At 33.8% G+C, this 144,179-nt stretch overlaps 9 protein-coding genes across 13 annotated transcripts in view; 5 read left to right on the top strand and 4 right to left on the bottom strand.

The window, feature by feature from the left end:
* The window catches only part of LOC120336191 (lactoylglutathione lyase-like), a 4,978-nt gene extending 4,092 nt beyond the window's left edge, over positions 1-886 (top strand). Inside the window, exon 5 of the mRNA XM_039403807.2 lies at positions 1-886. This exon is cut by the window's left edge and continues 101 nt beyond it. The gene's annotated coding sequence lies outside the window, so the exon portion shown is untranslated.
* An 814-nt stretch (positions 887-1,700) lies between these two features.
* LOC120336227 (uncharacterized) lies at positions 1,701-4,185 on the bottom strand. The gene is made up of 5 exons (XM_039403854.2): positions 4,065-4,185; positions 3,700-3,764; positions 3,481-3,626; positions 2,896-3,040; positions 1,701-1,966 (listed from the first exon to the last, which is right to left on the bottom strand). Exons 1-5 carry the CDS (start codon positions 4,123-4,125, stop codon positions 1,889-1,891), a joined length of 495 nt encoding a protein of 164 aa, XP_039259788.1. The 5' UTR covers positions 4,126-4,185; the 3' UTR covers positions 1,701-1,888.
* Positions 4,186-6,655: 2,470 nt separating this feature from the next.
* On the top strand, positions 6,656-10,881 carry LOC144431277 (neuron navigator 3-like). The gene is made up of 5 exons (XM_078119187.1): positions 6,656-6,832; positions 7,433-7,553; positions 9,079-9,204; positions 10,284-10,348; positions 10,795-10,881. Exons 1-5 carry the CDS (start codon positions 6,656-6,658, stop codon positions 10,879-10,881), a joined length of 576 nt encoding a protein of 191 aa, XP_077975313.1.
* A 1,921-nt stretch (positions 10,882-12,802) lies between these two features.
* Positions 12,803-43,455, top strand: LOC120335613 (uncharacterized). 3 transcript variants are annotated; one of them, XM_039403142.2, is made up of 11 exons: positions 12,803-12,964; positions 21,432-21,617; positions 29,487-29,579; positions 32,165-32,374; positions 32,853-33,017; positions 33,926-35,042; positions 35,659-36,058; positions 36,516-36,689; positions 38,251-38,389; positions 39,894-40,085; positions 42,560-43,455. In XM_039403142.2, the coding sequence occupies exons 1-11, from the start codon at positions 12,851-12,853 to the stop codon at positions 42,701-42,703; spliced, it is 2,934 nt and encodes a 977-aa protein (XP_039259076.2). In that variant the 5' UTR covers positions 12,803-12,850; the 3' UTR covers positions 42,704-43,455. The 3 variants fall into 3 exon arrangements, with proteins under 3 accessions (XP_039259076.2, XP_039259077.2, XP_039259078.2); XM_039403143.2 differs by lacking the exon at positions 12,803-12,964 and adding an exon at positions 17,804-18,040; XM_039403144.2 differs by lacking the exons at positions 12,803-12,964; positions 21,432-21,617 and adding an exon at positions 28,759-28,918.
* Positions 43,456-55,457: 12,002 nt separating this feature from the next.
* On the bottom strand, positions 55,458-60,169 carry LOC120335538 (type-1 angiotensin II receptor A-like). The gene has a single exon (XM_039403064.2). The coding sequence runs from the start codon at positions 59,012-59,014 to the stop codon at positions 57,509-57,511; it is 1,506 nt and encodes a 501-aa protein (XP_039258998.2). The 5' UTR covers positions 59,015-60,169; the 3' UTR covers positions 55,458-57,508.
* A 15,939-nt stretch (positions 60,170-76,108) lies between these two features.
* Positions 76,109-77,855, top strand: LOC120336352 (thioredoxin-related transmembrane protein 2-like). The gene has a single exon (XM_039404022.2). It carries the CDS (start codon positions 76,145-76,147, stop codon positions 76,967-76,969), a length of 825 nt encoding a protein of 274 aa, XP_039259956.1. The 5' UTR covers positions 76,109-76,144; the 3' UTR covers positions 76,970-77,855.
* Positions 77,856-83,181: 5,326 nt separating this feature from the next.
* On the top strand, positions 83,182-87,906 carry LOC120335591 (WD repeat domain phosphoinositide-interacting protein 2-like). Its single transcript, XM_039403127.2, has 4 exons — positions 83,182-83,397; positions 83,498-83,695; positions 83,791-83,936; positions 84,138-87,906. Exons 2-4 carry the CDS (start codon positions 83,558-83,560, stop codon positions 85,294-85,296), a joined length of 1,443 nt encoding a protein of 480 aa, XP_039259061.2. The 5' UTR covers positions 83,182-83,397; positions 83,498-83,557; the 3' UTR covers positions 85,297-87,906.
* Positions 87,907-89,420: 1,514 nt separating this feature from the next.
* LOC120335987 (uncharacterized) lies at positions 89,421-112,898 on the bottom strand. 3 transcript variants are annotated; one of them, XM_078110185.1, is made up of 56 exons: positions 112,795-112,898; positions 112,577-112,720; positions 112,382-112,498; positions 112,060-112,203; positions 111,728-111,988; positions 111,522-111,635; positions 111,320-111,445; positions 110,931-111,050; positions 110,450-110,629; positions 110,102-110,173; positions 109,931-110,032; positions 109,735-109,842; positions 109,517-109,660; positions 109,322-109,438; positions 108,999-109,142; positions 108,667-108,927; positions 108,461-108,574; positions 108,259-108,384; positions 107,870-107,989; positions 107,387-107,566; positions 107,039-107,110; positions 106,867-106,968; positions 106,670-106,777; positions 106,452-106,595; positions 106,257-106,373; positions 105,880-106,023; positions 105,546-105,806; positions 105,215-105,454; positions 104,952-105,128; positions 104,775-104,873; positions 104,518-104,646; positions 104,333-104,419; positions 103,867-104,010; positions 103,400-103,525; positions 101,859-101,996; positions 101,090-101,380; positions 100,641-100,739; positions 99,907-100,032; positions 99,469-99,591; positions 99,220-99,366; positions 98,866-98,952; positions 98,074-98,184; positions 97,656-97,775; positions 97,332-97,475; positions 96,271-96,375; positions 95,850-95,993; positions 95,334-95,441; positions 94,863-94,988; positions 94,657-94,746; positions 93,649-93,777; positions 92,669-92,785; positions 92,223-92,354; positions 91,461-91,574; positions 90,691-90,801; positions 89,952-90,065; positions 89,421-89,523 (listed from the first exon to the last, which is right to left on the bottom strand). In XM_078110185.1, exons 1-56 carry the CDS (start codon positions 112,889-112,891, stop codon positions 89,423-89,425), a joined length of 7,518 nt encoding a protein of 2,505 aa, XP_077966311.1. In that variant the 5' UTR covers positions 112,892-112,898; the 3' UTR covers positions 89,421-89,422. The 3 variants fall into 3 exon arrangements, with proteins under 3 accessions (XP_077966311.1, XP_077966312.1, XP_077966313.1); XM_078110186.1 differs by having other exon boundaries at positions 107,870-107,986; XM_078110187.1 differs by lacking the exons at positions 106,257-106,373; positions 106,452-106,595; positions 106,670-106,777; ... (6 more) ...; positions 108,667-108,927; positions 108,999-109,142.
* Positions 112,899-112,955: 57 nt separating this feature from the next.
* LOC120335993 (uncharacterized) lies at positions 112,956-130,155 on the bottom strand. Its single transcript, XM_078119180.1, has 60 exons — positions 129,972-130,155; positions 129,598-129,672; positions 129,142-129,324; positions 128,733-128,831; positions 128,549-128,659; positions 128,221-128,307; positions 127,891-128,034; positions 127,705-127,824; positions 127,425-127,568; positions 126,735-126,962; positions 126,383-126,481; positions 126,192-126,311; positions 126,010-126,117; positions 125,710-125,889; positions 125,424-125,495; positions 125,253-125,354; positions 125,057-125,164; positions 124,839-124,982; positions 124,644-124,760; positions 124,320-124,463; positions 123,988-124,248; positions 123,782-123,895; positions 123,576-123,704; positions 123,194-123,313; positions 122,712-122,891; positions 122,361-122,432; positions 122,189-122,290; positions 121,993-122,100; positions 121,775-121,918; positions 121,580-121,696; positions 121,258-121,401; positions 120,926-121,186; positions 120,720-120,833; positions 120,518-120,643; positions 120,130-120,249; positions 119,641-119,820; positions 119,290-119,361; positions 119,118-119,219; positions 118,922-119,029; positions 118,704-118,847; positions 118,509-118,625; positions 118,186-118,329; positions 117,854-118,114; positions 117,649-117,762; positions 117,447-117,572; positions 117,059-117,178; positions 116,576-116,755; positions 116,225-116,296; positions 116,053-116,154; positions 115,857-115,964; positions 115,639-115,782; positions 115,444-115,560; positions 115,123-115,266; positions 114,791-115,051; positions 114,585-114,698; positions 114,382-114,507; positions 113,995-114,114; positions 113,514-113,693; positions 113,163-113,234; positions 112,956-113,092 (listed from the first exon to the last, which is right to left on the bottom strand). The coding sequence occupies exons 1-60, from the start codon at positions 130,153-130,155 to the stop codon at positions 112,956-112,958; spliced, it is 8,046 nt and encodes a 2,681-aa protein (XP_077975306.1).
* Between the last annotated feature and the right edge of the window lie 14,024 nt (positions 130,156-144,179).

The following is a 144,179-nucleotide window of genomic DNA, read 5'->3' as shown; positions in this document are numbered from 1 at the left end:
AATTTTAATAAAATGAATATGCTCCTAATAGTCTAATATTAATTCAATTGCAAATCAAATATGTGTTCAAAAATATCAATTATTTACTTAAACCAAAACTATTCATTCTCGAACAATAGATTAAGTGAAATACAATGAAACAAGAGCTCGCATTCATGTTTGCTATCTGAATAACATAAAGCAACTGACAATATGGACAGCTAATGGAGTGTTATATTAATAATCATTTAGTTGACATTCTCTGCTTACAAGAATGAGAAGGACTAGGTTTACCCATTGCCTACTTCGGTCATAACTTCTAATACGTCGGTTCTCAACCAGTGGGCCATGTCCCAGATGGCCCACAGACATAATAAATATTGCTAGATTTGTCAATAAATTTGGTGAAATTAGTTGGAAGGAGAAATGGTCGAGGATGCTGTATTTTTCTACAGGGTGGCAATTTTCATTCTTATTATCAAAGTAAAATTGTCTGTGTTTGCAGAAAGAATTTTTTGTTTTTCATGTAGTTATTCCTGTGTACGTAAAACTTGATGGGCCACGAAATTTTTTTTGGGCCAAGAAAGAAAAATGGTTGAGAATCACTGTTCTGATATAACTAACACAGCTCGTGTCTTCGATAATTCTTAGCAGATTTCTGTTCCTGGTACAAGGTGGAAAATAACAATTTTGTTGAGTATCTGGTTGATCAACCCATCCCTCATTATAATTCACACTGTGTTTATTGGATTATACAACTTTTACATCATTTTTGGGGTCCGTTGAATTTTGATTTAATTAAAAACTAGTATTTTGACATCTTTTTTTAATTCAAGTAATTGTTGCAATTTCATAATTTAATTTAAGTAATTAGTTGCAAAATCGCTAATAAACAACTTGCAGAACATCATGCTTTCAAGTTGAAAATATTTGAGATTTTGGTATAATAATCGTGTTCATGGTGGCTAGGGAAAGCGGGTTGGAAATTTTCGTAATTATATGGAAGGAAGACACCATGATGATATAAATATAAGGCAAACCATGGCATTTCGGGCGCTCCGGAAGTGTGTGTACCAATATGAAGGTAACTAATTTTGATCGCCTAATTTGCATCAAGTTGTGACATTGTTTCCTGAAATGATGATGGGTTAATTCAGACTTGACGTCGCTGCAAAATCATCGTATTTGACAGTGTATACTCTGGCTCGGCGATGTGGCTCATCGTGATAAGCGTTTGAAATACACTTGGCATATTGCCACCGTACCTCTGATTGGAATCCCGGGGGTTGAATTAAGTGCAAGAGGATTGCTGTACTGCTCACCGCCGCGGGGTGGTTCACGCTTACTGACTAACTAATCTCATATCCGACATGAACTGGTCCATCGTGATAAGCGTTTGAAATACACTTGGCATATTGCCACCGTACCTCTGATTGGAATCCCGGGGGTTGAATTAAGTGCGAGAGGATTGCTGTACTGCTCACCGCCGCGGGGTGGTTCACGCTAACTGACTAACTAATCTCATATCCGACATGAACTGGTAACCGGACGAGAGGCAGTTACGAGTCCATGTCAGGTATAGGATTAGTTATTTAGCCAATTATTTATTTTCAGAAGCGTAGACTTGATGGTGGAGGAAGCCGTAACCGTCCAACGCTTACGTGTACCACCCTGCGCTATATCTCGCTATCCTCAATTACTATCATGAAGAAACGCAATAATAGAACTAGCTGTCAGTATTATATTTTCACCATGTAAAAGATACAATTTCATATTACATAATCAATAAAGTCAAATATGTTACATTTGTGGACCAAAGGAGACTGAAACTGCAATCGTTATTAACAATCGTTATTTTTATTAATTTCCAAAAGTACGATTGTTCAACAGAAAATTATAATATCTCAATTCAATGTTGGAGGAAGTTTGCTTCGACGTATGTATCTCTTACTATGTTACAGCAAAATTTCTTTCCGTCAACGTGGAGCTAGAAATAGAAAATCATTTCTGGAATATATTTCTATATTACAATCAATTTTGAAGAACATGGATATTCGTACTTATTCCACTTATATTATGGGATGATTTAATAACCAAGACGCGAGATGCTCCCGAAGTATCGTATCAAGATGGCGTACTACCTGAACATAGTATGTGTACCAGGTTAGGGTTGTTCAGGTTGAGCGTCATCTTGGTACGAATACTTCCGGAGCGCCCAAAACGACTTATTGTCATGTTCGGAACCTGTTCTGTGATGCAATAATAAGATGGTGAGGAGTGAGTACAGTTCACTATCAGGATTCTAGTTTACTCATGGGTAAGTGAAGTCATATGTTTGATTTGTCGAATAATACGAGCTAAACGAAGCTGCGTTCCTTGTGTTCATTTCCTTGAATAGTACAAATATGTAAATTGAGCATGCCCGAAAAACATCCTTTTTTAGTTTTATTTCAAACAGCAATTAGATACTCTTTGAGATTCAACATCAATTTTTGAAAATCTTCTGGTTGAAATTAGATGTCAGGGAATGGTTCCATTACATTTGAACCCACGTACATTTGAACCCATGACAATTGCACCTGTATGCTATTGCACCTATAATTTTTTTTTTGTTTCACGGATAGTTAAACCCATACTAACCCTAACCCATGGGTTTTAGCACCCGCATATAGATTTAACCCGTGGATATACGCATGGGTTCAAATGTACGGTCACCTCAGGGAATATATTTTAGTAAATTTTTAGAATACAAAATACACTTCGAAATGTGACTCGTACATTTGAGAATTACTACGCTCACACTCCATTCCAGCACATCTCAATGAGATTTGTGTAATCAAGAACGAAATTTATACCGTACATATAAAAGGAGGTATTGAAAGTCATTTACTTTAGAATAGTAATTAACATTCTCACCACAACGCTACGACCGACAATTCCATTTCCTACAGGCGCGTCGTCAAGAGTGAGAGTATCAATGTAGTAAGAGTTCAAATGAAGGTGTCCGCTTTTTGACGCTGCCAAGGGTTTGTCTCCGTTTGGGTTGAGATCGCCTTTATCACTGCAATAGGGATGAGATGAGGAAAAATAGTAGATGAAATTTTTACATGCTTTACGCATTCACTCATTTTATTTTATCTTACATATTTTTTTATCCTACATATTTATTTCTATTTAATCTCACTTGCATTCACCTATGGTAGGCCTACTATATAATGCCATGACGAGCCTATATACAGCATACACAAGGATCGGGAGCCTAGATGACTATAATCCGTTCTGCACACCGGCCCGCACAAAACAATAATCAATCACTGTTATTAATGATGCGTTTCTTTCTTCAGTGTATTATGTTTATAATAGTGTTGACTTTGTGGCAATAAATCTCTCTCTTTACGCGTATTTAACACATAACCAAGTATTTTAAGTGTTCGTGGATCCGAAATATTTTTGAGTATCTCAAATAGCAAAAACACTCAAGCTCACTCTTATTAATCTTACTTGTTCGGATCTCCTGTTGGATTAAAATGAGTCCCAAGACCGTCACATGTTGTTGCACCAGGTGAAATCTTGTTTTGGTGAACGTGCATGCCGTAAGTGTGTCCGGGTACGTTGTGAATGCTAACATGAACTCGAATCTTGTTATCCTAAAAATTAAAATTAAAAAGTGGCGGAAGAGAAGCAAAAATGAGAGATATAGATTCAAAATTTTAAACTTACTTTTTCCATGAAATGTATTTTTCCACGGTTTTCGCCAAAAGAACAAGTCGCGGCTTTGGGGTCTCCTGTAAAATAATTCGGTGTATTGATACTTATTCTTAGTGTATATATATATACATAATTCATAACAGTACTCGTTATTTTCAACAGCGCGTCTTTATCAACATAGCGCAGTTATCCACTAAAATAAATTTGCACAATTTTTACCGCCCCCGAAATTTGGAAGCACCCAGTCTAACTTGAAAAGCTGGGGAGCATATTGGGCGATACAAACATTATTGTTAGTGACAGTATATAAATGCCAAAATATTATCGTAGCCAAACATCCTTTACGACTTACACTATCTAAATATCTTATAACTTACCCATGACGAAACGATCAGTGACAACCACGAAGACGATGCACGATAGTATGAGCAACTTCATTGCGACAGATTTCACGATTCCGGATCAGTTGATATCACTTAGAGTCTATAATCTGCAATATTTCAATGCAAAAGTGATTTTATAACCATGGCGACTATTTTTTCAAGCGCCGTTCTACTGACGTGTGACTAACGCGGATTATGTTATTCCAGTATTGTTACTTGTTTCCGAATACGTCGGAGTTGTACAATTATAATTTGTTTCTAGCCTTCGCCATAACGATATACTCATACGTATAACTTGGGTTATACCTTTTGGCGCATTAATATTAAATTGGAATTGTTTACATCAGTGATGTTTGTTCCACTTCAAAAACTAGATCGTAATTTGGTATTACGACAAAACAACAAACCGAAAAATTAAATTTCCCTTTTTCATCGCTGATTTAATACTGCTAAATGAGGGAGAGTCGTGTGCTAAATCATCAAAATATGTCTATCATTTTATTTCTTGAAATGAAACTCTCCTCCATTTACATTTAAAAGTTATATCCAGCGCGGAACATATGAAGATATAAATTGAGTATAAACAAATCACATGATCGTTTTCTCAATTTCGATATTGCGATACTCTGAATGCATGCAGATAAATTTCAGCTTATTCACTCAAGACGTTCAATGCTCTGCATACACCCAGCTATGCTATCGGAATATTGCATTCGAACACAAAATGGCGCTACAGAAGTATGTTATTACCAATATTGGAGGTAACTAATTTTGTCCGCTTACTTTATATCGAGTTGTGTAAAGGAACTGAAACATGTTGTCAGGGGGTATATTCACTTGGCTAACACAGACATTCCCCGAACTCGTAATAGAACTAAAATAAGGAAAATCGGAATAAAATTATGGCCTTTCCAAGTCCCCCTAACCTGTTACACACACAACGAGAGTACCTTCGAATAACATTTACCGCGCTACATTTTATATCTTCGGCGGTATACTAATTATTTACATATGATTTACCGGTAGGTGCGAATTAGTTAATCAAAATATTAATCAGATTAAAGCCAACTTTAATTATTTTGGCCTATTTATTCGTTTGTCAATTAATCTTCAGACGTTTTTGCACTAATAATATTAAAGCGCAGAGTACAGAATAAGTAGAATTAGCGATCATACAAAAAGCAGTTTGGCATAAAAATTTCACTTCATCAAAGGTTTATCGAATCATAAGAAATTGAACGGCAGTGACTAATAGTGGCAATATACACAGACTTATCGAACTTTTTATCCTCAATATTTATTCGAAAATTATCGTAGGGTAAATCTTTCAAATCTTTAAAACGTTAAATCCATTTTAAATTATCCATATTACAAGTTAAATTGACGAGTAATTACAGGACAACCTCTATAAAATAACCGAGCACTCTATAGTAAGGCTGTACAACTCAAGCGACTGAGGTAACAATTTTAGATTGGTCGTCTTTAATGCACGACGATAATTTCCTCCGGATATCATTGAGCATTCATATATTGGTTACTTGACGTGTTTCGTAACCAATACCCGTTCTCTATGTAAATAAAACAATCAGGAATACGTTGCTTTGAAAGGTTTTTTCATTCGAATTTATGATGTAACAGCGACCCGTTATCGCAGATCAAAGATCTGAATTTGATTCTTTGCCATCACTACTTGCCGTAGATAAAATACGCTTCATTGATGCTTTTTACCCGCGGCCCTTCTCTGGTGAAGCACGGCATATTGGTAAGACGAATCATCGCGATATCACGATGACTCATTTCCGGCAACAATTGAAAAATGCCAAAAACCTCAATGCAATATATATTCTAAATATGCGTAATGTTTTTTGTTTGATACTTACCATTCCAACATCTCAAAATGAACTTTTTTTGGTACTCCTGTAGTGTGTATACCAGGTTAGGGTTTGGCCACAACCCTATTACACAACTTGATGTAAAATAGGCGAACAAAATTAGTTACCTCCATATTGGTATACACATTTCTGGAGCGCCCTTTTTTTTATTAAAAACCTTCCTCATAAATGCATGTTATCATAAACGTCACATGGGCTTGAACTTAATCGAAAATAAATCGAAAATAGAAACACGAATATGAATAAAACGGCGATAGTGTATCAGGCCTCTCTTGGCCTTCCCGTGATTTACGCTATATTGTAAATGAGGGCCTAAAACACTTGAGATGTATTCTCGCTCACATGAAGTACAATCTTGATTTGTCCTAGAGTGTTCAGTGCCATACCATCAAAATTAAATAAATAAAGAATGGATATGCTTTATGGCACTTGAATTAATTCAAAGAGAATATTATGCTGATTCTGTTTATGGTACTCAAAGAGTATATTTCATTTGGAGCAGTGTGCAATTGTTCAAAAACTATTTTGATGGTCTCTTTTATGTTATAATATGTTCTATCCTATTATTCAGAATGTTATAACTCTGCTTGGTTCGTATGTTTTTGGGGTTTAACATTGTGTACAATACACATGTAGTGTATCCGTTGCAAAATTGTAAATTATATGAATTCCAGACGTTATTTAAAGCAGAATATGATTCGTCCTGGGCTTAGGTGGCGCAGTTGGCAAGCTAACAGGCATTTGAAACCGATCAAAGTCGTCCCGCCAAATACATTTGTTTGTTTGAAATTTACTGAAGAAAGTTCTCTTGGATATAACATCAAAGCAGAAGATGAAGCAAAAAGAGCATTTCCGAAAGAAGATGCAGAGGTTTGGTTCATTGTATGACATTTCTTGCCAAATTGAAATTGTCTGTAACAACGTTGAACAACATTCCAATGCATCAATACTTAAAACACTAAGTTATTAAGTGACGTCAATACGTTAGTTAAACAGTGACTTAAAATACAAAACTTTCGGCGCTCTAGAAGTGTGTGTACCGATACGGAGGTAACTAATTTTGTTCGCCCAATTTACATCAAGTTGTGTAAAGGGATTGAAGCCTATATGGTCAGCGGGTATATTCACTTGGCTAACACAGACAGTCCCCGAACTCGTAATAGAACTAAAATAAGGAAAATCGGAGTAAAATTATTGCCTTACCCTAATCTGATACATATACTACGGGAATACCAAACGTTTCACTAGCAGAGTTACAACACTTTACAAAATAAAACGATCAATTCACGATAACCAGCTGAACTACGCATTCTGATATATTTTGAATAATTTAGGAAATATTTTTCAGCAAACTTGAATGTATGCATGTATCAAATTACTTCATCGCAAGTGCTTATGGGATTGTTCACTGGTTCAATCCAGTCATCACTGGAATTCCCGAGAAATTCAAGCTGTGATATTTTTCTCCAGGTTCTTTTCAGATGGTTCGAGCATTTAATCGATGATCCGAAAAAGAAAGTAAGATGTTTCAAAGATGCTTCTAAACTTCTTACGGATGGAATCACACTCATGAAATGTGTTCAAAAATTAGGTTTGTGGGATTATATTATTGTTCAGTGATATCTGTTGGATGGCGCTATTGTACCATAATTTTTTCGTTAGTGGATAGGAGAAATTTCCAGAAAATTGGAAAAGCTAATTTTGAATATATGTCGTTTTTAATTCATTAATATTTTTATTATCTTAAAATTTTGGTGTTGCTATTGATAGAAAGATTACGATGAATATAGCATGACTATAAATCCTATAAAACTTTACCTAATAAAAGCGTATTTGAATTACTATATCAAAACAGCAACCGAAGTGCTTCATACACTTGCAAAGTTATGATTATTAATACCTGAAATTATAGAAACAAAATATTTAAAACTGATTAGAAAAAACATTTTCTTATCACAGGATGCTTTGAGTTTCATTTACCAAAGGTGGAAAAATATATTTATTTTTTGAATGTGATATACTTGTAAGACGATTTTTTATATGAAGCATTCAACAAAATTCTGAAATTGTCTCACCATCAACAGCGGTGGGCGTTTGAAAGAGCATAACACTTTATTATTTATCTCAATACAACTCATTGTAACGCTCTGCCCTATTGACACAGACATTAGTTTGCAACATATATATTCATTTGTAAGATCTTGTTTTCAAGAAGCCTAGCCTCGTTAACAGGGACATCGGACTCTAACATATACCTTTTTGAAATTTTGTTTTTAGAGAAACGCCAACGCTCGCTAGTTTTGTTCTGATTTTCTCGAAAAATAGACCGTGTTTTGAAATGCGCTTTATTTCTAAATCATTCCCTTTGATACAAATGTTTTCGGAACAAAAAACATTTCTCCGTTTATTCATTCCGTCCTGTACAGTCATCGCCCCGCCCAATATAATATTAATTAACTATATTTCAAAGACCAATCAACGATGTTTTACTTTACATTATCAATCCACCGTGACGTCGTACTTTGAGTTCAAAGTGCTTCAAGCTGTGGATAATTCGCTGTATCATTATTGATCATTAGAATAAAGCTTGAAGATGTAGTAACAGAAATGGACATACCAGGACATGAGCTAGATCTCACCAGAGCTTTTCAAATCGATTTATCAACTAGAATTTTATTGATACTTCACCTTGGCAAGAAATGAATGCCTGGTGTCGTCGACTATCGAAAAATTTCACCCGACAAAATGTTCGTTACATACTTTAGAACTAAGAGAAAGGCTTAAGAAGTTGAGTTTTAATGGGCGCATAAGATGCGCTAAGATGTAGTCGTGTATAACCTGGTTATACAGATTTAATTTTAATATGACATCCTGTAGCTTAAATCAGAATCACGAGTTTGGGTTTCTTCAACAAAATTTTATATCGATGAAAATAGTTTTCAAAAACACTTTTTCAAATTGTGATGAAAAGTAATATTCCATAAGACTCTATTGTTGTGTTTCATTGTTCCTCGATTAATTGAGACCACCGAGCAGATCCCTGGGGTGCCACGAAACCCAGATTGAAAACCACTCGTTTACACCAATTATATGACAATAGTTTAATATTAATTCAGCTAACGTCAAGATTTCAGGAATCTACAACAAACCATTTTTCAAGTGGCAGAAGGTCCATAACACTACAAGGACATTACAATTTTTAGTTGGAAGGGGACTGACGATTTCAGAATGCCAACAACGCGGTAAAAAGTTTAACTAACATTTGTTATTTTTAAATCATTAGTAACTAACTATTTTAAAGGTCGGGTTTTAGGGTTTTTTAACATCTTGAAAACGAAAAAATTTGAATTTTCAATATGCTGTAGATCTCATTTGTATACGTTCCATAACTTATACTAATTAAAGCTTGATATAAACTTCGTCAAAAATCTTGGAGGAAACTTCATTTTTAATGAATATTCTTTTTGCAACAAGAAGGACTTATTATCATGATAAACTAACATCATTATACTAACAGGATGTCTGCCTGCGTTCATGTTATATATAACACATAACGCTGTTTATTACTGGTTAAACCTCCGGTGATCACACAAATTTATTTTGGTAATCCGCAGTGAGTGGGGCTTCAGAACCAATTTTATGCTTTGCCAAACGCAGATGTTTACAGAGGGAACATCTGCGCCTGATGCAAACACTTCGGTCGCAATTGAAAGCCATATTGTAGGTTAAACTTATTCTGGCACGTTTCCAAACTATTCGTCCAAGTTTTATATTTTTATAGTATGGGCAGTACTTATAGGTCATTGCAATTCAACTTGCCCACTTTTCGTTATTTTAATATTTATGAGTTACAACATAACAACGTTTACCACTTTCATAAAAGTTAGTATTATCCCCGGTACTTATCTGTGAGGTATATCCTAGACTTAACCTGGACTTATCGCGGTTACAAATCAATTAGCAATATTCTACGTAACATTCCAACATTCCGTAATTTTCGAACAGTCATTTGTAGAGACGAGTCAGTTTACAGATTTATAACTACGTTTTTTTTTGTACCTTGAACCGGTATGTACAGTATTCTAGTGACATTAAATTTTTCATATGTGTTATTGGAATTTTTACAAAAATTCATAACTCAACGTAAGTGAGCTGGCATGACATCTGGCGACCACAATTTTAGAAAATCTTTGGCATGATACTTTATTTACAAACTAACACTTAGTATATATTAAAAATAAATTATTTCGGGAAGTCTGTGATCTTACATTAATATTCAGATGAAATATAATAATCAATACCTTATTCTCTAACCATAAAGGAATCGAAATAGGAGACTCAAGATCAGTGCTTGAATTTTTGAAAAAGTTGCAAGACTTGTTTTCTGTAAGTAAACCACATATGTGTAAATATATCAATTGTTACTAGTTTTATACATATATGTATTTATTATATATACTTCTTGAATTTTATGGAAACTTCTTTAATGTAATTTTCAGAAACAAAAAAACTTTTTACTAATCATATAATACCTGTGATTAATTCTATTTTTCACACTCACGAGGGTGAATGATTTTATAATTGAGCGCCTGTTCTGAGTCAATGGTACAGCTTAGCTCATTCTGAAATATATAATCACCCCCGTGCGAACTTTTGTGTGAACAATCCTAGGGTACATAGCAAATTACGACAGAACCCTTCTGATCCTATACGCTGAACAAGGTGGTGTTCATAGATTATTGTTTCGGAGGGAAATGGTACATATTATATTAACACTAATTACATATTATCGAAATTCTGTCACACTATGAACCAGACTACTTTTACTTCAGAATTGCGAGAAGCACATTGAGAAGAAGCCAAGATTTCCGTCATTTTTTGGTGAGTGCTTCAAATTATACATGTGTTTTGGATCATAATAAAAATAATAGAAATGTATTTACGAAACGCGATTTTGGTTACCCCGGGTTAAAGTTGAATTGCGGTTATGATTATACAAGGCGTCCATAAAGTCCCGTCACATTGTTTAGAATTTTAATTTTGTTAAGTCAGTTCTCCATATATGTTCACCACGTTTGTTGTTTTTAATCAGTAATTGTTCAAGTATTTTACTTCCTTCAATACATCTGTGAGGGCCAGAACAATATATATCGTATCGATAAATTCCCTTTGCAAATTTAAAAAAAATTAAGATAATGGAAACCCTATATACGGATTATAGCCTAATTAGTGTTAACAAAAACAAACTATAATATGAAGAAGCACTAAAGCACATTAAAATAAATATCTCAACAAAGTGAATTTCGAGGGTTTTGCGTTCCATGCCAATTCATTAAATCGGGATTTAAACACAAGATCACGGTGTCAAAAGTTGTTTTAAGAGACCAGAATAACATCGATCGATAATCCTCGAGTCTTCTTTTCAAAACTTTCCCACTGTGACAAAATTTAAACCAAATTAGGCTCGATCACTTAGCGGACATAGATAAGCCGTGCTCTATGACTTATGATGCTCGATCTGTGGATTGAAAAATCAAAAGTTGAGTATTTCTAGTATTCTTCAGTTGGAAGGTTTTTGACTCACTGGTCAAACAAATGGTTGTACCGATGGGCCAGAGAAGGTTGAATACATAAACATTTGAATTACATTAAACGAAGAGTATTCGCTGTGTACAAATTTACTTCAGTGCGATCTTTAATGGAATCATATTTATCGGGAGATAACGAACCCTCCAAGAAGCGGGTTGTTTTGAGACTAGCGATTTTCCCCTAATATTTATCATATTGCGATTTAGATACCTTTTAGGTAATATCCAATAACGACAGGTATCGGAAAATAAATTTCAATGTATTCAATTTTCGCTATCTACATGTACTTTAGTTCTAACAACTCAAGAGGCTTTGTATCAGATCTAGAGCTTTTGTAGAAATAACATTGTAAAAAGAGTAGTTGGGAGAAATGTTTCTGTTATATTGGTAATATCTAAATAGATTATAACTTTATATCAATTTGTACCCTGATCGTTCTATCATCGTTTTTACATCAAGTTGTGTGAAGGGACTGAAACCTGTGGGCAGGTGGTGGATCCACTTGGCTAAAACAGACAGTCGCCGAACTCGTAATAAAACTAAAATAAGTAAAAACGGAATAAAATTATGGCCTAACCCTAACCTGGTACACACACTACGGGAGTACCCCATTTTGTACCCAGATCTTTTCATTCTGTATATATATATAACTTGAGACGTGTCTTAACATGTGTGGTGACGCATGTCTAGTCTATTTAACAAAACTTAAAGGCTGAATACGACCAGGGTAGGTTTTTATTATAGTAGAGTATTCATTATTTCACAAAGTAGTCCAAAGTCGTGGGTAGTTGGAGCCCATTTTGTTCGTTTCCTCGCAACGATTCATTGTAATATTATTTAATTAAGCCAGCGCGCGCAAAACCTCTCATTAGACGACTTAAAAGGTATTGTGTTGCACGCTAAGGTGGAAGGCATAATCCGGAGAAACGAGGGGTCGCAACAACTCAATGGTTATCTTTAGATTCAAACTAAAATACAAAATAATAAAACTTGTATGCTTATTGAAATTACGTTAGCGTTCTCTCTAAAAATAGTACATTGCTGTGAGGCCAGTGGAACATTTTGTGAAATTTCTTAAATTTTTTTATCTATGCAAATTATCAGTTACTGTCAGTTACTTAGGTACTATTCCTTGTCATCATATTATGTTTATTAGCATTTTTATTGCTGCAGTTTATGTTTATAATCACATCTCATGCTCTTTTGACAGATACTTGAAAAAAAATTTGCGTGTATTTGTTACAGAAATGTATTTTAACAGGGAAGTTTGAAGCCACACATGTGAGAGAGAGATTGCCTATGTCCTTGCACATAAACGGATTATTCCAACAAAGAAGTTTATTTAAATCACCTGATAAAAGTCTATCACACGGTTTTACTGACGAAATGAGTCTGGGGCGATATCGAAAAACGGTTGGTATTTATTATTATCTTTTGATCTAATGGAAATGCTATATATTGTAATGCGTTTGTACTTTTATTGGATCTAAGAATCATTTTCCTATCTGTGGGAATATGGAAATGATGAAATGATTATTGTCTGCAATCTCATATCATACCTAACCTAGAATGTTTGCTATATCAGACAGCTCCGTACCGTTTGTCCTTTCTGCTTTGCAATTGTGTCACCCTGGCCGTGTTTCTTATGTTTCAATAGTCGTTTAATTAGCCCGCTTGAGTTGGAAGCCCTACTTTGTTGGAATATGGTGCATTGTTTGACAATTGTAAGTGTTTAAAGCTTTGGAACACACCGCTTTTTAGTAAATTTGGTTACAGTGCTCAACGGCGCTGGCAGTAAAATGATCGTGAATTGAGGCATGAAAAAAAATTTACCATTTCATACGACATATGCCATATTGTTTATATAGTTTGTAGTAGGATTTTGAAAATATATTAGAATTGAAGATATTATAACAGAAGTCGAACTTTGTTCCTTGATGTAATTTAATCCCATTAAGGCATCAAAATAACAATATTAAAGAATCCTATATAAAAGTTAAATCCTTTTAGTTCCGAATTACCCGCAGCTTCACGAATATAAATTTTGACATAATTCCTGTAAAATTGGATTTGAGCCATCTGTTTTTAAATTAGGCTTTTTCATTACGTTCATAATTTTTTGGTAAAAACAAATGTGCAGTATAAATATAAATGAGAGTCGAAGATTTATGACTTCTGCCTTGCGTGCTTTCACAGTTATTAGATGAAAAATTGTAATGAGCTGAAGATTAGCAATGTATTGTTCAAAGTTAAATCGTTGTTCGCCTACTTTACATCGAGTTGTGTAAAGGGACTGAGTGCTATGGGGGTATATTCACTTGGCTGACACAGACAGCCCACGCACTTGTTATAGAACTGAAATATTCTCAGTTCAGCTGGAAATCTTAAGAAAAATCGGAATAAATCGACGGCCTAACTCTAACCTGGCACTTATAATACGGAAGTAGTTAGCAATTATCAAATAAGGTTTACTTTTTGACTAAAAGAAGCGAAAGAATTCTTCATGTAAAGGAATGGAACTTTAAATTTTTTTTTTCAAATATTATGAATATTGAACTATGTATCGAAACATACAATCTTCTTCGTGTGATTTCTGATTCGTGCTGTGGAAATGATTTGTTCGTTAGAAAAGAATTATGAAGTATAAAAAAAAACATAATTTCAAAAACATGCCATCGATCGGCCGAGTTATTTTATTGTAACAATAGTCTATATTTAGACATTTCCGCGGAAATTTAGCAATTTGCTTTCGAAACATTCTGGTTTTCTCATTTATTCTCGAGAAAGATTATCGATCGTCTAATGAATAATTATTCAATTGAAAATTCGTTACGCATTAATTAGTGATCATTGGTTGGTCGTAAATATACCATTTCGCACAACTTGGTGCATTTTCACATCTGCATTGCATCTGTTTTAACTAATCGACCACATGGCAACGAGTGAAGAACTGACATTCAATTTTATTCTAGAATAATTTTATCTTGTATTATAAGTAGTACTGACGAAATACATGACATTTGTGTGACCGACAACATACAAGAGTAGGCTAAGATTTACATATTTATCCCGGGGAGAAAAAAGACTGCTTAATCATATAGTGAATCACGACCTCTCTCCACGTCGGGTATGGGATTAGTTAGCCAGTTATTTGCTTTCGGAAGCACGCTTAGCACGATGTGCTACAACGCCGAACCAATAAATACTATTTAATACTGTCATGAGAGTGGTGGAAGAAATCTGCACTTCTCTGGTATTCTCTTTCGCTGTCCAGAAGTAAACGCTTCAAGGTCAATCTTCCATCGTTTCAATATGAAAATTCCAATATTACCTCACAGATAGAATTTCGATGAGATGCTACATAAGTTTAATTTCGTTCGTGACTGTTGGTTGAACCCTCACTGATATGTTTGTCCATAAGCGCACAAATATATTGCCATGTTGACCTACTTTGCTGATATTTTTTCAATCTCTTAGTACAAAGGACGGTAATAAAACATCCGCTGGGAGAGAAAATTGTTGTAATGATCTCAACGAACGACACTAAAATTTCCTACGAGGAAATGATGCTGGCGGGAATCGGAATTTCAATTTTAAGCCCGATTCTATACAGAATATGTTACTCAGTGGATTCAAGCTTAAGTTTTTTTTTAACAGATGAATAGTCTATAACGATATTGCGTTATGAATATATTCAGTTATTATCTTAAGGCTGACTATAAGACTAGAGAAAGGCAAGTAGAACAAATAATATGTTTGATGACAAATAGAAAGTTCAGATTCATATTAAAATATAAGAACGGTATTGAAGTAAACAGTTTTATTGAAATATTTGTCATTTAATAATTTTTTAAAAACTCTATTTTAGGTCGTCATTATTAGAATAGTAGTGCAGAATTTGAATTTCAAATATTCTATATAACAAAAAATGTGGGAGCATGCTCTTACCCTATTTGCGTCGCTAAAATGTGTTGTTAACTATTGTATCACTTTGAAACACCTGAAAGAAGACATTTAATACGTCGGTACTGAATAGTCGGTTTTATTACAGTAGTACCGCCGTCTTGTAATTTATCTCTTCTATGTTAAAACCATCCTTTCGTTGCAAATGATGTGCGGAACGAAAAACAAGATAATAGGTGGTGGTAGGACTAAACAACATGCAATTGCATTTGTAAAACGGCGATGCTAGACTATACATTCGCTATGAAGTGTTGCAGCAGGGTCTGAGGTCAGTCTGTAATTTTGTGCTCAATCTGAATTTGACTCTTTTGTGACTAGATATAGTTTGTACTATTTGACCATGTTTAACGAATTTCGTATTTCTGTAAGTTACAATCATTTTATTAGTTCCGAGGTCGATTTGCTGTGATGCCATCAGTGATGGTGTAACGTTTCAAATATTGTGTAATTTACTAAAGCAATGAAATTTTAAAATGAGGGCTAAATGTGAGAGGATCAATTTTAGAACTACTGATATGGGTTAAAAAGCTTTAGCGATTCTGGTAACTTCCGAACACTTGATCTTAGGTTGAAGTAGACTGCCATGTATGCATTAGCACATTGGAAATATTTACGATAATTTATTGCAAGTAATCAAGCGCTAATTTAGTGTCATAAGCCACAATACACCCGCTAGTTAAACCCTAATTACTATTGTAAAGCCAGCTGGTAATATACTAATGCGACCATCAGTATTTTACGAATACTTGCAGTTTATTAGCGAAAGGCTAGATATGAAACAATTCCACTTGACATTTCAGAATATGATTCACTACTTTTGTCTATATATTCGAGTTTTGACATTATAGTTATTTGAATTCCCCTTTCAAATATTGTACGTCACATCCGTATTAAGATAGACGATAATTTTGATGTCTCGATTGTTCAAACAATAACTTTATTAACCAATTTTGGGATAGGTTAAAGATATCATGGAGAGTTCAAGTTTGCCAGAATTTGGCGTCGAAGTGCTATCGACATTTGTCTACATGTGGTCTTCAGTAAATAGTCGTATTTGATGTTATACGAATTTAATAGTAGTTAAATACCAGCAGTTTCAAAACCCGGGAAATAGCTTCAAGTTGTTAGTCTAAGCGTGTATTAATCCTTATGTATTTACTTTGATACTCGTTGGCGCGTTGAGGCACGGTCGATTTCCAACATTCAAATGATATTTATCTCAGTTAAGTGCAAACCAAACATGGCACTCTAAAAATACGATCATTTTGAATATACCATCATGTATGGGGCAGTTGGTATGTAAACACAGACTTTTCTAAAGCAGCCAAATGTTGATCAGAATCTGTTCGATTTGTCACGGTATTTAAAAGACCTTGTGTGGGGTCGAAGGGCGTAATTCAAAAATAAACATAACTTGAAGGGTGTAATCGAAATTGAAAATACGCGCCGTTTAGTGCTTGAATTTAATCGTTCCTTTATACTCGAGACGGATCTTTCTGATTTAGATTAAGATTCGAGGATGGCGTATACGATTTAGTTTGTCGAGGAAACCAGTTAAGTGAATAAAACAGTTCAAATAGGCGTGTTATGTAGGTTATATAATATTTTTATGACAGTTATAGTCGTGCAAGTAAATATCTTGAAATTTTTATGCATAAATTATATCAGCTAAAAATCTAGAACACCACTGGATTATTTTTTCACGTCCGGTATTAAAATACAGACAAAAGTTTTGCGGTAAAAATGAAAGGCGATTAATTTTTTTATTTGATAATATTGCGTCATCGCTTTTAAGTATCAATATTTACAATAAGTTACAGAAGGCAGATTTACTGATGAGAATGGCAAGAGTCCAATATGATTTCATAGATAATAGAACACTATCCAAGCATTGCATTAATGATATTTTATCTGTACTTGCGCGATAAGTACTTATAGGGCGATAGCACATATATTTATGAATTTTGAGGAAACGAATGTTTCCAAAGTTTATTTGTGAATATTCAAAACATGCACGTGGTCTATTTACGTTTTTTTCATTATTCCAGTCAATATCAATAGAAATCCAATTTCGCAGAACGTGTCGTCCCAACAATCACTTGACGGAATTAATTGTATAATTAATTGCATTTAATCATCGGTTTAGTTGTGACAGTCGCAGCTTCAATTTCCTGAGTTTGCTTTGTGAATTTGTTTATTGTTTACGCCTCCGACTGGCGACATTTAACGAGCGGGTGGGGTTATCTCTATAGCAACCGGGTCAAAAATAACTTAATGCTGCTACTTTCGAGTCATTTGTTTATAGGTGTTTGCTCAAGTCACTAACATATCATCATTTTGCAGTCAATAACGAGTATTAGTCGATTTTGAAAGCTGGCAGTTTAGTAAAATTATAGCTTACGGTAAACCGTGGAATTTAGACCTGCGAACAACAGTGGCGAAAATACCATATTTTCGGTAAAAAACTGCACTGGAACTAGCATGGTGGCTACGATACCTACACACGCAGCTGCAGCAAAACAAACGGTATGGAGTTTTCTAACTGTATAATAATTATTTAAGCTACTTTCAACTATTTCTTGGTGTATGTTTCGCTGTTTATCTTTTGAATTGTCAGATTGTTTGAGCTCAGAAACAAAACTTTATGAAGGTTTTAGTTTGTACAGCTTCGCGTCATACTACGAGCATATTTATTTATTGTAAAAATCTACTATTTAGAAAGTTCAAAAATGACTAATATATATTATGTTTTTGGGTGTTTTTATTTGTTTTTGTATAATTTTTGGAGTAGAAAATGGAAGCCTTATGTTTGTCATTTTTCCACTGCTGAATAAAATCTAACTTATATCGCATATATTCAACTTTACGAAAAATGTTTGGTTTCCAGTCATTAAATATAGATCGTCATGTTTTGTTTTGTAACGTTCGTAGGGATAGTTTTATCGGAACGTAAATGACGCATATCACGTAGTAGCAGTAATGAATTGTATTCCGAAGTTCTTAGAAACGTAATTTATGCGAAGAAACATACAAATAAACAAATGTATTCAACTCCCGTTATGAATGATTTATTTAACGCAAAAAACTGTGAAATTTGGTCATAGTTTTAGTACAGTATATTCAATTTCATTCACACGCAAAGTATGTTTGACCCATTTTCAGGAATCCTTCCTGTAACAAATACCCAATTTCATATAACTCAGCCTTATGCGAAGTGTGTATCCTTTAGTAAAATGTTTACCTCTGTCATAGTGAAACAATTAATCCAATTTCAGTAGCGATTATTTACTTTCAAAAGTTCGTTTTTATTTTTGTTCGATTCCGCATGGACCATAACTGCATTATACTTTTGAAATTTAATATATCTAAGGGCCACGCTTATTATAATGATACTCAATTAATTGACACCACGAAATGATTCTACTTGATTTCAAGTTGCCGCGGGAGTCGCGTGGTGGCAACTGTGTAAATAAAGAAATTTAAACGACGCCTCTTTTAAGACGCTTTGGAAGCACCACAGTATGTAAACTAACTTTGAGGCCGTGAACTTTTCCTTTCAATTAAAATGGATTTGGCTGGTCAGATTAATGCGTTTGATAGCAAACACTGAGAATAGAAAAATATAGTTTCAACAAGCGAATGGGTTATCGAATAAAACATCCTCCATACCACTATATAAATATAGTCATAATAAATTTTATGGATCATCTTTTACTGATAATTTAAATTATTTTAGATTTTTCGCTAGCAAATCAGATGTTTTAAATTTTCACTGGTAATACAGAAAATCTAGCGACAAGTTCTAAATTGACGCTAATACCATGATAATAATTTGCCAAATAGCGTACACCTAATATACTATTTAACGAGGTCAAATTTCTTAATAGTATACGTTGTGGCTATTTTAACTAAATTTGTAAAAAAATTGTTCTGAATTATCATAATATTTAAGTGATTTTTGAGAACATCGTCATGGTAGAATAACGAAACTGGATTTATTTGTACAACTTACAAATTTAAATTGGCGTCGCGTGGGTCGATGTGGAAGCAATTTGTAATTTAAAAATAAATACATTGATCTATTTACGAAAATTATCTTCGCGTAGGTTATTTGCGGCTACCAATACAAATCAGATGAATAAATAACTTTACACGAATTAAGTATGCGCGAAATTTTTGAATATATGCTGACGTAAGTTTTACAATAACTGCAAAGCATAGCCTACATTTGATCAAATTTTATGGATAGAATTTTGATTACCTCAAATAGTCCCAAATTAACTTTTTATTCCATAAACTCCATTAGCTCAAAAGCACAAAGCATGGTAGCTTGTCTCTAGTAAACCTAACTGATGGAAATTTGAAATGTTCCATTTGGTTTAATAAAATCAAGATATAATTTTTTTTTAGTTGATTTCACAATAATCTAAATAAAAAAGCTAACAGTGTATTTCGCAAATAAGGTATGTAAAATATACCAAATGTTGCTAGAACTTAAAATAATTTGATCATGTACTCACACAATGTTAAGTACAGTTAATGGATTGAATGTCAGTCAATGTTTTGATGGAACTCATCCGAAATGTTATAAAGTACGAATCAGATTTATGTATGGTATTATACGATGTCAAGAAAGTATTCAGCTATTATTATACCTTTTCGATTTGTGAAATTATTGCGAGTTTGATATGATTTAACAAATTTTTTAAATTTCAATGTTTTGACGTAACTTGCACACTTGATTTCAGTCGATCGTATTTCAAACGTATTAATGTTTTTATTTGATACGCACCTATGGTATGCTGGCATTTAAACTTTTTGGTAAAAAGGAAACGATTTTGTTATCGATTTTGATTTGGTAATTCGTGAATGGTTCATTATCGGTCGTTAAACAAGAGTGATCCCAATATACTCGCGGCTCAGCGATAACCACCTTGTATTGTAAAAACTAAGTTTTAGTTTGTTTGAATTTAGCGCATGGTGGCGCTATAACGTTGCGTTGATTGTTGAATAGTCAGGCGCTTAACAGTTTCCTCTAGATGTCGCAATGTTATACTTATTTACGTGGAGTTATTCTAGGATTACGGGTAATTTCATTTCATGGAGTAAACTTTCGTCAACATAATGGATACTTTCGGCCACTTGCAATTTTTTTTCAGAAAATTAGGCATTGAAGCATAACGCAAATTTGACCAATACAACACTGTTGGCTTGTAAACTCTCACTTTAAACCCTCACATGTTATTATCATGCTCTCCAGCTTTTCATTTTAAGACGGGGTGATTCCAAATTTAGGTGGTGGTGAATATTTTTCTATAAGCGATTAAACTATGTGAAACTTATAAAAATGTGTTATGTAGTAGACTGACCTTTTGCACTGGTATATACGACACTTTATGAATATTGTAATACAATTACATTCGAGTCAGGAATTGAAGTATGGTGTCACAACTCATAATTAAAGGGGCGATCGAAACTTTAAAGAGGTGTTCACCTTGTATATATGGTGTAGGTAAATCACTGCAGGTGATGGTTCACACTTGCATTCGTAAATACAATATATATACTCTGTTATTTCTTCTAAAATATATTCAATTTTCGGTACTCCCGAAGTATGTGAACCAAGATGGCGGACATCGGAACATAGTATATGTACCAGGTTAGGATTAGGCCATAATTTTAGGTACAAATACTACGGGAGCCACTTGGTTAGTACCTGGACTCGTAATCAACTACAATAAGGAAAATTGGAATAAAATTATGACCTAATCCTAACCTGATACACATACTACGTTCCGGTGTCCGCCATCTTGGTTCACATACTTCGGGAATGTCCCATTTTCATTACATGCATATTGTAAAAAATTATTAAATTATATAAATACCCACGAACATGATTTTATAATTTTTATTCTAGATTTATTCACCGGATACGAGTCACAGTATGTCACAGTTTGATGCTGACGGAAGGCGACAGATATTTGGATTATCGAAAGCTATCCGGAAGCATGCCTATCAGTCTACGTCACCGAGTTCAGAGTTCAAATTTGGAAGGAAGTACAATCATAGCCATGAAGCATTGGATAGTGAAAAATATGATGCAGTGAGTTGAATGTTATTAGAATTGTCCATAGTGTCTTCTAACCTATTGGACGCGCAATGTGCTTCATATGTGTTTTTTTTTGGCGAAAATTATTACGACAAGATCGAAGAAATGTGTCATGTAAAGCTATCTAAACCATAGGGTTAGAATTTATTTGTCACACGAGCAAAAGCATTCAATAGAAATTTTATGATAATATAATAATGAGAAGGGTTGTTAGTTAAAAGCATTTTTCTTCGTTGTTTTTTCAACATTTATATACAGCAAAAGCATAACAGATTAAAAAATAAATAAACGTAACAATGTAGTATACATCACAGATGCATTTAACCTATTCTTACAGTTGGTGGGCAAATACACACGGATAAGCTATTGCGCATATGTGACGTTTGGCTAATAATACTCTCTATATATTTTTTTAACTAATTTCCTGTTTCCTGTGATATACTTTCTCAATTTTATATATAATTACTCATTGTTACAATTTCTACGAAGCTGATGACGTCACACAGACATTTATCTGTTTTATATTCGACATGAATTTGAAGTTGTTAACACCTGATAATTAATTGCCTACTTTGTAGTTCATGTGACAGTTTCGAGTTGTCGAGGTTTTAACACGCTTTGTGGGTTTCGTTCTGACTACAATTCTGCAAAGTTGATTGACTATAACAGTTCTGTAATTTCTAGAAAATTTTGGAATTTCCCACAGAACAAAACACAGTCTAGCACGAGACTAAAATTATTGTACAAAGTAGAATCTTTTCGCTCAACAACCAAACCTTTATACATACCTACCTACCTTGAGAATTAGGGATTCAAAACTGTAAAAATTTTCAAACTGTAAAATCAATATAATCGGACAATATGTCAATCACTTTGCCGTGCCTGCTACCACACAACATCCTTTTCGGACAGTTAATAACAAATTAGCTCTAATATCAAAGACTCATTTTTCAAGTACATACCTGACAACAAACCGTGATATATTTGATCATTATCAGTAATAAAATATTTCCGCTGGGTGATTATTATCTTGCATTTTGTTCTTGTGAATCATGAAGTTATTATAAGATTTTTAGCAGAAAAAGTAATTGTCGAAAATCAGAATTTATTGGTCCAATAAATATTTTTTGTTAAAAAAAATTTCACTCGCACTCAATTAAAAATAAAAAAGACTCATCTTTGAGCAAAGTTACGGGCGACTACCTCTAAAATTCCAAAACTAACGGTGCAGTATGTACGCGCCAGTAAATGCAGATTAACTTGAAGCGTTTCAAGTCAAAAATGTGTGGAAAACAATTGTATGTTTGTTCAGATACCGGCATCATCATATTCAACATGATATTTTAGAAGGAATTTTTAAATTACGGTTTTATTCAAGTGGATTCTTATTTTATGATTTTGTTGTCGAATTTTGGCCAATTCGGGAAACGTTCATTAAATTGTTAATATCTATATTCGATCATTTTATGTTTGCCAAGTATATATTTCTTACCCCAGAGTTTATGTGAGACGGATTCAACAACTTTTTTCACGTATTTATGCTCAAACAAAGCACTCAGCTTTTTTACATTTTTGATTGAAATATGACGCAAAAAAACAAGATGAATGTCGATGATAAGCTATCATGCCGCTGATTATGCGTTATCTTTCTCGGATCTACATCATTGGTATTAAGCTGATTTCACGCTGGATTATTGTCTCATTGAGAATTGGATGATTGTAGCCGGCAAAGTATTTAAACTTGGCTGAACAAAAATGTTCATGATGGACAATGTGTGCAGTTATAATAAGTGGTTTTGTACCAGTAAAGGGAGCGGTAATGAAGCTAATAGGGCAATATATTCTCTAGCACAGTGGTTCTCAAACTTTTTAAACCGCGCCCCTTTTAGAATTTGTCAAGTCTCGCGCCCACCTCAAAAATAACTCGTTAACAATAACCTATACAAATAACAGATAGTAAGGCGAAGGTATGTTTTATTCAAATATACGTCTAAAATACGTGGATGGAACGTAAATAATGAAACAAATGAAAAGTTTTGAAATCTAAATATCCAAAATTAGGCGGGTAAGATCAAATCTTAAAACAAATGTTTTAATTTGCTTCACGCCCCTCGAAAAATTGTCTACGCCATCTTTGTGGGGCGAGTCTCAGCGTTTGAGAACCACTGCTCTAACATTAGTGAATATTCTGTATAGAGCATTTCATTCGATCACAAAATATTCGTCAGGCCGGTCAAAAACTGGGAAGACTTGAAGTAAGGACAGAGAATTCAGCATTGCTTCAAGTACCAGCGGAAGCATTTATCTAATTAACTGCAGTGCGAAGTGGCTTCGTCGCACTTAATGTGGACGGGCATGTTGGAATGTTATTGCCGAAATTGCTGATGCCAGAAATCATTTTGCCTATACAGGTTTTGGAAGTTGAAATTTATAGTGATCAGAGCGTTTAAACTTTATATTTAAGTTGGGCGATAATGAATCACTTATTTTTGGTCAGATGATGCTTACATATATTTTTTTGTCTTTATCAAATGTTTGTTCAAATGATAACTTGACGCCAGACTAATCATATTAGCGAGGTATTAATTTATTATCATGATTATAGAACCATGCACTGAGTCCGTGGTCAATCATCAACCTGGCCATTCTTACCAATTAATAGAATCGTTTATGCTAAACATTGAAACTAGCGATAAATTCGAATCCAGTATTTAATGCGTTCAAACGAATTTGATGACGCAGCATCGAGCAAAACTCAATGTTAATAGGTGCCCTTCGGATAATTGATAGATCGCTAGCGTACAACCAAAATTTCCTTACATGCTGTGATTGGACAAAGTAAGTCTTGTGGACTGCGGAGTTTCTATTGGGGTGAAAATTTGACTTTCTAAAGAGTTGCTAAACTCTGGTCTTCGAATTACTAACATCAGGGGATATAATGCTTTGAAGCAGATTAGAAGTTATGAAGAGATTATTTTGTATACTCGATCTAGTACCCCCTGAAAAGTCGAAATTTACCCCTGGGGTGCATATATCTCCGTTTGGGAACCCCTGGTCTGGTAGGTGAAGTGTGGTGTCCCAGACTCGCTGGGTTCATCCTACTGTATATTTTTAATCTAGTACGTCTTTGATAAACCCACAAAGATTGATAAATGCGTCACTCATGGATTTAACGATATAAAAAAAAATTCAAAATGATTTCATTACGTTTATTTCAATGTTTACGTTTTCATTTGAAAAATTAATTAAATATCCAAAAACAGTTCATCAGAAATCGATCACGATCACGTTTCAATATAAATATACTTCCTAATTTACTTGATAATCGACAAATTTTGTGTCACCAATTTTGTTTCTTTGTAGTTATTCCACTCTCACGTTGGTCAACATTGACGCCTTTTAAATAGTTCATGACCTTTATGCAAAGTAAGATATACGTAATACGATTGACGTTACGCGCTATCACGAGCGATTTTTTTTGTTATAATTATCATTTCACTCGGAATTAGGGCCAATTTTGTATAATTACTGAAAATAACCTTAAATAAAATGATTTTTATAACTAGACGAGTAACAATAAAATTTCAGTAAATTAAATTTATTTTTTTCAATTGTTATGACTTATCGTGAATATACGATTATTTTTATTAGTGCAAAGACTTCAGAGTCAAAATGCGGTCAAATCATATTCAATTTGGCTATTAGCCTTGTAATCAGGGATAAAATCGCTCGATTTACGTTGTCGAAATACAATAATCGCCGAAACATTAGGCCGATTAAGTTTTAAACAATCGACTCGTGCGCAATTGCCCATAATGTATTATCGATTTATTTTGTCTTTACTGATATCTTGATGTAATTTTGGGGATAAAATTTTATCGTCTCAAGTCATACTAATGCCGGATTTGGTGTAAGTACTTGAGATATTTTTGCTGAAACGTGAAACGTTCGTCTTGTTTTTCGATCGGTTAGAAGCAGACCAGATCAGAAGTATTTTATTTCAGAGTTAGGGGTTGAGGTTGTATATTCCGCAATAAAGGCTTTTTACCCGTAACATGGAATTATAAAGTTATGTGAGCCATAAAAAACAAACAGTGTATTTTGCAATACAATTTAAACAGATTAGTCAGAATTTAGTTAAATATTGATAATATTACATTTAATATTATATTAGATATTCTGGGATAACAGAAAGCTCAAAACATCTTAGTTTAGTTTCATTTTTGGACATTTATGTATGATCACTCGATGCTTCTGTCATTTGTAAAATTCCTGATTTTAGCTAAATTTACAAACTATTTTATAGGTTTGCATTATTTCCTATAATCACTGCTTAAATTGAAGTAACTTTTCTAGTTAGTTAGTTTGCAACTACACTAATTAAAATTCATGTTAGCGGTTTTAAAATTGTAAAGAAGCGACCGGCGAAGGTGTTTGCCGCGTGTTAGAAATCTAAATTATAAATGTAAGTGCAGAATGTATAAAATGTGTGAAATTTTCTATGCTGTAATTATAAAAATATCTAATAATGCTCTCAGTTTATACAACCTTCAAACGGATCTACCATCATAAATAGCAAATTTTAGTTCAAAGAATAACACGATGAAATTTTGCCAAATTTTGTTGTTCTTTTGGAGATATTGGGCTACATTTCATTACTGAATAAGCCTAGTTTGAAACATGTGAATAGTTTGCCAATTTATCTTTTTTAAATTAAATTTTAAATTATTCATAGATTCTACATTGAAAAATAACAAAATGCTCATAAAACTTTTTTATGATGTTATCTTTAATATTGATAGTTTATTGAGCCAATCATAACATTGGTTAATTTCTATAAAGCTTTTTGATATTTCTTGTGATTGGCTACTAAGAGTACCCGAAATTGCGGAAACGGTATGTCAAGTGGGATCGTTGTACAACGACCAAGAGTGACCGCGGCCTCGTTTTTTCGTCGATCAATTAATTAACCAGATGAGTGTAGTATCGGTCTTTGTTAGTGTTATATTAAGTGTACTTTATTCTAAGGCTAAGTACCTTGAACACCATTTTGCGCTCGTTAAACCGCACCGTATAAGGTGTAATTAAGTCAGATTTATTCGATAACCAACGGAAAAAGCAATTTAGACCTGCTATTGCTATAAGCGGAGTCAAGTATGTGCTGAATGTAAGGTACAAAATGCGGGTTCTAGTTAAAGACAAAGACTTCATAAGTCATTGAGGGTATAGCATTTATGTGGCAGTATATTGGATATTAGTTTTGTTTCAAGTTGTCAAGCAGTACTGTTAAAGCGGGTTTCAAAGTGAAGTCTATCTTAGTTGTTTCATACTACAAAAATAGCGATTACAAGAAAGAGTTATCTTATATAATCGTACTAACTAAAGGTGCAAGCTTTATCCTGATGGACAAGCACTTGTCTATGAGACTAAAGTTTGTCTGGAAGTTGACGGGTTTATGGCAAAATATAATTTGTATGGTGGAAACTAGACATAACAGTTCCTTTGTATTCTTGTCAGTGTTAAATCTTCCACTACAACTCGGATAAATGATAGAAATATACAAATATCAATATAATCTTCAACTAGCCTTTAAATGGTTAGCATCATATATGCACAAAACATAAAACTAGCATAAATATACCATTAATGTCTTATATATATCGGTATGTGAATATCTAAAGAAACGTAGTCAAAATTGAAATCTAGATAAGTTCAAGTACAAAATTATAAAAGGTAAGAAGTAAATTCACCAGCTTTTCGAATGTAAGGTTGCAAACCATTTTATATCCGATGTCTTTTAGTACAGTGTACGCATTGTTTTTCTTTACGTGAACGGAATGCACATTTTCTTTGCACAAAATGGCGATATTCAAAAAATTTGACATTCTCAAATCGCAATCTCAAATATCACACCCGTTGGTTACCGCCAAATATTTTTCCGTTTTGCACAAATTAATTTTCTCTTATTTTTTTGCAATATTTTTGTTTTAATTTCTGAAAATGCGAACATGAGTCAGGACGCAGATAACACATAGCTTCTGTGAACCACGGAGAACGTTGGATAATGTTTCCCCCGGTAAACTTTTGACGTCATGCCACGCTCGACCAATCACGGACCGTTTTTAACATTTGAATTTCACTGATTGTACTAACTTGGTCCTAAGTCGAATATCAACCCAGACTATCTATATATAGAAACTGCCTACCGCGCAGGCGAGCACTGAGTATCTGAGTCCTCATTTCATTTTTATTTATTTTTTCATTTTGCTCATGAAAGAACTCTTGAAGTAATTCAAAACTTCAAGCATAAGTGTCTTAATTCGACACTCGGCGTTTCTACCCGTGCATACAGATGAATTGAACGGGTAAAAATTAGGAGGGACAAATACTCGAGTACCTTGTGATTCCAGAGATAACGGATTAACAGTTTAAGTAAGAAATATCCCTTGACGATACCTTGCCAAAGATAAAACGTGCATACTGTCCCATACTTGGCCGTCTATACACTGACATAATGGATGGAATTTCATCCAAGTTGATGTTACAATTCCAGTCTGGACTTGCTCAGATTAAATTGACTTTCGTTTGGTTTGTGTTATTGTGGTCGATAGGGTGATATCATAGAAAGTTATTGTGGCAATTATCGGTTTATGTATACAAATGACTTCAATTTAGCGAAAGATTATTTTGTTAGCCTCTGTTGACGAAAGCCTGACGTTTTGGGTCGTATACGTAAATGTTTTTTATTTTGTGTTTGAGTATAGTTCGATCTAGTTATGATAAAGAGATGGGAGGATGAGAATCAAGGTTGCCAGATATTAAGTTACTTATATAGGTTTATACGAATACTAAAGTTTAGGAGTTCAAGACTCATGTTGAACGATGACAACATAAACTTAAAATTATATTCACATTTTGAGTATTTTGGAGGCTGATTAAAGACAATCATTTGCCAATAGTAATATTGGATGCTTTTTTAGCTGTGTCTTTTGTTGACTTTTGAATATTTCCGTTTTATTCCCGAAATATATTTATCGTTTGCATCGTATCAGATGTGACATCTTTGCTATATGAACATGACTCGAAACAATAATAGGTTATTTTGGGGTCGATGTTGATTTCAAAAGTTGTTTTTCTATGTGATATTTGACAGTGAAACGATACATAGGGGATTCCTTGTGGTTTTAGATTCTAGTCTGTGTTAGGTATAAGGTTTCAGCGTCACCATGAAGACGAAAGGCGACGGGAAGACGAAGAAATTGAGGCTGTTTACCTTCTTTAACGATAGGAGAAATGTAAGAAATAGTATCTGTTGAAATATAGTCAGAACAATAAAATCGGGAGTTTTATTTTAATCGCTTGAATTTCGCTTCTTTAACGTGAAATAGCTAGGATTTTTCTGTCAATTATGTTTTTTTTTCAATCTATTTCTCATATATTTACTTCTAATTAGTATTTATTTCATCTGTTTTGTTGGTTTTGATTCAAATTTGGAATTTCAACATGTAATTGCTGTAAATTTTACTATCTATGAACTGGCTATCAAGAACTGGCTCCTCGAAAGGGAAGTAGAATAGGACTTAAAAACTCGTAATTTCAGTTATTAAGTTTAGAAAAAGTAATTAAATTAAAATAAAGGTAACACAACATGTGACATGTGAAGTATTGTTCAAATTATAATTGTACAGCAAATTAAAGCAAATTTGAGATTTGAATAAAATTGAAATCTGAGATTAGCGAGAAATTATGTGAAAAAGATTGAACAATATAATTTTTTTTATGATAGATCTTTCAAATTTATGACATCAAGCATTTTATTTTTGTTTTAAATGCGTGACATTCATTTGTATTGATTAATTTCAGGCAAAGAACGCCCCAACAATCGAAGAAAGATTAAAAAATCTATTAAATAGCGACACGGAAGGAACAGAAGGCCAATCCACTTCAAATCCGAAGGTAATTTTCTATTGATTATCAACTTTTATGCCTGATATCACCTTAAATAATACTCGATATCGGAAGTCCTAAATTACTGTCTCAAGATCACACAGCTGTTGTTTCGGTTAAGCGGAAAATATGTTTCGCTTTTTGGTACCTGATGGACAAAACCGTGTGGGAGGTGTCAGGATACATAAATTTGCATTTCATTATTGTAAATTTCGACTTAATCCTCAATTTTTTTTATGTCGTGACATTGCTGAGGTAATGTTCCTCGTCCAGTTTGCACCAATTTTAGTTCATTTCCACAGCACACTCTGAATGATAGAGATATTCAGTTTGAGATGGTAGATGTTGCTTAGTGTTTTACTACATGTACCTGAAGTTTTATATCTATCCTATATATCTTTTTCCAGGGTGGGCAATTATTTTCTGAGTGGGCCAGTTACAAATTATAAACTTGGTTACTGGGCCGGAGGCTCAAAACCTAATATGAAAATATGAATAAAAAAGAGTTTATTTACACCCGCGGGCCGTAATTTGTAATCACACCTGTCTTATTCTCAAGTTCAATTTCATTCGATTCACAAGCAATACGCCAGATTAATAACCAGCGCTAGTCCTAACCTGCCACAACCGTGAATAGACCAACGCGATACTTACTAAGACAATTGTAATTAATTTAGCAATTTTGAGTACTTCAGGATGTGCCTGTTCCAACTCTTCTAGTTAATACATTAGTGCGTTGTGTTTGGTTAGATTGTATTATACGGAACTTAGCGATCATGCCACAAAGACCGAAGTTGGGAAACCCACGCGGACATGATTTATCACCAACTGCCCCATTCAATGACCCACAGAGTCCTAAATGAATCACATTTAATCAGTGAAATTTATTTGTTTCAAGGTCCACTCTGAGTTAACCACTTCAAACTGCGAGTCTTAGGCTTGGAAACATGCTATTGTCTTTTTAGTAGACTCCAATCAAGTCTTTGATTCATTCATTCAGTGTTTTGTTTTTATCTGAAGGATTAATTAATTCAGCCTTCCTATTGTAAATCGTAAATTCATTCACCGCCCATAGCTTTTGTATTTCATTCCCCCTTTTAAATTTATTCACATGTGTTGTTGATCTAACTTGGACCATAGATGTATCAGTGTTTTCGAAATTCGGGCCGTGCCTGATCCAGCTCGGTTAAGGTTTCATTCATGGAAAACACTACCATGGAACAGAATTGTGAACGTGCTTTGTCTTAATCAATTTATTCTTTTTATTGTTTTGCCTATTGTATTATTACGACACAATATATAACAAAACGCACTGCCTACTCAATAGTAGGATCTTCTTTGGCCATGCGTAAAACTGAAATAATAAACTCTATATGTGCGTCTCTAGACTGGATAAAAATGATACTTTCGACATTTCTTTACGCTTTATTATTCTACGATATCATCTTGACTATTCATTATTCAGGGCAATTAAAATACAGAAAGTGTACAATTAATTCTCACAGCCTAAGAATTATGTAGTTTAGTTAGAAATTTCAGACAAATTGCGCCATATTAACGCCAATGTTCGTGATTTTTCTCCACGTTTCGTATAATTGTGTTTGTCGTTCGAGACGCTAGGTCGCCACTTTCCTAAACACGTTTGCTTGTTGTATTGGACAGATCCTTTGAAGTGTAATGTACACTGTTAACATAGCTGTTAAGAGTTGAGAGTAGTGGTTTTGCTCAGCTCAATTTTTTTTTTGGTTAAATTATAGTTTTTTTGATTGAAAGTCGGTTGAAATACAGGTCAGTTTAGGAAATTTCTATATGCACACAGAAATTGTTTTTTTTTCAGATGTTTTTAGAGACGTTTTTTTTAATTTTCTTTTTTACTTGAATGGAATAGGTAGGGTTTTTCAGTACAAGTACCCGCGACTGCCAGACTTGACATGGATAGATAACTTTTCAAGGGTCGAACTTTGAACATTTCGTGACACGTTTAATATAGGTACTGCTGTCCAAGATATAGCGATGACTCTATTAGTCAAAAATGTTAGAAACATCACAAGGTTTGGAGGTTGAATGAATTTTTAGCAAAAATTGGAATTTTTAACGTTAAACACTCCTTAAAAATAAACAGTCAGATCTGTCTGGGGGTCACCAGTTTTGCCAAATAAAAGACGCTATTCCGAGTGTATATATTGATTATTGATTTTCACTCAGCACTGAAGTTTATAATTTTTCCAAATATTCCATTTTTTTGCTGGCAAGAATATTGGTAAAATATATTCTACAAACAGCAGCGCCTAATAAATGAGCCATTTAGAAGAGTCATGTTTATTGCTGCCGCTGCATCCCTACACAATATCTCAATACGAATGCATACTTAGCTTGTTCAGGAAGTTCATTTGGGCAAAACAGGCAATACTAGTTTAATACTGGTTTAAGTAACGCACTATTACAGTAGACAAGTTTAAATGTCGGATTTTACATAGATTTGTTCGAAAATTAATATTTACACTTATTTCCCTGAAAAAGATACCTAAACTTTTATCTATTTTATAGGTAGTTCATTTCTCATATCCTTCATATTTTAAAATCTTGCCTTACAGAAAAATACTTTTCAAAAACCTCCAACGTACGAACTAGGAAGTAAAGGTTGCCAGGGATCCTACTCTCCTCGTATTGCTGAATCAAAAATGAGGGAAAGACTGAACCGAACAACGGGCGATGAAGATTTGAAGAATCAACCGACATCAATTACCAGGCGAACACGTTCATCGTCGAGCGATAGAATGCCAAGTCATGAAAGATCCAATCCGGTATATTATGCTTTTTTATATATCGATTTTGATGTAAATGCCTTTCTGCCCATTGATTGATTTATATCGAATTGTTTTTGTGGTCTATAATATATTTATATCTAAAAAAATGGGTATTGCCGTATTGTGTGTACCAGGATAGGATTTAGACTCATTAGAGCATAAGTTTATCCCGATTTCCCTCATTTTAGTTCTATTACGAGTTTGGGGATTGTCTGTGTTAGCTAAATGAATATACCCCCTACCCATAAGTTTCAGTCTCTTTACACAGCTTGATGTAAAGTAAGCGAACAAAATTACTTACCTCCAAATTGGTACATACACTTCTGGAGCGCCATAAATAAACAGTGGATTTATAAAAATATTATATTTTCTTACTGTACTATTTGTTTTAGATCGTGACATTGAAGGCATTGGAGAATTGTAAATTCTTTTTATTTGAAGTAACAAGACCATACATAATATTAATGTTACTTAGATTGCAACTTCGAGGGCGACGTCAAAATCACCTGCTCCATTTGTGCGTCGTACGCAAACCGAAGCTTTGACAGCACGCCAACGTCGATGTGTCAGTGCGGTTCCTGCATCTTTCTACGACGAAAACTGGAATGTAGTTCCTGATCACACTAACAAGCAACAGCAGGTAATTGTATTTATTATTCTTTTATTGACGCTCCAGAAGTGTATGTACCAATATGGAGGTAACTAATTTTGTTCGCCTATTTTACATCAAGTAATACTCGTAATAGAACTGAAATAAAAAAAAATTGGAATAAAATTATGGCCTAACTTTAACCTGGTACACACACTACGGGAGTACTTTTTTATATTATTGCCTTGAATTCGTATGATAAATTGGGTAAATTTTATCAAAAGTTATTTAATAAAAATTAATCTTGGTCACATTAGCATATATATAGAGCACAATATTACAGCTATCGATGTTTAATGTGATTTGGTTTTCAAGATTGTATAAATTTTTAGGTATGATATGTGAAGTAGAAATCGAATACAGGTTATAATAGTCTATGTTTCGCATTAACACACCGAATATTATTCCTTTCCTCCAGTGAAGAATACGCAATAGTAGGCGACACATAGCCTGCATTGAAAGAAAGCGATCTCTTGAAATCCGCTAATTATACTCGATTATCGAATGTCGGTATGAACATTTTAAAGAAAAGTCGCTGTTTTCAAACATAGAAAGAAAGCTTTTATTGTTATTGTTGAAAATTATTTGTTAGTTTGTAAACAATTTTCTCTATGCTACATGTTGATAAATAATTATTGGATATCGTGCAATGAGTGCCGGTACGGTACATTTGATTAGGCTGAGCCATCACAACCGAAAAAATGGTATGTCTGCCTAAGTGGTAGAGGAAAGGCAGTAATAACAGTATTGAATCAAAATCAATTAAAAGAAAATTATAGTGTTTTCTTTTGCTCAGTGACTTCTATTATATAGATCACATGAAATCAATAACACGACGATACTACAATTTACAAACTGTTTGTTATGTAATAAGAATCTAACTCACTTGTGATTTTCAGGATCAGCCAGTTTCTACTACTCAACTGTATGTAGATCCCGCTAGTTCTAGCACACCGATGGGACGGAGAACCCCAACTGGGGCATATAATCAAGCTATTTGGAACCAACGTCCAGCACCGAGTCCCGGTCGTGCTACGACTTTACCACTACAATCACCGACAAGTGAAATTAAAGACGGCGCACCTGAGTGGATGATGTTCAGAAACAGACCTGAATCAAGAACCCCTGAACCCGGAACCGCACGAAAAACATTGGAATATTCAAAGTCAAGTTTACCAGCGTCTGGTACGGATGTTTTAAATACAATAGGAAATTCTGATCAACATGAAAAACCAGTTTTCCGATTTCGAAAGACAGCCACGGCTCCTACACTGTCTTTGCCGCCTAAAACTAAAGGTATTGATATTTCAAATCATGAAAAGGGAAGTCTGCCTCGAAAGGTATCCCCTACTAAATCATATAATACTGTTGAACGCAAAGCAAAGCCTATACAATATACGGAACCGCCGTCACCGGCTTATACTAGACCTCCTGCGCAGAATACTGTAGAAAGTATAGAGCATTGTGGCCTTAAAGTGTCATCACTGACTTCAATGTCATCTGAAAACTCTGTACCAACACCTGCAAAACGGTCTAGTCGGACTGTAACTTCACCTACAATACCCAGTAGGGACAGCTCTTTGAAAAACCATGCTAGAAATCAAGATCCGCTAGATGATGAGCGGGAATCGCGGAAAAGTGATGATCGTGACAGTGGTGCTATTCTAGACGCTGAGGCTTCTGTTTTTGACTTTGATTCTTCAGTTATAAGCGAATCTGATGATGAAATTTCATTAAAAGCACAAAAACAACGTCAGTCAAAGATAGATTCAAATCTTGACCAATCACATCGCGAGACCGTTTGGTCACGCTCCAGTACCCCAACGTTACCGCCCCTTTCTCCTGACGAATCCGACGAAGAAAGTACACCGAGGAACAGCGAACCTCATATCGCCATGAAATCTTCTCAGCAGGACAAATCGCCTCGTAAATTCCATAATGAAGTTTCATGCTTGCCTAGTTATGAAAATCTCATGAAAAAAAAGTTAACGGAGAACTCTAAAGGAAAGATTTCAGGTATATATATATATATATATATAAATATATTCATACGAATGCCTGTGGGGCATATGAAAAAATGCAATATATTTTCAAGGTACAATGTACAAGCTAGAATAATTCAAAAGTAGAGTAAGTGTAGACTTGAAAATGTTGAAATATATTCAAGTGAAAATTGTTTTATACACATTTGCTGCTTGTGAGTGTCTTAGTCAGGTAAACAGTAACCAAATCTAAAAAATGGGCGCTACCGAATTGTGTGTATCAATATGGAGGTAACTAATTTTGTTCGCTTACTTTACATAAGTTGCGTGAATGGACTGAAACCAATGGGTATATTTACTTGGATAATACTGGCAGATCCAAACTCCTAATAGAGCTAAAATAAGAAAAATCAGACTAAAATTAGGTCCTAACCCCAAACTGGTACACACACTACTGAAGTACCAAAAACTGTGCATCTGAAACAATATTCATGAAAAGAATAGTCCAACATTTAAAATTTAAAACAATCGTAATTTATGGTCAAACTTAATTAACAACATTGCTACGCGCAAGTTATGTGAATGATCAGTTATTTTGAGCATACTTGTCGATATGTTCCTCTTTGTTTCAACTTAACTCCTTTTTGCAGAAGACAGTGGAAAATACAGCGGAGCCAGCGGAGAAAGTCATGATCACCAAGAACTATCGCCTACGGAAAGTGCATTGGCTGAGACACGTGATAAAACAAAGGCTGTGATAGCAACAAAAAATCCCGCTGTAAAAGTCACCACTAAGATAACAAACTGCCAAGTTCAGGGCCGATATGTTACACGCCAAAGCTCCCGAGCGTCATCTTGCGATGAGCGTCGGGTAGCGATTACGCATGGTCGAAGACATCGCGTTGGTAAACGAAGCAGTCGTCACGGCAAAAATAAAAAAGTACATCAACATAAACACTCGCAAGAATTTACTTATTATGACGACATAGAGGGAACAGAAGCAATAACAAAACAGAAGCAGAGATTGGGAAGGTTCCCAGCATTTTATAGGTAAATACTTTGTTGGCTCTGACGCATTTTTACAATAAATTCGTTAAAATTTTGATTTTCCCTACAAATATCTGCAGTTAATAATGAACCTCGAGTAAGATTTTACATTCACCATATTTGAATTCTTCTTTTCCAGCGACTATTTTCGTGCAACAATATTATGGCATTATTGACCGGCATTTTGTTGTTCGGGGCAACCAGCATGTCCTGAACCGCTGAAATAAGATATATTCCTACCCCGTTTATTTGTTCTAAGTGTCTGAGTCCAAACTTTTAATCAACTTGCTAGTAGAAACCGCTTGTAAATTTAAAGGAATCCACCACTTTATGGAAGTTCAATAAAAAAAGTTTTCATAGCACTGAAAAGGTTATGAACCACTTCCCTAATTTTGGTAACAACACAAAAACCATAATCCTATTTGTGGATTTATTGCGAATGAACATATTTACTTCACAGGTCTGGTGACGGTGGCGGCGCTAAAGAGCCAAATGACGTTGAAGAAACATCGAGTGTAAGATCGTTCACAAGCGCTTCTGTTACAAGCAGTATTTTGAGAAAAGGAAAACGTCATCATCGACGACACCATGGCAACGGTGGAATTTTAGATAAATCATACGCAAAAGAAGTTAGGTAAAGCCCTACCTTGTCGTATAGAAATTTGAATAATGTTTCATTAGTTCACTCAAAATCACCGATGAAAGATTTCAGTTTCAGTTTTGATTCTCATAGCACATCACTATTTTCTTATGATTGGTGAATTCATTTATAATATGGAGTACCGGAGACTGACGAAGCTTCAAAACATCACATTCGTTGTATATGTCAAATTAGAAATGGTATTAGAGCCCTTAAAGTATAACAAATATTCATTTCGCCATATTATTTCAACTACAGATTTGTTTGTATAATGTTTCGAGTCTAGAACCGTTTCATACGTTTTTGTGCGTTCTCCATTTTGTACTACTGAACATTCGAAAACCCATTCGAAAATACATGGAGTGACGAAATGTTATTACAAAATTCTTTGCTCTGATTCATTTATGTCCAAAACCGGGGTAATTTTTAATGGCGTGTTCAAGTGACTGTTGCCAGAATCAGTATGAACAATATCCGGCGCTCCCGAAGTATGTGAACCAAGATGGCGAGCACCGGAATGTAGTATGTGTACCAGGTTAGGGTTAGGCTATGATTTCTGGTACAAGTACTACGGGAGTCACTTGGCCAGTCCCTAAACTCGTGATAGAACTGAAATACGGAAAATTGGAATAAAATTATGGCTTAACCTTAACCTGGTACACGTACTACGTTCCGGTGTCCGTCATCTTGGTACCCATACTTCAGGAGTACCCAATATACTATGATATATCAGTTACTTTAGTGCGTTTTCTTATATTATAAAGCGCTCGTAACCTTTCTTGGTCTGACTTGATCTTGTATCGACTATATAGATGTCCCCGGCGTCTTTTTAAATTTATTGTCTTTGCATAATTTATTCCCAAAGGCTTTTCTTGTCGTTCACTGTTAACTTTTGTTAATGGGTTTGTCAGTCTATCTTGAAACCAGCAACATAAAAATTATTAGTTATCTGATCAGCTGGACATAATTAGATATGACATGATTCCATTACAAGGTGACCTTTAGAGCATAATGCCCGACGGATTTTGACTCAAAATATTTAAATATGGACGAAAAATTACGCGTCACCCTCGATTCATCGATTTTATAGCAAAATCCTTAGTCAACGCCAAAATAAATTCTATGTGTTACATTTGACCAGATAAACCAAGATTTCTCGTTGATTAGTCTGTCTAATCGTATTCATATTATGAATAAAATGTGTGACTCAAATCCGTTTACAATCTGAATTCTTCTTTTGAATATTTTTATTAATTAGTGATCTCTTCGGTACCATTTCAACTTTGCTATGCATTTAATGACGCCTATTTTAACCAAACATAACTTAACCAAGCTGCAAATGTAATATGTTAAACTATAGTCTCTCCTGGGACTGAATTATTTTCTTTCAATGACCACATCAACTCTGATGCAAGCAAAATAGATCGTCGTACTAAAATACTGTTTTGTGAGTTCGAATGTTTTTTCCAACAAAATAACTTTCATTTTTTTATTCGAATATCTAACAAATATATATGTATATATTTTATAATCCTAAAATTTGAAATATGTTTAGAGCTGTCAACAAACGATTTTCTCGTCTGGAAGCCCACGTTGTTACACTGGCTCGAAGTGTGGCGCAATTATCATCAGAAATGAGGCAACAGAACAGCGCATCCCGTGATATAGAAGAATTACGCGAACAGCTTGAAGAGGTGAGCTTTTTTTTTACACGTCCTCGGCTCCAAACGAGGTACTGTCCAAACACCAACTGATATCTACAGAGTGGCCGCTAGAAAACAGAAAATTTGTTAAACAGCTATTTATTTCCACAAAGAATAACTTTTACAAAGTATTTCAAAGGCATATACATGGTATATTACACTCATCGTCGTCCGTGCATTTCAGAGCAGTGTCTTAACCTAGTAGAACCTAAAACAACCTAAAATCTAGAAGAAATTAAAACGGTTCGAGAAAAGAAATGAGTAAGCACGCATCTTATTCGTGATCTAGTCTGCCCTCCAAATTTTCTGCTTTTCTGGCGACCACCTGTAGTAATTCGGGTTCGGCACTGCCTATCCAATTTATTACACACTGGGTGAGATAGGGGGCATTGGATTTGAACGCGAGATGTGAATACTGCGATGCCAACACATTTAGTCCAACGCTTTAACCGCTGGGCCATCTTGTAAAAGTAGTTTCGTATTTTTAAGCATGGACTTATTATATACTGCAATTTATTAATGGTTCGTGTTAAGATCCCTGACAAGTCAATTTTATGATGACAATAAAGGGCGCTCCAGAAGTATGTGTACCAATATGGGATAACTAATTTTGTTCGTTCACTTTACATCAAGTTGTGTAAAGGGACTGAAACCTATGGGCAGGGGGTATATTCACTTGGCTAAGACAGACAGTCCCCGAACTCGTAATAGAACTAAAATAGGGGGAAATCGGAATAAAATTTTGGCCTAACCCTAAATTGGTACACATACTACGGGAGTACCCAATAAAGTGCATCTCCTCTAGGCTCTATGGGTGCATGTATGTTTTTGTTTTAATAATTAATATCCCCAGTCACATGTTTTGTCACCTGTTTTTGTCTTATATACATCTTAAGTGCACACCTTTGACACTTTGGTTTTATTGTTATCACCTAACATAAACACTAAAGTAAGTACATAAGTAGGAAGTGTTTATGTCACAAGGCCGGTCGTAACGTTATTGCGAATAGCGTTTTAAAATTTTCCAATCTATTTGTAAATTACTAATTCCCATAAGTGAATAATAATCTTCTGTGAAGTGACATTGTCGCTTATGTCGTTACTTTGGTAACATGTACAGTCCAGCATCATGACTCAAGTGTTCCCGCATTTGATTTTTGGAGAAATAATTCAGCTCGTTCCGGGACAATCATTAGGTCTTTGGTCACTTTTGTTCGTGAGTAAACTATGTTATGAAATTGCCATACTTTCTCCACACATTGAGCGAATATCAAGACTCTGATTCCACACATGCATCACCGCGTTTCTTGTATTTTAATAAGATTGTGAACAAAAGCCAAAAGCCAACAAAAACCATGTGTTGAATACGATAACTACGAAATTTCCATTCACTACAGAAGTTTCGTTAGTTCCGAACAGACCCGGTGTCACTAATCATTACTCCGACCAGCAGTGTTACAAGTTAATTAAACTATCGCACTTAAATACTTTGTAGCTTCGTAAAGAACGTTCCCAGGGAAAGCCATCATCAAGAAAATCGTCGTCGTCCAGTCGTTCCAAATCAGAGGTTGCAGCAATGTCGGCACTCAATGCAAAAGCCCAGCCTCGACGAATGGTTAAACTTGCAAAATTTTTTGGAGAGAAACCTCCTGTTTTGAATTTATTTCTAACTCAAATGGGTTATGAGGTAAGATATCACTAATTGTCATTTTTATATTTTACGTAGTATTTGCTGTTGAAACAGCATAAAAACCTTGTTTTATCACGAAATATACGGAGTCTTTGACGTCACAAATGCAATATACATGTGTGTGCATTAAATGTGAAACTTTTATTATAAAAGTTTAATCTTAACTCCCATACTGGAATTAGAACAACGCGGCAATAAGAAAAAAATGCTTACTAAGAGTTATCGAATTCGAACTTCTACTTTTCTTAAACGTTCGGGAATGGATGGATATTTGGCCCAATTCCAATTTTAATGTCCTATTAGGTTGTATGTTTGATTCTAGGAAGCCCATGCGATCCTTTGGTTAGGGCAATGGTGTACTGCAATGTTTTATGTAAATACCTCATTTTTGCTAACTGCATCTCGGCGAATTTCAAAAGTATCAATAACCTTGGAAATTCCAATTGCAATGTAATTCTAATCCCTAAATACAATTTCATAAATATTAAATTGAATTTGTCTGATTATAAAATTCAATATTTTCTCGCCAAAAACTATTCTGTATAATGCACTTTGTGACTGAACAATTTATCTATGACGCATGCTTGACAAAGCGTTCTGGCCATGTTTTTGAATATGGCCAAGCATGACGTGTTGCATAATTTACCTAAAGTTGTATTTGTGGAAGTTGGGAATAAAATATAAACTCTGTTGTCAAACTGTTTCCAATTTGTTGCCTCTCGTGGTTTTCTTTGGGAACTACACACTATGTATTAATACTAACCTGAATTTACTGGCCCTCCAAGCTTGTGCCACATGTTTTCATGTGTAAAATACTCCAGTTTTTCATGGAAAAAAGTTTCAAAGTTTTGAGGCACGGACGAACTTTTACAACTTTTTCATAGTTAGTTTTCTAAGCTGGTATTTAGTATAGTCTAAATTATTGATGACTAATTGTCAATAATAAAAGGCAGTAATAGAATTTGATAAACGGCAAATGCGTTCCGAGATGAGTTTTATAATTAAAAACCATCTGCAAGAATAATACAATATTATGCTTTTTTAGGTGCAAATCGCATATTAGTGGCCATTGGACAGTTGCAAAATCAAATTGTTACATTTTCAACAAAAATTCTTGAAATTTGGTCACGCCAGTTAACAAAAATAGCAAACTCTTCAAAACGAATGCATAAAATTTGAATACAAGATATAAATCAGGCGTTAAAGGTTTGCCATTAAAAGGCCATGTTACCGTAAACGTGCCCTGGCAATATTTTAGATACAACTTTACATAAGACATTAAATATCATCAAAAGTTATAGAGTACCTGAGTTCAAATCTCCCTCTAGCTGCAATACTGGGAGTTTTATGTGAGTTTTATGTGCGAACACGGAACGTCTTTGCTATACCATTAGTTTTCTACCTATTGGTGAATGTTTTCCGTTAGCCTTGTACGAAACCAAAGCCTAAAAATCAGCTCATGAAGACCGAATGAGTACTATTTTAAAATATTTTAAATTGTTCTCTCGATACGGAGCGATGAAGCAAACTGTTTTACAATTATTAATTATTATAAACTATCAAAAATACCTTATTGGTCATAATTTTATCCAAAATTTTGCTAGAGCTTCCTTGTTTTGCCCCTAACGTTATTTCAAATTTTTGTTCTAGGAATTGTCAAAAAATGATTCCAGCTAAAGTAATTGCCCCAAAATCGATCGACGTTATATTCTGATTTGACTAGCTTTCATGCTTTGATTTATATTTTGAATCGTGTTTATCTTCTTTGTATTCAGATTCTCATATAATTATTAAAATTAAATTACTCTTTCTGTCTGAAACCTAAGTAATGAGATTAATATAGGAACTTTCATAACATCGCAAGATCGGCTGTTGCATATTTTAATTTCAATCATGTTATAGGAGTTGAAGAGTTGAATGTTTGTTTATTATGAAAAACAAATATTTGTGCCCCAATCTATCAAACATATATTTATATTTAATATACTAAAAAAATATAGTGGATTGTCAAAAATAGCATTTTATATAAATGATAATAGATATCTCCATCACATATTGGATTGGTAATCATATTTCAAGTTACAATTACCCTTTTTTGTTTAGCATTATTATGGAGTTAACATTAAACAACATATTTAAAGCAAATGGTGTGATGTGCAACCTTTTATGGCACTTTATTTTAGAGTACTCCCACAGTATGTGTAGCAGGTTAGGGTTAGGCCATAATTCCATTCCGAATTCCCTTATTTTAGTTCTATTACTAGTTCGGGGACTGTCTGTGTTAGTCAAGTGAATATACTCTCTGCCCATAGGTTTCAGTCCCTACACAACTTAATGTAAAGTAGGCGAACAAGATTAGTTACGTTCATATTGTTACATATACTTCTGAAGCGCCGATTTCAGTATTAACTATTTATGCATTTCACTCTACTTTTAATTATATTTCTGAATTTCCTTTGTTTTATTTTTAGAAATATATCGACAATTTTAAATCTGAGAGCATTGGAATGGTTGAATTGCCTTATATGGATGAAGAAAGGTTAAAAAGCATAGGAATACCCCTCGGGCCGAGTCTACGAATTTTGAAAGAAGCTAAAAAGACATCGTTTGTGTGACGGATAATCGTACAGAGGAAAAATGTTTTTGATTGAAACAAAGATTCCAAAGATACGAATGGAAGGCATGATTATGCGGAGAACACACGCAGATAAAATGTTCCTTTTCGGCTGAATTCAGAGATAAGACGAGTTTGGGCGCAATTGAAATAAACAATGGACAAACTTCAAAATATGCAAATCTATTTTTGCTACCATTTCTATTACGGTATTTACTCCCAAAAAATTGCGCAAAATTTTGATTTTCTTCTCTTGATTGTGCAAGATACATATTTATGGATCTTTGTTGCACAGCTCTCATGTAAAATGATAAGACGAATTAAATTTAAATTACGAAATCAAAACAGACGAATCAATCCCAGCTTTCTATCAGGGCGCTCCTCTAAATCTTGAACGCAGCCAATCCATGGCCCATGCTCGACAATGATTAACTTTCTATCTGTCACGCTAACACAAACAAACACTGCCTATATTACAACGACAATGACCGTTGGTGACGTCATCTTCATCCTGACGTCATAACTATGGTCAACGAAATATTTTTTCTTACAAAAGATTTTCAATGTTTATGGTACTTTTATTTTTTCAATTTTTTATCAAATATATTTTATCACAATTGTTAAAAATTTACTGTCGTTCGTAAAATGACTGTTTATTTGTATTTTCGATAAAAACCTTATTGTTTGAAATGATATTTTATTCGCCTCAGTTAATGAACAGAATTGACGCAGAATAAATGTTGTTCACACCGACATTTGTGTTTCTGGTTGGCATCATTTGCGCGAGAATGTTTTGTGAGAATGATCTTAGCGAGAAAACGCGTTTCGCGGAAAAGCAATTTTGCGACAACGAACTTTTACGCAAGTGAATCACACTTTGAATTTTACCAACCACTTACCACGTACATGGCACACGATTGAACAAAACTTCCCAGTACCAAACTTTTATTATGTATCAAAAAGTATGTGACAAATTTACTGTGGAGGTATAGTTCTTTTTCAGTACAATAGATACATTCGCCTGAAATTTGTGGACCTCTTTCAACAAACACAATTAATAGTTTCTTCAATAAACAAAATGATTCTCATATTCTACGAGCTAAACTAAGTTTGAGTTTATTTTACTTAGCATGCATGTAAAGATCACGAATCCACTTGCCGTCCATTGGCCCCGATTGGGAACCGCTTTCGTAGACTATTCAGAACTAGCAAGGTTCATGACCTGTGGATCTTCCCAAGTATAAATGGTAATTTTAGAGCAGGGCTTCCCAAACTAGGGGCCGCGGCCCTGGAAGGGGCCGCGAAACAAATTCTAGGGGCCGCGAAGAGAACACCAATTTTATACAAAGTACTATATCTATTGCACTTTTTCACTCTTGATTTGAAATATAATTATTAAATATAGTGTAAAACGATAATTTCACGATTCCGAGTAAATGAATATACATCATCATACCGTGTTTTCCCGAAAATAAGACATTGTCTTCAATTTTCTTTCGAACACTGGGACTCATTTTTCGGGGATGTAGAGAATAACGAGATTTTTTTAATATACAAAATATGCATACCGAAATATATAAATAATATGATTAAATATGATACCAATTTAATAGCACGTTTTCATTCAAAATAACTGCTACATATATATTATTAACCATTTAAAAAGTAGATTTCTTTCTATCGACTAGGACTCAGTGGTTTTCGAACTTCATTGTATTGTGACGCCCTCCAGAAATATGCTCAAGTTGCGACTTCCCGTGAAACATACCGTACGTATTAGTACATTTCAATATATTACCTTTTTTGCAATGAGTTTTATATAAACGAACAAACAAAACCTAACAACAGTCAGTGAAATCACATTTATTGGGCCATGGTAGAAAAGCCTACTTTATATAAATACAAAATCGCAAAGAAGATTGGGTGCGCAACACTTTTTGAACCAAGGAAAAATAATCGTTATCTACAGAAAACCAAATTTTCAGAATTAAACTTATTTATTTTAACACCATCACGAAATTTTGCGACGCCCTAGCAGAATTGAAACTTCCACGGGATTAGGTGAACAAATTGCGCTATCGACGAAGTCTTTTTTCAAGGCGAGCGGTTGAATTAAAATCATTTTTAAAATTCAGGCTTGGACTTATTTTGGGGGAAACACGGTAGAATCATCGCGCTTGCATAACAATGCATATTCTGATCGTTTGACCAGATTTGAGTGCTTGCATAACAACGCCGGCTTTAAACGCTAAGCTAGCGGTTCCGGAAAGCGATTTGCTCAGTGCGCCTCGAAACATATTACATAATATATTTAATCCAAATGTTTTATTGTTCCTCATTAAAGCAAATGATGTGTATATGAATCAATTCTCACCCATTACATTGAATAATCTGAAACAGATGTTTTTGTTGTTGAGTAGCCCTATTAAAAGTGGAGAATTAGCTGTGTCAATGAAATATCAAAAATGCATATTCTAAACTGTTTAGCATTATTAGCGTGAACAGGAGCCGCGAAAAATTTTAATATATTAAAAGGGGCCGCGAGCTCAAAAGTTTGGGAATCCCTGTTTTAGAGTCTTCTTGGGAGTTTGCAACCCGTTTCGAAAACTATCTTACTGCACATATTCCATTTACTCATCATTTTATATTAAATCTACGGATAAAAAAAAATTGACTAAAACATTCAAACTTCAGACAAAATCAATATTTCTTTGAAAAGTTCAAATAAAAGAGCGAAATCAGAGCAGATCAGGTGGTCGAATCATATTAGTTTATAATGAAATCTTATCGGTAAAGGTTACTTGCCCTGTATTGCTGTTACGTAATATATGAACTTGATACCGAGTACAAAAAAATCAATTATTTTTACAAATAAGATTTTTGGATAAATTATAAGCTGGTACGTTGAAACTAGATGATTCATACATAATGAAGTACTTGATAACATCTTGTAAACAAAACTCGACGTCACCATAACATCGGGACGGTGACAATGTCCATAACATAACAATACATAATTAATGATGGCTATTAATACTAAGTGGTCAGCTTGGTACGATGTATTTGCATTATTTGACTTGATCACGTTTGATCGAACATAGACTAACACATCCTGCCCATAATTCATGATATTTATATTAATATATTATTGTTGACAACAAGCAAATTGGCATCGACACTTTAACAGTCTCTCTCTCTCCATCTGTCGCTTTTCTTGTAATCGCCATGTTTTTGTTTTTTTTATTGATCAAACGTATGTTTATGACATATATGAATATCGATTGCAATTTGGAATTGTTCATACGGAAATAGGAAATGAAATATTTTTTATACGTTCTGAAAATGATTAATTTTCCTAAGGTACAACATACAATGTCCTTCGATACTCGAGCTTTACCTATGTTAAATTGTTTTTTTCGATTCCCATTTTCTGTTGATGAAGATTTCAAAATGGCTGTCTGTTTGTTATATTAAAAAAGATGTTACACGCTCACATATCCGCGCTGTTCAATGCTAAAGCTTTCAGCTATTTCAAGTATTTCTTACGCGATCAAGATGAAAAGTTCAATCACGCTTTACTTGACTTTCACAGCGTTTATATCTAAGAAACTATGAATATGAAACTTTTATATATTTGCTCCGAACCTCGGACAAGAAGTAACTGTTACGCACTAATTAATTTACTGTACCTTGGCTCTATGGTTTGAGGCATCTCGACTAGTAAACGGAACTACGAGCGTTCTGTCACATTGATAATATTGAACTCGATTCGTCAAAAATTATTTTTTATGATTCATGACCAGATAAGCGAATAAACTTTGACCTTCTCGGCATCTGATTTGCCTAATGTATATTGTTGAACGTTCATGCTTTTTGCATATTTACATGGCTACACCCATGACCTATATTTGCTAGATATCGGTTTTTAAGTGCATACAGTGATTTAGTGTAACCTTATACATAAAAATCTGGTCTTTTCTATAATATTATTTCAATGCAACTCTGAAATTTGAATTGAAATATTTTCTTAACAAGTATTGCAGCTTTTCCGCTCAATTGCTGGTTATGATATTAAACTATTTATGGGAACAGTATTATCAGAGTTTAAATTTCACGGGGCCTGACTTTATGGGACTTTTAGGAATGGGGCCAATTTTTAGTCCAGTTCAGAAAAAGCGAGCGCCCAACTGGGTTTTAAATTTCTGTTTAACAAAGGTACTTCCGTAGTGTGTGTACCAGTTTAGAGTTAGGGCATAATTGTATTCCGATTTTCCTTATTTTAGTTCTATCACAAATTCGGGGACTGTCTGTGTTAGCCAAGTGAATATACCCCTGCCCATAGGTTTCAGTCACTTTACACAACTTGATGTAAATTAGGCGAACAAAATTAGCTACCTCCGTATTGGTACACACACTTCTGGAGCGCCGTAAAAAGTACTTTATCAAACAAACGAGTCGAATTTTGAAAGTTGATACCAGCCATTTCGGTAGTCCATTTTACGAAGCCAATTGCTTGTTGCATAGAACTAATTCGTACGTTTCAAACGTTAATCAATGGTCTTCATGCAGGAGGGGTAAGCGGACGCGAATAAATTCTGTGATTACCAGATGGTCTCTATTGATTTAAAAATAAAGTAAGTCACAGTATTTGATGTACTCCGTCTCTCAACAATATAGAGGCATTCAGCTCAATGCAATGAACAACGGGCTTGATATCGCAGCGGCGACCCCAGTACAAATCTAACCAGTACAAATTGTATGAACTACGTTTAAAGATGTCTCGCCTGTTGTGTTCACAAGCGAGGAACTTGTGTTCTTCAAATTTTTTTCATCACGACCCGATAGACACAACCAAATTTTTTCGCGACCTTCGGGAATCAAAATGAAAATAAATAAATAAAAATTTAATATATAATACAGAAAATATCAAAACACCGATGTGCTTGCATATTTTCGCACAAAATATCGAATCTTCGGTGATGGTGAGTCTCAGTACTGGTTCCAATTCTTCCAAATTTGGTCAATATTTTGTTTTTACATAAATTGATATTGGAAAATATTTTACCGCGACCCCAATTGAGCCCTTTTGTGACCCACCGGGGATGGGAACCCCTAATTAGGAGAGCCCTGACGTGAGATTAGAGTGAGAGAGTCGCGCTCATAGGTGCACACGTTGTTAAATTTCGAATTAAATTTTTTTTTTGAGTGGAAATCTTCAATTCTTCAAATTTGCCAATTCAATTGTTACTAATGATTCATTCAATTTTTTCCATAAATGAGATAAAAGTTGAATATTTCTCGTAAATCCATCTTTCCAGGATTTGAACGATTATTGTTGTTCTGTCAGGCCCCTTCATCCAATTTATATAATATTCAACTCGATTCACCGAAAGTTATTTTTATATTTTATTTCGAGATCAATTTTATCTTTTTCTCATTAGAATCTAATTTGCCTAATGCATATTTTTCAATGTTTACTCTAACACGTCTCACGAACAACAAGACAAATGACAAAATCTAGGAAAAGGGAATATAGAATTAGCATCGAGTTTTTGTAGTTTTATGAAATAAATTCATTGTTTTCAGTAACCTTCGAAATTTGTTAGCAATGAACTTCATGAAAGCATTTTGCTTATTTTCATGACTACAGATATGGCTAATGTTTGTTGTTTCTCTAAATAAAGATTGAGATAAATGTAATCTTATATAAAAATCCTGTATTGTTTAATATGCTATTACTAATTTGAAACTAAATATTTCCACAGCAAATATTTCAGTCAAAATCCAATCATGCTTTTCCGCACGAATGCAGGTTGATGATTATAGTGTCTGATACTGCCTCCCAAGCGACCACAATAAAATATATTGTCGTCTCGAGCACTTGGAAATCTTGTTGAATTGGTATGGTCGAATGAGAATCAAGGCCTCGCCATCTGCTAGCGCTAGGCCAAATGTATTTCGAAGTAAAATAGGTAGAATTGAGAGATTCTTGTTTTGTTTTTCAGATTTTTTTGATTTGATGAAACGCCAACAAAATAACTGAGGTGTGATTAAGTAATAATAATACAATTTGTTTTTATTTACCATTCTGTGAGTCATTTCGGAATTTCATTTTTATTGCGATGCACTCCTCCCTCTCGCTTCGTGTGGTCGCAGATATTTTTTGCTTTATGACATGATTACATTCTTTCACGTCCGCACCTTCATTGCAAACATTCTCATGACAAGCTGCTATATTGGTGCTCGAAATCATTGTGCTTAGATGGGACACTGTCATTCCACTTCGGAGATCTATCCAATGTATTGTAATCTTCTCAGACTCAATAAATTTGAAATGAAAATTTAACCGCGATGGAATGATACATAATTCCATATAAAACGTGATCATCATCACGCGACAATTAAGTATATCTTTCATTACTCTTTATACAAGTGGTTCTCAAACTTTTAAAGCCTCGCTCCTTTTTAGAATTTGTCAAGTCTCGCGTCCCACGTCAAAAATAACTATGTAAAAATAAGCTACAAATAACAGATAGTAAGGCGGAAGAATGTTTTATTCAGAAAACACGTTGAAAATACGCGGATGGAACGTAAAAGTCTAAAATAAGGTGAACAAGATCAAATCCAACAAATATAATTAACTTTTCTTCTTCATTTAAAAAAATTGCCTACGCCCCACCGTTTGAGAACCACTGCTTTATACAGGTTTTTTCAAAGCAAGGTCCTGAGCTTGTGTACCAGGTTAGGGTTAGCAGGTTGTGCGTTAAACAAATGTTCTGATCACATGGTTGCAAGCATCATTGACACAATTGTGAAGTGACGCGACTTTTAACGTGCTGTTATCATAATTTAATTATCCCAACTTCTACTACAAAAATTAATTATGCAAGTTCAGCAACGATGTTAACTACTTATGAGAAAACATAAATATCAAATGTTTTAAGTCCTGGATATTTGGGCCTTTCAGTGCTGGATCCCACTTCAGGAAAAGCGGCGGCCCAATTGGGGTTTTAATTATATTTAAAAAGAACTCTCTGCCGTACACATTGCGAGTTAAATTATAAAAGTCGATGCTAGCGATTTTGGAAGTTTTACGAAGCGTTTTCAGATCGATGCTTTCTGTACGAAGGATTGGCGGACATGATTGTAGCTCTGTTTACTCCCAGATGGTCTGTCTGTGTCGTTTGTTTGCATTTTCGTCTACAATCAATTTGTAGTAACAGCGGATGCTAATATTAATTTTTGCCTGTATCGTCTGAGGTTCGGGAATATTTTATGAATTCAGGTTCGGGATATGTTGTACAAACTACCGCTACTAATGCAAAAAAAGTGAGATCCGCGAACCCCCAAAACAAATTAGTAATTATCCATTCAGGATTATGGTTAGAATTGATTTAAAAAATTGAATTTCCAATTTGCATTTCTAACCCTGAACCTACAACCGTAACTGGATAATTAATACTTTTTTGAGCGGTGGCGGTGGTGTTTTTTTGTGTGGCTTTCTGCAAAAGATCCCAGGTTCGGTTTGGACCTCAGTTTTTAACTTGCAAATCCGACAAAAACAAAGTGTGAAGTCTATATTCAAATACAGATTATAAAACAAGTGACAGAATTTAACATACAATGTCGACAGAAATACCATAAGATTATCAAATCATCAAAATATTTACTCACAAACGCCAACAGATAAATCTTTTAGGTCAACTTTAATTTGTTTCGAAAGCACGTTTGACATATTATCGAGCATTGATCAAATTTGCGTTTTAGCGGTAAAAGCGACTGATAAAGTATTTATAATTCTGACAAGGACTTAGTGTCAGTCCACAAAGAGCGAAATTTGCCATAATCCTGGCGGACGTTAATTCCATTTAGCTTGTCTGCTTCTCCCATCAAAAGCAAAATGGACGTGATTATCTCACAAGATATCACACTTGGACAGGCATGATTCTGATTTTCGGTACTCCCGTAGTGTGTGTACCAGGATAGGGTTAGGGCATAATTTTATTCCGATTTTCCTTATTTTAGATCTATTACTAGTTCGGGGACTGTCTGTGTTAGCGAATTGAATATATATATAGCCTGCCCATAGGTTTCAGTCCCTTTACACAACTTGAAATAAAGTAAGCGAACAAAATTAGTTACCTCCATGTTGGTACACATACTTCTAGAGCGCGGATTTTTTTTCGAAACGCATTAATAATTGTGGTGTAGTACCAAAGGCAAGGTTATCTTCTTTCAGAAATTGGCCTTGTTTCGATAAAAACAAAATATTTTCAAGCTTATTGATAGGAGAGAATAATGGGTGCAACTAACCCTAACCCTGCCATCGTTTGGTTAGGGTTAGGTTAAAACTGAAATTACGAGATCACACCACGTGGAACCGAATAAGGAAACAGAAAAGAATCATCTCTTACTAGTTTTATAGCATGGAATGCACATACTCGTTGATAGTACCGGCCTACCCAACTCTATTTTCAAAATTTCAAGGTCTTGTCTCATGAGATTTAGATTACTGCGAATATTGAACATTGATTTCTAAATGAATGAGTGAACTTTGTGATCATCAGAGTATCATTGGCCATTTATAACTATTTTTCACTTGATAAAATTGCAAGAAGGATAATGAAAATACGAACCCATTATATAGGGATGACGGTAAAAATAAAAGTAAATAAATAAATATCTACCTGTGGATTGATTTCTTTAAAATCAGTTCAGTTGTCACAAGTTCATTTGAATTATTAATTTATTGATCCGGTTTTGATTTTTTTAAAAACCGAGCAAAACGTAATTATGATTAAATGGGAAAGATTCAACTATTCTCATATGATTTTATTGAGAACTTTCAGCTTCTGTTAACGAATAGGGTTCTTAAAAGCAAGAGCCATAATCAACAAATGCGAAGCAATGTTTACCCACCGCCTTAGATAAATAGCACAACTTATCACTTCTTTTCTAAAGCCCTCTGTTATCTAGCTGGGATAAAAATCCAATTCATTTAAGTACAGCAGAATAACTTCGTTTTGTTGTATTTGGGGCATTTCAAAATATAATCAACACACTTAATAAACCAGGTGAAGAAGACCGCAGTACTCGTCATCCAAACTATGGTAAGAAAAAACAGCAACTATCAGGTTACTGTTACATATAAGCAAATCACAAATTATGTTGATCGCCAGCGTCCATTCCAGTAGCTTAATTTTGTAACTTGAAACTATATATAAGAACAATACAAATCAAGTTAAACTAGGATAACACTTCAAGTTCTGTTTAACTTGTAATTTTAGTTCATTTTTTGTTATACGAAAGGATAAATCAGAAATAGACAACGTTCGACGATGTGTAACTCGTGACAAAACCAAAGCACCGGAAGGCTAGAAGTAGGGTTGGTTGCATGAAATCCATAGCTGATATATTTTAAGAAGTAAATGTTGCAAAGATCAATGAACAATCTTCATCATGCCAGATACTCAGCACACATGATGTTTGAGTATGATGGTTGGTATCCTTCAAATTGTGTAATTTGTGATTCCTAATTGATTATGTTATACTAAAACTCTGAATAATTGTTTCCCCGCGGTAGTCACTCGGTAGTCACAAAGACAAGCAAATAAAATTGTGTTTGTTGTGTTATATACGCTACTTTGATGTGTTTATTATCGTTACAGTGTATATTACCTTTATTAATTAAATGGTAGTTAGAAATGATCAAAATGTTATTACTGCTATTGATTGTAAAATATTCGGCAATAAACTGGTATGGTCTATTATTAAACAGCTAATTGAAATTTATGCATTTATGTGGTTGCCAACAAATATGCACGAGGTAAATCGTTTACCCACATTTTATGGTTTAATGGTTTATTAATGGTTTTCCAAAGTAAATACAAATGTGATTTATCTATATAGGGAATGCTAACGCACGTAGACATACGTTTATATTATTGTCGTTTTACTGTGTATGCACAGCAGACTACCAGATGGACTATAAACTATAATGCTGTAGAGTACATTCTAGCAATTATGCGAGCCAACGCATCAGATATTTGGTCCTCATTGTCGTTGCCATGGAAATTCAAATTTTTGGAAATTTAAAATGTACTGTGATTATTTTATCACAAATAATAAATTCTTTCATTACTTCCAACAGACCTAAGATTCCAGTTCTACGGTTCACTAATGAACCAAAATCGTGAAAGACTCTCGAAAAATCAATGACGGAAAAGAATGCCAACACCATAGAAACCTCTGGCCAATCCATACTTCCAACCCAGATAAAAAAAAAATAAGTAAAATAGTCTTAGGCTGAAACTGAAAATAGTTTACAAAAATATACACTAGGAGAAGTGTGATCCATAGATAAAGATGAGATGCACAAAATCGGTGAGAAACTGCGTCCCATCTATGTGAGCACACATTATTTCGACTTTGCACAAAAATTAAAATGTTCAAAACCCGACCGATCGCGTCGTATTCATTTAATTAAAATTCTTGTAATATAAGTTCAAAACGTTAAATAATTTATAAGAGGTAATTGTCTTTTATATAAAAGACTTCTAACGAGGTTTGTGGGCTTAATTCAACTACAAGTTTTCCTGCTGACAACTCTCATCTGTTTCAGTCAAACATTGGTCGGTGATTGTAATTGACTGTTCATTTTTGCAATATTTGGGAAAGATCAAAATTTTCCTATTTTGGATTGAAAGAAATAATACTACTAATTTTGTTGCCCGACGTATAGTTCGATTGGATCGAATTATTTCATATTTATTCGTAGGAGCGGAATGCTTATAAGACAGTCCAAATGTATAACGGAACCACAATCTTCTGACTGGGTGGAATACCCTATATGGCTGCATAATTATAGCAAGTTGATAGTTCCATATGTATGAAATAAATTGAGCAAGGAATCATGTGACAATTTGATCAATAATTTCATGTCCTACAGAAAAGTTATCCTTCTTGTTCACGTCCAGGTTCCATTGGAAATAACATGATTGGTGGTTTCTATGTTTAAATGTCAATTAACCAGGACATTTGAAATGTGTTTTGACAGCTCTTTAATTATAAGTAGGTGATTATGACTTTTCTCAAAACATTTTATTCAAACATGTCAGGCTAATGCAGTTATGTTATCAGATATGAAAGTTCATTTGACCCAAAATCATCACGACATCGACAACACAGCGGTCAAATCCAGGAGTTTCCTAATTTATTCATGACTCAATGGCACTCGTTTTGCGACGCGGAAAATTCGTTTATATTTTGGAGCTAATTAGACCAAAGACCATGTATGTTAGAAGACATTTTTCATTTGTATGATCTAACAAGCATGTGCCACATGTAATTATGGTTTGGCAAATACTATCCCTGCACATGGCTGAGAAAGAGTTGAAATGGATTTACATTTAGTTAATTTTGCATGTTGAATAATTTATGTAACAATAAAATTTGTTTACGAGATTGCTTCCAATATCATTCGATTTAACCTTGACTCTGTCGAAAGTGAAATTCTGGACAATAAACTACGTGCACAAGCAATCAATGGCGAATTCAAGACCTTTTATGCATCATATTTTTGGCGCTCCAGAAGTATCTGTACCAATATGGAGGTAACTAACTTGGTTCGCCTATTTTACATCAAGTTGTGTAAAGGGACTGAAACCTATGGCAGGAAGTATATTCACTTGGCTAACACAGACAGTCCTCGAACTCGTAATAGAACTAAAATAAGGAAAATGGGATTAAAATTATGGCCTAACCCTAACCTGGTACACATACTACGGGAGTACCTATTTTTCAAACATATAATGGTATCAGTAGCATTGATTTACGTGTTATAATGAGCAAAACACATTTCCGCGATCCAGTATATTGAACGAAGAGATTTGTCAAACACAAATATGGCGATATATTCACTATTTACTTCTAGATTTTCAAATTATTTTTAATTTTTTTCGTATACATCAAAAAGTTGTATCGCATCTGGAAGGGAACAATAAAAAACTTCCGTTTAGCTCAGTTATAGCGGGTAAGCCTAGATTATACAGAAACTTTAAGGCAACAGCCTATAGTATAAATCAAGTATCCAGAAGGGAAGCATCATTAGGTAATTTGTGATAGACCTCCCTCGATTATGGCGGATTTACGCGGACTATCATTCATTGAGAAATCTGGCAGATTCATCTTACCTGTAACCACATTCCTAATACGAAAGAATAATCTAGCGACCACGTGTCACAGTTTGGTGAACACAGACAAAGCTTGATTTGTCCAATAAATTGTAATTTGTGTCGAAGATATGCCAAAATGTTGTCCCTAAAATGTTATTTATGGGACAAAAATCAATAACATTAGAAAATCAACACAAAAAAATTACAAATATTAGATATATCTTGAGTGTAGTGTACACATTATTATCGGATGCCATTTGTCGTGCACGAAATACAAATGTAATTGTGGGACATTTGTTTGAGAATAGGACAACTTGTCAATATTGAAAAAATATTGTCAATAGTAATAGGAGAATATTTAATAGTCATGACTATATCATACATTATTACTTTTATTAAAGTTCCGTGAATACTGTCATTTAATCGAAAAATGAAATACTATAATTCCAAATTCTCGTGACTATATTTTATGTTCGAGTACCGTCGGCTGTCATTGAGTATATGCGAACATTTTTCGAATTGACAATCGCGTTGCATATATTAGGTTCACTGTTGATTTTGAGCTTTCGTAAGACAAACGCATCATGGTGAATTTGTGTAAATTTATTAAAAGCAAAAAGACAAGACATACAAAAATAGCATAGAATATTGTTTTATCCCTATAACAAAAATTATGGCCGGAAAAAATGTACCACTGGCACACAGAAACAAATAAACATATTTAAAAAAATTCCAGTCGCAATCAAGTATATACTAATAATTTGCAAGCTTATATTAAGGTCTTCAGTAAAAACCTAAAACTCCGATGCAAAAACTACATTAATTTAAACGTGTCCGTACAGAATTTTAAATGTTTCTTAAGTCGAAATATAACATACTCCACAAATCGGATGGAGTCAACAAATATAATCAAATGGGTTTCGAGAAATGATATTCCATAGCTTGGTGTAACGTTAAGTCTCCTAGAAATAAACATCGTTAACCAAGGCAGTGCTTGCACTTTATATCAGGTAGAGAACATTTATCAAGAAGGAGGCTTATGACTAATAACATTGCGATCAATACAGATTATTTTATGATAGAAAATCATATTAGATTTTACATTAGGAAGCAGCTGCTTGCGATTTGCTATAAAAATTGAAAATAAAGCCAGAAATAATATACCGTGTTTCCCCGAGAATAAGACTGGGACTTATATCAAATTTCTTTCGAAAAATAGCACTAGGGCTAATTTTTGTCGATATGTCATTTATTTTCATTTATCAAAAATAAAATTACAAAGTAGAGAATTACGAGATTTTCGAATATACAAAATATGAAAACCGATATCCATTTACTTATAAATAACACGTTTTTATTTAAAATAACTACTGAACATAGATTATTAATCATTTAAAACGTGTAAGAGAGATTTCTAGTTATCGACTAGGTCCTATTTTAAGGGGAGGGCTTATATTAAAATCATTTTTTAAATTTAGGCTAGGTCTTGTTTTCGTTGTAACACGGTATGAAAAAAGCACGTGAATACTACATGAATATTTTTCACAATTTTCCCCTCCATAAGTTTTCAAAACATAAATGGTAAAATGTAAGCAGCAATTTTGTATTTTATTATTGAAACTCGTCCAAAATGTTTAAAAAGGAACAAAAAGTTTATAAAAGGTCATTTATCACATTGAAAAATTTAGACTGTTGTACAGAAAATCATTTGCCAGAATTACAAATAATTAGCATAGTACTACCCATACGACCCATATTAAAAGTAAAAAATGACTGTTGTAGAAAAGGAATAGCTGAATTTCCTGCATGGCTTATACGGATATTAACGTCACATAAAACATGCTCGTTGTTGGATATCGGACTATGAAATGATACATATATTGTATTTTATAATTTTTTATATACGTACAAAATAAAATCTGTGCTATACAAGATTTATATCGATTTGGGTCAAAAACAATAATTATGACGTCATATTATCGAAAAACTGTTGCGCGAGTAACGATATAGACTATTTTCTGTTGCTGTTATAAAACAATTTATCAACGTTTCAACAGCTCTTTATTGATTGTATTGATGAAATTGAAAGTTTACATATACAAAGTCATAAATAATATATTTCACAAGGACCAAGGAATTTATTGTACACGGGAGATATAAAAAACAAGCACTAAATCAGTCGGTCGCACTAAAAGCTATGTTGGTTGCATTAGAGAGCAAACGTAGAAGTGAAATGTTGGGTGGTTATCAGCCTATCTATCCCCATTGTTTCATGGGCAACATTTTTGAATGATGTATTTATACATGTATTACTATGTTTCCTGTCAATACAGTGTTGTTTTAATCCATATTTCAGTATGTTGTTGACTCTTGAAAATTCCAATTTTCATATCACGGAATAATTATTTTTATACCTAATCAAAGATGGGTGATTGGTAACGTGTACCTCCAAAACGCGGTCTATCTCTACTTCACACACGGCAGGAACTATATTATCATGGTTTCTTTCTTTATATTCCGTCTATTGCTATAATTGAGTGCTTTTTAGTCAACCTGATAAAGGAAAGATAGCTCGTCTCATTCTGAGACCTCCTAACAATGCACAGTGGTCAATAGGTGAAGAAATTCATCTTTCATTCTCTTACTTCGGCTGATTTCGCTTCGATGCCTCTGAGAGGCTCCCATTCATGATGAGTCTTATCATTGTCATTGTGATTTATTATGTCTGCCCTTGTCGTAAAGTTGAGTCGCCTTTCTTCAGGCGCTGTTTGTAACACTGGAGGCGACGAGAAATATTCGTAATAAACGCCGGAAGTTGTATCATCGATTGCCAGGTGACGACACTCCGGTGGCCCATTGATTCCGACTCTTTCTGCTTCTCTGGCATTTCTGCCTGCTGGGTGAAAGGGCTCGTAAATATCTTCACTACTGCTGAGTTCATGAATGCCTTCTTTATGTTTATTGCCATTTCCATTCTCATTCGTTGATGTTGTCCCAGCTACTTTCTTGGTGTCGCTGCTACACGCTTTATTAGGGGTGAGTGGAGACCGATTGTCATCACGTGCTAGAGTCATTTTGTACGCACGTGTATCCTTACAGGCAGCTAAGTTTGACCCGCACACTTCTTTTACGTTATTTTTGAAGTTTGTTGTTGTAAATGCGTAAACAATTGGGTTGACGCAACTGTTTGCGTACGCAAGACACACGAAGAATGGATAAACTGCATTGTAAAAAGATTCGTTGAAAGGAAACCAATCCCACCATCCTGAAATTGCGGAATATGCAAACATCATCTGTTTCGGTAACCAGCAGACGAAAAATGCAGTTACCACTAACGCTGCTAACACGGCAACGCGTTCTTTGCGAACACGTTTGCTTATGAGTTTCATACGTACCGTACGCACAATGCGTAAGTAGCAAACACATATGACAATCATGGGAATCAGAAACCCAACACAGGCTTCGATGAGTTCAAGCATTCCCATCACAAATTTTTTGTGGCCGCTGACTGGCACGAAGAACATACAGACGAACATGCTGTTCGGGTTGTTCTCCGGTTCTACTGTAGTTTGCCAGCTAGCACTAACATTTTCCAAAGCATTTGCGGTCATATTTGAAGAAACTTCATTCCTGGAATACTCTTTGACAATCTGGTAAATCATGCGTGGAATTGAAAACAATATGGCCGACGTCCACACGACCAGACACACTGATCTTGCCATAACAGAATTTCGGACAGTATTTATTGTAGTTGCATGCACAACTGCTATCCACCTGTCTACACTCATGGCTGTTAGGAAAAATATACTAGCATACATATTGACGCTTGTGACAATAGCGACAATTTTGCATGCTGCAACACCAAAATTCCATTCCATGCGGTTTAGGTACGTTTGGGCCCATAATGGCATTGTACAAGCAAATATGGCATCAGCAATAGCTAGATTGAATAGATATGTTATTGTTACGTTCCATGTCCTTCTTTGGCGGAAAAGAACGTAAATTACAACCGAGTTTCCTATGATGGCAACGATAAAAATGGCAATAAATACTCCAGCGATAGCGGTATAGGCCATTCCCTCGGTTGTACCGGTAGATGGAAGATAGCTGGACGTGGTTTCTACTGTCGTCGTCTCCATCTTCCACTTTTGATGTCTCGGCTACGGGTTTAAAACGGTTTCTATATAGTTTTTATCAATATATATCGCATTCTACAAACTAAATTGAAATAAAAACAATTTAGACATATCGAAAAGAAATTGAATTGAAGAATACACAGATTTTAGATTTATTTTCCGATAAAGTATGGCCACGTTCATCACGTCGGTTCGGCAAATAAAATCTCTCAATTGTAAGATTTGTTTTTGACTGGAAAGGAATTGAATTTTAATTGAGTATGAAGACAGATCAAAATATTGTTTCAATCGCTCGACCACAGATCACAAAAATCCTAAATATGAATCCAAAAGTAGAGACAAATATGTTATTTTTTCAAACTCCCAGATATTTGTTCACGGAAGTTCAAAATATTATTGAGGTAAAGCAACACAACGTTGCGAAAAGTTCAGCAATTTTATCATTAAAATATTGAAACAAATTGTTGAATCGTTTTTTTCATACAATAGTGAGTCCAAAACTCACTACAATAAGGCTTAGTAATAGGTAGCATTCAATTAATAACTGATCAACTCGCGGACAAAAAAATTGGAGCTCCAGAAGTGTCTGTACCAATATGGAGGTAACTAATTTTGTTCACCTACTTTACATCAAGTTGTGTAAAGGAACTGAAGCTTATGAGTATATTCACTTGGTAAGCACAGACAGTCCCTGAACTCGTAATAAAGCTAAAATAAGGAAAATCGGAATAAAATTATGGCCTAACCTTAACCTGGTACACACACTATACGGGAGTACCGAAAAATTTCCTGCACTGTTTCATTTCAAGAAATTCCTAAACTGATTCGCGAAAGTTGATTACCCACGCAGGGCACTGAATTGGCAGCCAAACAAATTGTTTACTTAGGAATAAAAAGTACTCAATGATTTATGCGTAATTAAAAGTCAATTGAAATCAATTTCTACAACAATGAATCACATTCCTCTCATTAAAATTAAAAGGATGAATCCAGATCATTAGAAAATATCGATTGAAAGGTTACGCTTGGCCATCGGCGTCACATAGTTTAATTGGTTTTCAAATCAATACGTCAATATCGAAACATCCGATCTGACCTAAAGTGTTCCAGTAGGAAGTAGTATTGGGTATGTTTTTACCAAAACTGATATTCTGACTCAAGAATGATCCAGAGACATACCGTGTTCGCCTTAAAATAAGACTGTGTCTTATTTCAAATTTCTTCCGAAAAATAACGCTAGGGCTTATTTTCGGGGGATGTCTTTTATTTTCATTTATTAAAAACAAAATTACAGAGTAGTGATTTTTATTCCAATATACAAAATATGAAAACCTATATCCATTTACTAATAAATACCACGTTTTTATTTAAAATAACTGCTGAACAAAGAATATTAATCATTTAAAACGTGTAGAAGAAATTTCTTGCTATCGACTGAGTCAAAAACGAATTTCGCGCTATCGACTAGGTTCTATTTTAAGGGGAGGGCTTATATTAATAATAAAATTCAGCGTAGGTCTTATTTTCGTGGAAACATGGTAGTTCATAATATCCATCACAAAATTCTAATATTAATCTGAACGTAATATGGCAACCCTGTTAAGCTATTTGAAAAATCTGTTTATTTAATTTAGATTTCGCTTATCGCTCATACTACGTTTGTTTTGTCTTCATATCTTGTTTGTTTATCATATTTGATATTTCGATATGGATTGTTCACAAACACTCGAATAATATAATATTTATCCAAATATTCAATATTGGGATACAATAATTTCTGATAATACACGACGGGACGCTGTATATAGACATTAACGGAAATACTAATCTCATATATGTAAACCTAGCTACCTTGAGTACAAAATGATGGCTCAAGCAAAGCCTCATCAACAAAAAAACTAACTCAAAAGTAAAGCTGATGAAGGGATAATATTTCATGCAATGTTACATATGACTGCAAACCGGCATACCTCAATTCTATCAACGTAAAAGTCTACTTTTTTTTTACATAACGGCACAGAAATATATGATCAACCAGTCACACAAAATACATTAACTTTGTTTCAAGTGCCCTTATAATGATATCAACGTGTCCTTATCTGTGTGCACAAGTCCCAAGTACTTGACAAACGTAGCAATACAATACTCATTCTTTGGATATATTCTACATTATTGTTTGTGACGTTATTTCACGAAGGCAAATCTTAATCTCACTATACGAAACTGAAGACGAGTACGGGGTACATACACTAACATAAAAAAATAAAATGAGTGAAAGCTCAGTTGATACAGAAAATTAAGAGCAAAAGAAGAATAAATTTATTCTATTTATTCTATCAGTTTTGTTGCACACTAACACAAATGTATTTTTGTTTTCTGTATTTGAAATGTTCTATTTCTGTAATATATTTCCTAGTTGAAATAAGCTTGCCTGAAGAAGTCTGACCTCGGCGCTTCTGAAATACATTTGTGTTTGTGTGCAGCAAGACTCTTGAATCAGCTCTTATACTTGCTACAGCTTTCTTGCCTTATATACCTATACAGATCCGCTGGTGAAAGGGCATACAGCAAGGAAAGGTAAGTTAGTCGCACAACTCCAACTGAAAAAAATGTTCAACCTTTTCATGCTTATCTCCGAAAAAGTTCAATGAACCGAGCACTTTTTGCGTGGTCTGCTAGCTAATAATTTCATTTGCAACCATAACGATTTAAATTCAAAATTATTACAGATTTACTTCCATCTCATCAACCGAGAGCAATAATCATATTACGTTGCGCAAGATATTGAATTAAAATTATGTAATTATTTAGTTTATTCAAGCATTCAATTCCCCCCAGACAACACAAATATCAACATACTGTAATTGATTGGAAGATCTGAATTCAAATAAACACAAATAGGTCAAATCCGCCTGACAAAACGATCTGACAATTACTTAGATACTAAGCTGAAGTTTTGAATATTAAATTTAACTTAACGAGACTCAGGTTTTTATATACCTCACAATGCCTGAAAATGGCAAATATTTCAATTCGGATGATTAGCCTTCTATCTTTGTTGCAAATTTATTATCTCAACCGCAACTGATAAAATGACAACTGGAATTTTTTGTTAATATATTTAAAATCGCTGAAAAAAGTCTGTTATGCTGCCAGCTTGCAAGTTCTGTAGGGACTTCTGCTCATAATAACATCTGAATCTAAAGACTTGCACGTTTTTGGCATTCATAAAATATAAAATCAAAAACCTTACAATTACATATCCAAGACCGGCTAGTTCCCTTCTGTCTAACCGAGTACTCTTTCTTATTAATCAAAGTTTTAATCAATATTATAATATATCTCTAGTGAAGCGAAAACTCTAAGAGCATTACCGCTGTGCAATATGTGTAATTCCGTACGTATGGCAAACGACATTTGCACTTCCTCCGGCGAAATACGCTGATAAAAGGCGGCGCGGTCATTTATTAAAATGACATCCCATAAAATGCGCGTGAGTGCACTCTTGCTCGCTTGGTAAGAACAAAATTCCTTTTCGCCACGATGGTGGAGTCTCATAAATTTCACGAATTTGTACTGGGTTAACCCAAGAGCAAAAAGCTATTTCCGTAGCGACCTGAAATAATTAAAAAATCTTAATGGCATTTATGGCCGTTAAAGCGAAGCCAAGGACCTTGAGATAGCCTACTAAATGGTCTTTTGGTTGATTACCTTTTTGAGTGGGTGCTTGTATATTTACCTACAATATCATCAATATCATACACTTATATAGACTCGAGTGTGCTTTAAAACTTTCTCCTTTTGGAGTCTTTTCCTGTATATAGATATCATATTCTTAACCCCAAATTGGAATTTAAAATTACGTTTGACGTTTCGCTGTGAAATAATAGACGAAACTCTAATAAGTTAGAAACCCACTAATGACATCTGCTTAGAGAAGTATAAAATGCCAAAACGATAAATCTCGTTTTATAAGCTCGCTCGTTTATATCTATCAGAAACTGCGATATATTAAAACACACAATCTTTTCATATATCTACTCATATTGCCATCTGAACCTTTTCGCTGTTGCATATATTTGCATATATAATGCCGTGTTGGCTGTTCAACAGTATCAATCAGATTTACTGCTCCGTGACAATTGAACTAATTGCTTCAATTGCCTTTACTGCCTGCATTGACGATATCTTTTTACGCTGAGAGCATTATAATTACCCACACGGTAATGACGGTGTTTATGTTTACGCCGCATGAAAATAATAAGTCATATGCGATCAGAGAGGATTACGAGTGGACTGAATTGCCAAAAACGAATAATAAATATGGTATTACCCCTTTAATTATCCTATGGAAAAAAACAGACAGGTATTTTCAATTTAATTTTAGAATTACATTCCCGTCAGTGTCTCGTTATTATGCAGGTAGCTGACAAGGCAAAACAGAGAGGGATCGATAAAATGTTTCTCATAACATGGGCAGGATGCTGTTTTAATCCAACAGCAAATTAACCCTCATATACCTGTAACGATTGATTGTGATTTTGTTATTGGTGGATCATTTTTACGAAGTTATATCCGCGGTCAATGGCGTGTTCTGCTCATAACCGTTTTTGGCCGTATAATTTCGATGGATAGGTAATGACAATATTATACTTGGCATATTTACCGGTAAACACCAGACGAATATTCCATCTTCATTATAAAGTAATTTGCACCGGAGATATAGTTTTGTATCGATCGGATTATCCTCATTCAAAATTGCTGGCTTTCTGGTACCATTAGGTATCGCAGCTCGAAAATTGCAATCAGCAAGATGCGCGTTTTTTTAAGTTGCCACGTCTTTTTCCATATCAAGTACCAATATGCAATGCAATGCAGATATGCAAATACCAATAGGACGATGGAACTATTTTGTTTCTGCAATGTCTAATGGGGTCTGCTTTCTATAAAGAGTAGGTGTGCGCACATGTATATTCATAATACTGCTTCAAACCTTTAAATAAAGTATAAATCACTTTTCTCGATAATACAATTGCGAACACATTAAAAATAGCGGAGTATGTAGGCGGGCTGAACTAGCCGAACGCAATCTAATGTGAGATTTTTTTACACTCGATTTGTAGGAAATATCTTATCATGAACGGAGATTCTGTTAGGCGTAAATCACGCTTCATTAGTTGTTTGGACTCGATGGAATAAATTCTTTTTCAAGCAGACCAAACCCAAACTGCGCATATAACAGTTGATTCGGATCTTCCGTAGTAAGCCCCGCCACTACTGCAAAAATGTGAGATTTGAGAAAAACAAATCTGTATTCCTTACCCTAACTGAATGATTACTATTTTTCGGATAAATGCAGATTGCCGAAGCGAACGGTAAATAAAAACCCTGTAGCTCCACTATAGTGGCGGTGTGATTAAATCTTCTATGCGGATCAGCTGCGCGTAGCATCTCGTAAAAATATGCCGAAAGCAGTTTAGTAAGTCGGGACAATCTATACGCAACAAACATCTTCATGAATACATTCAATTCAAAGCTTAAGCCAAGGCCACAACTAATTGCATTCTGTCGATATACGCAACTATATTTGGATCACCGCTACTAATGCAAAAATTACTAATTTTCTTATTTTGATCCCTATATTTTCGAACCAATCACTGCATTTAGTATCACTGCATTCCAGGCCCATATACTATCAAACTTATTCCGAATATGCTAATATAGTGAATAGCATCGCAAAGAACAAGTTTAATTAGAACATACAGACAAATATATCTATAATCACATCGCTGTTCGCCATATGGAACGTGCGATGCAATCCGTCGTACGCGGAACTCGCAGACGGCTTAAATACGTGTCGAAAGAAGTTTACTCCGCGCAACTTCCAATATTGAATCAATATGAAGGTTGTTTTGAAGACTTGCGTAATAAGGCCACAGCGCCAACAGATCGCCGATCGCTAACTTTATTGTGTGAGTATATATGAAAATTTAAAATTAGTTCCAGCGCAATTAAGCATAATATTGACGATAATAAAAACTTTTGGCGGACCTCAATAACAGGGCACACACGGTGAATTATCTATAACCTCAGAGGCCAAAGTAATACATTTCCACGATCAGTAACTCGATAGAAATAGAGGAATACATTTCTAACAACAACACTCTGGAGTAAGAATAATCCATGAGTAATTCCACTGAGGTGAATTTTGATACTAAGCTCTGAAATGCGCGGGGGAGACAGGAAAAAAACACGATTGTTCAGAATAATAAAAACAAATTAGATGCATCATTCAAAATTTATATTAAAGCCTATGGATACGTCAACTGCGTATTGAAAAAAAGTAAATCGGAGGGCTATGAATATTTCGTATTCCAGACAAGATATAAATATGTTCTTCTGGGATTTGAGCTTACAATGAACTATCTTACAGTGAACTGTCAGAAATTGACAATCGTGTATTGGAGATAGAAATACAAGAATGCGCTTGTTTAGTAAAGCGTTCACGCGATAAAAGTGCAAATTAATTACGTTTGAGGTTTTGTTATACTGTATATCCAAAACTCGAAATGCCTTATTGAAGAAAATTTTTATCCGACTTATACACTCAAATCGTAGTTATAAATTTTGACAACGTTTTTGCTACCTTTGGATATTTCTAATCCGACCCCCGGGCCTCAGTAATTCAAAATAATCTATGGCTCAGACTATAATGAAGAAAGAGCCCTGAATTCCACCTTTGTAACACAATTTCTATGTCTCAGTTTGATTAAAATTATGCTAAATAGTCTATCTTTTACAAAATAACACTCTGTCACGAGGAACTGTAAAGTTGAACGCGTGTTGCAATATCAGTATACTATTGGTTACCATTTTTCTCTTATCCCGTCTGTTCATTCCCCGTCGAAAATATAGAAAATAGCATTCTGCATTGCATTCAAGATTTTGTAAGTCTTTATACAAGGATATATACATGACATGCGGAGTAATCGCAAATCCCAGCGGAATCATCGCAGCTCATTCTAACATTGACATTTCCAGGCATTTATTGAATAATTAACCCCCTTTAAATGGTCTTGTTTCATCGCTGAACTTCACATCGTTTGGTAATAACTAGTGAAGTTATACACGAAACAAATATGATATTTTTTTATTGAACCGATTTGATAGAAAATATGCAGTATGCGGCATTTTTTTGCATCGTTATATATTGCATCAAGTCTTATTATTTTTGAAAATTGCAAAGGGAATTTATTGATACCATACATTGTTTTGGCCCTCCCTGATGTATTAAATGAAGTAAAATACTTAAACATTTACTGATTGAAAAAAAACAAACTGGTTAAGATATATTGAGAACTGATCTCATAACCAAATTGAAATTGTAAAGGGACTTTATGGACATTGATCTTTGTATATATGGATTCCTATTCATTTTGTTTGCAATATTTTTGCAATATTTGCAATATAAGGCTGTCACTACCGCCTAAAGAACTGCTATTTTTGAAAAAAAACTGAAATTTCACAGTTTTCCATTGCTTACCCTGTGCCCTAACCTGCGGTGTCAACAGTTCGGTGAGTGCTTTCTGGTATTTCACATTTTAAATTACGTTTCAACTACGCTTCCTTTTCAGTTCACTCACTATGACATACACATAAATGCTTTAAAAAATTCGGTAGTGTGTGTACCAGTTTAGGTTTATGTCATAATTTTATTCCCATTTTCCTTATTTTAGTTCTATTACGGGGAGTTCGGGGACTGTCTGTGTTAGCCAAGTGAATATACCCCCTGCCCATAAGTTTCAGTCCCTTTACACAAATTGATGTAAAGTAGGCGAACAAAATTAGTTACCTCCATATTGGTACACACACTTCTGGAGTGCCAAAGATTCACTGTTTCTGCAAATTTCTGTTACTACTTACACAAAGACCTTCTATTCTGAATATATCCAAGCACCGTATCTAACATAATTCAGGACTATTTCGTCGCTAAAATGATGCGCAGACAATGATAATGAACCCTTGCGATCCAGTGGTTTGCCCACCGCTGTGAAATCGTGTATTCCAAAATAGCTACGCTCCAATATAATTAAAAGAGAAGATCAATATTTGTTAATTGTCTTCAAAAACAAAAACAACCAGTTTTCTACAGTGGCCCGTGGGCTAAGAAGCTTATTGAGCGAAAGCTATTGAACCTAACGACCTCATATGAACCGAATAATCCAACGGCGAGTTGAAGAAGGACATTCAATGAAATTATATAACAACACTCAGATATCAGTCATGGGCCGAGGCTAAATTGCGAAGAAACTTGACACTGGCTATTATGTGACCAAGCGTTCCGCGTAGGAGAACCGCATTTGACCGCGACGTTTCGTAAAAGCAATCAAATCGCCATCGTCACCGTAGCGGTGCTAACGATGTACACACATTAACGCCAATACGTCAAATGCAGGCACATGTGACGTCATGAATAATTACTCGTGATACAAGATACATCTGTTAATTCATTTTTCTTTTCTTTTCCGCCGTGAACCAGAAGGGGAAAAAACAATATATAATAAGTAAATAATTTAGTAATAAGAAACCTTTACGAATGCTGAATTCACAATAAAAAAAATATTTTATTGCTGAACTACCGTAACTATACTTTTCGATCTCGAGACGAAGACCCGACGATAATGCACAAGTAAAATTTTTATTCTCTATGTATCGATCGTGCTGAAATGATTATCAATTTTATAAATAAATGGAACAGATAGAATGGTAGACTTCTAAATTAATTTAAAAAATAAAATTGCAATTATGTGACTGGGCTTCACTATCCCAGGTTTCGTTCGATGATTCTCCTTCGAAAACAATAAAAAGTGTGCAAAATATACCTATCGACACCAGCCCATATATAGTCCGAACATCAATAGCTCATTGGTATATTATTTGCAATCAACTTGGCATTAGCAGATTGAATATTTGTTCGTACAAACAGAACAATTATTTAAAGTGTTCAATCAATGAAATATTGGAATTAAACTTTAACATATAAGCGATAAAAACAATTTCACATTTGTTGACGTCTTTAACCTAAGTTGTATCATACCTAATGGGATTTTACTGCCGTCAATTTATTTTTGTATCGTTTGGGGAGATGTTGACATAGAGGCATATATAATATATTGTTCATACCACGACAAAAGCTTTTTTGAAAAATAAAGCAATAAAAAAGATGGATCGAAACTATGAAACTTAAAGGAATTTACTCTTTACTTATAAGTGAGAAATGTAAACTTACTGGTATTTTTGAGTAAGGCTGTAATTCAGAACAAAATCGTGCCGTGTATTCCTACTTTGAACAAGAATTATATAATGCAAAAGGCACTATAATATCATACCACCGCAATATAGAGCAATTACATTAGGTAATATTAAAACTTTCACCCCCGGTTTAGCATACATATTCATAACAGCCCTTGCTAAGGTTTTGGGCATTAAGCTTTGATTCGAGATATTAAATTTCGTTGCTAACGCTATAACATTTACATTATAGGATTTTACATATTTATCTTTCGGGGGGCAAGCATCAGTGTTTTTTCAGATGCATGAACTTGAACGTAGTCAAGTTGCCTACGCTATAAAGTCTAAACAACTCATAGCCACGATGGTGATGATCATATTATCACCAAAATTATTTTAGTACGCGTGGAAAACTATTGATCGCTCCAGCACCTCTCTGAGTTCGTTAAGACATCATATAAGATAAGATATTCTGTATTTTCGAGACGGAAAATCGATTTTAGTATGTATATAGTAAGTATAATATATAAATATATTTGAGTAACTATTCTTGCTTGGACATAGACCTGTCAGAATAGAGTAGACAATGGTCTTCAAACTGACCTCAGAACGACGGTTGCCTCTTCAATCTCACTAGAAATCAAATTAGTATTACTATTATACTTGAATGATTATTATATTTTCCGCATTGGTGATACAATATCGCAATTCTCTTAGAATAAAAAATGGATAGCCTACCTACTTCCTACCGGACACAACACATTACCACAAAAGCTCAATAAGTTCATTACCAAGTACCCCTTGCGATATTGCGAAATAATGGAATAATAGAGAATATTAGTTCGTTACACAACGAACCATCGCTCGTCCACCGGAACGAACCAACGATCTGTACTGGAATAAGAGGCATGTACGAGAGCTAAAAAGCTTCCTTGAAATCGGTCCCGAAACAAATTGCCTTTTTCCCACGACACGACAAAATGTATATATATTTATGGATTAAGTAAGCATGACGCTTGGATCAGGCGCTTAAGCAAAGCTCTAAAACGGTGTTATCGGATACATTTCGTGCGAGTATGAAGATCATGTCAATGACCCACGAACCAACATTTTGTAATTTTGAAAAAATACGTGTAAATTTTAAAGAAATCACTCACTTATCATTACAAAGCAATTAGTTTGGAACGGAACCAACATGTCGACACTTTTTCTCTCGAATCGTTGAATTTTCTCATTTGTTTTCAAAATGCTTTTGGAAGATACTTTTCTTAGTCTCGTTACATGACCAAAACGACGATAAAAATGCAGACACATTAATTCTAGAATCGTTAATTGACTGTTTCTTAATGTTCCATTTTTCTCTAAAAATGCTTTCACACAGCTAAATCTATTTTTTTTTTAATTTCCACGTCTAATGCATTTTTGATTCTGAGTTAATCACATTAAAAGATTTTCCATTCTTCATTTATAAACTAAATTAGAATTATAGCAATTTTAAATGGATTTTCGGTGTACGATTTGGACCTGTTTTTATAGTGCTTCGTTTTTTTGACAATGCTTTGGTTTAAGAACATGTGTACGGATTCTCACGTTTGCGATACGGTCCGTTACAAATAATATGCCATGTTTTTCACATTACCCTTTATTCAAAAGGCTTCGGACATAAAAGCGGCTTTTGTATATTTAAATTTTTGATGGGTATGCAATCAGCACAGAGTATATCTTAAGAGTTGCACAGAATCCTTCCCGGATGCTAATTTCAACCCCAAGATTTTAAAACTCCAGCGCTGGGCTATATTGTAATATTTGTAATATCAAGCATCAGTCATTAGGTCATTGTGTTCGACTAAAAATGTCTGTAAATAACTAAAAAATCCAGCTCTGTCCGATACCGGACTCGTTTCCAGATCAGCGTTTTAAATACTACGTATTTAAACAGATTTCAACTACAGCAATATAGTTTGAAATTTGCGCTCGAATAATAATACAGTGGCGTGCATTGAACTAATGCAAAACTACTGGTTTTAAGTCGAAAAGTAAAATAGTCATAACCAATGTTTCTTCTAATTTTTTGTAGTATGTGTGCGCAGAAATTTTGGTGTGTGCGCACTTTTTTGGAAATGACTAATATTTGTGCAAAAACCAATGAAGAAATTTTGGCGTTCTAACCGGGTAATAAGTGGGCCAACAACAAACTTTCTCAACCTGCCAACCGAGCACATTGTTACATTACATTGAAATACGTCTGTGCGCAGTAAATCTATGCGTGTGCGCACACCTTAGAGGGAACACTGGTCATAACGAACTGCAAAGATACTTTGCTCTGTGAATTTCTGAGTAAAAAGATCTTCGTGAGGTAAATTTTGACCGCGTAAAAAATCAGTTTCAAATGCGGGAAAAGTATTCTCGGGACTGGATATTAAAATAAAAGCAATCGCTTGACTAAATTTAGACCTGGCGACATTAGGTTTGTATTACATTGAAATAATACATAATGATGTTACCAGCACGCTGTTTCTTCGAAACTAAGGTAGTCCGATCGTAATAACCGTTTGAATAATTGATTATAGTCCATGTTGTAACTGGGCAAAAACAACAAACACCTTTCACATCATAAACGTCATACGCCTTTAATAATTGGGCGTATGACAGACGGATATGCCGTGCGGGAGCGCATAATTTATTTTGGTGCCAGCAGTATGACTAACGGTCAGATTTAGTTTCATAAAAAGCCCTACAATTATAACAATAAAAATTACCAAGATTTAACTGTAACTTGCTTGAAATACATTTTCTTTAGTATTCAAAGTCGGTATCTCGAAATAATCCTCTTGTATCCAAATTTAACCCAAATTAAACTTGATCTAAAAATATTTCACGCTGAGAAAGGGCCAAAATAGGTTTAATGAGGCCCATACTGGGCCATGTATAAATTAGACATACTTTTTGCTAATCGTATAATCGGTGAAACACTCGTCGATATTCATTATTAAGTTCCAACACTCTCCTATATTTTTCATGGCGTATTGCTGCTTGAATTGACATAATTAAATTGTAGTTACTTCTAAATTTCAGTTTATTACCAAATATATTATCAAAAATTACGGCTGTTATTGCTAATAAACAAGAAAAATAACCTCCATGTATAATCTGATTAGATACGACGTAAAACTGAAAGATATAATAGAGGGGAATTTAAAAAAGACAAAAACACGTATATTGATTATAAAGCATATGTTGAATAAATTTATAAAAAGATTGCTTCCCCGAGTGGGCAAATAAGTATGATTCATAGCTGAACTTGAATATTTGAATAGTTATTTTCGATCGACAAAGTATCAAAGCTTAATAAGACCAAATAGTGAACATCACAACAAGCCAATATATTCATTCATTCATATATATATACCAATAAAATTACTACTCAAAAACAAATTCGATCTCAGTACATTTCATTCAGTCTATCAGTAATAAATTGGAAACTACCTGGCGTAGTGCAGCTGCTCAAGATTATTACCAAGCGTAATTTACATCGTGTTTTCTGTATTTGTGACATTGATGAACTGAACGGCCCCTTGAGATTGATTCCGTCAACAAACTTTAATAGGCAATGTTACCGGAAAATAATGAAGAAATACAATTCAACTGTAAATAGTTCGATTTGTGTTCCTACTAAACATCACGTGCTGCGTATTCTTATTTTAACTTGTTATATTTTTTAAATATCCGTTGCTAGTTATAAAATTATATTCTTCTTTTCGGAATATGTTATGCTTCATTATTATATTTATTTGTATAATTCATCATTCATGATTCACGAAAAATAATGGAGATCTTATTATAGAAAATCCACAGTTTTATGGGCTATTCAAAGTATTGAGACTACTGGGAACTGTTGTTGTTGTTGCGCAGCCTATTCTTCGTGTATCAGTGTTTGAATGCGATTATATGGTTTTAGAATTTGTATATTATGATTTAATATATAATATAATATTCACAATAATTTCCCAAATCACGTAGAAGAGTGAAAAAAGAATGCAAAATTTATGATTTGCGTTCGTGTTTTAGGAATGTGTGTTATACAAAAAAAGCAAAAGCATTAAAAGGACCATCAGGCCAACGGAGTCGTACCATTGGATTTGAATTAGACTTTCACAGGTAAAAAGATCTTTCTTTCAACAACTTCGTAATCGTTCAAAATATATGAACGTACTGCCTTCAGTGCCTTGCAGATATCGAAATTTATGACATTGAATGGGAATAGAATCTCATTCGTGGTTTAACCTTTGTCTTTGCCATTTCGCCGACCCGTTGATCAAAGACTGCATGATATCAACGAGAATTAATCATCGTGAAGTTCAAGAATATACGGTTTGGCAGAAATTCAAAACTATTTAGTGCAGGAGACGGAATGCGAAACAACATTTCAGCCAATGCCGCAAAGTTTATGAAATTTCATTAGTATGTATATATTTCCTAATACTTGCATCTTTTTACGTGCGATGCGCATTTAAAAGTCGGTAAGAGAAAAAAACACGGCTCTAAATTATTGAAAAAGAGCACTTTGGCTTTTGGACAACAAAAACAATTCTACAACAAAACCCTGCAAATTCAACAAATAGTTGTTTTACAAAAACATAAAGCAGGGGTCGGCAACCTACGGCCCGTGGTCCGGATCCGGCCCGCGGAGCCATGAAATCTGGCCCGCGACGCTTCGCTGAATTATAGTAACAAAGCAGCTGTTTTTACGATTATATTCTTTACGTAGCAGAATTTATTGTGAAACACGTTTAGAGACACTAAATTATATTATAACCTAACAAGTATATAATCCACAATTACTCGTTTAATGAGCCTATAATGTAATTATAATTAGACAAATGGCAACAAAACGAGAAATAGATGATGCTAAGTGCAAATGGTTAAACGGCGCAGAAAATATTCAAATGGTCAATCTTCGCGCGCTGCTTGAAATTTATCTTCTGACCTGTTTGAAAAAATGTGATTCATCAGCCATTCGGTTTTTAAATTTCTAAAAATATGTGCGGCCCGCCAATAGCTTGCAACCTTAAATTTTGGCCCGCGAGTGACAAAAAGTTGCCGACCCCTGACATAAAGTATGTTCAGTTGAAATAGTGCCAATCGAACCGGTCATATCGCAGAGGAAAATCGCAGAGGAAAAACTTAAATCTAACAAAAACCGAAAGGCCAAATGTTGGAAAAAATAATCTTGACTCTCTAATTAAGTATATAGAAGCTATTAGTTCTCATGTACCACCATACATTTTCCTGTATCTGCGGACATATTCCATAAGATAAAGTTCTTGTTTCAAATCCACGAAATTGTGGTTACCATATTCGGATACACAAAATAACCAAGTGAACAAAGAGCACGCTTCCTAACAACGCGATTTTATTGGAGAATGACATACGATTCAAGATGCTCATATGTAACAACGAAAAAACTCTCCAGCACATACTAGCGGATCCGATTTATAAAAGAGCTCTCGGTCTCGGGCGTTGTGTATGTTTTTTCGATCCTATTGTTTATCTCTGTAATAATTGCCAATCAGTGAAAACATAATGTCGACACACCAATTGAAATTTCATAGCCGCGCATTCAAATGCTCAATCATGGTTGTGAATAGTGACTAGTTTATGTAGTTTTGACTCTTTATTTATACATATATATATTAAATTACTCAACGTTTATTTTGTGTTCGGGGGCATTTCACTTTAGTTTCCTTCACCAAAAGCGCTTCCTAAAGAAATTTACGTCACATTAGCTTGAATATGTTGAAACAAATTTGTGCTTCTGAAGAAATATACCCATTTACTGATTTTTTACTCGATAAAACACTCTTTTGCAACGGCAAATTACAGGGCGAATTTTCAGGTAGTCAAGGTTCGGGGAAACATCAATTACGCGGTAAGACGTTGAAAAATCAACAAAAAGTAATAAACGGATGTGTAATTATATATAGTAGGCTGCATTACTAAAAAAGTGCATTGGGTTGATTTTGGCTGTTTTCCCAATATGGGACTAGGGTGCGAAATTCAATCATTGATGTTTGGTCCCATTTCATCCAAATTCGACCACTTATAAATTTGCACCTTAGATTTATAAACCTTTATATAGGCTTCCTTAGAGTAGACCTACAAATTCCATGACCTCCGTTAACAATAACGCCCGCGAAGCTGAGAAATAGCAGATATAGATATTGAGTTGAACAGTTAGCTCAATTTAAAGTGAGAATACAGTGAATGAAGTTGAGATTTCAATCTGAAGCGCTAATTTCCTTTTTCAACACGGCACGCAAACTAGCAGGGGGTCCAACGTCAACGGGATACTTCATTATCGATTTTAATCGAAGATCAATACGGATTAGCGAATTGATAGGGTCTATCAAACTGCGAACAGATGGCGATGATTTGTTGGTGAACAAAATTGCTCCGAAAGATTTATATTACAGAGTCCCGTAGTTTAAGAGTCGTGTCACTCACGAAGGTAGTGGTATTGTTATTACAGTATGTCTAATCATCGGTTTAATTTCATGAATAAATTGAGGTTCGACAGAAAGTTTATTCGAGTATTTTAGACGCCAATAACTTAAAACTTGACAAATACGTTTTATACTCGTATTTTTTCTAAAAAATAGAGATAAACAAGATAACAGGGATGGGGAAACTATAATTTTTTGATGGTTAGAAGTTAGATGTATTATCTATCAGAGTGAAAAAAGCGTCTGAGCAGCTGCACGCATTTCAATAGTTGTCAACTGTCATTAATTTATTGTTAATGATTAGGCATTCTCGCGGAAATAGACAAGGACACGATGCTCGTGTCTAAGGGTAAACACTCATATATTATCGGTTGCCGTGTAAAATACTATCCACGTGCGGCAGTACGTAGCCTCAATGAAAATCGATGTTGATGTTTTATTTGCTGGTTCAGTTCTTAGAGGTCAGCTATGGCAGCATGGTCGAGAGGCATATGATATGACCAACATTTGTTTTTAGTGGTATGTGATTCTGTAGCATCAAAAGTAAACATGGGCTAGATTATGACTGTCTTATGAAGAAGAAACCTCACAATTTGTTGTTGAAAATCCTGTTCACTCGTGGACTGTCAGACTGTCCTTGCAATTTCGAAATCCACTGATAAAGTGATATTTGATTCTTTATGAATTTTACCTTGTTTCATGGGAAAAAATTGCACACGGAAAATTCTAAGTTTGTTGTTAAATTGAAAAGTCCAATAGCCACCGACGCACCATTATCACTGTGACATCTATCTACATGCCTATCCAATTCTTATCACAGTCCGACACGGTACCGTACCGTAGATCAGTAGATACGGTACAGTATTCAGGTACGGTATTGGTACCGGTATCCTCCGTGATTATTATTGAAATGTCTGAATTTAAAAAGTTGATTTGGTAATCACATTTACACATGAAACATTCAGCCAGTTTAAGTTGTACCGGTACCGTACCGGTACCGTAGCTTCTGCCTTCTGTAGTAAACTCAGTTTGCTGGTTTGTAAGCTCGATGTTCAGCTTTTCATTATCTGATCTATGTTGCCAAGAACACGGAGAATATTATGGCATGAGAATTAGCTAACCATGAATTCAGTTTATTCCTTTATTTTTTTCCGTACTTTATTTCTTTAGACAGTTTCTGTGGTAATTTAATTCCCAATTCCTGAATTCTGCAATTTGTGACAAGATAGACCAACACTATCTTTTGTTATTATTGGTTTTGAAAAGTACTTTTCATATATGATTCCTTTAATAAAGCTAATATAAGTGTTGTAATTATGATTTACAGGAATAAAAAAGTATGGCGATAATTGCCCCACTACTCTTACTTTTGAGAAATTACAAGTCAATAAAGCATTTGATCACGCCTGGTCTAATAACCAGTGCATTCCTCAGCTCTCTTTTTCTAATCTTCCGAAAGTTCCCACCGGTATGCTCAAGATTACCATCTGATAAGGATGAGGATTCTTGTGAGTTCCAATGGAAAGAAGGAGAATTGTACATGTGTCTGATGTGTGTCGTGATGATTAAGAACAGATCTGCAGTATCGCTGGAACAAATGGTAGAAACATTTTTGACATATTCCAAAATTGTTAACACAGTATTATTCTTTCGAATTGATCCAAGATTTGGATTTGTATATGTACTGTTGTGTTTCATAAGATTATGGATTTTACCTGACGTTTTCATTGAAGAATCTGATGAGATATTACATGTCGATGATAACACGATTGAACAAGTTATGAGAGAGGACTCAAAAGTTGTTTGGGTAATTGAATTTTTCACAACATGGTCACCTCAGTGTCACTCAGTTGCCCCTGTTATAGCGAGTCTTGCTAAAGAATATACAACAGACTTTCTCAGATTTGCAAAAATTGATGTTGGACGTTATCCTGATGCAGCTACAAAATATGGCGTCAGCACATCTTCAATGAGCCGTCAACTTCCAACACTCATTGTATTTAAAGATTTCAAACCAGTAAACTGGCGACCAATGATTGGAAAGAATAATAAGTTTATCAAGTATTCTTTCACTGAAGAAAATGTCATTAGGGACTTTTGTCTTAACACACTGTATGAAGAGTCTAAAAAGAAAGGAAAGAAGCAAAAAAAGAAAGTTGAATAACTGAACGGACATATGTTAAACCCAGCATTGTTTTTGGTACTACTGTAGTGTGTGTACCAGGTTAGGAATGGCCATAATTTTATTCCAATTTCCCCTATTTTAGTTCTATTACGAGTTTGGGGACTGTCTGTGATAGGCAAGTGAATATACCCCCTGCCTATAGACTTCCGTCCCTTCACACAACTTGATGTAAAGTAGGCGAACAAAATTAGTTACCTCCATATTGGTACACACACTTCTGGAACGCCTTTTTTTTTTTATCTTGTATTCAAATTCTAGTTATTGGATGCAGTGATCCAAAATGCCTCGAAATTAAATAAATTTCAAGTGTTCGAATTGAAATTCCGGCATTTGAATTATCAGTTTTTGAAACATTATTACATATTTTTATGCGAGCAAGAACATTTCTGGAGAAACTTTAATATCATGCCATTTTCAAAATAGGCTGCTGGTTTAATGTTGATATTATTGTTAAAAAAATGTTTAGTCAAAACAGTGATTTTTGAGCACAAGTTTTTTTTTTCCCCTCAAATTCATCTGTTTGTAAATTGAATTTATTGGATTGAATTGATTTATCTAATTTTTGATCTGCAAATCTTTTCTTAAGTATGTGCTGTTATTTGTGTCGTTCAATTATGCAACCTATCTGACATAATTATTTGCTACTGACTGGCCATCCAGGCCTGACTGAATCAAATTTCAATGGAGCTTTTTTATTTTTCGATTGCTTTTCCACTTATTTTTTTGAGACAGCTTTCAGCTAAAAGTATCTGAGACACCTGATGATAATAGTGTATACTATGTGTTTGTGCTTTTATCATGTTGCATTTATTACTGTGTTTGTAAGTGTTTTGAGAAAAAATAAAATCATATGAATAATATAAATGTATAGTTTGGTAATATTTCGAAAAAAATAAGATTTCAAAACAGAAAACAACAAAAATGAAATGGTAATAAAAATATTGAATTCTTTGCATTCGCCATAACTTCATTCCAAAATTTGATATTTAATTTCAGGCGTTCTTGGTTTATTTGAGATGCAGGAAAGCATTTCCTACTGTTATGTTGAGAGTGATTCGAGACAAAACTTGTAATTGTGGTGCTTGGAAATGAGGTTGGTGGCTCATTCAAATAATCATTTCGACTTCTTGGTACGGATACTTCGGGAGCACCTTTTTGTTAAAAACAAATATTTCATAACTACCGTTTTTTTAGTACATTAAATGGTAGTTAACTTCAATAATATAAGCCAAGATCCATCGACAGCATATTCCAGCCATTTTCTTTTGCACTCTTTAAACTACATTTGTCTTGCCGCGGGCATTTCGTTTTCCTGCTTAAGCCTTCGGGACTTAGGAAATATTTTACTAGTTGAAATGGATTGGAATATTCGACCTTTCGCTCCGAACAAGGCCATGTAAAACCATCCACTGGTATCTAACGATTTGTAACGAGTTTTCGTTTGGAAAAACCGGAACCTTTCAGGTTCATCATTGACTTTTGCCAAATTAATATATTCTTGTGGAAATAGATGCATGCGTATCCGAAACCGAGATGTGCGTGCACCTGTTATGCCAACATAGTTGAGTCAAACATTTCGATCACTAGTACATCACACACATTTTCCTGCGTGCTTCGGTTGTACGTGGTAACGCGCACATTTTTGCGCAATTGCATCAAGTTCCACTTGTTTATTGACCTACAGGTTTTTGACGAGCTTTTATGTATGATTTCATCCCATAGAATTGTATGCTGTTTTAACGAATAATAGTTTTAGCTTTTCTACAATGCCGAATTATACAGTCACATTCATTTAAACCGCGTGTTGGAAGTAGTTGGTTTTGTAATATTGCGTGGTGGTTTTCAACTGGTTTATTGATATCTATTATTTGACATTCATAAATCGGTGATGCCAGTAAATCTTTAATACAAAAAGATCAGTATTATCTGCAATAAAAAAAAGCAGTACCCACTCAAATGACAGCTGGATGATGGATACTCATATTATCTTCTCCGTCCCGTGGCGTTTCAATATGAAACCTGCCTCTTACCAGTTTACATGAGTTCCAATTGGTATCTCAGCCAGAGATAAAAAGTTTCGGACTGCGGTTGGTGTGACGAAATGTTTTTAAATATATATTCTACAATAAGATTATTTGATTGCCTATTACTGAAAGTTACGCCTTATATGTTTTTTCCCATTACACTATTCCTTTACTGATATTCGATAATATGACGCTCATCTTACATAGTTTTTCAAGTGTGTAGATCGGTATAATCTATTCCACGCAGTTCAGATGGGAATCCGCGAATATATCTAAGAATCGCTAATATTGGTTTGCAATGCATGAAATTATATCTTGGCATTTCTGCCTCTCGCAATTGCTGCGTATATTTATCGGAGAAGTTCTGTGGCATGGGTATCAAATGAAGAAAACATGGGAGTATTTTTTCTACTTCTCTACTACTCTCAAACCTTGACATTTTGTGAAAACTTTTTTCCATTCAACCTTGTTTCGAAACATCCCCAACAACCACAGTTGATTCTGTCATTAAACTTTCGAAACAAACACATAAAATCATCAACAGATGCATATCACCAAGTAGATATTGCTGGATTGATATTTATTTTACCATTTTGCATGTAAAGCTTTTTGATAAACCTGTTATCTGTCGTAAATACAGCACATTTGACTATGTTGTAGTGTAACTTTTTTGGCCTCGCATTTTTGATATTTGTAGTTAGATCTTTTGGGGCTCTATCAAACAAAGTTACATACAAAATATTGGTTGTAAGTTGCAAAACATGATCATGTTGTTGGAATAACTTGGCATTTTACTACCCATATATCATTCATTGTCGAGAATATTAATAAAATCACAAAATCTAAAACCCGTTTCTTGAATTTTTTTGTTGAAGCCGAATGCGAGGGCAACAGGCAAGCGAAGCACGGTCGCTTATTTTAGTTTATGGCAGAGTGTACCAAGATGGCGCACAACCTGAACATAGTAGGTTAGGGTTCAGATTGTGCGCCATTATGGTGCACAGATTTGACGAAAAACAATAATACAAATATTGAGCGGTAAAATAAATTGCTCAAGGCTGCAAACTCCGCACCCATGTAGAAATGATGAGCATTGACCCCAAGATGGATAATCACAAATAAAAAAAAATTATGTCTGGAAACAAGGTTGGGCCCAAAAAGGTCCCTTATTTGCCGGACTAGTTCGGCATACAGAAAATTAATTGAATCATGAGAATTGAAAAACCATAGCTTGGGCTTGCGTGCTAGACTTCTTCTTCGATCCAGAATCGATGACCTATTTTACAATCCCTACTTTCATTTTTGTTTGGGTGGTTTTCATCACAATACCAAATTTTTTAAGTTAATTTCTTCGGTCCTTCCGAACTGAATATTCGGTCCTTCCGACTTGGGGAGCAGTCTCAGATCACTGACAGTGTGATTTCGGGGAAACAGCTTTGTGGTGGTATATAACGCATATCTGAAACTGCCGAGGAACAAAATTTTACATAAACTAAGCAATAAGATGTTTATGCGCAGTGTATGCTTGTAGACAAAAAACAACAACACTGAAAATGGTTCCTACATGGCAGTAATACACTTAGGCGTGGAGAATTAACGTAAATCAGAAAACTGTATTCGACGTGTGCAACGATGCCGTTTCAGAAACGTCTCCAAATTATGTGCTGCGTTTTGATATAACCCATTTGTTTTGCGTGTGGAAACATCCGTGCGAGCAGCTGCGAAGAGAAAGCGATGTCAATGCCTAATGGCCAAGCATGAAACGCGTTCAAGATTATGGTGCAGCATTATTTGAAAAACAATTCGAAGAAAACAAACTTCGAAGTTGGGTTTTAATACTTCTGATATGTTCAGTTATTCTATATTTTAGATGTCTTCCCGTTTCCCCTATGTATTGCATGCCACACTTTTTGCAGCTTATTAAGTAGAATTCAATCACGTATTTGAGAACGAGACGAGTACGACGAATGGAAACTTTATAATGACGCAATACCATGTTAATATCTGTTTAATGAACATTGGGAATCAAAATTTAGCGTATGGGAAGGTCTGGGCAACAATTGTTGAACATTTTGGAATATCTGTTTTATTTTATATATAGGACATTTAAAACAGCTCATTGCTACAAACAGTGGCGTTATTTAGAAGATATAGGTTAACTGTTTACATTTCGGGGATGTCGAAGGTGCCGTTGAGAGCTATTTTGCTTTGACACTTGTTGTGATATTTCAGTGAATATATGTGATGAGTATGGTGGCGAAACAAAGTATTTTATTCAGCTGGAAAAATCACAAGCATCTCTTTGTGCGTTGAGTATTTCCCGTTACGCATCGGTGGAAATTCCCATAGTGAATCTACCATATCAGAAACGGGACTAAAAATTTATCGGTGTTTTTTCAGGTAGCGATAATCTTTTTAAAGTAAAATCTCTTCGCGGTAGACCTTTCGACATGTTGCGAAATCTCTCTCTGCACAGATGAAAGCGCCACGTTAATAGTACCTCCATTGTAGCGTATAACAGGAGAGTCGCTTGCTAAGTGGACACGCGTCGTGAAAAATACGAGTTCTTATTTGAGCTGTGAGAGAAGTAATAAGGCAATCTAAAAACATTGTAGATTATAAGCGACTTAGTACTTATAATGAGGCTCTACAAGAAGCTGAGAAGTCTATAACGCGTTGGGCGGTGGGACTTCGCGCTATTAACTTCCTTTTATGTATAACCTGCCAGGTTTCTCGATGTTAACAACTCCACAACTTTGAATATGATTGAAATCTATTGCAGTCACGTGAAATACGAAATTGTGTGGTGATAAAAAACAAATGATTCCATTATTGTAGAATGTAGAAGTCCAAATAAATTGATTGATATAGTAATGTTGAGGGTAGTTTCGACAAAGTGCAATGACCGATATATCTTGAGATAACCCCGGGTCAAATATATACAAATAAAACAAAGAAACTTTGTCTGTAACAGACATTGTCAACAATATCCATAAAATAACTAAGCACAAGGTTTATGTTTCCACATCTAACTAACCCAGTTAGCCTATTTGTGATCAGTCGAAATATTTTTTTTGCCCTGTGCCTTAAATCAGGAGTATGCAACCTGCGGCCCACAGGTATGCGACTCGTGAAACAACTCTTAAAATATAGTTTGATAGTTTAATCTAATACCTGCGAGTAATTCTAATCCCTTTGCGTTCCAAATCCTATAGGCTATTTCTATGAAGTTTCAGTGGCCTAGTTTCAGTGGACTATTAAATGGTTTCTAAATATGTGCGCAATACAACCATTAACTTTTTTATATCTTCAAATAACATCGATAGTTTTGGGGCTACACTCTTTGTCTCTGTAACAAAGCGTTTAAAATCTCAATAACGTTGCGAATCATATTGAAATTGTGGACAGACGTTTGACGTAATCTGCGACGGATTCTTTGTTTGTCTCCACTTCATTCACGTTTCACGTAGATTCGACCTTGCGTCTGGCTGACGCAACACGATCAGCTGCTCGACACGGTCACGTGACTTTGTTGATAAACAGTGGAAAATTTCTGAACGACGCCTGAGTTTGTGTCAGCGCTCGTAGAACAAAGAGATTGACGCCCTTCATGAATGTCAGGCCATTTGGCGGAGGATGATTAGATATTTGTTACTCGAGATAATATTGCTTTGAAACTATATTTAGGAACGTTAATTAGTGGCCTTGAAAGATTTTTAGTTCATTTTTGTTTGCCGTTCTCCTTGCCTTAAAAAAGTAAAAACTGAAAAGTAGCTAGTCAGATTCCTCGATACGGCAGTGCAGCTGTGAGCATTTTATCAGGTTTTGTGTATTTTGGTTTTCATAGAATAAAGTATATTATACATAACGTGAAACTGTAGGTGATTAGCAGAACATATATATATATATAGAGAGAGAGAGAGATATTTAATATTTTGTCAACCAAAATACAAACAGTCAGACAGTCATCAATACGAAAAAAATACATAACACAAATAAAATGGACGAATATAGCTAGGCCAAGTATGTACCACTGCCAATTCAATTTCCAGTTGGTGGCTTTTTTGTTTTATATTCCTTTATTCAGTAGGGCATGTTGTTTTCCAGTTACATTCTATTCAATTATTTGTTTTTATAAGTTAGTACAGCAGTAAGTATTTGCTTGTTTCATAGTTTCACGATTTGCTTTTGAAATCTGGATATTGGTTTTCAATCCAATCTGCGAAAATTCCGAATGTTGGTAAATAATAAACTGGACAGACTATATATAATTTGTATCATCATAAAAATAGATTTCTGGATACTGGGATATAAGTGTGTCAGAAAATCAATTATGGATTTCCATCTTCAGATCTTAAACACAAAACATCTACCTGTCTACAGGTACACGCTTGTTTTTATTTTAAGTGTAACTTAGTCTCAATTCAATTTAAAATTGAAACAATGCATAATAAGCTAATATTTTCTGTATTTGTATAAATAGATAATACTGTAATACTACATAGGAAGACTAAGTTTATTTCTGTTCAATGTAAACTCCATCATGGCTAATATTCAAGCAGACAGTGTAGCGAGTGATTTGCTGTTTGCTAACTTCAACCAGGATTCAACATCACTCGCTGTTGGAAGTCGTCATGGCTACAGACTTTTTTCTTTGAGCTCAGTTGACAGGCTCGAGCAGGTAAATGCAGATACTAGCCCTATTTCTATAATATACTATTTGTTCTTAATGAACATTCCCTTTTCATTTACCAAACTGAATATTTTCACTTCCAGATCCATGACAACGAAGGGGCTATTCGTGATGTCTGCTTGGTGGAAAGACTCTTCTCAAGCAGTCTTGTTGCTATTGTTAGTCTGAATTCACCAAGGAAACTGAAAGTATGCCATTTCAAAAAGGGAACTGAAATATGTAATTACAGGTTAGATAAAGTTTTTGTATTTATTTTTATTACTAGTCGAGGTTTATGTGAAAATGTGGCTTAAGATCAGATATTCGAATTCTTTGGGTTGATGTCAAATAAGGTTGTTAATTCCATGATGGATGCATCTCAACTTATCAATCTAGAATTTGTATGTGCCCACTGCCTACATTTTATCTATCAATAAATATAATTTTTCAGCTACTCCAATACTATTCTCGCTGTCAAGCTTAACAGGCTTCGACTAGTTGTTGTTTTGGAAGAGAGCTTGTACGTGCATAACATTCGTGATATGAAAGTTCTCCATACCATTCGAGACACTCCTTCAAATTTAAAAGGCATTTGTGCTTTGAGTGCCAGCAGTGATAACTCACTCTTGGCATACCCTGGCAGCCCTCATACAGGAGAAGTTCAAATATTTGATGTCACGAACCTCAAAGCTGTCACCATGATACATGCTCACAACAATCCTCTTGCTGCCATGGCTTTCAACAAAGAAGCGAGTCGTCTCGCGACAGCTTCTGATAAAGGCACTGTAATTAGAGTGTTTTCAGTTCCTGATGGCAAGAAACTTTTTGAGTTTCGTCGTGGAGTTAAGAGATGTGTTTCCATAAATTCACTCTCTTTCAGCAGCAATGCAATGTTCCTTACAGCTTCAAGTAACACAGAAACTGTGCATATATTTAAGCTTGATCTTTCATCTGCTGCCTCATCTCCACAAAGTGTTGCACCAACACGAAACGGCTATCAGTCCTCTGACGTTGCTAACAACAACAAGCATGATTCATCTTGGATGGATTACTTCAATAAAGTGCTGACCACATCATCCAACTACCTTCCAATACAGGTCACCGATATTCTTAACCAGGACAGGGCTTTTGCTACTGTCAAATTACCAACAGCATGCAGAAAGAATATTTGCACTTTGGCCGTAATTCAAAAGCTGTTACGTGTGATTGTCGCTTCCACTGACGGTTATTTATACATCTACAATTTGGATACAGAGGAAGGTGGCGAATGCACTCTCATTCGTCAACACAGGCTAAATATTGAGAGTGGTTTCATCACAAGACAATCACCAACGCCTATCTCACCATCAAGCTATGCTGAAGCAACTCGAGGACAGCAAACCGTTCCAAAAATAAAAGACAGATCTGGAAGCACAGGTAGTTCTGCAAGTAGCAGTAGTGACTCTACATTCTCTAATGTTTCGAAATCAGACTCATCGCCTGGACGTGTACGATACGCACACTCACCCAAAGGGAGATTGAAAGGCATGATAGATGAACATGAACTTGCCGAGGACTTGCCTTTGGATGATGAAAGCGAATTTCCACCCATGACAATGTATTGTGAATAAGACTGCGTCCGGGCCTTGGCTAGGTTGGATTTTCTTTTATAATAGATTATGGGACTGGGACAGGTGCATTGAGTACATATGTACAGTTTGTTTATGGTTGGTTATGGTATCTGGATTCATGGAAGTTCACTGTCATTTCTTCAACTAGATATCACTTAGAAAATTTCCCAATATATTTCATTATTGGTTTCAATACAATTTGATTGTATGTCACGTTTCATGACAGTGTATGGAGTAATCAATCAGGCCAATACACACTCTAAATGATTAGTCTCTTGCTATTGGTTACAATTGATTATTTAATGCTCATCAAGTTTTCATTTCTTTGTTACACTCTCGGGATATCTGCTAGCCAAGGTCCTTGTTTTCAAATCTCATGTGTTATTCATACATACTGTAAAATATAGATGAAAGAGTAGAATTCATAAAATTTATTACATGAAAAAATGTAACAGGGTCTAATGTATATTGCATACGTATTCAAGCATGGTTCATGGTTGGCACATGTTTGGCATAGTTAGAAATACACAATATCAGTAATATCTTAGCATTGTAGCACCTCGAGCACTTTTGTTGTTGTTATTATTTGACTATATTATATAATACCTTATCATAAAGGTATTTATTTAGGTATAACTTGAGTGCAATACTATTTAAAGTTGTAAATTCATGCCACTGGTTTTTACCTCACATATGATTGAGTGAGTGATGATTGTATCTGATTGCTGATAATCTGAGAAAGGATGTGTTTGCTGTTTCTTTCTTTAGTGTACTAAAATTATTTTCTTTTAAATTTTTTTGCGTCGTTATCATTTTTTTTATTGTATTTTTTTAAACATGTTATTAGTATTTCAAGAAAAATCTGGTCATGGATATATCTCTGTTTGCCTTTTATGTCCATGCCTGAATTTTTCTCAATAGTGAAGTTGATGTTAAAATGAAATGCATTGAAAATATATATTTTGGTGTCACTCATACTAAATTATATTACAATATAATTTGAATGGAAATCTCAAAATCCTCCCTTCAATTGCTGATTTAATCTCTGTACTCAATTTATTGTATTTCTTTTTCAATATTAAATGCTTGATTTTATGATATTATATGGCACAGCTGGTGATTTTGCTGCTTGCCTGGGTTGCATGCGAAGTGTTGTTTGATAGTTTGAGTTGTATTTATTCACGAGTTATTAATAATTATTGGTAATAATAACAATAACAAATATTTTAAAACCACAAAAATTTATTTTCTTACGCTTTTAATTAATTTATCATCCTTCTACTTTTTTGTTCATTATTGCATCATTTTATTCTTTTAGTGTTGCCAGTTTCTGATCATTTATCGTATGATTGAATATTCCAAATGTGTACTAAAGTCTTAATTAAGCTATGGGACCCATTTCAAATACCCTGAGTATTTTTCATAAAAAAAGAAAAGAATTTTTGGATGTTAAAATTTTTCTCTGACATAGATACCACATCCCAAATACATGCCAAGTATTCAATAGGATCTCAAGTTCCATTTCATGTTGCTATAAATTTCAGTCTGTAACAAAGTTTGCAACAAACATGACGAAATGTCGTTTTCGGATGAATGAAATTGTAAGAAATAGAGTTAAATTTTGATATCCGATTCATAACTTCATTTCTGCTTTATTTTTGGATACATTGTGTGCAGCCAAATTTTCTAATATTTCCAATTCTCTACTTCATTTATTTGGTAATACTGCTTTGCCAAGCTGTAACTTGTATAAAAATTTGACTCCCGACTCATATTTAGACTGCATGAAGCTTCAAAATAACAGTATAGAAGTTCGTTATATCTGAAAATACTTTTGATGTTTAGTCTGGCGACAGCTTATTAATGAGCCAACTGCCCAAGTAATTTGTTTCACATTTGTCTTGACCCATCCCTACTGAGGGTATCTAATTGAAAGCACCATTTATAGTTAACAATACAAGCTTATTTGTGATATACTCCAGTAATTAATTGCCGTTTTGAGCATAAATATTTATCACATAAAGAGCTGTTCTGGGACATTACATTGATGAATTTTATGATGGAAATGAATGCTCAGAATAAAATGCCCCTGTTAGTCAGAAAAGCTTAAACAAGAAAACATCATATAACATTAAAAATTCATCTTTTGTATATATGTATTCATTTGTATAACTTTGTATAGTTCCTTTCGATGGTATATTATTTTTCGCATTGCTTGTGGATGGATGTTTTATACGTCATTGCCTTACATTTCTATGTTTCATTTTCACTTACCGGTCGGTATGTTGTAATAATATGAAATGAAAACAAACAAAATAACGAACATCTTTTTATAATTAAAAGATACTTAATTGATATAATTCATAATTAGTGCATACATTCTTATTTAGAACAAAATGTTTGTTGAGATCCACTTTGAACAAGGCTCGAACAATTACCTACTCAGTAGATATCTGTATTTTGGGTTTTAAATGACTAGAATCTTTGCATTTTGGCTACATTTAGATTCATGTTTTGTCTATAGCAAGCATTGTTTGGCATGTTTATTTGATTAGATATAGTTTAAATGTGTATTGAACTACTGGTTAATAAACTATGAAAAACTGATAATTTTTGTCTTATTCTTAGGTGCTGATGGTGGATTAATTGTACTTGTAATTGGTTGTATGAGATGTCAATGAATAGATGTATTTTTGTCACGAATTTAATCATGGAGTAAATGAACTTATATATTGGTATCAAAATAGTCAATACCACTGTTGAAATATCAATTATCGCAGTTGATTTTAAATTTAATGAGCTTGAGTTTCTGAAACAGTATGGCCCTTCATGGCCTTGTGTACATGAGGCAAGACATTTTCATTTGGTTATTGTAACCCATCTTGGTTACATATGGAAACCTCTAAACTTGTTTTATGACTCTTTTAAGATGTATTCCACATCTACAATCTGAGTATAGATCTAGACAGGCACATGCATTGATACACAACAATTATTATCACCAACTTTTTTTAAAATTATGCATAGCGTACCCAATTTACTACACTCCGGGCTTGGGGGGGGGGGGGGGGGGGGGGGTCATGGGACAGAGTCCAACACTTGCTGGACTCTGAATCCACCTACACTTGACATAGCATCTGGTGTCAATATATTTAAATAGCCTAACATGTAGCTGATTTACTTTGTTAATAAATCAATTGCCAACGAGCAAGCACTTCCTAAATCTCCCATCTATATTGCAACCTGGTGGCATATGGATATTTTTGTTGAAATATACAAGATGAACAGAAGTTTCACCTGCTTCCAAGTTTGGAATTGTATCTTACTTATGCAAATGAATATGTAAGTTTGGTTATGAAATCGAAGATATCATGTCTGCTCACACAAAATCCTAATCTTGCCTCCACAATTATTAACTCTATGTTGTTTCTCATGTTAAAGAAAGGAGACAAATAGTTTTTAGCTCATTCGCACAACTGGTGTTCGATGTTGTTGCGATGGCTTATATATTTATGTGTTTGATTGGTTACAGTGCAGGACGAATCAACAGAAAATAAAATAGTAAAATAAAAAAGCATAAAATGAACAATAAACAGAAAGCTGGTGAAATGTTCAAGGGAGGATCTACGTCTCATCTTTGCTCATTCATTTCATGCTTTTGATAAATTCTTAGTCGTAATACAGTTCACAGTCGTATACCGTAGTCCGTAGGTAAGTAGTTATATTCTTTATTCTGAAAAAATGATGAGCATGATCAGAAATTGTTTAAATTTCATGTACATTATAGAATTCATGTGCACGGTATTTCTAAAATATAGGCTCAACATTCACATATTCACATAAATGGGGGATATTTTGCTCAGAAGGTATAAAGTGAAACTTAACTTATCATGTAATTGGTTTGGTTGATATGAGGTATCGATATGCATGATATTTTCAAAGCTGATATAGTAAAGAATGCAAATCACAAAGAATAAATTCCCCATAGATTGGATGATCAAATAGAACATTTGTTCTAACTAGCAAATAGAGACCATATTTCTCCAATCAAAAAGACGGTAACTCTATTGCCGATTTCGCCCACTTGAAATCTTGCAGGTCAATATTTTTCACAAAACTATTACCTTTATTGACATATTGCTTCATCATCATTATCATCAAGATATTGAATATAACGCTTCATTGTTTCCTTCACTACCACTTTCATCATCTTGAGTTCTGGAGAAACTAAAAGAAAAAACGCATATTAATATATGTCAGCAATATCAGTATCACGAAACTTAAGGTAATAAACCAATATTGTTTCAGCTTTTACAATATGGCTTGCGAGAAAGTCTTCTTGAACCATACTTGTCCGAAAACAAACTTCTCAAGTTAATCTTTTCTGATTATAATATGTTTTCATTTTGCTCTCACATGAATTACACTTCCTAAAATATCACCAGTCTATTCGTAGCATCAATTTCACGAAAAACTTTATATTATGAAAGACAATTATAAAATCATTAACCACATTATTATCGAAATATTTCTTGGTGAACACAAAAGTGTATTGATTACAATAATTTAGTTGTATTCTAAAAAAACAATCATCAACAAGCATGGAATAACAGTAAGACATCAGTTTGCCATTTCACAGTGTATGTTATCCTCACCATTTGCACTGCATTTCTTTTCACCTTCATTGGTTTTGTCCTTCGAAGAATACTTTTTGGTTTCTTTCAAACTATCTGCATATTTTTTCCAATGACTGCAGTTTTCATCTTTATCTAATATTCAAGTAATTTCTTAATATGAAAATTGTAATGACTCAAGTTTAGCTAAGATTGCCTAACTTGGCATAATTCATGCCTTTTCTTCTTCACAGAGGAACATTGTGCAATTATCTGTTTCTATTCAGATAAAACGACCTACGCTTGAGGTTATTTTTTAGAGAGATACACCGAAAATTGTTTTCAAGGTTTCAATTTATACAAACAAATCACAAATTTCTATAAAAACTCTCCCAGAAGTCATTTGCAAACCACTTGTCTATTTTCTGGCATGTTGTTATGTCTATTTTTACTTTTTAGCCCATTAATGGGTACTCCTGCAGTATGTCAGTATGTGTACCAGGTTAGGGCTAGGCCATAATTTTATTCCGATTTTACTTATTTTAGTCATATTAGGAGTTCGGGGACTGTCTGTGTTAGCCAAGTGAATATCCCCCCTTGCCCATAGGTTTCAGTCCCTTTACACAACTTGATGTAAAGTAGGTGAACAAAATTAGTTAACCCATACTTTTGGAGCGCCTATTAATGGTGCATTGAACTGTTGAAATCTGATATCGGGTAACTTTAACTATCAAAGTATTAGGGAATCTTTGTGTTAGTATATTTAAAGCTTATATTCCACCTTTCTTAGGCTCTTCCTGTGGTTTTCTGACATTCCATGTTTCCATCGCATTATTTCGCCATTTTTCATATTCGGCCATCCATTTCATCAATCTCTGTTTCTGTTCTTTTGCTGTTTTTAGTATTAATATTTTATGCAAATGACAAATGAAAATATTCATTGGTTAAATTTTTTTAAAAGTTTGGCCAAAGCAAGGTCCTGAAACTGAAATAAAGTAGCATGATACTGGTATGAAAGTTGGGCAAAAGATGCTGTGCTGAAAGCTGAATATGGGTCCAGCCTTGCGACAGGAATAAGAGTTGATACTATTCAAGTCAGTATTGCCGTGGAAACAGTTAGATGTATTAGAATTCCACCAAAGCAATGCATAAACAGGGTAGTACGTATAACCACTGATTGTTTAAGGCTTCCTACACCCTCAAGTCTGTGCATCTGAAACAAATAACTAGCTAACTAATTTCATACTCGACATGGACTGGTAACCGGACGCATGGCCGTGGTTTGCCATATTATTAAGCCATCTCAAGCTTTCCTCTCTACTTCTACTTGATAATTCCTATCATACAGGGGAGTGGAGATAGTGAATTTTGGATTTATTCAACAATGCCTTTCACAGACTGAATCATATGACTTTGCAAAATTTTCAATACATATATTCAACTTGATTGTGTTGAACTTGAAATATATTGTAATACCATTCTGTCTTGTCTATTGATACATAAACAGCAGATTTTCCAGAACTTAATATTAAGAGCGAAAATGTATCTTACTTCCAACACATTCATTTGTCTTTTCTCCAGGCTTCAAAGCGCGTTTATTGCTCTTTCTTTGTTTGAAAACCCAGTCAAATTCATCGTATTTATGTGCCGATGTTGAGTCACATTCTGTCAAAATAACAGTGAGTCACTGATACTTGTGGTTGGGCAGTATTTTATGTATATTTCAAGATAGAAGCGAGTAGCGAGATAGAAGCAGTATAATATAAACTGAACATGGCTTCTCCTCTTGTAACCAGTCAACCAAAGTTTGGGATGAAATAGGCCGTTCATATTGCGGCAATGTTCATTATTGGTAAAGAAAACTGTGAAACATCTTAGTGGGGACACATGATGTAATAAACAAAAAAACCTTATGATTATTGAAGTTTTATTTTATCACTAGGCCGGGAAAGGTAAATAACAAATTTATGAGACTAGAATAACGCAACACAAAAATCGGTATTCCCATAGTATGTGTACCAGGTTAGGGTTAGGCCATAATTTTATTCTTATCTTCCTTATTTAAGTTCTATTACGAGTTCGGGGACTGTCTGTGTTACTCAAGTGAATATACCCCCTGCCCATAGGCTTCAGTCCCTTTACACAACTTGGTAAAATAGGCGAACAAAATTAGCTATATCCATATTGGTACACACACTTCTGGAGTGCCAAAAAATCTGCTGAAATATTTGTAGATATATTTGATTTGTTCAAATCAAATTCTAAATGCATATTTTGATTAATTTTATTTACAATGTACATTTGAACTCTTACCACAAGAGTAATGTTGTGCTTCATAATATTTCTCGTTGTAGATCTTTATCCAAACTTTGTATGATTTGATCCAGTCTCTCATCATAGTAAGCTGCATGCCACTCAGTCCTTCACAAGAATCATTTGAAGCTTCTGTCGAAATAAAGCAATTATATTGTTTATTTTTTGTTATGGAAAAATCAAATTATGTGCAATAAGATTGCTGGACTCCTCGCCGCCACAGCCTGGTTCACATAACCGATGGTCGGTTAAGGCGGCTTTATCCATCATCAAGTCCATGTATTTTCAAACAAATAACTGGCTAATTAATCCCATACCCCACATAGACTGGTAACCAGACGAAAGGCTGTGGTTTGTCATATGATTAAGCCTTTTCATTGGATTTCCTCTCCCCCAAAATAAATAAGTAAATCCTATCCTAAAAATGGTCAAAAATAGGAACTGACTGTGATTGCATTCATCCTTAGTTTCTTCATTGGAAGAAGATTTTTCATCTTTATCTTCGTTATCATCTGGTAAATCAGTTGATTTTTCAACTTCATTATCATCAGATATTGGTGTATCTAAATATCAAAATATTCAATGCATTCATTGTCGTTCAGTACTAAACATTATTGTTTGTATTCACAATATTAGATGATTGGAACAACTGTATTGCAGAAAATTAGCCTGTATTGTATGTTGGTCTATAAGAGACATTAGGTGTCACTTCCGCACACTACCATTCACAGTATCCTGGATTTATACAGAAAAATCAAATAAACTCAAACACATTCTATAGCCTTTGTTAGAACATACTCTTGCGCAAAATTTGTTACATCAGGTGGTATTGGTATAAAACTCTTGCTACTACTGTCTTAATTAGCAGATTTTATGGCATGAATTTGAATTAATTTTATCAGTTTTGCTTGGGTGAAGATGCGCTGTATTGTTTACTCATTGTTCACAAAAAGTTAAACCATTGTCTATTCAGCTTCAGCATATCATGAGATTTCATGAAATGGATATATTAAGTCTGATACTTAGAAGCAAGAAAGCATTGATGAAAACTCATTTCAATCTAGACATCGTAATGATCAGATTGTCTGTTTTATTTAAACCTCCAAACCCATAGGTTAACACTTGACATTTTATTGATCAATTTTCGGAACCTTTTACAGAATTTCATTGTTGACAGTTTATATTTAAATTGTTTCGCGCTATTCAATATCTAACACATTTTATTGCCAAGATAAATCTTTGTATAGTGCTTTGTACTTAAATGTTTTCTGGTACTACTCTTTTTCACTCTTTCCACTTATAGACATGTATATCCTGGCTTTCACAAAACCAGAAAACTTTAAAAAGTTCTTTAAAATTGGAAATAGCTGTGTAGTTCTGATTTCATTTAGAGCAATAGAAAATGAATTTTATTTGTATAATTTACCTGTATCGGGAGAAGTTTCTTCCAAGATTTCAGTTTCTTCTTTCAAATCCTTGACTCGTTTTGTCAGTTTAAGAACCGAAAGCACATGATGAAGACCTTTGGGTTTGCTATCACCACTTCCTTCAATTTCTGCAGGTTAGAAATCATATACCGTAAACATTATATTTACGTGCAAATTTTTTTGAATTTACTATAGGTTAGAAACAATTGTAGATTAACAATAACACAAAAAATCAAGTACGTTTATTTTTTTTAAGCCAATAGTGAATTTTTGATTAACATAATCTGTCACTCTACAAATTATAAATATTTTGGAAACAAAAAAATTATTTTATGATTATTCTGCTGTGGTGTGCCGTATGGTGTGCCGTATGTTTAAGCCATCTTATCCACTTTCCTCTCCCTCGGGATAAATATGTAAATCCCATCCTAGTCAATTGTTTTATATGCATTTTCCATATTTATTGAAAGAGGGCCAGTTGTGCAATGAACCCTAATCCCACCCTAATGCATTGCAACTGTTAAAAAGTTTGGAAACATTTGATGTAATGTCCATATGAATTTGGAGCAGAGTGTGTGACAAACTTCTTCCATGACATTAAACTGCTCAAAATGTTGTCCTGAGGATGACACAGGGACAAGTGAATGGCTCGGCGGCGTGGCACATCATGCTAAGCGTTAGGAATAAGCTCACCACCGCACCTCTGACCCTGCGTGAATTCACAGGTTCGAATCCCATGCGGGGATAGTCGTGATTGCTGGAATCCTCGCCGCCGTAGGGTGGTTCGCGTAACCGCTATTCGGTTACGGCTTCCTCCACCATTAAGTCCATGCTTCCAAAATCAAATAACTCACTAACTAATCACATACCCGACATGGACTGGTAACCGAACGAGAGGTCGTGGTTCGCCATATAATTAAGCCATCTTATCGGCTTTCCTCTTCCCCAGGATAAATATGTAAATCCTGTCCTATACTATCCTGATGGAAATTAACAAAAATACTGACCATCGAGTTCATTCAGATTTTCTATTGCTTTGCTGATTTTTATCTTTTTCAATGTTATCACTTGTTCCAAGCTGGCTTTAGCATCAGGTTCTAAAGAATGGTAAAATAGTATTTCAAACTAATACTTATTTCAGAATCTGTTTATTTTTTATTTTTAATTCATGTTGAATCAGCATATTTTTCTATCTATACAAAGTTACCGGTACCTTTCTGAATCACTTCTACCATCTTTTCAATTGAACTGTCTTCATCAATGCGATTCAAAAGAGAAAGAATTTGTAAAAATTCATCGGCACTTTGTTCAACTCCAACATTATCTTCAGTTTGTGGTTCTAAAAGATAATAAGTACAATAATGATAATTATTCAAATAATTTATAGCAAACCAATATTTACTCTAATAACTAATTTCACAAAATATTCCACAAATTTGCTTCTGCATTCTATACATTCTATTAATTAATTTCGAGGACAAAACAACAATGCAACTCTCAATAACCAACAAGAAACACAAAAAAGGCTATTGTATTCCAATTATTCGATTCTGCCAGCCTATTTCTCATACTTAAAACCCAACACTTAAAATAATTTTTGGGATACAAATGGTAGTGTAGTTTGAATTTTAATGAAAATTAACATTTATTTCTTAATTTCAATTATAAACAACTGATAGCATACCAAGTTCAGCTTCTAAAACATCTGCAGTTTTCTTCAATCTTTCACTCAATGCAAATTGGAGGACTTTTGCCGCCTCTTCATTGGAGACTGCATTCATTAGCATATTTCCTGATATAAAAAGTTAGAATTTGAATCATTTTTTATTAACTTTGCTTGAATGAAGATGAAGATATCTGTTATTTATTGCTAACAGAAAATTTCACCAATCACTAGATGCTTTCAGAATTTAAAAATGAAAAAAAAATTTGTATCCATCTATTATTACGCTTAAACATTCCTACTGTTGTTCACCGTGTTTCAAGTAGTGTACAAAATGGAGGTACTCATGGCCATCAGGAAACTATGCCCAAACTATGCCCTATTCCTACTGTTGTTCACCGTGTTTCAAGTAGTGTACAAAATGGAGGTACTCATGGCCATCAGGAAACTATGCCCAATGGTCAAATTTTACCATCAAATGTCTAAATATTGTCTATAATTTCAAATTAAAATTGTATTCAAATTAAAATCTCCTACTTTCAACTTCATATTCGTCTTCTGATATATCTTCTGGTACAATTTTCTTCATATCATCCGATTTTTTCTTCAATTTGGAATAAGTTAGTATACTCATTGCAAAAGGCAACTCTCTGAGTGAATCGGTTATTTCAGATGGTATTTCTGGATATTAAAAGTGTGATCAAATTAATATTATTCACTACATTGAATCTACACCTATTATACAGAAATGCATTTCAAGAAACTTTTGGTCTTTGTGAAATAAATAGGAATCTAACAGTTTTTTTACGATTTTTGATGATGAATTGGTAGTTATCACCTTGATCAAAAGGATTATAAGATTGCTTGTATATATCAAATATAGGCATACATTATGTTATATGTAATATTATAAAAAAAAAACAGAAAAGTACAATTACAATATGATGGAATAAATTACCTTTCAGAAGATGACATGACTCCATATGATTCTTTTCCATCTGTCCATATCCTTCTAAACATGCACATTTCATTTTACCATCAGCATTATACTCGCATCTTTGTTCTGAAGATAAAAACATCTTTTATGAGAAGAGAGTGTTTATGAAAAGAAAATTTTTTACTACCTATCATTGAATCCAATGCATGTGTTTTTATTAAATACTATGATACAGATATGCTACAGGTCGAGAGTGAATCTTTTTTGACAATTTCAAGCCATTCAAAGCACTGTGGTATGAATGTATCATAATTGGTATTTAGTATTGGGTTACCATATCTGGACAGACAAAATGCCTGACAAAATTTTAATGAGATACATTGACCAATTTTGCAACAAAAACACTTATACTGTACAGTATTATGGATGCCGTCGCTCTCTCGTGAGAATAGAATAAATACAAAACGGAAGGAGAAAAATTGTTGCTTGATCTTTAGCACTAGTGACTAAACCCTAGCACGGAATAAAGTTCAGGTAAAAGTAGTGCAAACAAAATACCGAATACAAAATGCTGGCAATTCAAGTCACATGTGACATCACAATTATCTGAATGCGACTAAATCTGTGTTGCACAAAAATGCTAGAATGTGACATACAAAAGTCTGCATTCATGTTTCTATTTCAATTGGCAATTTAATTTTTCAATACAGGGGTTTTCCACTTTTATTCTGTTTTCTCCTGTTATCAAATTATATCAAAATTGCTGTTATTCCTCTAAACAAGTTTTTCCTAACAGGAGACAAACCCACAGGGTTTCACAGATCTTTGTATGCAAAAATGAAAACAAATTGGTAAAACGAAAGTTCAAGCCAATGTGGCCTAGATCGCACAAGACGAAAAATTAGGGGCACTCCGAAACCATGTTATTAGATAAAACAAAATCTTGCTTATAAAATGTTTATTCACTCCAAAAGTCAAGTAGCCATTTCATCAATTCACCCTCAAGTTTATTCTCAAGGGGTAACTTACACCCAGTGGAAAACTCCTGTTTTTTAGATATAGAGAATTCCAGTCAAACCAACCTTTTCCTTTGGCATTGTTGATAAATTTATCTTGCAAAGTTTTCTTTAATTTTTTCAGCTGATTCTGAATATTGCCTGATAGGTGACGTTTCACAATATTTTCTAAAGTTGAAGTTGGAAGATTTTCCAAACCCTCAACAATATCTGAAAACATGGTACAATATTTCATTATCCAGAATTATTCATTGGATTAATCATATGTTTTATAAGTATGTAACACATAGCTTGCAAGCAGTGTTTTCAGACATAAATTTGATAAAAAGTTTTGAGTTATTATTATTCTCTGCAAATTTGAATATGAATAATAAAAATATCGATAATAACCTTCAATTTTTTCGTCAGCTTGGACTGGTTGTTCAGGTAAACTATCAGCAATTGATTTCGCAATTTTTTTCAATGACATTTTTATTTTTTCTACTTCTTCTTTTGTAGGTTGTTCCATATCTTGTGAAAAAATTGAATCATACAATAAAAAAGTAGCTAACAATTATATATATATTCCATTAGTGGTAAAACCATTAAACTTTAACTGTGTTGGCATCACAGGTTACACACTTGAATTTGAATGCCATGACCACCACCATAAAGTAATTGAAAATGGTTGCTCTTCGCATATCATTTTCTACTTGTACAGGGCCGTCCAAAGTACACGAAAATAAAAATAAAATTTGTATAGGAAAAAAAATTACATCAGGTTGAAAGCTATCATTTCTGAAACCAACATAAACAAAAAACACTATACCATCTTTCTGCTGAGCTTGATCATTTATGATTTCTTCAAGCGTCTCTACTTCATCTTTCACAGCGAGCAATTTACTTATTTGATCAATCAAGTTCTCACTCTTTTCTGCACCTGAAATTTATGAGAAATATGCATATTTCTTGAACTTAATATAGATAAAATAAATATGAAAGGGAAGCAGCGTAATAAAGAAAAAATTTATTTAGACATCATTTCATTACTACTTTTAATTGAATCTTTTTATCTGAAAGTTGTTCATTAAAATTAAGCACTAAACACTTTGGAATATACCTCATACTGAAAATAATGTGTAACACACTCGAATCTGTCCGAAACAAGTTTCTCAAGTTGGATATTAATGAAAAAAATCTATAACATAATTTGTTAAATCACACGGTAACAATTTGAAACAAAGATTCCACGACATAAATTTTTTCATTTTATTGAAAACATGAAAGTTATAATCTCCACATTGGCGAATATATATCTCTACAGAGCAGTAGAAATGCCCACGTCTTGCTGATTTTCACCTAATGAATGTGAATGTTAAGCAAAAAAGCATTTTGTCAATACTAATTCGTTCTACATTCACATTACTAATTATCAATTTCTTTTAGTGTTCACAGAAAACAGATAATTATTTGCAGCATTGGTATTTTAATAGGAGTTGATCTAAATCTTTAAGCTTGAATTTTGTGCTTGTAGCTTATTCATGAGCAGATCTAATTTGAAGTTCTCTCAAATCTGATCGCTAATTGCACTTAGAACGCTTGATAATAGGTGCCACATTACCTTCTTCTTCTTTCATTTTTTCTTTCATGTTTTTGAAGACTTCAGTCATGATGTCGTCAATTTCAAAATCTTCTTCAGGTCTTGCTACTGTATAATGAAATGAAAATTTATGATTGACTGAATTAGAAAATGTCTAGTTTGTAACACTTTAATTTTTTTCATATATTTTACATACCTATTTCCTTGCCGTTTCAGGACTATGCTAACAAAAAGTAAAGCTGAAAACATTAATACCAGTGATATTTCTATATATCTTCGACCTTTGAAATGAATTTGATGAAATTTTGCGTCTGTGTCTGATGTTAACTATATACAAAATATAAAAGCAAATATCCCTGTATTCAAATAACTTACAGTCGATATCAACACAATCTCTATCTTCTGGTGATTTCACACATGCGGCCAGCTTCATTTTCTTCTCTTTGTTTTTCTGTGCAATCTCATCCATTTTCCTTTCAATTTCAGACAATTCTTCATCATTATTTTCCCGCTCAATTTCATCTATTGAATATGTAAGATGAGATAAGCATAACAAAATGACTATGCCGTTTTGCAAAATTCTCAAACTGTTTTGATTCAAAAATTGTTAAGCGTTGAACACACCAAGCTTATCTGTCTTATCCTTGTCAGATGGTGTCTCATCCTCTATGACTGGATTCTGCTCTTCTAGCTCTTGCATAATTTTATCTTCTCGTTTCTTCTTTTTGAGGAGGTTATCAGCAAAGACTAGAAAGAGGTGTTTTATTAACGAAATTAAAAGTAACCAAACAAATCAAAGATAGTTATGTTAGTTTTATATTTTATGCATGGATAGAGGTGATAAGTATTGAGCGATACATATACGCTATAATATTTTCAAAAGAGCCCAATGTTATACCAATCTAAAACATATATATTTCAGCTGTAAGTGTATGATAAAAAGTTGTTCTCTATTCTCATTGCTGCATAGGTGATCAAGACTTTATATAAAAACAAGTATATTTTGTTTTAAACTTTTTGCTGTTACCTTTTCAGTAATGAACTTTTGTAAAATATTCTTACTTTCAATATCTTCCTCAGATGGATTCATTTTTTCTTTCATCACTTGCTTCACTTGCGCAGTGAAATGATTCATGGATGCAATTTGTGTCAACATTGTCAAATCAGTAACTTTTGTTTCATTCGGTTCTGAAATACAATGTATGTGAACTTTAGTCTAGCGTTAACAAATATAATTGCATAATCACACAATTTACAAAGTTGAACAACGTTATTATACATTTTTGATAGATATAGGTAAAATAGTTTAAAGATGTATGGATGAGATAAGATGTGACAAAATTGTGAGTGGTCTTTATGTACATGAAGAACGTCTGGTATTTTATACATTGCCAACGTTTTATTCTCTAGAAATATATATCAAACTACAAATTATCCTCGCATTTTAACGAAATGTCTTTTCTCCACAATTACTTCCAATGGTCAACATTATTAAGGAATGATTGTAAAATTGGCCATAGACGGCTTTCACAATACTTTGGTAAAGCGGTACAGTTGTTGCGGCATGAAAATTGGAAATATACTCTTGGATTAAAGTACACCCGAGTGAGTCCATTAAACTGAATGTGTATAGTAATCTATATGATACAACATATGATTGAGGGAGATATGTAGTGGAAGAGTATATTCCATGGAGTAGATGAAGAATATAGAAAAATTGCTCATATTAAAAATGTCAGTATTTCCTGTGTTGCACACAAGGACATGATATCATTTACAGATAAGAATAAGCTTACTCTTTTTCATTTCATATCTTAGTTTTTCAGCTTCATTTTCCACTTTGGACCGGGCAATGTGGGCAAGTACTTTTGCAGCTAGTTTGTCATCCTTCTCATCTGTTACAATAATAGAAAAATTGAACAATCATGCAAACGCACTTTTGAAACGCGCTTATACTATTATTTTCTTGAGAAATATGAAACTATGATTGTCAGCAATTATGACAAAATAAATATTCAAAAGCTTTCTAGATTATGGTACGCTTCCCAGTGAAATCAGCTTGCAACGCTTTGTCAGATGTTAACAAAAATTCATAGATTCCTCTCAGAGATTTAATCTCTTAGAATAAGTTCAAATTCATTAATTTACTATCAATCAGCTTGTATTCATAATGCAACTCTTTTCATGAATTTTTCGTTCAACGACCTCTTACATTATATTGACATTTTGAATATTTTCTATTTACCTTCCAAAGATTCCGATACAACTTCCACAAGTTCGTTGAGGTCTTTTGTATTTTTTATTAGTTTCTTCAATGAAATTGCATTATAAAATTCTTCTCCATTCTTGACTACTTCATCGTCGACTATTTCATTTTCTCCATCATGTTCTGGTGACATGCCACTCCCAGTTTCATCCGGCTTTCCTTCTTCTTCATCAATAAAATATTCGGCAGCTTCCTTCAGTTTTTGTTTGATTAGTGAGTATAAGACCTTGTCAGGGTTTGCACCATTTTTAGCAGCAATAGCCAACATTTCTATAAAAATGATAAGATTTTTCGTGAATTCTGGTAGAATTGAAAGCTAATAATATGATAAGTCACATTATCTTGTCTGATACCAGATGAAATATTAAGATGAGTGTCTTTCCAATTTGATTTCCAAATAATTTACAATCCATGGTGATTGGTGACTACCATAGTCATTTTTGAATCTGCTAGTAATTAGCAAATGAACTGTATAGGTGAAATTGGAATATTTATCACTTTGAAAACCTGTTTGGCTGAAACTTCATATTTCATGAATGAATGAATATCAGCTTTGAACAGTCAAAAGCAAATATAACAAACAAGCTTTCTAAGAAGTAGAATCACTCTTATGAAAATCGCAAAGTTTTTCGAAAGGAAAACTGGTATGAAAATAGACAGGAAAAGTAATTCCCACGCCAAAAATTCATTTTTAAAATTTAGGACTTGACTTGAAAAATTGAACTTTTTAATAGTCATATTATTTTACCTTCTGCTTTTTTTTCTATTTTGCTCAAAGCTTTGGGAATTGATTGTTTCAGTGTCGTTAATTTGTTACTTTCTTCAGTGAGTAAGAGAGCTGCATAAAGTACATCTTGTGGAGCTTTAGTTTTGGCGGATAAAATTTCTGCAAATGAAAATAAGTTTTTTTTATATGATTAAAGCAGATCAATCAAGTTTTCATAATATATGTGGAACATTATTCCAAAGTCACGCAAATTTGCTGATAAAAAAATATTAGTTTGAGTATACTGTATATAGATATCGAAAGGTACATAATGGCCATGTTTAATACATTACATTAAAAATGTGTCGTTTATACCGAGGGTGTGCAACCTTTTTTACTGGCGGGCCAATTACAGTAAGTAACTCGGTGAAGCCGCGATCCGCACCTAGAAACTCTACCTACGAAAGCCGCTGGATACGAAAAATTTGCATTATCTATTCAGTATTTCCTTGTTATTTCTTTTTACCATGTGTACCTTAAAAAATCATTTTCTACTTGTGAAGGAGTTTCCGTAATCGGAACGAAATTAATTTGTTCCTACCCCTATTGTAAGTAGAAAATTCCGTAAGTACGGACGCATGAATGAAAATGCATTAATCCATTCCAAGCTCTCACAAAACTCGGACATAATATTTACTAGAGAGGCTAAGACCATGGAGAGTGTAGGACGGCGGTCGGAAAAGATGTTAAATGTTGAAATCTGAGAGAGAACGTAATGTACGAAAACGAGCAAACGCACATGAAAATATGAAATAATTGTGAAATGTTTTAAATCAAAATGTTGACGATGGCTCTAGGAATTCGGTATTCTTACAGACACATAAAATTATATTCGAATAATAAATTCTAATTGGACATCCCTGCTATAACCACTTCATTAAATTAATCTAAAATAAACGAATATCACTACACGCGTTTTTTGTTTTCGGCCTTACGTATGTAGAAAATCTTACGTTAGTAGATGAAATATATATTATTACGAAAATAATTTTCGTAAGTTGGATTTTTCGTATTTGAAGCCTTTCCTAAATAGAGTCTACTGTAGTTGCAAGCACAAAAAATAGTTTCTTTTTGGTTATCGATCTTACGGCATTGTTCGGAGTTCTGGAAAAAATGTTGAATTGAAACGTAAAAATTTCTAAAGAAAACTGCTATTTGAATTTGTTGTCACACCGATTCTGAACGGATTCAGTTAAAAATGAACACTCTTTTATAACATTGTGTATTTTCCATCAGGATCTTGCTAGCTTGTTTCACTGATATGGCAGTGGCACTCGGTTACTGGTATAGGCTTCGGGACGCAAAGAGGTTGATTTGCACACACGTTCCAGATTATTAAAACTAAAAACTAGTTTCGAGGGCACATACTTCAAAATTAGCACTTTTCCTCGGGCCGCACAATTCTTCTTTGCGGGCCGCATTTGACCCGCGGGCCTCGGTTTGCACACCCCTGGTTCATACCATGGTCCATGGTACATACGAGCATAAATCAAATCAAAATTAATAATGCAAACAAAGCATACCCTGCTCGGTTGCTGGTATACATGTGCGATTGTCTGCATCAAGAATCATTCCACCATTGCAAATGCATATTCTTCTCAGTTTATCACAATCAGAGGAGCATTTTAATTCGGTAATCTTACAATTACCTTCGGAAATTAAAACAAATTTCTTAAATGCTTAAGATAGATTGAGATTAGCATTTAGGTCATCGAAGGTGATTCACGTAGTTAGACTAAGTTGCTTTTTCAAGTTATATTCAGAATATTAATAATTAGAACACATTGGAAAGAACTCAATACATGACAAAAACTTCTACGACATGATTTGATTCAGTTTCAATGCCAGGGAAATCGCATGACCCATATGATGTTAAAAAAACTGATTCTGTTTTCAATATATAAATTGTATTATATGAATATACAAATGTACATTAATATTGTTACTGGAACTTAGGCGCATGTTGTTCAAAGCAATATTAATACAATACCTTTATGTGCTTCTGCATTTTTCTTGATTTTATCTTTCATTTTTTCTCTTAGAGCAGCAAGGGTTTTCTCCTGTGAGTTGACAGATCTTCGGCGAATCATGTTGGACAATGTATCCATTGATATTGGTAATTCCTTTGCTATTTCTGTTAGAGTAAATGTCAAATTTAAAATTTTCATCTTCTATATGAAAAATTACGATCACATAATTACATTGTTGCAATTCATATATAGTAGTATTTCCCACCGATTAACCAAAATATGATACAGTCCATGCAATCCACGAAGTCCATGCATCTGAAAACAAATAACTGGCTAACTAATCCCATACCTTACATGGACTGATAACCGGACGAGAGGCCGTGCTTCGTCATATGATTAAACCGTATTATTGGTTTTTCTCTTCCCTAGGATAAATATGTAAATCCTATCCTATTCTACAAAAACAATAAACATACTCCATCATACCTTCTTGCTCTTCCGAATCCACTTCTTCATCATTGTCTTTCATTTCATTCAATATATATCTTTTCACAATACCTTTTTCTACATGTTCTGCAAAATATATTGTTTATGACCAATGAGTTAAAAATAAATGAATAGTTGCAAATCAGATATTTCCCAATGGAAAATATGGCAGAATACTATATTACCTGGAATACTGGGTACTTCAGTGCTAGGTTTTGTAGCTTTTTTTGTCATATCCAAAATTAAATCTGTACGCTTCAAAATATCAGACACGGCTTTGAGACGCAATTGACTTTTCAACAGTGATTTTATTCCTGCAAGAGAACATACAACTAAAGTTGTTAAATTGGATAAATAAACCTCTAATCATTTTCAGTTAATTTCATTACATAAAGTTAATATAAATGGTCTTAGAGCATAAAAATGAATAATGAACTCGTACCATCAGTTTTATTGCCATTTGTTAATTTTTCAAATTGATTTTTGAATTCATTCCTTAGTTGTTCTTCAGCTTTCTTCAAGGTCTTGTCTTTACTGGTTTCTGGAAGAAACAATAAATTAAATAGTATATGAAATCTTTATTGCTTGAAAACTCCAAGATACCAATCTAATCATATACCCTTCTTTGGATCACAGACAACTTTATCATCATCTTTTCTATGTAAGTCTTTTTCACTATCTTCCATCAAAACACAAGAATCCAAATTAGTAAGTTCATCTTCATTATTAAGATTCTCCATATCGAATAAGTCCTTTAGATCTTTCTCCAGTATTTCTTTTAGTTCTGTATTTTTTTCTATGAAACAATATTAATTTTAAAATATATATTATGTACTAAGACGCCATTTCACTTTTATGAAAATAAAACTATAGTCAACTCACTCTCAACTTTGATAACTTTTTCAATATCAAACAATGCCTCAACTTCTTTAGAGGAATCTTCAACCAAATCCCTCATCTTTCCCATCTTGGACAAAAGCTTAAGACTAGTAGAGATGTCAGAATCAGTCATTATACTTTTATCGAGTGATTCAGAAAGTTCTATCAATTTTGTATCAATTTTTGTATCAGCAATATGTTTCAATATGTCTCCGACATTTTCACTAATTTTATCATCAGCATCTGATTCAGGAAAACAGAAAAACAATTTAAAAGCTAATTTGTGACATGTTTGAAAGCAATTTCGAAATAGAAATTAAATTTTCTAATATACCTTCGTCGGTTTTTTTCATTGTATCAATGAGATTTTCAAATGTTTTACGTTTTATTGATAATTTCTGTAGAGAATCAGCTTCTTGATATTCTTTTGCTCTTTTCAATACTTCATATTCTTTGTTGTAGGTTTGATCTTCGGTTTCACCATCGTTAGAATCAGCTTCATAAACCTTCGTCACTTCAAGTTTCTTTTTTTGTACGAGGGCAGTAATTAGATCATCCAAGGGTAATCCCTTCCTTTCTAAACTTGCTATTGATTCTGAATAAGGTGAACACAAATATTATGATTGAATGATACCTGAATCAGATATCTGATATAACGAATCATTTACCTTCTACATTCTTCTCATCCTCAGATTCATTTGTTGGAATATTTTCCTTCATTACTGAAAGATATTCTTTATTTTCCTTTCGTAACATCAAAGAAAGAGAAATTTCTTGAGGAAACTTTGAGACATCCGTTCCATCAGTAATGTCTATGAGAAAAAGACAAATTAAATTTCACCGAATGTAAAATCCTTCAATCAAAAATACAACTTCAATGTATTCTTTGACTGAAAATTCCAATAACTGTATGTTATATTATACAGAATAAAGATATATAAATATGCACATACACATTCATACGTAGGCATAGTATTATTGAGTCACTCATTAAGAAACATTATAGCAAAGTCATAAGATTTTAAAAAGGACAATTATATATTACTTTTCTTCAATACACATTGTCTTCCGTAAACAAGAGTCATTCCCTCGTAGCAAATACATTTCTTGGTCAGTTTGTTGCAATCGTGACTGCACTTTAAGTCCGATATTGAGCATTTTTCTGTTGGTGCAGAAACAAATGTTATTTTTCTAATTCTCACTATTTTGTATAAATATATTCCATTAAACTTGTACTTACTCTCACTTGATTTCGCATGTTTCAAAACTTTCTTTCCGATAATTTCGTCAAGTTCAACAAGTCTTTGTGTAATATCTTTAACGACTTTGCGTTGTAAAATGTTCTTCAATGTTTCGGTCGGCACCTCAATATGCTTCACAGCATCTATTTCAGTCGAAAATGTAACTTTTAGTATGAAAAAACATATAATTTGAAAACTTAATCACTGACCAACTTACCCATTGCAGCTTTGTTTTCAACGACTGGTACGATGTCGATATTTTTCATTTCTTCAACTAGTTTGTTTCTAATTTCTTCTTTGTCGGATGGGCTCATTATAATTTTGTCTAAAGAAACAATATATAATTTTGTATAATTGTTTAATGAAAAGTAATAAAAAACTACGAAATTTTTAACATATTAAACAGAAACTGACCTATTTCTGTGTCTTTTTCAGATTCCAAAATTTTATCAACTTTTTCTACAAACTTAGCCACAGCTGTTAGTTCGGCATGTTTAAGAGCAGCAGTCTTTAAATCTAAATTGAAATATTATGCCATTAAGAATTTTTCCGTTTTTTTTGTAATTAAATTATATAAAATTCAAACCTCCTTCAGTCTTTGCTTTTTTCAACTTCTCATAAACATTTTTCATTGCTTCTTCCACCTGCTTGTTTGTATCTGAATTTAGATGGATGAAAAACAAAATTATACATAGCATTACAAAAATTGTCATGAGCGCAGTGAGATGAGCAATAAAATGCAGACTTCAAAGATATTTTTCAAAAGTTACTGACTTTTCTATATAAATCAGATCAGCCCATATAGTCATGAAACTTACTTATATCATTAATAGATGAAAATAATAGTAATTAAGAGTATTCTAATGCTAAAAGAAGTAAACTTTTTTTGCAAGAAAAAAATTGTATTCCGACATAATCCATTGTATGTGTTTACCACTTTCATCTCCACATCTTTCGTGAGGAGATTTTCCATTTCCTTTTCCAGCAGGGTTTTCTTTTTTACATTTTTCAAGCTTTTCCTTCTTTTCTGCAACTGCAGCCTCTTGTTCTTTCATCTTTTCCTCGATGTCACGTTCCAATTTTTCTTTTATTTCTTTGAGTTTTTGTTCTTTCTCTGAAAAACAAATATTGAATTCAAGGAACTGGTTGAAGTAATCTGACGTGCTGAAATATGTTTTCACACTGTAACAACAAATATCATAATACAAGAATACAATCGAGTAAAAAGGATTGTAGAACTTCCGCAGATTATTGTGAGGCAGAAGTCATTATAAAATTACTCAGTCCTAATACGTTTTTTTTTTATCACAAAACGATTAGTCATATTGTATTTTTCATGTTTTAAACAGAAAATAAAAATATTATCAAACAAAATCAAATATCAAATTGAAGTTATTGTTCTCGAATATTATTTCACCTTTTGGATTTTGACCTTCCACTTCCGCAATTTCAGCAATTATGTCTTTAGAATATTTTTCAAGATTTTTGGTTTCAGATTTTTCATCCAGATTATCAACTTCTTCAATGGGATGATCTTCTGGAAAACAAATAACAGAATTGAGTAATTGTGGCAATAAACAATATTTACAGAATATACTTTCGAGTTGAATTTTGCATTACAATCTTAAAAATAAAGATGACTCAACATAAAAATGAGTTGCTCGTGATTAATATTCAATGAACAATAAAAAAACAAAAATACCTTATTCTAATTATAGTTCATCAAATAGCCATTTGTTGCTTATATGTGTAGAGTCAACTATATTAACAAAATGCCGCACATGACGAATAAAATTCTACCCTCACCCTTATCATCTTTCACTTTTTCCTCTAATTTAATTATCAAATCAATTTCTTCTTCAGAATCTTTTTTCAACTTTTTAATTTTTCCCAGATTATCCAGAAGTTTTAGCCTCGACGAGACGTCAGAATCTAATAAAAAAAATATTATTGTCACAATTGTTTTCAAAAACGAAATTTCTTAAAGAAAAGATAAAAAATTACTCACTATTTTTCAGTGCTTGAGTCAATTCTTCAACTTTCTTATCAACTTTTGTTTCCGCAATATATTTTAGCACCAACAGAGTGTTTTTATCATCATTATCATCAAGTGTTGTTTCATCTGCAGGAAACAAAAAAAGTTTGATAAATTGTACCATGTATATCTATTTACTAATCCAAGACAGATATCCAAAATTGGCATTTTAATATTACCTTTATCCGTTTCTTTCATTGCATCAAGAAGTTTTTCAAATGATTTACGTTTCATTGATAATGTCTGTAAAGAATCAGCTTCTTGATATTCCTTTGCTCTTTTCAATACCTCGTATTCTTCGTTGTATGTTTGATCTTCGGTTTCACCATTGTCAGAATCAGCTTCATAAACCTTCGTCACTTCAAGTTTCTTTTTATGTGCGAGGGCAGTAATTAGATCATCCAAGAGTAATCCCTTCTTTTCTAAACTTGCTAATGTTTCTGAATGAGTTAATAAAAGTTAATATAATTAATATTACCTTAATTAGATATCTGATATGACAATAACTTACCTTCCATATTCTTTTCATCATCAGATTTAAGTGCTTGAGTATCATTTTTTATTACTGAAAGATATTCTTTATTTTCCTTCCGTAGCATTAAAGAAAGAGATATCTCTTGAGGGAATTTTGAGACATCCGTTCCATCTGTAATGTCTGAGAGAAAAAAAAAGTATTAAATTTTACCGAATTTAAAAATCCTATTAAAATATAAATACATAGTGGATATCTAGAATTATGCATGTATCAATAAATAGGAATAGTAATATTGAATCAACCACTAACAAAAATTGAAGCAAAGTAATAAGATTTTAAAAAGGACAATTATATATTACTTTTCTTCAATACACATTGTCTTCCGTTAACAAGAGTCATTCCCTCGTAGCAAATACATTTCTTGGTCAGTTTGTTGCAATCGTGACTGCACTTTAATTCCGATATTGAGCATTTTTCTGTTGGCGCAGAAACAAATGTTATTTTTCTGATTCTCTCTATTTTGTATAAATATATTCCATTAAACTTGTACTTACTCTCACTTGATTTCGCATGTTTCAAAACTTTCTTTCCGATAATTTCGTCAAGTTCAACAAGTCTTTGTGTAATATCTTTAACGACTTTACGTTGTAAAATGTTCCTCAACGTTTCGGTCGGCACCTCAATATGCTTCACAGCATCTATTTCAGTCGAAAATGTAACTTTTAGTATGAAAAAACCTATAATTTGAAAACTTAATCCTTGACCAACTTACCCATTGCAGCTTTGTTTTCAACGACTGGTACGATGCCGCTATTTTTCATTTCTTCAACTAGTTTGTTTCTCATTTCTTCTTTGTCGGATGGGCTCATTATAATTTTGTCTAAAGAAGCAATATATAATTTTGTATAATTGTTTAATGAAAAGTATTAAAAACTAGGAAATTTTTAACATATTAAACAGAAACTGACCTTTTTCTGTGTCTTTTTCAGATTCCAGAAATTTATCAACTTTTCCTACAAACTTAGCCACAGCTGTTAGTTCGGCATGTTTAAAAGCAGCAGTCTTTAAATCTAAATTGAAATATTATGCCATTAAGAATTTTTCTATTCTTTTGTAATTAAATTATATAAAATTCAAACCTCCTTCAGTCTTTGCTTTTTTCAACTTCTCATAAACATTTTTCATTGCTTCTTCCACCTGCTTGTTTGTATCTGAATTTAGATGGATGAAAAACAAAATTATACATAGCATCACAAAAATTGTCATGAGCGCAGTGAGATGAGCAATAAAATGCAGACTTCAAAGATATTTTTCAAAAGTTACTTACTTTTCTATATAAATCAGATCAGCCCATATAGTCATAAAACTTACTTATATCATTAATAGAGGAAAATAATAGTAATTAAGAGTATTTTAATGCTAAAAGAAGTAAACTTTTTTTGCAAGAAAAAAATTGTATTCCGACATAATCCATTGTGTGTGTTTACCACTTTCATCTCCACATCTTTCGTGAGGAGATTTTCCATTTCCTTTTCCAGCAGGGTTTTCTTTTTTACATTTTTCAAGCTTTTCCTTCTTTTCTGCAACTGCAGCCTCTTGTTCTTTCATCTTTTCCTCGATGTCACGTTCCAAATTTTCTTTTATTTCTTTGAGTTTTTGTTCTTTCTCTGAAAAACAAATATTGAATTCAAGGAACTGGTTGAAGTAATCTGACGTGCTGAAATATGTTTTCACAATGTAACAACAAATATCATAATACAAGAATACAATCGAGCAAAAAGGATTGTAGAACTTCCGCAGATTATTGTGAGGCAGAAGTCATTATAAAATTACTCAGTCCTAATACGTTTTTTTTATCACAAAACGATTAGTCATATTGTATTTTTCATGTTTTAAACAGAAAATAAAAATATTATCAAACAAAATCAAATATAAAATTGAAGTTATTGTTCTCGAATATTATTTCACCTTTTGGATTTTGACCTTCCACTTCCGCAATTTCAGCAATTATGTCTTTAGAATATTTTTCAAGATTTTTGGTTTCAGATTTTTCATCCAGATTATTAACTTCTTCAATGGGATGATCTTCTGGAAAACAAATAACAGAATTGAGTAATTGTGGCAATAAACAATATTTACAGAATATACTTTCGAGTTGAAATTAGCATTACAATCTTACAAATAAAGATGACTCAACATAAAAATGAGTTGCACGTGATTAATATTCAATGGACAATAAGAAAACAAAAATACCTTACTCTAATTATAGTTCATCAAATAGCCATTTGTTGCTTATATGTGTAGAGTCAACTATATTAACAAAATGCCGCACATAACGAATAAAATTCTACCCTCACCCTTATCATCTTTCACTTTTTCCTCTAATTTAATTATCAAATCAATTTCTTCTTCAGAATCTTTTTTCAACTTTTTAATTTTTCCCAGATAATCCAGAAGTTCTAGACTCGACGAGACGTCAGAATCTAATGAAAAAAATATTATTGTCACAATTGTTTTCAAAAATGAAATTTCTTAAAGAAAAGATAAAAAATTACTCACTATTTTTCAGTGCTTGAGTCAATTCTTCAACTTTCTTATCAACTTTTGTTTCCGCAATATATTTTAGCACCAACAGAGTGTTTTTATCTTCATTATCATCAAGTGTTGTTTCATCTGCAAGAAACAAAAAAAGTTTGATAAATTGTACCATGTATATCTATTTACTAATCCAAGACAGATATCCAAAATTGGCATTTTAATATTACCTTCATCCGTTTCTTTCATTGCATCAAGAAGTTTTTCAAATGATTTACGTTTCATTGATAATTTCTGTAAAGAATCAGCTTCTTGATATTCCTTTGCTCTTTTCAATACCTCGTATTCTTCGTTGTATGTTTGATCTTCGGTTTCACCATTGTCAGAATCAGCTTCATAAACTTTCGTCACTTCAAGTTTCTTTTTATGTGCGAGGGCAGTAATTAGATCATCCAAGGGTAATCCCTTCTTTTCAAAACTTGCTAATGTTTCTGAAAGAGTTAATAAAAGTTAATATAATTAATATTACCTTAATTAGATATCTGATATGACAATACCTTACCTTCCACATTCTTTTCATCATCAGATTTAAGTGATTGAGTATCATTTTTTATTACTGAAAGATATTCTTTATTTTCCTTCCGTAGCATTAAAGAAAGAGATATCTCTTGAGGGAATTTAGAGACATCCGTTCCATCTGTAATGTCTGAGAAAAAAAAAGGTATTAAATTTCACCGAATTTAAAAATCCTATTAAAAAATAAATACATAGTGGATATCTAGAATTATGCATGTATCAATAAATAGGAATAGTAATATTGAATCAACCACTAACAAAAGTTAAAGCAAAGTAATAAGATTTTAAAAAGGACAATTATATATTACTTTTCTTCAATACACATTGTTTTCCGTTAACAAGAGTCATTCCCTCGTAGCAAATACATTTCTTGGTCAGTTTGTTGCAATCGTGACTGCACTTTAATTCCGATATTGAGCATTTTTCTGTTGGAGCAGAAACAAATGTTATTTTTCTGATTCTCACTATTTTGTATAAATATATTCCATTAAACTTGTACTTACTCTCACTTGATTTCGCATGTTTTAAAACTTTCTTTCCGATAATTTCGTCAAGTTCAACAAGTCTTTGTGTAATATCTTTAACGACTTTGCGTTGTAAAATGTTCTTCAACGTTTCGGTCGGCACCTCAATATGCTTCACAGCATCTATTTCAGTCGAAAATGTAACTTTTAGTATGAAAAAACCTATAATTTGAAAACTTAATCACTGACCAACTTACCCATTGCAGCTTTGTTTTCAACAACTGGTACGATGCCGCTATTTTTCATTTCTTCAACTAGTTTGTTTCTCATTTCTTCTTTGTCGGATGGGCTCATTATAATTTTGTCTAAAGAAACAATATATAATTTTGTATAATTGTTTAATGAAAAGTATTAAAAACTACGAAATTTTTAACATATTAAACAGAGACTGACCTTTTTCTGTGTCTTGTGCAGATTCCAAAATTTTATCAACTTTTCCTACAAACTTAGCCACAGCTGTTAGTTCTGCATGTTTAAGAGCAGCAGTCTTTAAATCTAAATTGAAATATTATGCCATTAAGAATTTTTCCGTTTTTATTGTAATTAAATTATATAAAATTCAAACCTCCTTCAGTCTTTGCTTTTTTCAACTTCTCATAAACATTTTTCATTGCTTCTTCCACCTGCTTGTTTGTATCTGAATTTAGATGAATGAAAAACAAAATTATACATAGCATCACAAAAATTGTCATGAGCGCAGTGAGATGGGCAATAAAATGCAGACTTCAAAGATATTTTTCAAAAGTTACTGACTTCTCTATATAAATCAGATCAGCCCATATAGTCATAAAACTTACTTATATCATTAATAGATGAAAATAATAGTAATTAAGAGTATTCTAATGCTAAAAGAAGTAAACATTTTTTGCAAGAAAAAAATTGTATTCCAACGACATAATCCATTGTATGTGTTTACCACTTTCATCTCCACATCTTTCGTGAGGAGATTTTCCATTTCCTTTTCCAGCAGGGTTTTCTTTTTTACATTTTTCAAGCTTTTCCTTCTTTTCTGCAACTGCAGCCTCTTGTTCTTCCATCTTTTCCTCGATGTCACGTTCCAATTTTTCTTTTATTTCTTTGAGTTTTTGTTCTTTCTCTGAAAAACAAATATTGAATTCAAGGAACTGGTTGAAGTAATCTGACGTGCTGAAATGTGTTTTCACACTGTAACAACAAATATCATAATACAAGAATACAATCGAGCAAAAAGAATTGTAGAACCTCCGCAGATTATTGTGAGGCAGAAGTCATTATAAAACTAATCAGTCTTAATAAGTTTTTTTTTATCACAAAACGATTGGTCATATTGTATTTTTCATGTTTTAAACAGAAAATAAAAATATTATCAAACAAAATCAAATATAAATTGAAGTTATTGTTCTCGAATATTATTTCACCTTTTGGATTTTGACCTTCCACTTCCGCAATTTCAGCAATTATGTCTTTAGAATATTTTTCAAGATTTTTGGTTTCAGATTTTTCATTCAGATTATCAACTTCGTCAATGGGATGATCTTCTGGAAAACAAATAACAGAATTGAGTAATTGTGGTAATAAACAATATTTACAGAATATATTTTCGAGTTGAAATTAGCATTACAATCTTACAAATAAAGATGATTCAACATAAAAATTAAATCCCCGTGATTAATATTCAATGAACAATAAAAAACAAAAAAACCTTATTCTAATTATAGTTCATTAAATAGTCATTTTTGCTTATATGTGTAGAGTCAACTGTATTAACAAAATGCCGCACATGACGAATAAAATTCTACCCTCACCCTTATCATCTTTCACTTTTTCCTCAAATTTAATTATCAAATCAATTTCTTCTTCAGAATCTTTTTTCAACTTTTTAATTTTTCCCAGATTATCCAGAAGTTTCAGACTCGACGAGACGTCAGAATCTAATAAAAAAAAATATTATTGTCACAATTGTTTTCAAAAACGAATTTTTTTGAAGAAAAGATAAAAAATTACTCACTATTTTTCAGTGCTTGAGTCAATTCTTCAACCTTCTTATCAACTTTTGTTTCCGCAATATATTTTAGCACCAACAGAGTGTTTTTATCTTCATTATCGTCAAGTGTTGTTTCATCTGCAAAAAACAAAAAAAGTTTAATAAATTGTACCATGTATATCTATTTACTAATTCAAGACAGATATGCAAAATTGGCATTTTAATATTACCTTTATCCGTTTCTTTCATTGCATCAAGAAGTTTTTCAAATGATTTACGTTTCATTGATAATTTCTGTAAAGAATCAGCTTCTTGATATTCCTTTGCTCTTTTCAATACTTCATATTCTTTGTTGTATGTTTGATCTTCGGTTTCACTATCGTCAGAATCAGCTTCATAAACCTTCGTCACTTCAAGTTTCTTTTTATGTGCGAGGGCAGTAATTAGATCATCCAAGGGTAATCCCTTCTTTTCTAAACTTGCTAATGTTTCTGAATGAGTTAATCAAAGTTAATATAATTAATATTACCTTAATTAGATATCTGATATGACAATGAATTACCTTCCACATTCTTTTCATCATCAGATTTCAGTGCTTGAGTATTATTTTTTATTACTGAAAGATAATCTTTATTTTCCTTCTGTAGCATTAAAGAAAGAGATATCTCTTGAGGGAATTTAGAGACATCCGTTCCATCTGTAATGTCTGAGAAAAAAAAGGTATTAAATTTTACCGAATTTAAAAATCCTATAAAAAAATAAATACATAGTGGATATCTAGGATTATGCATGTATCAATAAATAGGAATAGTAATATTGAATCAACCACTAACAAAAGTTAAAGCAAAGTAATAAAATTTCAAAAAGGACAATTATATATTACTTTTCTTCAATACACATTGTTTTCCGTTAACAAGAGTCATTCCCTCGTAGCAAATACATTTCTTGGTCAGTTTGTTGCAATCGTGACTGCACTTTAATTCCGATATTGAGCATTTTTCTGTTGGTGCAGAAACAAATGTTATTTTTCTGATTCTCACTATTTTGTATAAATATATTCCATTAAACTTGTACTTACTCTCACTTGATTTCGCATGTTTTAAAACTTTCTTTCCGATAATTTCGTCAAGTTCAACAAGTCTTTGTGTAATATCTTTAACGACTTTGCGTTGTAAAATGTTCTTCAACGTTTCGGTCGGCACCTCAATATGCTTCACAGCATCTATTTCAGTCGAAAATGTAACTTTTAGTATGAAAAAACATATAATTTAATAACTTAATCACTGACCAACTTACCCATTGCAGCTTTGTTTTCAACAACTGGTACGATGCCGCTATTTTTCATTTCTTCAACTAGTTTGTTTCTCATTTCTTCTTTGTCGGATGGGCTCATTATAATTTTGTCTAAAGAAACAATATATAATTTTGTATAATTGTTTAATGAAAATTATTAAAAACTACGAAATTTTTAACATATTAAACAGAAACTGACCTTTTTCTGTGTCTTGTTCAGATTCCAAAATTTTATCAACTTTTCCTACAAACTTAGCCACAGCTGTTAGTTCGGCATGTTTAAGAGCAGCAGTCTTTAAATCTAAATTGAAATATTATGCCATTAAGAATTTTTCCGTTTTTATTGTAATTAAATTATATAAAATTCAAACCTCCTTCAGTCTTTGCTTTTTTCAACTTCTCATAAACATTTTTCATTGCTTCTTCCACCTGCTTGTTTGTATCTGAATTTAGATGAATGAAAAACAAAATTATACATAGCATCACAAAAATTGTCATGAGCGCAGTGAGATGAGCAATAAAATGCAGACTTCAAAGATATTTTTCAAAAGTTACTGACATTTCTGTATAAATCAGATCAGCCCATATAGTCATAAAGCTTACTTATATCATTAATAGATGAAAATAATAGTAATTAAGAGTATTCTAATGCTAAAAGAAGTAAACATTTTTTGCAAGAAAAAAATTGTATTCCAACGACATAATCCATTGTATGTGTTTACCACTTTCATCTCCACATCTTTCGTGAGGAGATTTTCCATTTCCTTTTCCAGCAGGGTTTTCTTTTTTACATTTTTCAAGCTTTTCCTTCTTTTCTGCAACTGCAGCCTCTTGTTCTTCCATCTTTTCCTCGATGTCACGTTCCAATTTTTCTTTTATTTCTTTGAGTTTTTGTTCTTTCTCTGAAAAACAAATATTGAATTCAAGGAACTGGTTGAAGTAATCTGACGTGCTGAAATGTGTTTTCACACTGTAACAACAAATATCATAATACAAGAATACAATCGAGCAAAAAGAATTGTAGAACCTCCGCAGATTATTGTGAGGCAGAAGTCATTATCAAACTAATCAGTCTTAATAAGTTTTTTATTTATCACAAAACGATTGGTCATATTGTATTTTTCATGTTTTAAACAGAAAATAAAAATATTATCAAACAAAATCAAATATCAAATTGAAGTTATTGTTCTCGAATATTATTTCACCTTTTGGATTTTGACCTTCCACTTCCGCAATTTCAGCAATTATGTCTTTAGAATATTTTTCAAGATTTTTGGTTTCAGATTTTTCATCCAGATTATCAACTTCTTCAATGGGATGATCTTCTGAAAAAAAAATAACAGAATTGAGTAATTGTGGCAATAAACAATATTTACATAACATACTTTCGAGTTGAATTTTGCATTACAATCTTACAAATAAAGATGACTCAACATAAAAATAGAGTGCCCGTGATTAATATTCAACGAACAATAAAAAACAAAAATACCTTATTCTAATTATAGTTCATTAAATAGTCATTTGTTGCTTATATGTGTAGAGTCAACTATATTAACAAAATGCCGCACATGACAAATAAAATTCTACCCTCACCCTTATCATCTTTCACTTTTTCCTCAAATTTAATTATCAAATCAATTTCTTCTTCAGAATCTTTTTTCAACTTTTTAATTTTTCCCAGATTATCCAGAAGTTTCAGACTCGACGAGACGTCAGAATCTAATAAAAAAAATATTATTGTCACAATTGTTTTCAAAAACGAATTTTTTTAAAGAAAAGATAAAAAATTACTCACTATTTTTCAATGCTTGAGTCAATTCTTCAACCTTCTTATCAACTTTTGTTTCCGCAATATATTTTAGCACCAACAGAGTGTTTTTATCCTCATTATCGTCAAGTGTTGTTTCATCTGCAAGAAACAAAAAAGTTTAATAAATTGTACCATGTATATCTATTTACTAATTCAAGACAGATATGCAAAATTGGCATTTTAATATTACCTTTATCCGTTACTTTCATTGCATCAAGAAGTTTTTCAAATGATTTACGTTTCATTGATAATTTCTGTAAAGAATCAGCTTCTTGATATTCCTTTGCTCTTTTCAATACCTCATATTCTTTGTTGTATGTTTGATCTTCGGTTTCACCATCGTCAGAATCAGCTTCATAAACCTTCGTCACTTCAAGTTTCTTTTTATGTGCGAGGGCAGTAATTAGATCATCCAAGGGTAATCCCTTCTTTTCTAAACTTGCTAATGTTTCTGAATGAGTTAAACAAAGTTAATATAATTATTATTACCTTAATTAGATATCTGATATGACAATAACTTACCTTCCAGATTCTTTTCATCATCAGATTTTAGTGCTTGGGTATCAATTTTTATTACTGAAAGATATTCTTTATTTTCCTTCCGTAGCATTAAAGAAAGAGATATCTCTTGAGGGAATTTAGAGAAATCCGTTCCATCTGTAATGTCTGAGAGAAAAAAAAGGTATTAAATTTTACCGAATTTAAAAAGCCTATTAAAAAATAAATACATAGTGGATATCTAGAATTATGCATGTATCAATAAATAGGAATAGTAATATTGAATCAGCCATTAACAAAAATAAAAGCAAAGTAATAAGATTTTAAAAAGGACAATTATATATTACTTTTCTTCAATACACATTGTCTTCCGTTAACAAGAGTCATTCCCTCGTAGCAAATACATTTCTTGGTCAGTTTGTTGCAATCGTGACTGCACTTTAATTCCGATATTGAGCATTTTTCTGTTGGTGCAGAAACAAATGTTATTTTTCTAATTCTCACTATTTTGTATGAATATATTCCATTAAACTTGTACTTACTCTCACTTGATTTCGCATGTTTTAAAACTTTCTTTCCGATAATTTCGTCAAGTTCAACAAGTCTTTGTGTAATATCTTTAACGACTTTGCGTTGTAAAATGTTCTTCAACGTTTCGGTCGGCACCTCAATATGCTTCACAGCATCTATTTCAGTCGAAAATGTAACTTTTAGTATGAAAAAACATATAATTTGAAAACTTAATCACTGACCAACTTACCCATTGCAGCTTTGTTTTCAACGATTGGTACGATGCCGCTATTTTTCATTTCTTCAACTAGTTTGTTTCTCATTTCTTCTTTGTCGGATGGGCTCATTATCATTTTGTCTAAAGAAACAATATATAATTTTGTATAATTGTTTAATGAAAAGTATTAAAAACTACGAAATTTTTAACATATTAAACAGAAACTGACCTTTTTCTGTGTCTTGTTCAGATTCCAAAATTTTATCAACTTTTCCGACAAACTTAGCCACAGCTGTTAGTTCGGCATGTTTGAGAGCAGCAGTCTTTAAATCTAAATTGAAATATTATGCCATTAAGAATTTTTCCGTTTTTATTGTAATTAAATTATATAAAATTCAAACCTCCTTCAGTCTTTGCTTTTTTCAACTTCTCATAAACATTTTTCATTGCTTCCTCCACCTGCTTGTTTGTATCTGAATTTAGATGAATGAAAAAGAAAATTATACACAGCATCACAAAAATTGTCATGAGCGCAGTGAGATGAGCAATAAAATGCAGACTTCAAAGATATTTTTCAAAAGTTACTGACTTTTCTATATAAATCAGATCAGCCCATATAGTCATAAAACTTACTTATATCATTAATAGATGAAAATAATAGTAATTAAGAGTATTCTAATGCTAAAAGAAGTAAACTTTTTTTGCAAGAAAAAAATTGTATTCCGACGACATAATCCATTGTATGTGTTTACCACTTTCATCTCCACATCTTTCGTGAGGAGATTTTCCATTTCCTTTTCCAGCAGGGTTTTCTTTTTTACATTTTTCAAGCTTTTCCTTCTTTTCTGCAACTGCAGCCTCTTGTTCTTCCATCTTTACCTCGATGTCACGTTCCAATTTTTCTTTTATTTCTTTAAGTTTTTGTTCTTTCTCTGAAAAACAAATATTGAATTCAAGGAACTGGTTGAAGTAGTCTGACGTGCTGAAATGTGTTTTCACACTGTAACAACAAATATCATAATACAAGAATACAATCGAGCAAAAAGGATTGTAGAACCTCCGCAGATTATTGTGACGCAGAAGTCATTATAAAACTAATCAGTCTTAATAAGTTTTTTTTATCACAAAACGATTGGTCATATTGTATTTTTCATGTTTTAAACAGAAAATAATCAAATCAAATAATTATCAAACAAAATCAAATATCAAATTGAAGTTATTGTTCTCGAATATTATTTCACCTTTTGGATTTTGACCTTCCACTTCCGCAATTTCAGCAATTATGTCTTTAGAATATTTTTCAAGATTTTTGGTTTCAGATTTTTCATCCAGATTATCAACTTCTTCAATGGGATGATCTTCTGGAAAAAAAATAACAGAATTGAGTAATTGTGGCAATAAACAATATTTACATAACATACTTTCGAGTTGAATTTTGCATTACAATCTTACAAATAAAGATGACTCAACATAAAAATAGAGTGCCCGTGATTAATATTCAACGAACAATAAAAAACAAAAATACCTTATTCTAATTATAGTTCATTAAATAGTCATTTGTTGCTTATATGTGTAGAGTCAACTATATTAACAAAATGCCGCACATGACAAATAAAATTCTACCCTCACCCTTATCATCTTTCACTTTTTCCTCAAATTTAATTATCAAATCAATTTCTTCTTCAGAATCTTTTTTCAACTTTTTAATTTTTCCCAGATTATCCAGAAATTTCAGACTCGACGAGACGTCAGAATCTAATAAAAAAAATATTATTGTCACAATTGTTTTCAAAAACGAATTTTTTTAAAGAAAAGATAAAAAATTACTCACTATTTTTCAATGCTTGAGTCAATTCTTCAACCTTCTTATCAACTTTTGTTTCCGCAATATATTTTAGCACCAACAGAGTGTTTTTATCCTCATTATCGTCAAGTGTTGTTTCATCTGCAAGAAACAAAAAAAGTTTAATAAATTGTACCATGTATATCTATTTACTAATTCAAGACAGATATGCAAAATTGGCATTTTAATATTACCTTTATCCGTTTCTTTCATTGCATCAAGAAGTTTTTCAAATGATTTACGTTTCATTGATAATTTCTGTAAAGAATCAGCTGCTTGATATTCCTTTGCTCTTTTCAATACCTCATATTCTTCGTTGTATGTTTGATCTTCGGTTTCACCATCGTCAGAATCAGCTTCATAAACCTTCGTCACTTCAAGTTTCTTTTTATGTGCGAGGGCAGTAATTAGATCATCCAAGGGTAATCCTTTCTTTTCTAAACTTGCCAATGTTTCTGAATGAGTTAATCAAAGTTAATATAATTAATATTACCTTAATTAGATATCTGATATGACAATATCTTACCTTCCACATTCTTTTCATCATCAGATTTAAGTGCTTGAGTATTATTTTTTATTACTGAAAGATATTCTTTATTTTCTTTCCGTAGCATTAAAGAAAGAGATATCTCTTGAGGGAATTTTGAGACATCCGTTCCATCTGTAATGTCTGAGAGAAAAAAAAGTATTAAATTTTACCGAATTTAAAAATCCTATTAAAAAATAAATACATAGTGGATATCTAGAATTATGCATGTATCAATAAATAGGAATAGTAATATTGAATCAACCACTAACAAAAGTTAAAGCAAAGTAATAAGATTTTAAAAAGGACAATTATATATTACTTTTCTTCAATACACATTGTTTTCCGTTAACAAGAGTCATTCCCTCGTAGCAAATACATTTCTTGGTCAGTTTGTTGCAATCGTGACTGCACTTTAATTCCGATATTGAGCATTTTTCTGTTGGTGCAGAAACAAATGTTATTTTTCTGATTCTCACTATTTTGTATAAATATATTCCATTAAACTTGTACTTACTCTCACTTGATTTCGCATGTTTTAAAACTTTCTTTCCGATAATTTCGTCAAGTTCAACAAGTCTTTGTGTAATATCTTTAACGACTTTGCGTTGTAAAATGTTCTTCAACGTTTCGGTCGGCACCTCAATATGCTTCACAGCATCTATTTCAGTCGAAAATGTAACTTTTAGTATGAAAAAACATATAATTTAAAAACTTAATCACTGACCAACTGACCCATTGCAGCTTTGTTTTCAACAACTGGTACGATGCCGCTATTTTTCATTTCTTCAACTAGTTTGTTCCTCATTTCTTCTTTGTCGGATGGGCTCATTATAATTTTGTCTAAAGAAACAATATATAATTTTGTATAATTGTTTAATGAAAAGTATTGAAAACTACGAAATTTTTAACATATTAAACAGAAACTGACCTTTTTCTGTGTCTTGTTCAGATTCCAAAATTTTATCAACTTTTCCTACAAACTTAGCCACAGCTGTTAGTTCGGCATGTTTAAGAGCAGCAGTCTTTAAATCTAAATTGAAATATTATGCCATTAAGAATTTTTCCGTTTTTATTGTAATTGAATTATATAAAATTCAAACCTCCTTCAGTCTTTGCTTTTTTCAACTTCTCATAAACATTTTTCATTGCTTCCTCCACCTGCTTGTTTGTATCTGAATTTAGATGAATGAAAAACAAAATTATACATAGCATCACAAAAATTGTCATGAGCGCAGTGAGATGAGCAATAAAATGCAGACTTCAAAGATATTTTTCAAAAGTTACTGACTTTTCTATATAAATCAGATCAGCCCATATAGTCATAAAACTTACTTATATCATTAATAGATAAAAATAATAGAAATTAAGAGTATTCTAATGCTAAAAGAAGTAAACTTTTTTTGCAAGAAAAAAATTGTATTCCGACGACATAATCCATTGTATGTGTTTACCACTTTCATCTCCACATCTTTCGTGAGGAGATTTTCCATTTCCTTTTCCAGCAGGGTTTTCTTTTTTACATTTTTCAAGCTTTTCCTTCTTTTCTGCAACTGCAGCCTCTTGTTCTTCCATCTTTTCCTCGATGTCACGTTCCAATTTTTCTTTTATTTCTTTGAGTTTTTGTTCTTTCTCTGAAAAACAAATATTGAATTCAAGGAACTGGTTGAAGTAATCTGACGTGCTGAAATGTGTTTTCACACTGTAACAACAAATATCATAATACAAGAATACAATCGAGCAAAAAGGATTGTAGAACCTCCGCAGATTATTGTGAGGCAGAAGTCGTTATAAAACTAATCAGTCTTAATAAGTTTTTTTTTATCACAAAACGATTGGTCATATTGTATTTTTCATGTTTTAAACAGAAAATAAAAATATTATCAAACAAAATCAAATATCAAATTGAAGTTATTGTTCTCGAATATTATTTCACCTTTTGGATTTTGACCTTCCACTTCCGCAATTTCAGCAATTATGTCTTTAGAATATTTTTCAAGATTTTTGGTTTCAGATTTTTCATCCAGATTATCAACTTCTTCAATGGGAAGATCTTCTGGAAAACAAATAACAGAATTGAGTAATTGTGGTAAAAAACAATATTTACAGACTATACTTTCGAGTTGAAATTAGCATTACAATCTTACAAATAAAGATGATTCAACATAAAAATAAAATCCCCGTGAAAAATATTCAATGAACAATAAAAAATAAAAATACCTTATTATAATTATAGTTCATTAAATAGTCATTTGTTGCTTATATGTGTAGAGTCAACTATATTAACAAAATGCCGCACATGATGAATAAAATTCTACCCTCACCCTTATTCTTCACTTTTTCCTCAAATTTAATTATCAAATCAATTTCTTCTTCAGAATCTTTTTTCAACTTTTTAATTTTTCCCAGATTATCCAGAAGTTTTAGACTCGACGAGACGTCAGAATCTAATAAAAAAAAATATTATTGTCACAATTGTTTTCAAAAACGAATTTTTTTGAAGAAAAGATAAAAAATTACTCACTATTTTTCAGTGCTTGAGTCAATTCTTCAACCTTCTTATCAACTTTTGTTTCCGCAATATATTTTAGCACCAACAGAGTGTTTTTATCCTCATTATCGTCAAGTGTTGTTTCATCTGCAAGAAACAAAAAAAGTTTAATAAATTGTACCATGTATATCTATTTACTAATTCAAGACAGATATGCAAAATTGGCATTTTAATATTACCTTTATCCGTTTCTTTCATTGCATCAAGAAGTTTTTCAAATGATTTGCGTTTCATTGATAATTTCTGTAAAGAATCAGCTTCTTGATATTCCTTTGCTCTTTTCAATACTTCATATTCTTTGTTGTATGTTTGATCTTCGGTTTCACCATCGTCAGAATCAGCTTCATAAACCTTCGTCACTTCAAGTTTCTTTTTATGTGCGAGGGCAGTAATTAGATCATCCAAGGGTAATCCCTTCTTTTCTAAACTTGCTAATGTTTCTGAATGAGTTAATCAAAGTTATTATAATTAATATTACCTTAATTAGATATCTGATATGACAATAAATTACCTTCCACATTCTTTTCATCATCAGATTTTAGTGCTTGAGTATTATTTTTTATTACTGAAAGATATTCTTTATTTTCCTTCCGTAGCATTAAAGAAAGAGATATCTCTTGAGGGAATTTAGAGACATCCGTTCCATCTGTAATGTCTGAGAGAAAAAAAAAGGTATTAAATTTTACCGAATTTAAAAATCCTATTAAAAAATAAATACATAGTGGATATCTAGAATTATGCATGTATCAATAAATAGGAATAGTAATATTGAATCAACCACTAACAAAAGTTAAAGCAAAGTAATAAGATTTCAAAAAGGAAAATTATATATTACTTTTCTTCAATACACATTGTATTCCGTTAACAAGAGTCATTCCCTCGTAGCAAATACATTTCTTGGTCAGTTTGTTGCAATCGTGACTGCACTTTAATTCCGATATTGAGCATTTTTCTGTTGGTGCGGAAACAAATGTTATTTTTCTAATTCTCACTATTTTGTATAAATATATTCCATTAAACTTGTACTTACTCCCACTTGATTTCGCATGTTTTAAAACTTTCTTTCCGATAATTTCGTCAAGTTCAACAAGTCTTTGTGTAATATCTTTAACGACTTTGCGTTGTAAAATGTTCTTCAACGTTTCGGTCGGCACCTCAATATGCTTCACAGCATCTATTTCAGTCGAAAATGTAACTTTTAGTATGAAAAAACATATAATTTGAAAACTTAATCACTGACCAACTTACCCATTACAGCTTTGTTTTCAACGACTGGTACGATGCCGATATTTTTCATTTCTTCAACTAGTTTGTTTCTCATTTCTTCTTTGTCGGATGGGCTCATTATAATTTTGTCTAAGGAAACAATATACAATTTTGTATAATTGTTTAATGAAAAGTATTAAAAACTACGAAATTTTTAACATATTAAACAGAAACTGACCTTTTTCTGTGTCTTGTTCAGATTCCAAAATTTTATCAACTTTTCCTACAAACTTAGCCACAGCTGTTAGTTCGGCATGTTTAAGAGCAGCAGTCTTTAAATCTAAATTGAAATATTATGCAATTAGGGTTTTTTCTATTCTTTTGTAATTAAATTATATAAAATTCATACCTCCTTCAGTCTTTGCTTTTTTCAACTTCTCATAAACATTTTTCATTGCTTCTTCCACCTGCTTGTTTGTATCTGAAAAATTGAAATTATTAATAGTTGTATAAAAATTGTCATGAGCGCAGTGAAATGATAAATAACTTTCTTGCAAATGTTGTCATCAAATTATTGTCTTTTTGTAACTAATTCAGGTAAGCCCATATAGTACAACTTGCTTTCAATTTTTTATTATTTATCAAATTGGGTTTTTCAGTAAAAACAAGTTTATCCTTTGAACTATTATTTTTACCACTTTCTTCCCCACAGTTTTCGTGAGGTGATTTTTCATTTTCTTTTCCGGCCGGATTCTCCTTTTTACATTTTTCTCTTTTTTCTTTTTTTTCTGCAACCTCAAGCTCATGTTTCTGCATCTTTTCTTCGATGTCACGTTCTAATTTTTCTTTTATTTTTCCTAAAATTTGCTCTTTGTCTGAAATTATTAAAGCAGCTTCATTAAAAAATGGGTGTTTGAAGAATGTCGATTGGTTGAATCGAACATGATTGTTTTGAAGGACTGCATTAATTTTTAGGAAGATGCCATTGAGCAAACCTTCAACATCTCCGAAAGAAATTTTGTCAATTTCATCCAAAAGCTCTTTGCTTTTTTCATACTCAATATTTGCTGAAATATTTGATATATCTTCTTTCACTTTTTCATCTAAAAATTGGAATTAAAAAAAAAATAGTTGTTTGTTGTTTGCTGATTTATGTATGGAACATATACACACATACCATCTCCAACATTCATATCTTTGCTTGGAATTTCATTCAATTCTTTAAATTCCTTGGTCGCTTTTGTTAATGAGTACAAAATATTGTATTGAGATTCCGGTGATTCCTCTAAATTTGAGTCTGAAATAAACAGATATCGGTATATTAAAATAAGTAAAATTTCAGGTTGTTTTCAATAAATAATTGCTTACCTGTCAACTCTTTTTCAAGTCTTTGCATCACAGTATCCATTCTTGCCTTTGCTGTCAAAGTCAGTATCTCTGCAGACATGGAACTGTCATTATCTTTGCCTATTTAATTAAAATATATTAATTTTTCTTTCGATCGATTGACAAACAGTGAAGCTGCTGCATTGATAATTAGAAATATTTTTCATTGACATGCTCATTATTTTTTTCAAATATACAATCCGTTTTCCTTAGTTAATCAAATGATAAAGATATGTCAAAATGCAGTGCAAAGATTAACACTGACATTTAATTAGAAGGTCACCAGCTAATAATTCAGACGATTCTGTCTGAATAATTATCATTTTACGCTCACCTGTATCTTTAGCCATTTTGATTATTTTATTCAACTCATCAGATTTTTTAATTCGTTTGAGAAGATTAATTGTTTCTTGTAAGGCTTTGCTTTTCTTGAAAAGTTCCTCGTCAGACGGAGATTTAACTTCCTTCAGTTCTTTTTTCAATTCATTTTGCTTATTTTTAACAATGACTTCAAGTATATCTTCTTTACCATTCCATTCATTTTCAGCATCTTTTAAAACTCCTGGGATAATTCGGGGAAAAAGTACAGAAATAGTTATTAGTATTTGGTGTAGTCCTACTAATGTTGTTTTGGTATTTTATATTGTCATAATTTGTTTTTATGGACGATTGAAAGAAACTCCATTGGACTGCGCGTAACATTATCTAGAGTGAAGTAAAAAAAAAATTAGAATAAGCCATGGAAGGTTACTATAAACAAAACCAATGCATCAAATAATTCTTAAATGAAGTAGAAAACTAATATATTCATATTCAAGCTTATCCAATAAAGTAATACAGGTTATAATAAAAACAACCAATTGCATCATGTCTACCGTAATACAAAAAACTTATTTCATGACCATCAGAAAATTTATCTATTTTGAAAAGCTTTTTTAAAAAGCCATTCATATTGATGTATAACAATGAATAAAATTGCGAAATTGCAAATTGTTTTAAATTTCAACATTTTAACAATTTGCACCTTCTGCAGTTTCTTCTTCTGGAGATTTATCTTCAGGAATCATTTCGGCTACAGTCTTCATTAACATATACTCTTGTCTGTATAATAGTATCAAACGAACAATATCTTGATGAAGATCTGTAAGTTCCCCTTCAGCTATAAAGTCTGAAAAAAAATCAAAATACACACGCATGCTAATAGAGAATGATTTGCTGCACCATTTTTATAGATGTATATTATAGTAATGAAGAAACGGTTAACAGCAATTAAAACAAATTAATATATAGATAAAATAAAATACCTTCGTTCCATTGGCACGTTTTTGTCTCCGAGTCAAGTTTCATTCCATGCGGACAGATGCATTTTTTTGACAAAATATCGCAGTCATGACTGCATCCAAATTCGGATATTTTACAATTTCCTTTAAACAAATTTACTATCAGTGATGCTTTCAAATAAAATATTTTATGTACGTAAGTAAACTTACCTTTAAATGTGTTTGCATAAATCAAAATCTTCATTTTTATTATCATTCTAAATTCTTGAAGTTTATACCGAAAGATATAAATGAATCGTCGACGTATAACAATTGTCCATGTATACCAAGTTATTTTTGTCCTCAACAATAGAGCTATAATAGATCCATAGTAAATATTCGATTCATAACAAAAATGCCAAATAAATGTTTTATGGAAAAGATCGAAAGGTAGGCAGGTATTTTATGGATGATGTACGAATATATGTATTTTACTTCATGTAAGTATAAGCAGCCATTTCATTCGATATGTAGTCTATACTTTTTTCATATCTCACTTACCTCTCAATACATCTATATTTGAAGCCTCCAAGTGATGGTCAGGTATCTCTTCTAGTATACTAGTTTTTATTTGGTCCATTACATCTGCTAATGAAATACACAGCATATTAAATTGTCGGAAATTAGAGAATGCTATATGTCCAATAACGGAATATTAACAAAACAATAGTAACAATCGCATTGTTATGAATTTATATGACATTACCTCGAGTAATATGCAATCATAAATAATGAAAAATGCTCAAATATTCATAAATCAGTGTTTGACAACCTGAAAAAAAAAACTCAAGAAACAATGAAAAAATACTGAACAGAAAAAATTATTTACCAGAGATAGTTTTGTTTGACCCAAATGCCATTGTCTCAATGTCATCAGCAGCATTGAAAATCTCAGACACTGATTCTAACTTCTTTTTCAAAAGTAACATCTTCTTGAGGTCTAGTATACAGGAAATATAAATACTTATAATATTTTTTTCTTATATTGTGATATTTGTGAATAAATCTCAAACCTTCTTTCTTGTTATTGCCGAACTCCAATGCTTTATATGCTTCTTTCATCACTGTTTCAACTTGTTTGTCTGCTTCTTCTAGTATAGCAAAGTCTTTTTCTGTTGGGTAATTAAAAAATTTTGGCTTTTGATATGGAAATTTATTTAGACTTTACAATCATATACAAATCCATTTAAATCTTTTAATTTCTATTTACACTAAACTGATTTCTAAAATATATAAGCAGGCTGTTTCTATTCTAGATTTATACTTAAAACAAGAGCAGTGCCCGTTAGAAAGTGATTATAAATAAAGAAGTCACAAGTTTTGCTTTTTTCCATAGTCAGTCGATCCTACACTTTTTAAATGTATTCACAAAAAATAGAACAGTTTCCCTAATATCACACATGATCGATCACACTAAAATACCTTTGATTTTACAAGATCCTTCTGGATGAACCACATTTGCATTTTCATGATTATCCTGTTTTGTGTGTCCACATCTCATTGCATGCTCTGCTCTCTCAGCTAACGCGACATTTTGCTTTTTGAATTGATCCTTCATTTCTTCTAGCAGCAACTCCTTTAACTGCTCAAGTTTCAAATCATTTTCTATGCGTGAAAAAACCTTGTTGTTATTTTTAAATGCACCGAGTTACTCTTAGAGAAAGTAGAATCTATTATCGACAAAAGTAATAAATATTACCCCGAATATGTGTTATTTATTACCTTAACAAAGTTCGTACAAAGTATGTATGTATTAGGAACTATTTCACACTCTATCATCAAAACAAGTAAGATATGTTAGTAAGAAGGCAGTTTCTTATATGTTAAAGGTACAAATTGCAAAAGGAAAATTAATTCTACTGATAGCATATAATTTACCTTTATCATCTTCTAATGATTTTTCAATCTCATATAAAAGTTGATCGGGTGATTTTTCATACTTTGCGTTCTCATCTAAACATTCAAAATAAAATTTCTCAAATATATCAGAACTAATTATAACTAAACAAATACATGTATGGAGCAAACTGAACATTTAATATTAATTTTAATCTCAGTAATTATCTATTAGATATTAGTATTACGTTACTTTAATGCAAACGATAACAATCATCCCCGCCAAAAAAACAGTGTTTTAATTGGAAGGATCGTGTTTTGTGATCTCTCAATTGCTAAGAAGATATCATTTAAAAACAAATACATAGAATGGATTGTATACCAAATAAACATATTTTAAGATGAATTGGGCTTACATCGGCTATCTCCACTTCCGTCACCACGTTCATTTTCTTTGAGATGTTTTTCATCTTCATTATATTCAACTCTTCTTGATTTGGGACTATTTTCGCCATCCTTCGTCTTGGGGCTATCTTCGCCATCCTTCGTCTTGGGGCTATCTTCGCCATCCTTTGGTTTGGGGATATCTTTGCCACCCATCGTCTTGGGGCTATCTTTGCCACCCTTCGTCTTGGGACTATCTTCGCCATCCTTCGTCTTGGGGCTATCTTTTCCATCCTTCGTCTTGGGGCTATCTTCGCCATCCTCCGTCTTGGGGCTATCTTTGCCACTCTTCGTCTTGGGGCTATCTTCGCCATCCTTCGTCTTGGGGCTATCTTCGCCATCCTCCGTTTTGGGGCTATCTTTGCCACTCTTCGTCTTGGGGCTATCTTCGCCATCCTTCGTCTTGGGGCTATCTTCGCCATTCTTTGTCTTGGGACTATCTTCGCCATCCTTCGTCTTGGGACTATCTTTGCCACCCTTCGTCTTAGGGCTATCTTTGTCACCCTCCGTCTTGGGGCTATCTTCGCCATTCTTCGTCTTGGGGCTATCTTCGCCATCCTTCGTCTTGGGGCTATCTTTGTCATACTTTGTCTTGGGGCTATCTTCGCCATCCTTCGTCTTGGGGCTTTCTTCGCCATCCTTCGTGTTGGGGCTATCTTTGCCACCCTCCGTCTTGGGGCTATCTTCGCCATCCTTCGTCTTGGGGCTATCTTTGCCACCCTTCGTTTTGAGGCTATCTTCGCCATCCTTCGTCTTGGGGCTATCTTCGCCATCCCTCGTCTTGGGGCTATCTTCGCCATCCTTCGTCTTGGGGCTATCTTTGTCACCCTTCGTCTTGGGACTATCTTCGCCATCCTTCGTCTTGGGGCTATCTTCGCCATCCTTCGTCTTGGGGCTATCTTCGCCATCCTTCGTCTTGGGACTATCTTCGCCATCCTTCGTCTTGGGGCTATCTTCGCCATCCTTCGTCTTGGGACTATCTTCGCCATCCTTTGTCTTGGGGCTATCTTCGCCATCCTTCGTCTTGGGGCTATCTTCGCCATCCTTCGTCTTGGGGCTATCTTCGCCATCCTTCGTCTTGGGGCTATCTTCGCCATCCTTCGTCTTGGGGCTATCTTTGCCACCCTTCGTCTTGGGGCTATCTTCGCCATCCTTCGTCTTGGGGCTATCTTCGCCATCCTTCGTCTTGGGGCTATCTTTGCCACCCTTCGTCTTGGGGCTATCTTCGCCATCCTTCGTCTTGGGGCTATCTTCGCCATCCTTCGTCTTGGGGCTATCTTCGCCATCCTTCGTCTTGGGGCTATCTTCGCCATCCTTCGTCTTGGGGCTATCTTCGCCATCCTTCGTCTTGGGGCTATCTTCGCCATCCTTCGTCTTGGGGCTATCTTCGCCATCCTTCGTCTTGGGGCTATCTTTGCCATCCTTCGTCTTGGGGCTATCTTCGCCATCCTTCGTCTTGGGGCTATCTTCGCCATCCTTCGTCTTGGGGCTATCTTCGCCATCCTTCGTCTTGGGGCTATCTTCGCCATCCTTCGTCTTGGGGCTATCTTCGCCATCCTTCGTCTTAGGGCTATCTTCGCCATCCTTCGTCTTGGGGCTATCTTCGCCATCCTTCGTCTTGGGGCTATCTTCGCCATCCTTCGTCTTGGGGCTATCTTCGCCATCCGTCGTCTTGGGGCTATCTTCGCCATCCTTTGTCTTGGGGCTATCTTTGCCACCCTTCGTCTTGGGACTATCTTCGCCATCCTTCGTCTTGGGGCTATCTTCTCCATCCTTCGTCTTGGGGCTATCTTCGCCATCTTTTGTCTTGGGGCTATCTTCGCCATCCTTCGTCATGGGGCTATCTTTGCCACCCTTCGTCTTGGGGCTATCTTCGCCATCCTTCGTCTTGGGGCTATCTTTGCCACCCTTCGTCTTGGGACTATCTTCGCCATCCTTCGTCTTGGGGCTATCTTCGCCATCCTTCGTCTTGGGGCTATCTTCGCCATCCTTCGTCTTGGGGCTATCTTCGCCATCCTTCGTCTTGGGGCTATCTTCGCCATCCTTCGTCTTGGGGCTATCTTCGCCATCCTTCGTCTTGGGGCTATCTTCGCCATCCTTCGTCTTGGGGCTATCTTCGCCATCCTTCGTCTTGGGGCTATCTTTGCCACCCTTCGTCTTGGGACTATCTTCGCCATCCTTCGTCTTGGGGCTATCTTCGCCATCCTTCGTCTTGAGGCTATCTTCGCCATCCTTCGTCTTGGGGCTATCTTCGCCATCCTTCGTCTTGGGGCTATCTTTGCCACCCTTCGTCTTGGGACTATCTTCGCCATCCTTCGTCTTGGGGCTATCTTCGCCACCCTTCGTCTTGGGACTATCTTCGCCATCCTTCGTCTTGGGGCTATCTTCGCCATCCTTCGTCTTGGGGCTATCTTCGCCATCCTTCGTCTTGGGGCTATTTTTGCCACCCTTCGTCTTGGGGCTATCTTTGCCACCCTTCGTCTTGGGACTATCTTCGCCATCCTTCGTTTTGGGGCTATCTTCGCCATCCTTCGTCTTGGGGCTATCTTCGCCATCCTTCGTCTTAGGGCTATCTTTGCCACCCTTCGTCTTGGGGCTATCTTCGCCATCCTTCGTCTTGGGGCTATCTTTGCCACCCTTCGTCTTGGGACTATCTTCGCCATCCTTCGTCTTGGGGCTATCTTCGCCATCCTTCGTCTTGGGGCTATCTTCGCCATCCTTCGTCTTGGGGCTATCTTCGCCATCTTTCGTCTTGGGGCTATCTTCGCCATCCTTCGTCTTGGGGCTATCTTCGCCATCCTTCGTCTTGGGGCTATCTTCGCCATCCATCGTCTTGGGGCTATCTTCGCCATCCTTTGTCTTGGGGCTATCTTTGCCACCCTTCGTCTTGGGACTATCTTCGCCATCCTTCGTCTTGGGGCTATCTTCGCCATCCTTCGTCTTGGGGCTATCTTCGCCACCCTTCGTCTTGGGGCTATCTTCGCCATCCTTCGTCTTGGGGCTATCTTCGCCATCCTTCGTCTTGGGGCTATCTTCGCCATCCTTCGTCTTGGGGCTATCTTCGCCATCCGTCGTCTTGGGGCTATCTTCGCCATCCGTCGTCTTGGGGCTATCTTCGCCATCCTTTGTCTTGGGGCTATCTTCGCCATCCTTTGTCTTGGGGCTATCTTCGCCATCCTTCGTCTTGGGGCTATCTTCGCCATCCTTCGTCTTGGGGCTATCTTCGCCATCCTTCGTCTTGGGGCTATCTTCGCCATCCGTCGTCTTGGGGCTATCTTCGCCATCTTTCGTCTTAGGACTATCTTCGCCATCCTTCGTCTTAGGACTATCTTCGCCATCCCTCGTCTTGGGGCTATCTTCGCCATCCTTCGTCTTGGGGCTATCTTCGCCATCCTTCGTCTTGGGGCTATCTTCGCCATCCTCCGTCTTGGGGCTATCTTCGCCATCCTTCGTCTTGGGGCTATCTTCGCCATCCTTCGTCTTGGGGCTATCTTCGACATCCTTCGTCTTGGGGCTATCTTCGCCATCCTTCGTCTTGGGGCTATCTTCGCCACCCTTCGTCTTGGGGCTATCTTCGCCATCCTTCGTCTTGGGGCTATCTTTGCCACCCTTCGTCTTGGGGCTATCTTCGCCATCCTTCGTCTTAGGGCTATCTTCGCCATCCTTCGTCTTAGGGCTATCTTCGCCATCCTTCGTCTTGGGGCTATCTTCGCCATCCTTCGTCTTGGGGCTATCTTCGCCATCCTTCGTCTTAGGGCTATCTTCGCCATCCTTCGTCTTGGGGCTATCTTCGCCATCCTTCGTCTTGGGGCTATCTTCGCCATCCTTCGTCTTAGGGCTATCTTCGCCATCCTTCGTCTTGGGGCTATCTTCGCCATCCTTCGTCTTGGGGCTATCTTCGCCATCCTTCGTCTTGGGGCTATCTTCGCCATCCTTCGTCTTAGGGCTATCTTCGCCATCCTTCGTCTTGGGGCTATCTTCGCCATCCTTCGTCTTGGGGCTATCTTCGCCATCCTTCGTATTGGGGCTATCTTCGCCATCCTTCGTCTTAGGGCTATCTTCGCCATCCTTCGTCTTGGGGCTATCTTCGCCATCCTTCGTCCTGGGGCTATCTTCGCCATCCTTCGTCTTGGGACTATCTTCGCCATCCTTCGTCTTGGGGCTATCTTCGCCATCCTTCGTCTTGGGGCTATCTTCGCCATCCTTCGTCTTGGGGCTATCTTCGCCATCCTTCGTCTTGGGGCTATCTTCGCCATCCTTCGTCTTAGGGCTATCTTCGCCATCCTTCGTCTTGGGGCTATCTTCGCCATCCTTCGTCCTGGGGCTATCTTCGCCATCCTTCGTCTTGGGGCTATCTTCGCCATCCTTCTTCTTGGGGCTATCTTCGCCATCCTTCGTCTTGGGGCTATCTTCGCCATCCTTCGTCTTAGGGCTATCTTCGCCACCCTTCGTCTTGGGGCTATCTTTGCCATCCTTCGTCTTGGGGCTATCTTTGCCATCCTTCGTCTTGGGGCTATCTTCGCCATCCTTTGTCTTAGGGCTATCTTCGCCATCCTTCTTCTTGGGGCTATCTTCGCCATCCTTCGTCTTGGGGCTATCTTCGCCATCCTTCGTCTTAGGGCTATCTTCGCCATCCTTCGTCTTGGGACTATCTTCGCCATCCTCCTTCTTAGGGCTATCTTCACCATCCTTCGTCTTGGGGCTATCTTCGCCATCCTTCGTCTTGGGGCTATCTTTGCCACCCTTCGTCTTGGGGCTATCTTCGCCATCCTTTGTCTTGGGGCTATCTTTGCCACCCTCCGTCTTGGGGCTATCTGCGCCATTCTTCGTCTTGGGGCTATCTTCGCCATCCTCCGTCTTGGGGCTATCTTCGCCATCCTTCGTCTTGGGGCTATCTTTGCCACCCTCCGTCTTGGGGCTATCTTCGTCATCCTTCGATTTGGATCTTTCATAATCAGTTGTTTCTTTTAGTTCTTTCAGTTTCCTATTAACCTCAACAATTGCATTCAAAACTTGATAATTTGAATCATCTTCTTCTTGTACATCTATTCAAATAATAAATCCAATTAGTCGTAAACTAACCCAAAACTTCCTATTGCTTCGAATATATTGCACATGTGTTTACATTCCTATATATACATGGTGGTCGCCAGAAAACAGAAAATTTGTCAAACAGTATTTACTTCTTACAAAGAACAATCTTCTCCACGATTTTAAAGTCATATGTTATATTATACTCATAGATTCTCAAAACGTTGTCCGTAGACTTCCGAGCAGTGTCTTAACCTAGAAGTCTAAGCTCGTGCGGCATTTTGAAGATTAACTTGCTCGTTTTCAAATCATCATTTGTAAAAATGAATAGCTGTTTGACAAATTTTCTATTTTCTTAGCTACCACCCTGTACACTTTAGAAAACATCTGTATTTACATTGTTTCTATTCATGATTGCATCCTTTTTGAATTAAGGGCCAAATTGAAAATCATGTGCATTAATACTATATATTTATCGAAGGTTCATATTTAAAAAATTAATTTCAAAATTATTAAAAGAAATATTTTTATCTCTCACCATCACGTTTCCCGAGTTGTGATTTGATTTTCTGCATGGCCATCATCAGTCTTGATTTGGCTGTGACTTCCAAAAGCTTTTCATTGATTGAAACTTTTTGTGTGTCAGCTATTATAATAAACATTTATTTTAATCATGTATTTCAAAGATTAATAATGTGAAGCATGACAATTATGATATATATGAAAAATATAAATACATTTAAAAAAAAAATTCGTTTGTATCATTCACTATTGACCAATAGCATTGAATTCACTCATACTGATAAATTCAGTGCATAGTGCATATTAGTCGATTCATATAGATAATAGACAATCATAAAAATCTGTATATTGTCATACCTTCACTTTTACCTTCAACCTCGTCTAATATCTTGTCTATTTCTTGAGTGTTTTGTATTAATTTCTCAAGCGAAATTATTTCTTGGTATGATATAGCCTGTGCAACTGTAATTTTATCTTGCATTGCATCCGGAGAGTCTAAATCTTTTCCAATGAATTGATCCTTTCTGTAATTCTCAAGAATCATCAGAAGAACATGTTCGAGATTTTTGTCTTTGTTTTCAAATTGCTTCAATGCATCTAAACACAATAAGGCTTAAGGTTAAGGTAGAACAAAGTATTCTTTGTTTCAACCAAAACAAGGCGTTTCTGAGCATAACATTTTAATTCATTGTCTTATTAAATCTAAAATTTGTTGGTTTGTGTTCATCATTTTCAAAAAAAAAATTTTTGAACAAATACTTAAACACAATTTGAAAACATAAAACAGAAAATGACCCACTTGATATGATATGATATCATTTTATCACGGCTAACTACATAACATGTAATTTGAATGCAGTATATATACATACCATCGGCCTCCTTCTCACTTTCAGTTTTTTCCAATGGAACAATTTCTTCCATTGTGCTAACTAGCATCAACTCTTGTCTGTAGAAAATCAATAACCGAACTATGTATGCAAATTCTGGAGTCAGCGGAAGATCACCATTTTCAATGAAATCTAGAATAAAGCCAAGTTTATTATCAAAATCTTTGTGATAATAGAAATAATGCAAATATGTTAACACTACCATTGACGCCTCAACTAGAAAAATTGATATTTTGAGGACTAAAATTTTTCAAAAATGAATCTGCCGAGTACATAATAAAAAAATATGTTCTGTTCAATCGTACAAATTGTACCAGGTTAAGGAAAATGAAGGTTTAGTTGAAAAAGATTATATACCTGCATAAGTAGGCTATACTAATTAATATTTGGAAATCTTTGTGTCCAAAGAATTATGCATTATTCTACATCGAATAACTGATTATTACCTTCATTCCATACACAAGTTTTGCCTCCTATTCCACCTAAAGTCATACCAGCAGAGCATATGCATTTCTCTGACGAAAGATCGCAATCATGACTGCAACCCAATGCGGGCAATCCACATTTTTCTGAATCGACGAAATAAAAGTATGTGTGAATAACTTTGACCAAAAAAATTGACGAAAGTCATTAAAGAAACTATAAAGAAGGTATAATAAAAATACTGGAAATGGCATTAGATTAAGATATCCAAAGAATGTTGAAGACATGAATGTAAATACCATGGTCCATTGATCAGCAGCTCTAACAGAATGAATTTTAATATTACGCATATTCATTTTGCGCTATCTTTGAAAACAAATCTGTTTTTCAGGAATTCAGTCTTTTCCCGGTTATTGTGGACAATAGTATCTGCAGTATATGCAATAGTTTTTACAACAATTTATGTGGTAAAGTTCACTTACTTTCAAATCTTCTTGCATACATCAAAATTCTCATTTTTATCAATATTCGAAATCGATTTAGTTTGTAACGAATTATGTATATGATTCGACGACGTATTACAATTGACCAAGTATACCAAGTTATCCGTCTATTCATCAACAGATCTAAACAATAAAGTCAAACTATCCTAAACAAATGCGGATAAGCATTTAGTGTGTGAATAGAATAGAACCAACATGCCAATCAGTGCATTTCTTTGTATGGTAATCGAACTCCAATTATAAGCATCAGCGTTGGCGTGAAAAACTTCATCTTCAATTAGTTAAACAAAGCTGTGGGATGTTAATTAAAACTTTAATTTGAAAAAAGCTAAAAATTTGGAAAACTATACTATAACTGTTAATATTGCCAAAATGATAAAAATTGATATAGTAAACACATTTTCTGCCTCATGCATTCGCGTGCAAACTGTACTTACACTGTTCCACTTCTTTGTCCATCGGTATATTTGAATCAGTGTACTGCATTTCTTCAAGCAAATCTTTTTTCAGTTTACTTTTTTCTGCGACTGTATACACCACATCTGTTGAATCGTTGTAAGGTGTACAAAATTAATCTTCAAGTGATGAAACATAGTAGTAATATACCCATTTCATAATAGATAAATATGTATTCGGTATTCTAAGGCCCAATAATTAAAGACTACATATTAAAATTATGATAAGTTAAAATGGTTGTAGTTTATCTAAAGTGCTACATTTTAAATTAGAATGCTATGATTTTTTAATCTAGATATTTCTTGGAATATTTGGTATAAGTTCATAACATAATTGATTAGAAAAAAAACAAAGTAAAATTCAATTAACTATTCACCTTCTGCATTATCTAAAGATGTCACTGTCTCCATAATATCATCAGCTACCCCAAAATACTTTGAAATTGTGAATAGTTTTTTTTGTAACTCTCGAATCTTTTCCAAATCTGTAACCAGATAATTTATCTTAGAAATAAGTAAGTGAATGGTTCACGTTACATTTTCATATTTTATTAACTTACCTTCTGGTTTGTCGTCTGATGTCATCATGTCGAGAGCATTTTTTAAAGTAGCTTCAATTTGTTTATCAGTCTCTATTATGATTTCGTATTCTTTTTCTTTGAATATAAATGGTAATATTACATAATTGGGTACTCTCGAAGTATGTGCACCAATATGGCGCATAACCTGAATATAGTATGTGTACCAGGTTAGGGTTATCAGAATGTGCGCCACCTTGGTGCACATACTTCTGAAGCGCCCACAATCGTTATCAAAAAACATATATATATGTGAAATTTCAGAATTTAACAAGATAGAAACACAAGATAATGTCTTGCATCATTCATGAACATACGTTATTAGGTTAAATTGAACAGCAATTTGAAAGCAAGTAGGTATTTAAAACGAACATACCTACCTTTTCGTTAATTTTCGACATATTACAGGGAGAGGCTGGATTTGAAAGTGATAATCGATTTATTTGCTCTAGCAATAGCGATATAAAAATCACATAAAATATTTCTGGTAAATAAAGTTAATTATTTATTTTATACCGTAATAAATGAATGATGTTATTCAACGTACTTGATTTTATATCACAAATTCCTAAGTCGTTTTGCTCTTTTTCTTTGCCAAGAACATTTGAACATTTATGGCTGTTTGTCTTTCTTTTCTTTGCCGCAATTTCTTGATCTCTGATACTTTCAATTAGCTCTGTATGCAAGAGTGCCTTCGTCTGCTCAACCTTAATTTGATTTTCTGTTGAAATTAACAGCAATCATCAGTTAGTTTTATAAATTTTCTATGTTTTTTTATATAGATATATATATTTTCTATACAAACAAAATTAAATAAATCAGTGAAAACAAAACATCCAAATTAACTGAATTTACAAAACCTATTACACATGCATAAACATGTCAAATGTATGAATATAATCAATCTGTAGGTGTCTTTCAGTATGAAAATTTAAAAATATCAAAATTTAAATGCCAAGCTCAGATAATATTGTATGATTACAACGCATTGTTCTGTTGGAGGACATTTGTTGAATTGGTTTAAACTTGCTATGGACCAAACATTAGCATTATTTTGTGGACACTTAAATAAACTAGAAGTGTGCTATGATTCAAATAATTTTTTTAGTCACCGTATTTAATTTTTTCACTTTATTTAATGTTATAAACATCTTTCTCCTAAAAATCGTATGTACCTTTATCATCACCATCATCTTTCTTCTTGTCTCCAAATTCATCGTTATCACCATAATCTTTCTCTTTGCCATCGTAATTATCTTTATCATCCTTCTCACCACCATCATCTTTCTCTTTGCCATCGTATTTATCTTTATCATCTTTCTCATCACCATCATCTTTCTCTATGCCATCGTATTTATCTTTATCATTTTTCTCATCACCATCATCTTTCTCTTTGCCATCGTTTTTATCTTTATCATCTTTCTCATCATCATCACCTTTCTCTTTGCCATCGTATTTATCTTTATCATCTTTTTCATCACCATTATCTTGCTCTTTGCCATCGTATTTATCTTTCTCATCTTCATCTTCCTCTTTGTCTTTAGCGTTACCCCCTTCCACAACTTCTTCTAAATAATCTACAGCTACAGAATCTTCCTTTTGATCACTTTTCTCTATATTCCAAAGATCTAAAAACGAATAATTTACAGTATAAAAGCACTTTCTACAATGGCTTATAAATATATTCTTATATAATTGTAAAAATGCCATAAAACCAGGTTATGCTGGCAAGCACGATAAAAAACATACTCTCTATAACTTTGTCTTCCTTTTTGGAAGTGTCGTCCTTCTTTTCTACATCTTTTTCTTGTTCCGTCACTATTTCTTCTTCAACATTTTTCTTTTCATTTTGTTCGTCCTTCTGTTCGATGTTTTTTTCGTCTGTCTTGTCAATTTGATCATGACTGATTTCTTCTAGAATATTTTCTACTTTCGTTTCCGTTTCTTTTTTCTTCTCCATGCTCCACAATCCCGAGTTATCTTATCATAATATAGTCAGTAAATATTAACACTTCGTAATATCTTTCCTCAAAATATTTCATAAACTTTAATAAAAGTTAATCTGGCACAGTAATTATTAGCATATATAATTGATAGATCAGTATTGAATAAGTTACCTAATGATGTATTTTATACCTGAATTTTCTCTCGGCGTTTCTATGATTTCCACATCTTCCTCTTCAATTTCCAATACTACAAAAGAAACAATGTTTTTGTATTTAAGACAAGTTTTCTGAATACAACATTCTGTGTTGTCTTTAACATTATTGAACATATAGAACAATAATGAATAAAATTACATAATAATGTATTACATACCTGAATTTTCTTTTGGCGTTTTTTTGATTTCCAAAAGTTCTTCCTTAATTTCCAATTCTTCAAAAAATACAATAATTTTGTATTTAGACAAATTTTCTGGATATAACGTTTTGTGTTGTCTTAAATAACATTATTTCCAATATATTTAAAATCTGGTGCCGCACATATTCCGATTTCACCGCATTAGCAATACAATGAAATATGATGAACTATGAGTACGTTAAAGTTCACTATAGCTGTCATTATTTTGCAGTCTCAGTTATTTGTTGATGATAAGAAATTTAACGAACTATTTATTTCGAATCATTATTCACATTAAGCGATTTTTATCAAATGACACCATCATACCTTTCTTGTTTACTGGAGTTGCAACCTCCAACTTAAAGACAGGCGCTGGTGTTTCAGTTGTTTTGGGAGCAATCTCAAGTTCAATATTATTTTCTTTTTCGTTATCATTTTCCCTTTTCAAGCTTGAATCATCTAATAAAAGCCCACGGTTTATGCTTTGTCATTAGACCATTTGACACGAACGAAGCATAGCATGATTGTGTAATTGAATAACTTCCATTTACACAGCCACAAAGAATTACGAAGTTTTGATATAAAAGCACATCAGGAAATCCAGGATTAAACAATTCTTTCAGTGTGAAATAAATATAAAACTAACATATATACTCAACACTAGGACGAGGCCTTGCTAACGAGGCGTTGCTAATTCTAACAGTAAAAAAGGGAATTCTACATACGCTACATAACTCGGTAAAACATGTAATATTTATAGTATACACCATCAGACAAAGAAACATAGAACACAGTTTGTCAAACAAAATGACTAAACAACTAATAATATTGACAATAAAAAAGGATGCGAGGCTGGCTCTAAAGCAATGTGAAAATCGAATAAATCACCTTCGTCAGATTCTGGAATTTCATCCAGTGATTTTGTCACAGAATGCTTTGATTCTTCAGCCATTTTGCTTATCTTGATGACATTCCTCATAATTTTAAAACTAGATGAAGTATCCTCAATTGGCACTAAAATGATGATAAGTATAAAAAAAAAAATTCGAGTGATTTATTAAACGTTTGATATGGTAAATGCAATTGAAGCGAAACCTTGATTTTATTTTGGAAATGCGATCTACATATAGTGTACAGAAAATGGCAAGAAACACTGAACCATACGATACAGTACCTCAGAAATTAAATACCAGCGAAAAAGTAAATTAAATAAACTAGTTTTATCACTGTTCGATGTAAATTCAATAACAGTGTTAAATGTGCCCAATAAATAAAAAACTCTATGCTATTAGGAGGGATATAAAAGAATACATTAGCAATGAAGATCAATTAGCATATAGTCTTCCTGACTCTAAGAAGATCTAAAATAAGTGGTTTACAAATATTTCCGCTCAGCAACCTAATAATATAAAAACTGAACACGAAGTTGACCTAAATAAAACAAAAAATTAAAATAAAAAATTGTTCCATACTTTCTGTGATTTGTTCCTTCATTTTTTGCAATGTTCTGTCTACTTTCGACTCCGCAATGTATGTAAACAATTTTGCGACATTGACTGAATCATCTTTTTCCTCATCGTCTGCAGAATTTTAGATGAAACAATAATATTAGATTGATATACCTAGCAATATTTACAGAGTAATAATCCAAACGATTTATTAACTTTACCATCGGTACTTTTTATCATTGTCAAAAGTTCATCAAAAGTCTTCGATTTATCCATTATTTTCTTAACCGCCACTGCTTCTTGCAAAGTTTGTGCCGTTGTCACAACATCTTTGTCGTCTGTAATTCCACTGCTCGCTCTATCAAGTTCTTTACTAACAATAGCACGAACAATATTATCAGGCTTTATGCCCTGTTTTTCAGCAGATTTCAAAACATCTAAAATAATGATTTTTACAATTTTTCAGTATTTTTAGCAATATTTTTACGTAATTTTTTCTATTAATTCAGTTGATGATGAATATTTACGCAATCATATATTCAAGAGGTAAGCTCACAAAGTTACATACCTTCGACTGCCTTTTCTTGATCAGATATTTTTTCCGGAATATTTTTTTTCAGATTTTGAAGTTCAATTTTTTCTTGCTGATAAAGAAGTACAGCGTGTACAACATCGGTGGGAAGAGAAGAGAGATCAGTACCAGATGGTTCTGAAATTAATTTTGTTTGTCTTTATGTTATTGTTATGCTATCTTGTTTCATTCCAAAGCGACCAAAATAAAATTGATTGATTTGACATGAAAGGCAGGTGTAAGAATACTGAATTCGTGTGTGGATAAGCAAATATACTAAATTTGCTACACAATCCAAGAAATCTTGAAGTTTCAAATTTGTGAAATGTCACAAGATACATAATAGCTCACCTTCTGGTACTATGCATGTTGACTTATCATTAGATAAAACCATCCCACCAAAACAGATGCAAACTTGTAGAAATTTATCACAATCATGAGAACATTTCAATTCCTTCAATCCACATTTTTCTTCAATAAAAATTGAGTGTTTTAAATATCTTTCTTTGGTAATTGAATAAAAGGGTTAAGGTTAGAAAAATAAGAAGGTATGGCAATTTGGAAATTGTAATCGAATTTTGAACCTCCAGAAGTATGCGCACCAAGATGGCGCACAACCTGAACATAGTATGTGTGTACCGTTAAAGATTCAGGTTGTGCGACATCTTGGTGCGCGTACTTCTGGAGCACCCGAATTTTGTTATAATGTAATATTATATTATTATACCTCTTTATCCAAAAAAAAATTTGCACCACATTCGCATAATACTTACTCTCCGAATTCTTGGAATTTTTCTGAAGTTTATCTTTGAATGCAGTTTTCAATTCTTCAAGATTTTCCTGTTTAGAAGCAATTGTTCGACGTTGAAGAACAACGGATACAGTTTTTATAGAAGCATCTATATTCTTTGCAAGCTCTGAAATAAGAGAATGTATAAACAGAGAACAAAGGTTAGGAAAATTCTTTCGTTTTTCGCAATATGAGCGGAAACCCATAGCTACGCTACCTAAATGCTGATCAGTGCTTTTTGTTAAATGTAAATTATATATAATACTGAGTCACCCCGAGAGTAAAATGTCTTTTGATAATCTGATTTTGCAGCTAACACTGGCTTTTATTCAATTTAAATCCGGGGCCATTTTCAATAAAAATATGAGCATTACATTTGCATTACGAAATGACAAGCAAACTCATGGGAATATTCGGTTTCATACTTTTTCATTCTATTACAATTACCTTTTGCTGCTTCATCTTCAATACCATATTTTTCTTTCTCTGCTTTTATTTGCTCCACAATGTTTTCTTTTATTTGTTTTTTCTCCATCTCTGTGAGTTCTTTTTCTCCTATTAGTATACAACATTTTAGGAAATTTAATGATTTAATGCAATGCAATGTCTAACCTTCGCTGAAGTCGGAG

This window comes from Styela clava, chromosome 2 (assembly GCF_964204865.1).
Source record: "Styela clava chromosome 2, kaStyClav1.hap1.2, whole genome shotgun sequence".
Lineage (NCBI taxonomy): Eukaryota > Metazoa > Chordata > Ascidiacea > Stolidobranchia > Styelidae > Styela > Styela clava.
This window is presented reverse-complemented; position numbering and strand designations above follow the sequence as displayed.

Excerpts from the sequence above, each read along its gene's own strand:
- LOC120336227 (XM_039403854.2), bottom strand. The coding sequence starts at position 4,125 with ATGAAGTTGCTCATACTATCGTGCATCGTCTTCGTGGTTGTCACTGAT. Across the intron at positions 3,627-3,699 it reads AAATACATTTCATGGAAAAA|GATAACAAGATTCGAGTTCA; the intron begins GTAAGTTTAAAA and ends TTTAATTTTTAG. Across the intron at positions 1,967-2,895 it reads TTGTCGGTCGTAGCGTTGTG|CTCCACGTTGACGGAAAGAA; the intron begins GTGAGAATGTTA and ends TTCTATTTCTAG.
- LOC144431277 (XM_078119187.1), top strand. The coding sequence starts at position 6,656 with ATGATTCGTCCTGGGCTTAGGTGGCGCAGTTGGCAAGCTAACAGGCAT. Across the intron at positions 9,205-10,283 it reads TTCAGAATGCCAACAACGCG|GAATCGAAATAGGAGACTCA; the intron begins GTAAAAAGTTTA and ends CTAACCATAAAG. Across the intron at positions 10,349-10,794 it reads AGTTGCAAGACTTGTTTTCT|AATTGCGAGAAGCACATTGA; the intron begins GTAAGTAAACCA and ends CTTTTACTTCAG.
- LOC120335613 (XM_039403142.2), top strand. The coding sequence starts at position 12,851 with ATGTCCTTGCACATAAACGGATTATTCCAACAAAGAAGTTTATTTAAA. Across the intron at positions 21,618-29,486 it reads ATAGTGAAAAATATGATGCA|GCAAAGAACGCCCCAACAAT; the intron begins GTGAGTTGAATG and ends GATTAATTTCAG. Across the intron at positions 36,059-36,515 it reads AGGTTCCCAGCATTTTATAG|GTCTGGTGACGGTGGCGGCG; the intron begins GTAAATACTTTG and ends TTTACTTCACAG.
- LOC120335538 (XM_039403064.2), bottom strand. The coding sequence starts at position 59,014 with ATGGAGACGACGACAGTAGAAACCACGTCCAGCTATCTTCCATCTACC.
- LOC120336352 (XM_039404022.2), top strand. The coding sequence starts at position 76,145 with ATGGCGATAATTGCCCCACTACTCTTACTTTTGAGAAATTACAAGTCA.
- LOC120335591 (XM_039403127.2), top strand. The coding sequence starts at position 83,558 with ATGGCTAATATTCAAGCAGACAGTGTAGCGAGTGATTTGCTGTTTGCT. Across the intron at positions 83,696-83,790 it reads CAGTTGACAGGCTCGAGCAG|ATCCATGACAACGAAGGGGC; the intron begins GTAAATGCAGAT and ends TTTCACTTCCAG. Across the intron at positions 83,937-84,137 it reads ACTGAAATATGTAATTACAG|CTACTCCAATACTATTCTCG; the intron begins GTTAGATAAAGT and ends ATAATTTTTCAG.
- LOC120335987 (XM_078110185.1), bottom strand. The coding sequence starts at position 112,891 with ATGAGCCCATCCGACAAAGAAGAAATGAGAAACAAACTAGTTGAAGAA. Across the intron at positions 109,439-109,516 it reads ACATGCGAAATCAAGTGAGA|AAAAATGCTCAATATCGGAA; the intron begins GTAAGTACAAGT and ends CTGCGCCAACAG. Across the intron at positions 106,024-106,256 it reads ACAATGTGTATTGAAGAAAA|ACATTACTGATGGAACGGAT; the intron begins GTAATATATAAT and ends TTTTTCTCATAG.
- LOC120335993 (XM_078119180.1), bottom strand. The coding sequence starts at position 130,155 with ATGGGTGGCAAAGATATCCCCAAACCAAAGGATGGCGAAGATAGCCCC. Across the intron at positions 124,464-124,643 it reads ACAATGTGTATTGAAGAAAA|ACATTACAGATGGAACGGAT; the intron begins GTAATATATAAT and ends TTTTTCTCTCAG. Across the intron at positions 123,314-123,575 it reads AGTGAAGAATAAGGGTGAGG|AAGATCTTCCCATTGAAGAA; the intron begins GTAGAATTTTAT and ends TTTGTTTTCCAG.